Here is a 122156-nt window from a genome sequence, read left to right on the forward strand (position 1 = left end):
TGTAGTCCATCTTTGTGTGGAATATTGGTGTAGAGGGCTTCTGTGTCCATAGTGGCCAGGATGGTGTTTTCTGGAAGATCACCGATGGACTGTAGTTTCCTCAGGAAGTCAGTGGTGTCTCGAAGATAGCTGGGAGTGCTGGTAGTGTAGGGTCTGAGGAGAGAGTCCACATAACCAGACAAGCCTGATGTTAGGGTGCCAATGCCTGAGATGATGGGGCATCCAGGATTTCCAGGTTTATGGATCTTGGGTAGCAAATAGAATACCCCTGGTCGGGGTTCTAGGCATGTGTCTGTACAGATTTGTTCCTGTGCTTTGTCAGGGAGTTTTTTTAGCAGATGGTGTAGTTTCTTTAGGTAATCCTCAGTGGGATCAGAAGATAATGGCCTGTAGAATGTGGTGTTAGAGAGCTGTCTAGCAGCCTCTTGGTCATATTCCAATTTATTCATGATGACGACAGCACCTCCTTTGTCAGCCTTTTTGATTATGATGTCAGGATTGTTTCTGAGGCTGTAGATGGAATTGTGTTCAGCATGGCTGAGGTTATGGGGCAAGTGATGTTGCTTTTCCACAATTTCAGCCTTTGCACATTGATGGAAGCAATCTATGTAGAAATCCAGTCTGTTGTTTCGACCGTCCGGAGGAGTCCACGCAGAATCCTTTTTTTTGGAGTGCTGGTAGGGCTCTCTGTATGTGTGTATATATATCTTCTCAATATATGTTCCACTCTATATGCATCCGAAGAAGTGGGCAGTAGCCCACGAAAGCTTATGCTCTAATAAATTTGTTAATCTCTAAGGTGCCACAAGTACTCCTGTTCTTTGTACCTTTTGTGTTGCCTGAGTTTCATCTAGCTAGTTAAAAAATCCCCCAAAGGAGATGAAATTCACAAGTGGGGTAAAACTAGCACAGCCAGTTCCTAGCCTAACCTTCCCCCTCCTCCTGCCATAGTAGATGTGATGGGGTCAGCTGTGATCTGCTCCCCCACGACAATTCTCAGCTGATCTATGGTTCCTTAAGTTAGGACCATAGCCAGCTGTCACACGTAGATAGCATCCAAGGCTGGGGCAGCTTAAGAATCAAGGAGCTGTAACCAGCTCCTTGGCAGCTGCCCTCTTTGTCCTGCACTGAGTGGGTCTTGGCACAGGAGAGACTCTGGCCCTCGGTTTCAGTCACTGCTCTCCTTGAAAGGAAGTAAGCTGGGTACTTTGTGATGCCAGGGTTTACCTCAGACTTTGTTGTGGCCAAAGATAATGTGGTCCTAGATAGGATATAGACAGAGACCAGCTCTAGTGATTATGCCTCACTACTGTACTCTTAAATGGACGTTGCTACATAGCAGAACTTTTTCTAGAGAATAATCATGTACTGTGGTGTAGCTATATGATGCATGTAATCCACACACCTTGGGAACACTTAAGGCATTTTATCCGTGTCCTTCCAAAATGAAGCTTTAATTAGGAGTTGTTTCTTAAAGGCCATCAGTAGTAGTATTTCATATTTGTATAGCAGGTTTCATGTCCAAAGCCTTTTCAAGCACTTTGCCAAAACCATTTGTGTGTGACTTCAATGGAGTTTGCAACAGCCTAGGTAAATAAGTATCACTACCTATATTTTACATTGCGAGATGCTAAGGACGACAGATGTAGTTACAGAAGGTAAATCACTTTCAGAGCTGGAATTAGAATTCCATATTTCCCTCTTCCCAATCGTGTGCTTAAACCTCTGGACACACAGTTCTGCTTTTAACATTACACCATAGAGTTGGAAAATTTCCCCCGAAAGGTTCTGTGCAAGATAACGTGTAGCAAAAACCTAGGATAATCCTTTATAAATCTTTTAGTGATACTGAATAAGTGACTTGTGTATTAGATTGGGGATACTTCAGGTATAGCATGCACATTTGCATGATAAATAAATGTTGGCAGATGTGGGCTAGTCACCCCTTTTCAGAAAAGGATTTTGCTCCTGTTAAAAAGCTGATTCCTCTCGTTATTACTGTTCCTAACATGGGAATCATACAAGATGTGCAGCTGTGGTATCCAGCTGCAGCATACTGTACTGTACACGCTGTCTGTTCAGAATGCTGTTCCATTCTTTCATCTGATTGCAAGAACTATGCTCGTCTTAAAAATCTTCCTTCTTGTTCCTAAGAGACAGTTTTCCTGTAAGGAGGACATACTGCTGAGTATTAAAAATGTAATAGCATGAAAACTTGCCTGGCTTAGTACAAAAATATAACAGAAAGAACTAAGCCACTGAATGTAATAATGTAATAAAAATCACTTTGTAAATAATGAGATATTGTGTCACATCTTCATCTGGTGTAAAAATATCATAACTCCATTGCCCATAATGCATTTTTAACGATGGCATGTTAGATCTGAGAGAGCCCTACCATTGTAAGACCACCATTAATGCAATACATTTATCATTTTCTTTTTTCTTTTTGGGCTGAATTTCTTATGGTTGGTATATGCCCAAATGTGGTTATTTTTTTTTAAAGCTGTTCAGATTGTTTCAGTTATCTGAGCATCAGAAGATGCCTATTCTGCTTTTAAAAATAGCTGTCTGGACTTTTTTTGTGTGCATGATTTCAAAATTTCACATGGTACATGTACTTAGTTTGCAGAGGCTAATGCTTGCTATTTTTAGTAAAAACTTCATTAAGGAATAAAAATTCACTTAGAGGCAATTTGAAGTTACACACTTTGTGAGTCTGTCATTTTCCTTAATAATATAGGAGCCTGATCCTGCAGCTTTTCAGTCACTTGAGTAGCTCAACCAAAGAAGCAGAAGCCCGTGTATACTTTCAGAAGTAGTTTAAAAATAGGTCAAGACTAACCATTTGGGCTTTGCTGGAGTTGTTTTGCTTGATCTGGATCTTGCACTGGACTGTCTTCTGCTCAGTCTACTCTGTCCCTTCTCACAATAATGTCTGAATGACCGATCATTAAGTTCCACAGTAGTTTCTATTTTTTTCCGGTATGTAACAGCATAAACAATAATCCAAAATACTCTAAAACTTTTGTTTAATGTAGCTGATTGAATATTGCTGTGGGGCATTAGCCTTTTCATTTCCTGATCTTTTGCATGTTTGCATTGCCAAACATAGCAGTCCTTCAAAGCATACATTTTGTTATGGTGAGGCTGCTTTCCACAGTGCTCCTACTTGTGGTTAAACCAGCCCCACTATGACAAATCTACTGCTACACCATGAAAACAATAGCCCTCAACAAAAGCCATTATTCCCTCAGCCCCAGACTTGCTTCTCCCACTTCAGCTACCCATCATTCTGGTTTAAAGTCATATGCACCCTTGATTGGCTTCCCTCTTGGGAATCTGTGGTATCCACTGGGGCCTTGTCTACATGAAAACTTGCACCAGCCTAACTAAATGTGTGTTTTTCAAACCAATTGAGTCAAAGTGGTCCAAATGCAGGTGTAGATATTTTTATTTTGGATCAGGTTGTTACTATTAATCATTGGTATTACTGTAGCTCATAGAAGCCATAGTCTAATGTGACATATTTTGATTTAGATGTACCTTTTTTAAGGATTAAGCTAAATTGAAATAAGCCGCTCTTCAAATAGATTCCAAGGCCAGAAGGGAACGTTACGATCATGTAGTCTGACTGCCTGTATAATGCAGGCCAGAGAACTTTTCTTAAATAATTCCTAGAGCAGATTGTTTAGAAAAACATCCCTTCTCGATCTAAAACTTGTCAGTGATAGAGAATCCATCATGAACCTTGGGAAATTGTTCCAATGGTTAATTGCACTCATTGTTAAAAATGTACGTGTTATTTCCAGTGTGAATTTGTCTAACTTCAACTAAAAAATGGGTTTGTTTAGTCTGGAGAAGAGACTACTGAGGGTGGACATAACAGTCTTCTAGTATGTAAAAGTTTGTTATAAAGAGGAGTGTGCTAAATCGTTCTCCTTATCCACTGAGGACAGGACAAGAAATAATGGGCTTAAATTGCAGTAAGGGAAAATTAGGTTTGACATTAGGAAAAACTTCTTGCATCTGAAGAAGTGAGGTTCTTACCCACGAAAGCTTATGCTCCCAGTATTTCTGTTAGTCTCAAAGGTGCCACAGGACCCTCTGTTGCTTTTTCCTAACTGTAATGGTACTTAAGCACTGAAACAAACTGGGGAGTTTCTGGCATCTGTGTCATTGGAGGATTTTAAGAACAGGGTAGACAAACACCTGCCAGGGATGGTTAGATAATACTTAGTCCCGTCTCAGTGCAGGGGATTAGATGCGATAACCTATTGAGGTCCCTTCCAGTCCTACACTTCTATGATGCTATAAGAGAGAATGTCAAATGAGGAAAAATGTCATAATAGTGAGCGTAAATGATATTTTATTTCTTGCCAGCTGTTTTCCTGGAATGCAATTGGAAAAAATATTAACACTTATTTTTTAGAAGGTCATAATTCAGGAACTTCTTTTCCAATTCACTTTTAACTCTTCATAATAATTTTACGTTGATCCCAGACCTATCCTACCAATTTTGTATTTAAAATCAATTTTTTGGTGAAATTGAAGATGAAGGGGTAAAATTGTGATTATGTCATTTCATAGTATATTTTATAGTATATTACTTTTCTGTTTTCTCTTCAAAAGTCCGTATTGATGGATATGGCTGCCATGGCATTATAGTACCAAATTTTGGATGTGCAAAATATCGAGCTAAAAATAGACTTCACATACCACTTTGCAAAAACTGTGCCTCCACATTTTGGCTCCCAAACTTTGTGAAAAGTGAAATTTTGAGGATTCAAACTGCATAGAGGAAAATGACATGAAAATGTTTTCACCTAGTTGGAAGTGTTTTTGCTCTGTTGAATTTTTACTTACATGCTATTTTCACTGTACTTATCAAGTAAGAAAACTGTTCATCATGTTATATTTTTATTTTGTATCTGAGTCATTTTGATTTTTAGAGTAGACATGTGGGTCAAAGTGGCTGTGTTAATTGTTGCAACCTCAGGAGGAGAAAGTGAGAAAAAGAATCTAAAGTTTACCAATGTCCATTGTTCTTCCAACTAAATGCCTTGTGTGTACATTTCAGTGTGTAATGAATACACACAGAGTCAGATTCTCCAGTCTAGTAAGACCATTTTATGCCATTTGTAAGCTGTGTAAATAGCAAAATGGCCTTAAACCCACCAAATATTTCCAGTAGAGACACCCCCCACATGTAAAAGGAACAATATTGTCACCCCCATCTTTCAACAATCATGAGTCAGGCCTCCTAAAATTGTGATAGGTTCAACAATTATTAGGTTTAAAAAATAATAAATTCGAGGTCTTTTTGTCATGTTTTTTACCCTTTTAGTGTTCATGTTTTCAAACTTTTCTGCACAATGACAAGGGCAAGAAACTTTCTTTTTAAATGAAAGCTGAGACACTCCCACAATCACCTGACTCCAGGAGTTGGGACTTTATGAAAAACAACAAATATAATGAAACCCATGATAAAATCATGAGAGTTGACAACACTGTGAGAATCTCTGCTGGCATAGTTGTTTCCTATGCCATCTGCTCTTACCCTACCCCGTTGAAAGGGCAGGGTGGGGAGTTGACTTAGGTAGGAATGATCCTTCGCCAGAGCTAACAGCATTAAACCAGGCTCCTCCTGCCTTAACTTACTCCAGATCCAGGCATCCCTGAACCAGGCCACAACTGGCTCCCTTCAGTTACCTCTCTCCACTGCATCTGAACCAATGTGTAAGGGTGGAGTAAGTGATCATATTACCCTTTGCAAATAAATATTTGGTCTTCCTTGTTCTTGAAGGAAATCAGCTAAAAAGAGAAATCCCATTGCTTACTTTAGGGCCTGATTCTGAGAGGTGCTGTTGTGCTGAGTGTTTACAACTCCCATTGAAAGCATAAGAATGGGTTCAATGCCTATATTAATTGGATGGGGTTTAGTGGCTTGTGATGTGCAGGAGTTGACACTAGACAATCTGGTGGTCCCTTTTTGTCCTTAAACTTGATGGCTGTATGACAATGCAGGAACTGTAAAGAGAGTAGGAACAGAGGAAAGAGGGAGAGTCCAAAACCAGGTAATTGGGATCCAAGCTGAGAGAAACTGGGAGGTTTACAGAGCCCTCAGTTTCTGAGGATGAATCAACATGGGTCTAAGGCAGGGGTAGGCAACCTATGGCATGTGTGCCGAAGGTGGCACATAAGCTGATTTTCAGTGGCACCCACACTGCCCGGGTCCTGGCCACCGGTCCAGGGGACTCTGCATTTTAATTTAATTTTAAATGAAGCTTCTTAAACATTGAAAAAACCTTATTTATTTTACATACAACAATAGTTTAGTTATATATTATAGACTTAGAGAAAGAGACCTTCTAAAAATGTTAAAATGTATTACTGGCACGCGAAATTGATCTAGACTGTATTTGGTCCTGCCATGCGGGCAGGGGACTGGACTCGATGACCTCTCAAGGTCCCTTCCAGTCCTAGAATCTATGAATCTATGAATCTATGAAACCTTAAATTAGAGTGAATAAATGAAGACTCGGCACATCACTTCTTGAAAGGTTGCCAACCCCTGGTCTAAGGTAATGTCTACCCTACAAGCACTACAGTGGCACAGCTGCAGCGCTACAGCTGCACCAGTGTAGTGTAGATGCTTCTTATATCGATGAATGGAAAATCCCTTCCATCGATTTCAGAAGCATCTACACTACACTGATGCAGCTGTAGCTGCAGTTGTGCCACTGTAGTGCTTGTAGAGTAGACATAACCGTAGTAAATCAAGCCTTAAGTGGCTTCTCAGTGCTCTTGCATTAGACCCCTGACCAGCTGATCAGACAGAACCATTTTAATTGTACACAAATGTCAGAACAAAACATTGAATCAAAATTTAGTAACATGGCACCCAATGAGTTAAAAAAGCATATTTTAAGGGGATGAAAAGTCAACAATAAAACAGTAGGAAAAAATGGGAAACTAAAATATATTTAGATCCTAATCACACAATGAATTCTCTGAGCAGAGGATCCCTGTGAGAGAGACCCCATGTGGCAGCTTGGACCTACCCGTGTGGATCCAGTTGCAGGATCGGGGTCTGCGAGAAAATATTCCCCTAAAACACTGTAAAGGACATCTGAGTTCACATAATACACTGGTGTGTGTAATGGCCATAGATAGTGCATTGATGGTTAAACACATTCTAGAATGCTTTGGCCATTTGTAATGCAGTTGTAAAAAGTAGACAAAAACAACATTTAAAGGAGCAGGCACTTTTGCTTTTAATTTTCTAAAGGACAAAATAATGTCAAGCTACCAGTTATTTCTTTCTTTGTCAAACAGCAGGAGCACGTTTTTTTCTGGAGATTTTTGATGGAAGAGAGTTGGCATTTCATTCCCTTAAACTTTTTCCCCACCCCCCGCCCTTTGGCTTCTTTCTGTAGCTTTTCTCATACAATGGAGCTCTTTAATGAATGATGATTCAGAACCGAGGCAGCTGGGATTTGAAACTTTGACCTGGCAGTTTCCTGACGCACCACATATTCTGCTTTGAAAACCCTCACCCTACCTCTTGAGAACCCCTGTCTTACAGGACGCAGCACAGGCCCTTCAAAAGAAGTATTCACATTCTTTTTCCTATAGGGGAATTTGTGGAGACAGCATAACCCAGGGGCAGACCGGAAGTGTAACAATTCAGAGTAAGGCTTCCTCCCCAAACCCAGTCATTGCACAAAGACTCCTTCCCTACAGGAGTTTTGAGCATCCTTTCTAATCTGCCTCCTGCTGGTTTAGAGCCTGATCCAACCCCTGTTGAAGTCAACGGAAGTTAGATTGGGTTTGTATGAGTGAAAGATCATTAATGGAATTCAGACTTGGATACCTGCATGATAGAGCTTTGACTGCAGGTAGATTCTTTGAAAGGGTGATACAAGAAATTCTCTTGAGCATGGTGAATTTCAGCCCCAAGGAAGTTTATTTTTTCCTTCTTCTTTTTATTTTAGGCAAGGTGTAGATTTATAAATAACCCCCTGAACAAATTGTTTTAACTGTGAAAACAGAGACTCAGTAGAGCTACAGTGCAATAAAATAGGCATTACCCTAGCTAATTTTATTATCATGTACTTTAAGATGTACTAATTCTCTTAGGGAAATAGCTTCCCGATAGCATCATAAATCAGTATTTAGTGGGCTCCAGTGCCAGCTTCTAGAGTTAAAGTTGAGCTAAAATAAAATACAGACATCAGAAGGCTGGAGGCAGTAGAGACGAGAGTTCTTCTCAAGTTGGTAGATAAAAAGTGGTATGATTTTAAGACAAATGAAGTTAGAAAGAGAGAAGGATGTGAAATCAGCATACAGGATTGACTGTGATAGAAAAGATTATGATGATGGGAACACTGCAGAAGACAAACAGATGATAGGATGAAAAAGAAAAAATAATCCATGCACAACCAAGGTCAGTCAGACCTAGAGGCCAATCACCGACTAAATGGTGGCGCATTGTATATGGGGACTTGATCAGGCTGGTTTTAATGGAGAAACAAGCCACGGCCGAGAATGAATGGTGACGCTGTACTGCTCCCTGTGTTCACAAAAATGCTTTGAGATCAGAAGAAGAAAATAAAAAGCAAACAAATTGGATTTGTGCATCGTTGATTTCTTTGCTATACAAAGAGGGCATAACTTTTAAAGTTTGTTTTTTCCTGTTTCCTGATAGTTCTAAAATAAGAACAATGTTAGGTCTGATGTTCCTTGTTTTTTTCTGGAAGACTGGTTGGAAGTCTCAGATGTGGATTCTGAGCTTTTTCAGCCCATACGTGAAAGGGAGTAGGCGGGGGAATCGTTCAAAAAAATTGAGCATTTTGAGTGAAATGGAAGTGAACAAAAGCAAACTGTTTAAAACAATATGAATAAAAAACCGACTCCCTCTTTCACTTAATCAACTTCCATTGCATGAGATCTCTGATGTCATAATCCCATTAGTGCTGCAGTCGTCCATAGTCTTCCAGGAAAAACAGGCTGGATGAGACCTACATTTCTATTGAAGACAGCAAGGAGGAACCTTCCTCCCCCACATACCTTGTAGGACTTTACATATCAAAGAGAAGAAAGAAAGGACATATCTCCCTTCGTCCTTTTTCCCCTTAATAATTAAAAAAAATAAAAGAGAGACTTTAAAAGTCTCTCCATTAAGGATCACCAGGCTGTGAGCCCTTTACTCTCACTGAATAGTCCTTACTTCAGGAATGGCCTTGTTGATTTCAATGTGGTTATTTAAGGAGTAAGATACTATTCTGTGTGTGTATGTGCACGCGTGCGCAAAATCTGGCCCTAAATCTGGTTGCAATTCAGTTTCCGTTTTACTCCTTTGTGTTCATGCCCTTCCAGCTTTCCAAAGCATTCACCTGGAGCACTGAAATCTGCCATGTTTGGTTTGAATTTACAAATTGTACAGTTTTTAAAATGGGCTAACTTTTAAAAACAAAATTATTCTTGTGTGGGCTTCCTGAATCCTGTGTCCCTCCCCTCCCCCTTAGCCCTCCACATGCCAGTGAAGCAGTGTCAGTTCTGCTGCTTTCAGGGCCTTCCTTGCACTTACAGGAGGATTTGTCATTTAATCCTTTGAGTGATGCACAATGGCACTGATATTTTCAAGGGTCCACTGTTGTTCTATCTACCTGCTTCACTTGTTTATCTAGAACCCTGCCCTGTGCTCATAACTGTAAACCATGACTTCCTTCATATTGGTCTGTTCATTTTTATTCTGACAAATCTTTTGGGTTTTTTTTTTTTTGATTATATGGTCCCAGTACTGTAAACACTTACACATGGGATTACTCACATATCTAAGCATTTGCAAGATCAAGGCCTATACTTGCATCAGCATGGGGAACTCCAACTGATAACTAAGAGTTTGGCAGACTAAAAGAATGAGTGCCCATTATGTAGCAACTATGAAAAGGATTGTAGAGGAGATTTTCGTCTTAAAATTTTATTATGCATGTATTATACTTTAACTGAAAAGTATTATGTAAATGTTATTTTAATTAATGAAAATAGGTATGAATGCCAGCCAAAAAATGAAGTAAATCATAAAAAGGTTGGCATCATCAAGCGGTTTGACCCAAAGCCCATTGAGATCAAGGGGAAGGCTCCCACTGACTTCAGTAGGTTTTGGATCTGACCATTAGTAACTATGCGTATTGCAAATTAATTAGGAAATGATAAATGGCAGGAGAACAGGAAGCTGATTTCAATCAACTTTGTTGCTTGTGGAATATATCTTGTGAAAGCCTTTTGGCTGAAACATTGTTATTTTGTGAACACAGCCTCATTTAATAAATATACGTTTAATTCTCCTTAATGGATTCATCGGTATTTGGAGCTCACTGTAATTTAGAACTGTGGGTGAAATCCATTGGGCATGTTGGCAATATATTTAAATGGGGCCAAGATTTCACCCTGTGTCTACTGGAAGTGTAATGGTGTTGCCCAGCTACTGCAGTTTGTGGATAGAGCTGGATAAAGATTTTCTGTCAGATTTTTTTTTATTTGTTGTTTTCAAATAGATCATGGGAAAGTTAGTATTTTTTCAACAAAACTACAGTCATTTCAATTAAATAGGCATTTAAAATAAATATTTAACATAAAATTTTCACAGAGGAAGGATGGTCCAATGGTTAGTGTGTTAGCCTGGGAGTTGGAAGATCTGTGTTTCATTCTCTACTTTGCCACAGACTTCCTGTGTGACACTGGGCAAATCACTTAGCCTCTTTGTGCCAACATTCCCCATCTGTAAAATGGGAGTAACAGCTCTTCCCTACCTCACAAAGGTGTTGTGAGGATAAACACATTAAAGACTGTGAGATGCTCAGATATTGTGGTAAGTGGGCAACGTAAGTACCTCAGATTAGGATGGAAGGTGTTTAAATTTTTGGCACCCAACTTGAGACACATTAAAGAGGTCTGATGGGGTGTCTCAGTTTCAGTACCCAAAAACACTAGTCACTTTTAAAAAGTTAAGCACTGAAAATTTTGAATATAATGGACCAAATATCAGAAAATGAATTGGAAAAAAATGTGATTTAAACAAGATAAAAGAAAGAGATAAAAACTATGTTCAGGTGTGAAAGAAACTCCTATCTGTTAAAAAGAGGAAAGTTGGTTTAATACCCTAAATCAATTTGGATTAGACTCTGTGACACTTATGCCTCCACTCATTAGTTGAGCTTCTTAGTGCATGAAAAAGAAGCCTCAGTTTCCCATCAGTAGGACTGGAGAGATATTTCCTCACTTATAGGGGTGTTGTGAGGATAAATACATTAAAGATTGTGAAGTGCTCAGTTATTACAGTAACAGGGACCTTGAAAGTACTTCTAATAGATAATAGTGGGATGTTAGCAACACTATAGTTAGTAAGAACATAAGAATGGCCATACTGTGTCAGACCAATGCTCTATCTAGCCCAGTATCTTGTCGTCTGACAATGGCTGATGCCAAATGCTTCAGAGGGAATGAACAGAACAGGGCAATTTATCAAGTGATCCGTCCGCTGTCATCCAGTCCCAGTTTCTGGCAGTCAGAGGCTTAGGGACACCCAGAGCATGGGTTGCATCTCTGATCATTGCAGCTAATAGCCATTGATGGAGCTATCCTCCACAAACTTATCTAATTCTTTTTTGAACCAGTTATACTTTTGGCCTTCATAATATCTCCTGGCAATGAGTTCCACAGGCTGGCCGGATGATATGTGAAGAAGTACTTCCTTTTGTTTGTTCTAAACTTGCTGCCTATTAATTTCATTGGATGAGCCCTGGTTTGTGTGTTATGTGAAGGGGTAAAAAACATTTCCATTATTTGTTTTTTCCATACCATTCATGATTTTATAGACCTCTATCATAGCCTTAGTCGTGTCTTCTCTAAACTGAAAAGTCCCAGTCTTTTTAATCTCTCTTCATATGGAAGCTGTTCCATACTCTTAATCATTTCTGTTGCCCTTCTCTGTTCTTTTTTCCCAATTCTAATATATATATATTTTGAGATAGGGCAAGCAGTATTCCAGGTGTGGGCATACACTGGATTTATATAGTGGCATTATATTTATTGTCTTATTATCTCTCCCTTTCCTAATGGTTCCTAACATTCATAGTTAAAGTTGAGTCTAGCTGACTGCCTAACAGTTGGTTTTTGCTTAAATAGATATTACTTAAATAAACTGGAGGTTCCCATTTTTGCAGGGAATAACACAGAAGAGAGACAAAGGAAATTAACTTTCCAGAAAACTTGGTGGGACAAAGTCAGAACCATTAACTTCTATAAGAATATTGATAATTCTGCAGGCCTTTTTTTTAATGTGCTATTTGGGTATTTACATTACATTTGATTTCTGTATTTATTTGCCTGTGCATAGTATGCCTGAAAAAACTTTGATTTTGTTTTTGTTTAATTATTTAGAGCAGGGATTCTCAAACTTCATTGCGCCATGACCACCTTCTGAGAAAAATTGCCACATGACCCCAGGAGTGGGGATCGAAGCCTGAGCCTGCCCAGGCTCCGGGCCGGGGGCCCAAAGCTGAAGCCCCAAGGGCTACAGCTTCAGCCCCAGGCCCCAGCAAGTCAAACACCAGCCCTGGCGACCCCATTAAAACAGTGTCGCGACCCACTTTAGGGGCCCGGCCCACAGTTTGAGAACTGCTAATTTAGAGTATTAACAAAAGTCGCTACACACATGTAATATAGGTAGTGAAAAAATGATTGTTACTATCTCAAGTGTCCCAATACTGAACTGAGAAAAGTGAGCTTATTTTTCCCCTTGGCATAGTTGAACCAGTTATAAAACAATGTGTCTGATTAATAATGCATTCTATTGAAAAGGAATGGGCGGTTTGCTTAAGTATGATTCATCATAGTCTGGTACAATAATTATAAGTCTTTTGGTTGCTTTTAGGTCAGAATGACCCTGTTTATTATAATTTTTTCAATGTTGGAGTCCTATGCAGTGGGTGTTTAAAGAGTTTTGCAACAGATACCAGTTTATTGGCTTCACTGGTTTTTAGTAAGTATGCAGGGCCGGCTCCAGGCACCAGCCGACCTAGCACGTGCTTGGGGAGGCGCCTGGTAAGGGGCGGTCAATCTTGGGGTGGCGGGGGGCGCAGGATTTTTTGTTTTTTTGGGGGGGTTCAGTCGGGCGGCACTGGGGGTGGGGTGGGTTGTTTTTGTTTTGGCGGCTGGAGGGGGATTCGGCAGCGGTGCTCTAGGGGGGTGTTTAGCGGCGCTTGGCAGGAGGTGTGTGTGGCAGTGGGAGGGTTCAGCGGCGCGATGCTCTGCGGTGGGGGGGGGTGTTCAGTGGCGCTCCGCGGGGCGCTGGGGGGTTCGGCGGGGGGGCGGCGGTGCTCGGCGGGAGGTATGTGTGGTGGCAGGAGGGTTTGGCGGCACGGCGCTCCATGGGGGGGTGGGGGTGTTCAGCGGCGTTCCGCGAGGGGGTGGAGGGCTTGGCGGGGGGTTCAGCAGCGCTCCGCGGGGGGGCTAGCGTGTTTGGCAGAGCGGCGCTCCGCTGGGGGCTGGAGGGGTTTGGTGGTGCAGCGCTCCGCAGGGGGTTGTGGGGGGGTTCGGAGATGCTCTGCGGGAGCCTGGGGGGGGTTGGCGGCGCTCCGCAGGGGGCTGGCATGTGCAGTGGCGCGGCGCTCCGCGGGGGGCTGGGGGAGTTCGGCAGGGGGGGGGTTCGACGGCGCTCCGTGGGGGGCTGGAATGTTCGGTAGCACGGTGCTTCACGGGGGACTGGGGGGGTTGGCGGCGCGGCGCTGGGGGGGTTCGGCGGTGCAGCGCTCCGCGTGGGGGGTGGTGGTGGCGCGGTGCTGAGGGGGTGTGTTATGGCGGTGCTATGGAGGGTGGCACTCTTTTTTTTTTTGCTTGGGGTGGCAAAAAAGTTAGAGCCGGCCCTGTAAGTATGTAACAGCCCATATTTTCTTTCTGGTATCCTTTTTCATGTGGCACTGGAGTGCCAAATTGCTTTATAAAACGTTATATTTTTGTTTTTTGTTACAAATATCTATGGCAAGAGATTTCACAATATTTTAATAAAGTTCTTCTTACTTTTCATTAGTCTGGAGAAACAGAGTACTTGCATCATGCATCTGTCCTGACCCACAAAGATTGTAGTGCAACTAACACTGCCAGGTGGCTTAAATACAGAAACGTAATATACTATTACTGTGAGAATGTACTATGTGGTTTTATAATATACTTGCATAGGATGGGTCTCCAATCGCTTTACAAATAGTGATTCACAACATTCCTATGAGGTCACTAAGTGTTTTTATTCCCATTTTGCAGAAACTACTGATCAAAGAAGTTGAATAACTATCCCAAGGTCACGCAGCAATTCAGTGGCCCAGCTGGGACTAGAACTCCAGACTCCTGGTCCTGTACTCTGTTAGGCAACCCTCCTCCCACACAAAATTAGTGTTCATCCATAACCTAATTAGAGATTTAGATTTGATAGATTCAGTCCCTTATTTTCTATGCCCTCCATTATCATAGTGTCTGAAGCATGACATGATCTTTAACATAGTTATTTTCACAGCACCCCTGTATAATAAATTATCTTGGCAATAAGTACCAATAATTATAAGTAGCTGGAAGGTAATAGCTATATTATAACAGGAGAGTATTATCTCTTACTTGGATGGTATCTTTGGTTGTGTTGTTGAATTATAGGAGTAATGTTACAAATAGGAGAGCCGTGTTATAAAGCTTAAATGGAGAATCTCGCTGGACATTATGGGGTGGTTTTGAAAGTTCAAAAAATAAAGGTGGGGCTTTTGATTAGAACTTGGCTTCTAAGGGACAGAAAACACATCAGATATTATTAACTTGCAAAAAGCTCTTCTGAAGGTGTAAATGGAGTCCATTATCAAGTACCATTTTTTTTTGCGTAACACATAAATGGTAAAAATGCAGCATAAAGTCTTTATGGTACTGTTTGCATTAAGGCCCTGATACAATAAAACACTTGAGCACATGCTTTACTTTAAATGTGTGCTTAAGTCCATCTCTATTCAGCAAAGCACTTAAGCATGTGCTTAAATGAATCTGGCTCTGATGTTCAGCACTTCAGAGGAAGGAGCCCCAGGTCAGGACATACAGATAACAAACAATGGGTTGATCTGATTGTACTTCTACTGGTATCAGGAAGTTTTCACGTCAGAAATGGCTAGTAAAATCACTATATATTTGTCTTCATGAATATGATGTTCATATCCAAGGACTTGCTGGTGCAGGGACTTGCCTTGTGCATAGTCAAAATGTGATTGAAACACAGTAAACATTAAAGAGAAAAACAGTGCTGAGGTGCTTAAGAAACTTCAACTGTTAAAAAGAGGCAGTTCCAATAGCAAGCTGTGTTATGATAACCTAAACCTGTTTGGACTAGAAGCTATGGCATTTATCCCTCCTCTTGCTACTTGAGGTTCTGGCTGTATGAAAGAGAAGAATCCCAGAAGAGGTGACATAACTAAAACAGAGGAAACTTAGGAACAAGCTGAACTTCTGCAGGCATAGTAGAGAGGTCATATTCTGTCCTTGATTATATCCATTTAACCTATTGACTTAACTGAGGTTTCATGGCCATAAACATAGCCAGAATTTGGCCTTAAGATCTTGATTTTTTGCTTAACTTTAACAAAGCCTTCAGTTTTATGCCCCAAAACAATTTCAAGCACATTTTATATATGGTAGAACCTCTATTTTATGAACTAATTGAGGATTGAGGAGTCCATAAAATCAAAAGGTTCATAAAAATGAACGTCTCAAAATTAGAGTAGGTTCAAAGCATAAATGAGTCTGGTGCACTGCATCACTTTCTTTTTGTCCTTCAAACCACTGCAGAGCAACTTCTAATGCATTGAAGGCACTGGATTGTGAGGGAATACTGACATCATCTCATTATGTGATTTTTTTTTTTTGCTCCTCCCTTTCTCCCTAATCATCCTGTTGGGGAAAAATGGTTTGCATAATTGGTCACTCATAAGGTTGGTGTTCATAAAAATTGAGGTTCTACTGTAAGTTAGATATCTAAATATCTGATTTGTAGGTGAAATAGTTACTTAGATGTCCAAATATTCAGTGTATAACAACTTAGTAACTTTGTATAACAATAACTGTGTGTAACAGTAATTTAATCTACCTAAATACCTGATTTGTAGGTGAAATTGAATACACCTCTACCCCGATATAACGTGACCCAATATAACATGAATTTGGATATAACGCGGTAAAGCAACGCTCCAGCGGGGGGTGGGGGAGAAAGCTGCGCGCTCTGGTGGATCAAAGCAAGTTCGATATAACGTGGTTTCACCTATAACGCAGTAAGATTTTTTGGCTCCCGAGGATAGCGTTATATTGGGGTAGAGGTGTACTTGGACATCTAAGTACCTGTGTGTAACAATTTCAAGAGACGTTATCAGCGTAAAAGTTAAGGGCGTTATTGTGCCTTTTAGGCACTGATCTGCATCAGAGTAGTATGGGGTTGCACTGCCCCAGCAGAAACTCTGGGGCAAGGCACTATGCCTTCTGGAGATGCCCAGTGTAGAAAGGACAAGTACCCTCTGCTACACCTCTTTTGGAAGAAGTCTGATGGGGGTCAGTGCAAGGAGGGCAATTATCTCATGGATTGTGCCCCATGCAACAACACCAATCTGGCCCCACCATTTTAAAGTACAGAATTCCTCACTTGTGTTACTGTTAGCAGTTTAGATTATTAGAAGTGAATATTTCAAACTGCATTTTCTTTTTGGTACTTATGCTGTTTGTTTACTTTTTTGGATTTCTGTCAACTTGGACAACCAAGATAGGCTGTGCAGTATCATCAGCTTACCTTTATCTTTTCAGTTTCACTTTTATATTCTTACACTTTAGCACAGTGCAGGTGATTGGGCCTAAAATGTAGGTTTTGCATGTATATTGTAATCCCTTTTGGACCTAAGCAGCTAGTCAAAGCTTGGGGCCCTGGGGATGTTTCTGGTGGGAATAGAAATTGATGATGGAGTTTACAAGGAATGTACCAAATCCTGCTTCTCTGAATACAGGGGGAACCAATGGCAAAAGGAGTAGTCTCTTAGCTTACAGGCCCAAGCTCCTTTTCACCTAGCACCTCCAACCCAGAACCTCTCTAGGTTTCTCTCAGGGTATGTCTACACTACGGGATTAATCCGAATTTACAGAATTCGAATTTTGGAAACATTGTATAAAGTCGAATGTATGCGGCTACACTAAGCACATTAATTCGGCGGTGTGCGTCCATGTACCAGGGCTAGCATCGATTTCCGGAGCGTTGCACTGTGGGTAGTTATCCCATAGCTATCACATAGTTCCCGCAGTCTGCCCCGCCCATTGGAATTCCGGGTTGAGATCCCAGTGCCTGATGGGGCAAAAAACATTGTTGCAGATGGTTCTGGGTACAGCCTCACCCCTCCCTCCATGAAAGGAACGGCAGACAACACGTTTCGCACCTTTTTTCCTGGGTGAACACAGCAGACGCCATACCATGGCAAGCATGGAGCCCACTCAGCTCAAGACAGCAGTCATGAACATTGTAAACACCTCGCGCATTATCGTGAAGTTTATGCTGAACCAGGACCAGAAAAATGAGGCAAGGAGGAGGCGGTGATGGCAGCGCGGTGACGAGAGTGATGAGGACATGGACATGGACACAGAATTTTCTCAAACCGCGGGACCCGGTGCTTTGGAGATGATGTTGTTGATGGGGCAGGTTCTATTCATGGAACGCCGATTCTGGGCCCGGGAAACAAGCACAGACTGGTGGGACCGCATAGTGTTGCAGGTGTGGGACGATTCCAGTGGCTGCAAAACCTTCGCATGCGTAAGGGCACTTTCATGGAACTTTGTGACTTGCTTTCCCCTGCCCTGAAGCGCCAGAATACCAGGATGAGAGCAGCCCTCACAGTTGAGAAGCGAGTGGCAATAGCCCTGTAGAAGCTTGCAATGCCAGACAGCTACCGATCAGTCGGGAATGAATTTGGAGTGGGCAAATCTACTATGGGGGCTGCTGTCATGCAAGTAGCCAAAGCAATCATTGAGCTGCTGCTACGAAAGGTAGTGACTCTGGGAAATGTGCAGGTCATAGTGGATGGCTTTGCTGCAATGGGATTCCCTAACTGTGGTGGGGCGATAGATAGAACCCATATCCCTATCTTGGCACCGGAGCACCAAGGTACCCAGTACATAAACCGCAAGGGTTACTTTTCAATGGTGCTGCAAGCACTGGTGGATCACAGGGGACGTTTCACCAACATCAACGTGGGCTGGCCGGGAAGGGTTCATGACACTCGCGTCTTCAGGAACACTACTCTGTTTAAACAGCTGCAGCAAGAGACTTACTTCCCGGACCAGAAAATAACCGTTGGGGATGTTGAAATGCCTATAGTTATCCTTAGGGACCCAGCCTACCCCTTAACGCCATGGCTCATGAAGCCATACACAGGCAGCCTGGACAGGAGTCAGGAGCTGTTCAACTACAGGCTGAGCAAGTGCAGAATAGTGGTGGAATGTGTATTTGGCCATTTAAAAGGTCGCTGGCGCACTTTACTGACTCGCTCAGACCTCAGTCAAACCAATATCCCCATTCTAATTGCTGCTTGCTGTGTGCTCCACAATCTCTGTGAGAGTAAGGGGGAGACATTTATGGTGGGGTGGGAGGCTGAGGCAAATCGTCTGGCTGCTGATTACGTGCAGCCAGACACCAGGGCGATTAGAAGAGCACACCAGGAAGCGCGGCACATCAGAGAAGCTTTGAAAACCAGTTTCATGACTGGCCAGGCTACCGTGTGAAAGTTCTGTTTGTTTCTTGATGAAAATCTGCCCCCTTTATTGACTCATTCTCTGTAGGCAACCCACCCTCCCCCTTCGATCACAGCTTGCTTTCAAAGGAAATAAAGTCACTATTGTTTAAAAATCATGTATTCTTTATTAATTGATTATAAAAAGAGGGAGAGAACTGAGAAGGTAGCCTGGGTGGGGTTTGGGAGGAGGATCAGAGGGAAGGAAAAGGCCACTAAAAAAAGGTTAAAATAATGACAGCCTTTTGCTTGGGATGTCCACTGGGGTGAAGTGGGAGGGTGCACGGAGCCTCCCCACCCGCGTTCTTACACATCTGGGTGAGGAGGCTATGGAACATGGTGAGGGGGAAGGGGGGTTATACAGGGGCTGTAGCACCAGTCTGTGATCCTGCTGCTGTTCCTGAAGCTCCACCAGACGCCGGATCATGTCTGTTTGCTCACGCAGCACCCCAGTGTTGCATCCTGCCTCCTCTGATCTGCCTGCCGCCACCTCTCATCTCGAGCGTCTCTCCGCTCCTCACGTTGGTCCCTTCTGTACTCACGTTGGTCCCTCATGTCCTCATGTTGGTCCCTCCTGTCCTTATGTTCACTGGCATCTTTCCTACATTTTGAAACCGTGTCCTTCCACTCATTCAGATGAGCTCTTTCATTGCAGGTGGATTCCATGATTTCCACAAACATCTCGTCTCGCGTCCTCTTTTTCCGACGCCTTATCTGAGATAGCCTTTGGGACGGAGGAGGGAGGCTTGAAAAATTTGCAGCTGCTGGAGGGAGGGGAAAAAAGGAGAGAATTTTTTAAAAAGATACATTTTACAGAACAATGCTTATACTCTTTCACGGTGAACAACACTATTCACATTACATAGCACATGTGATTTCTGTGCAAGGTCGCATTTTGCCTCTTAATATTGAGTGCCTGTGGCTTTGCTGCTAGAGATCACAGACACAGGTCCGGGCAACAGAATTCGGCTTGCATGCAGCCATGGTAAGTCATTGTCTTTCGGCTTCTGTGTCCTACTTTCCCACATACCAAGCAAAGCCCGTTGAGTGCTGCAGTTTTCCTGTTAACCTTCAGCAGCAGAAAACAAACTAACCCCCCCGCATCCAATTCTCTGGGATGATCGCTTTATCCCTCCCCCCACCGCGTGGCTGGTATCAGGGAAGATCCCTGCTAGCCACACGTGAAAAGCTTAGTGCCAAACTCCTCCCCTCCCCCCGTGCTTGGCTTACTACAGGGAAGGATTTCTTTTCAGCCACAAGCAAACAGCCCAGTAGGAAGGGCCACCTCTGTCACCTTAATTAAATTCCCGTATTTCAACCAGGTTACCATGAGCGATATCACTCTCCTGAGGATTACACAGCGAGATAAAGAACGGATGTTGCTTGAATGCCAGCAAACACCAGGACCATACGCTGCCAGACTTTGTCATGCAATGATACCAGATTACTTGCTACTAGCATGGCGTGGTCAAGTGTCCTACCATGGAGGACAGAATAAGGCTGCACTGCCCAGAAACCTTCTGCAAAGGCTTTTGGAGTACCTCCAGAAGAGCTTCATGGAGATGTCCCTGGAGGATTTCCGCTCCATCCCCAGACACGTTAACAGACTTTTCCAGTAGCTGTACTGGCCGCGAATGCATCCCAAGTCCTCAGGGCAAATTAATCATTAAAAAATGCTTGCTTTTAAACTATGTTTTATATTTTAAAAGGTAAACTCACCTGAGGTCCCTTCCATGGGGTCATGGTCTTGGGTACTGGCTTGGGAGGCTTGGGAGGGTACTTCAGTCAGGCTGAGAAAAAGATCCTGGCTGTTGGGGAGAATGGAGTGCTGTGTGCTCTCCGCAAGCTCGTCCTCCTCCTCCTCTTCCCTGTCTGCAGAATCCTCAGGTGTGGCTGATGAGATTACCGCTGCCTCGGAATCCACGGTCAGAGGTGTGGTAGTGGTGCATGCAGCTAGAATTGCATGCAGCTCAGCGTAGAAGCGGCATGTCTGCGGCTCTGACCCGGAGCGACTGTTTGCCTCCTTTGTTTTCGGATAGGCTTGTCTGAGCTCCTTGACTTTCACACGGCACTGCTCTGAGTCCCTATTGTGGCCTCTCTCCATCATGCCCTTGGAGATTTTTTCAAAAGTTTTGGCATTTCGTCTTTTCGAACGAAGTTCTGCTAGCACTGAATCCTCTCCCCATATAGCGATCAGATCCAGTATCTCCCGTACGGTCCATGCTGGTGCTCTTTTTCGATTATCGGCCTGCATGGTTACCTGTGCTGATGAGCTCTCTGTGGTCACCTGTGCTCTCCTGTGCTGGGCAAACAGGAAATGAAATTCAAATGTTCGCGGGGCTTTTCCTGTCTACCTGGCCAGTGCATCAGAGTTCAGATTGCTGTCCAGAGCGGTCACAGTGGTGCACTGTGGGATAGCTCCCGGAGGCCAATACCATCAAATTGCAGCCACACTAGCCCTAATTCAAAATGACAATATCTATTTTGGCGCTACTCCGCTCATCAGGGAGGAGTACAGAAATCGATTTTAAGAGCCCTTTATATAAATGGCTTCGTTGTGTGGATGAGTGCAGGGTTAATTCGATTTAACACTGCTAAATTAGAATTAAACTCATAGTGTAGACCAGGCCTCAGGCTCACACCATGCTTACAAGCTTCTGCTTTGCTTTTTCAAGCAGTTTGTCTGTGGTTTTGTCTTCTGCCTTCACCCACTCCCACATCCCCCTACCCAAAACAATACCCATACAGTCCAAAGCTCCTGGGGAGGTGCACATAATCCTTTTGTTTTAGGTGAGAGCTTGTGATTAACTTATTCTTACAGTTAATCTCCATCAATATCAAGGTTTTGACTCAACTCTTAACAAGGTTTCCACTAGCTCATAACAGTATTTTACAAATATTAAGTACAACAGAAAAGATGTTCCATTTTTTAAAAACTCCAGTGGAAATCTCTTTATTTTTTCCACACAAACATATGTATGTACCTCCTAAAGATTCACTTGTGGTCTTTACATTCCAAATATTGCAGTAGTGTGTTTGTGTCTGAGAACTTGAATGTGAAGCTGAATAGAAAAGGACTATAAAGAAAAAGGACATCTAATCTGTTGTCATTGTTCAGTGTAGCAGAAATGCAAAAACTAAAGTTTGCAGAGTCATAATTCATGTAAGCATGTCCTAAGTCCTATTGACTTCAGTTAGGGTCACTGTTTTTAATGGGACTTAAACATGAATAAAATTAAACATATGCTTAAGTACTTCATTAAACTGGAGCCATTGGGGAAATAAAATTAGATTTTTTTTAAAAACAGTTTCAGTTTTGGTAATCTCAGGTGATATATTACAAATAATGTAAGTCAATATTTTAGAAATATGATTAGCACCCTGACAAGTGATCCCTTTACATGTAATACAGTGGTCCCTTTAAATGTAATACTGTAGTTGCTGCTTTGTGCATCCAGCAATATGCTGAACATAAAAGGTTTTCCATATACCTATGAAATGTTTAATTTCCTACCCATTTTATTTAGAAGACACACAGACAATGTAGCAACATATTTAACTTTCATTCTCCTGTTAATCTTTCCTTCTGTTAATATAATAGAGTCTTGTACAAACAGAAGTCTTTTGTTCTCTTCAAGTGTTTTTCTATCTGCATAATGCAAAAGGGCGTTCCTGTTTCTTTAAAAAAAAATCTGTTGATGTTAATATTGCTTTAGGCCGACAGATTGATATGTACCTGGCTGGGAGCAACATGACCTAGCAAAACACTTCAGTGTTAATAAGACATAAAGTCATACCATTTGTCATCTAGCACAGAGGGCACACAAATTATAGAACAGCTTGATAGGTTGTATGAGAGTCTGATTATTTTGTTTTTGTCGTAGCTACAGAGCAGATAGCTTTGAAACCTTCCTGTGTTCTACTGGGACAGAAGAATGTTCATGTCATGACGACCTGACTGAATGTTTAGTTGCGCACTGCACTGACTCAGAAGCCTTAAGTGCTCCTAACCTATACTCCAAAGCAGCAGATTCTCCTAAATCAAAGGAAAGAAAACTCCATGAAGAAAGTTACTAGCCGTTATCACAGGGTGTAAATCCTCTGGGATTGCAATCAAAATGTGAAATTTTGGGATTAACTCACTGGGTGTAATCAGGAAGCATAACTTTCTTTAAGGTACAGTGCATTTTGCTTTGTGCAAACTTATTTATTTTTATCTGTATCAGTAATATTTTCAAAATGAGAATTTTGTGATGCTAAAGGGATTCCATCAAAATATAAATTTTACCGCTATTAATATTATTATTCACACTTCTGCCTCATTTTATGTTACAAATAGCATTTTAAACTGTTGTAATGAAAGAGTTTAAAAATTGCCAGTGTCTCAGGTTTTTTTTTATACTTTATGCATTTGTCTGCACTATGTGTATCCTTTGTGTTGTCGGTCAGTTCTCCTGTTGGGTGAGTGGCTCTTTCCCAGAAACAAGGGAGACATTTAAATAAAGTAGAAAATGATTATTTTAAATCTATAAAAGCTGGGTTTAAAACAGGGAACTTGGGCAAATGACTAAAACTACTTTCAATTTATTTGTGAAAAGGCTGAGATTTTATCTTAGTGGTGTCCCTTTAACCAAAGATGCATTGTTCTAAACACTGTGATTACATGGTTTTTTTCTGATGCAGTATAGTTTTAAAGTAAATTATAAATAGAAATTATTTCATAAATGAATCGGTGACTGGATGGTGGTGGATTTTATCTCACAATGAAATAGTATCTAGAGAGATTACTATTTGTTATAACTCTTCAGCAGCTTCATCACAAACAGGATCTAAGATATTTTAGACTCCCTTCTGCTCGAACTTTTAACATGTATTTAGTCTTTTCCATGTAGGACTGTATAAAAGTGTGGGTCAGATAGAGGAAATCTCTGAGTCTGTCCACATGGAGTTTTCTAGTATTCTACTGGGGGAACAGAATTTGACCTCCTCTCTGGAATGAACTACTGCCCCCAAATCTGGTGGATCCTGTAGGACCCGTGGAAGCTGAGGGACAACCACACAGAGATCCTCTGCCTGCACACTGGTTTTGGACCTTGGAAGGACTCTCACAATCCAGTCCCTATCAGAATGGTTCTGTGGAACGTGGTACTGGGGTGTGTAGGCAGCACTCTGCAGGAAAGATAATATATCCCAGGCTGTGTTACATTTTCCTAAGAATCTCCATGGGGTTGGATGGGGGAGAAGTTTGCCCACTTCTCTGTGGCCTGCCCGGTCACCAGTGCCTCCTCACACCTTTGAAATATCTCTGTGAAGCCCAGAATAGGTGTGTTTGGGGTAGAACCTAGAGGCAGCTGAGCCCCTCTGTTAACCAGGAGCAAGACGATCTATGCACATAGGGTCCACTATGTGCATGGAGCTGGGAGAGGGTATGATCTGGGCCAGTATTATCATGGGAACATTTTCCACTCAGCTCCTACCTGCTACTTCAGCCATCCGCTCCTAGCCCTGGTTTGCTCCTTCCTGCTGCTCAACAAACTCAATGTGTTTTATACATGTAATTCTTTTTAAGGGAGTTTGAAAGTGGTGTCTGAAAGAGCTGCTTTAATCAAAAGCCAGAAGCTGATCAAAGCAACACTTAAAAGTCGAACTAGGGTCAGAGCAGAGCTGCTTGACTGGCAATAGGGTTGGGGATCTAGGCTGGGAGAGGAGTAAAGCATGTCAATTGAACTACAGTCGAAACTGCTGATTAGTGATTTTTTTTCTCTCCAGAGTAACACCTGCAAAGTTTATGAGATCCCGCAGGAAAATCAAATCTGCATTAGAATACTTTGTTTCCTGCAGGGAGGAATGTCAAAGCATCTACAGGATGCAATCCTATTGCCTAAATGTATTTATTGCCACATCATATATTAGGCTTAGTCTGCAGTATTATCGTAATGCTGGACTGTCACCCAGCTCTACATATGCTTTTCAAGAAGTGGGTCCTAGACCTGCTGCTGGGCTAGCAAGGGATTAAAGAATGAAATGTATGGTTGGCTATACATTCCTAGACGAAAAACAAACAAAAACCCCCTTAAACCAGAGTTAAGGCTGAGAATAGGTTTCCAATGAAAACTAACAATGTTGTCAGAAGGTTATAGTTAAGAAACAAACAGAAACTAAATACCCAAACATCAATAAATGTTCAGTTAAGGATCCCCTAAAATCTTTTTACTGTCCTAGATCTTCTTCCTCCATTCTATACCTCCCCTAAAATTATGCAACACCTTAATTAAAGAGTCTTGTAACTGCTGTGAGACCCACTGTCAAGACTCACATAATTCAGACTTAGTTTATGAGCTTCCCCCCTTCTGTGATATGTAAAATGTGGGATTTAGAGAGGTTATGAGCATGGTCCTTCTGGAGATTAGGAATTCCACAAATTCAACAGAATTTACAACTTTTCCCAGACATCTAAAATTAATTATAACCCCCCCACACCCCGACAGAGTTCCCAGTGTGCATTTTTGAATAACTCTTATATTTGGAAAGTAAACTTTGGGAAAGTAGTTTAATATATGAGATCTCAATAAAGATGTGTAATTAAGACCCATTTGAACTTTATATGGCAAGATTTATTACAAACTAGAAGAGGTAAAAAACCGACCCTTTTTTTCCAAAACTGAATAAATATCAAAATTTCAGAACATCATAACTCAAAATGATTTGTATTTCTGGCTTCAAATTTTTCAAATAAATTCAGCTCTGGCTTGGGTCTAGCATGAGAAACTTCAGGCTCAAAGCAGTTTGTTTTTTACTTTATAAAGTAAGCTTTAAAAAGGGCCAAAACTAAGTCTTAAAGGGGGAACTGTTATTCATGCTTAATTAATGAAAGGAAATTTGTAAATTGTAAATTGTAAATTGGAATTCTCTGTTTCTCCATAGAAGTAGAACACCACAAGTTGTAGCATTGCAAATTTCTCTGCACTGAACTGACAATAATGCCTCAGGCCGGACCACCAAAACTAATAAATGATCATATCCTTTAATTGATTTATTGCTTGGTGGATTTATGCAATATCTAGTTGAGCTTTTTGTATTGGCAGCAGAGTCCTGTGGCACCTCATAGACTAACAGATGTATTGGAGCATGAGCTTTCGTGGGTGAATACTCTGGACCAAGTGGGTATTCACCCACGAAAGCTCATGGTCCAATATGTCTGTTAGTCTATAAGGTGCCACAGGACTCTGCTGCTTTTACAGATCCAGACTAACATGGCTACCCCTCTGATACTTTTTGTATTGGTTATCTGTAGATCTGGTCAGGAAATGGTGGTTCATTCCTGTAGAAAATTTAGATGATACATTTTTCATTTTTGTCAAAACTTCCTGCAGGAATTTTGGGGGTTACAGTGAAAAATTAGCCCCTTCAAAGAAACTGATTTTTTTTTTCTGGCTGAAAATTTTCAGCCAAAGCCCAAAGGCTTTTGATTTTGGGGCTGAAATGTTTCCTATTTCAGTGGCCAAAAATGAAAAAGAAAATTGGTTGTATGGCAAAAAATGAGCCCTTGGTCTCTTGTGAATTGTTTGATACCTTGTCTGTTTGAGAGTGGCAGCATTGCTTTCCTAGCAGGTTTTCCACTTTGGTATGGATGTTTTGGGGTGATTTTCAAAGCCACAGAGGGAAATTAGGCAACAATGAGCAGATACATTTTTCATTAGCAAAACCCTAGCAGGGACAGTTATATATTTATTGCAACAGTATGTATATTAATCTTTGTGAAGGGTGCCAATGTTAAAGAAAAAAAAACCTCCTTGTTTTTCTCACTCTGGGCAAGGACACTAATTTCAAAGACTGGATTTGAAATAGTTTTATTTTTAATCCAAAATTGCTAGAAAGCCGGGTGGTCCCCTTCCCCTTTTTGAGCTCTTCTGCATGGTATACTTGAAAGTTTGGCAACTTGCATTCTGAATTCTTACTCCGAGATTCTGTTGCCTGGAAACATGAGTCAGCAGAGGAAATCATTATTGGATCACTTTCAGTGCAGAAGAAATCCAGTCTTCATGTTGAACTAGTTTTCAGGACCAAAATAACAAATGAGATAAAAATAAAAAGTACAGCAAAGAAAGTGGCAGCTCAGAGATCAGACCAGTACTCTTACAGCATATATCTTTTTATGGAAACAGAAGCAAAACTGTTTTTGGCTGGACAAAGGGGTAGGATTATTTTCTGTGTCCTGTCATCAGCCTTAATCCTCAACCTCTATGTTCAGTGATGAGATACTTTCCAAATTGGTACCATTAGGAAGCAATTTCTGATCTAATTCCATTGAAGAGGTACGAATTCTAAGATATGATTACAGAAAAGGGTGCTGTCGGAGTTCTAGCTAGGATAACTGTGTTTGATGTTAAAGCTTTAATGTTGCTTTTAAAATTGTAATGCTGAGGTGGGGCCTAGCGAATTGCCATAACCTGACTCCTAAGTGAAAAAGGAGATCTTTTCATGGTGAGATTCCATTAGCCTTTTGGAGCCTAATAGGTAAGTGACTACAATTAACACTTTGTATAGATTAGAGCTGACCAGGGTATGACAACTCCGTCTGGTGACAACCTTCACAGTTTTAAAATTTGTTTTCATTATGCAATGGAATGAAAAGAAAACATTTTGAATGGTTTTGTGAAAAGGATGAGGCTGGGTTGCGCATTGGCCTAGGTTGTGGGAGAGTCAGGTTCAAGTCCCTGCTCTGTCTGATTCAGAGTAGAGGTTTTTGTCCCAAATAATTGCAAATCATGCTGAGTCTCCCACATCCTAGGCCAGTACCCTGACCACCTGGCTTCTCTCTCTGTAAAAACATTCCTGACAAAAGTTTCACAGAAATTGATACAACTTCAAAGAATCAGCATATTTTGCCAAAATTTCACTTTGGCGGAAATGTTCTAGCCAGTTCTATTGTAGATGTGCATAGCCCTATACAAAAACCACACCATAGAGCACTACAGTGAATGACAATTCTGTGGTACGCCAGTGACAGTTTCCTTTTCTCTGAAGAGAACTGATGTGGTTTTGTACATGGCTGTAGTATTTATAGTCATTTGAATATAATTTTATTAGCACACAATCTTTAATGTGAGGTTTGTTAAATCAACATGCCTATGCCGCTCCCACCAGAATTTTGCTTAACAACCAAAGCCTAGTTCTGTTCTTTTCAACTCCTTTTTCTTCACTTATGTGTAACTCTGCTCATGAAAGGTGCTCATGGGCATGCCCAGAGAACAGCTCCTATCATTTATCGATGGGACAGGTACAGCAAAGGAAGTGGACATACAGCTTCCTCACACTGGCCTGACATTGTGTTTCAGTCCTGATTTAAAGGACGGCCTCTGGGAGTGAAAGTGCCCACTTTGGTGTTATTGAGAGTCAAATGGGAACCAATTAGTGCCATTTGTAGTATTTTTTTTAGTGATGTGGATGGCTAGCCACAGTTGAGCTAACTCAGTTATTTTGCATAAGCAAACCAATCCCTATCAGATGTAGTGTCGTAACTAATGGGTCCTGTAGATGTTCATATTTGATTTCCAGAATAGAAAGGGTGTGAAATTAAAAAACATTTCTAGACACTGTCCCTCTCTCTAATTTAATAAACTTATTGGGATTAACTTCTTGAGTGCATAAGTATGTTTTAAAAGGACAGTGTCAATTACTCTTGGCAGATTTTAATTTTTTTCTCTCATTTGTATTATTCTTAAATACCAAAATACCATTTCTCTCCTGACTGTTTCTTTTATTTTCCATTTAGTAGCCATATATTTTCCCCTTTTCCTCACATATTTCTTGGGGAACACTTAATAGACATCTACTTAAATAGATACAGACTCCACTGGCCTTTTTTCCATAACCCCACTTTCTGCAGTCAGTAGACCCCTTATTCATCAAAGGACTTAGGCACCTAACTCCCACTTTAGGCTACGAAATCCCAAATCCTCAAAACCCCTGCTGAGGTGACACCTAAAGTTCTTCAGCCCCTAAATTTACAACATTTGGTACCTAGGCAACTTGAAGTTTCTGCCTCTGGGCATGAGTTCAGCTACCTATGTCTGACAGCTGGCACCTCTTTCATGGAAAAGCCTCAATGGGGATTATCGTACCAGGTGAAACTAAGCATTCCCCACACATGTGGGACCCTATCCTATAGGCTTGCTCAGACACACACACACAGGGAGGGGGAGATGATAACAGCCTCCTTATAACCTTTAGCCCAGTAGTAGGGAACTCATCTGGGATGTGTGAGGCCCTGGTATAATTCCCCTCTCTGCCTGATGAGGAGAAGGGATTTGAACATGGGTTTCCCATTTTTAGGTGAGTGCCCTGACCACTGGACTACAGAGTCATTCTCTCTCTTTTCAAATGCATATTTAATTATTTACACACAGTGGAGCAGCTTCAGCAGGAGAGATTTCCACATCAGACTATCTCAGGCACTCACCTGAGAGATCATAGAATATCAGAGTTGGAAGGGACCTCAAGAGGTCATCTAGTCCAACCCCCTGCTCAAAGCAGGACCAATTCCCAGCTAAATCATCCCAGCCAGGGCTTTGTCAAGCCGGGCCTTAAAAACCTCCAAGGAAGGAGACTCCACCACCTCCCTAGGTAACGCATTCCAGTGTTTCACCACCCTCCTAGTGAAATAGTTTTTCCTGATATCCAACCTGGACCTCCCCCACTGCAACTTGAGACCATTGCTCCTTGTTCTGTCGTCTGCCACCACTGAGAACAGCCGAGCTCCATCCTCTTTGGAACCCCCCTTCAGGTAGTTGAAGGCTGCTATCAAATCCCCCCTCATTCTTCTCTTCTGGAGACTAAACAATCCCAGTTCCCTCAGCCTCTCCTCATAAGTCATGTGCTCCAGACCCCTAATCATTTTTGTTGCCCTCCGCTGGACTCTTTCCAATTTTTCCACATCCTTCTTGTAGTGTGGGGCCCAAAACTGGACACAGTATTCCAGATGAGGCCTCACCAATGTCGAATAAAGGGGAACGATCACGTCCCTCGATCTGCTGGCAATGCCCCTACTTATACAGCCCAAAATGCCGTTAGCCTTCTTGGCAACAAGAGCACACTGTTGACTCATATCCAGCTTCTCGTCCACTGTGACCCCTAGGTCCTTTTCTGCAGAACTGCTACCTAGCCATTCGGTCCCTAGTCTGTAGCAGTGCATGGGATTCTTCCGTCCTAAGTGCAGGACTCTGCACTTGTCCTTGTTGAACCTCATCAGGTTTTTTTCGGCCCAATCTTCTAATTTGTCTAGGTCCCTCTGTATCCAATCCCTACCCTCTAGTGTATCTACCACGCCTCCTAGTTTAGTGTCATCTGCAAACTTGCTGAGAGTGCAGTCCACACCATCCTCCAGATCATTAATAAAGATATTAAACAAAACCGGCCCCAGGACCGACCCTTGGGGCACTCCGCTTGAAACCGGCTGCCAACTAGACATGGAGCCATTGATCACTACCCGTTGAGCCCGATGATCTAGCCAGCTTTCTATCCACCTTACAGTCCATTCATCCAGCCCATACTTCTTTAACTTGGCGGCAAGAATACTGTGGGAGACCGTATCAAAAGCTTTGCTAAAGTCAAGGAATAACACATCCACTGCTTTCCCCTCATCCACAGAGCCAGTTATCTCATCATAGAAGGCAATTAGGTTAGTCAGGCACGACTTCCCCTTCGTGAATCCATGCTGACTGTTCCTGATCACTTTCCTCTCCTCTAAATGTTTCATAATTGATTCCTTGAGGACCTGCTCCATGATTTTTCCAGGGACTGAGGTGAGGCTGACTGGCCTGTAGTTCCCCGGATCCTCCTTCTTCCCTTTTTTAAAGATGGGCACTACATTAGCCTTTTTCCAGTCATCTGGGACCTCCCCCGATCGCCATGAGTTTTCAAAAATAATGGCTAATGGCTCTGCAATCTCACCCGCCAACTCCTTTAGCACCCTCGGATGCAGCGCATCCGGCCCCATGGACTTGTGCACGTCCAGTTTTTCTAAATAGAAACCCAAGTTCAAATCCCTTCTCATCAGACAGAGGGGGGAATTGAACTTCAGTCTCCCACTTCCTCAGGGAGTGCCATAACCATTGGGCTAATGGTTCTGGGGGCTCGCCTTCCTCTCCCCTTTTCCAGTGAGAATAAGACTGCACACTGCCCACAGATGCAATCACCTTTCTGCGGATTCCCTGTTGGTGAGTTGCCAGGAGAGACAATGCGCAGAGAGCATTAGTCTCAACTGTCCTGGTTACCTTCTCTGCCCAATAATCCTCCTCCTACAAAGCCTTCTCTTCAGGCTCCAAGAAAAGGGGGATGGTACCATGGGAGCCGCACATCTCCCTTTCCACACAAGCCAAGCTATGTCTGTCCGTGTCTTAGCATTTCCAACTCTCACAAGCTTAGGTGTCTTTTAAAAACTCCAGCTCCTCAATTTATATGAATACCTGAAACTCTCATCTTATTAAATAAAAAAAAAGTAAGCTAGACATTGGCGTTTCAGAGGGGAGGGATATAGCTCAGTGGTTCGAGTATTGACCTGCTAAACCCAGGGTTGTGAATTCAATCCTTGAGGGGGCCATTTAGGGATCTGGGGCAAAAAATCTGTCTGGGGATTGGTCCTGCTTTGAGCAGGGGGTTGGACTAGATGACCTCCTGAGGTCCCTTCTAACTCTGATATTCTATGATTCTATTCTATATTCTAAAATGCACACCCTAAAGGTGCCAAGACCAGAAGAAATCCTCCTCCTTATTATCCTTAGCCCTGCTACCCATAATTTTTCCCAGATGTCTTTAGTTTTCCTTATCAGTTTTGTGTAGTTCATAATTTCTAATTTATATTGACTGTTGTCTCCTTCTCAATAATAGCTACATTTACTGTACTATATCAATTCTACTAAATATACATTCCTTGGCCCAGGCCTGGCACTGCACCCTCTTTTCTAAAGTCCCTATTCCAAGATCTCCAAATAGAAGTACTAGAAATAATGTAAATATTTACATTGTGGTAGTATAATATGGTTGAATTGGAGCCCCATAATACTGGATGCTATACAAACTTGCAGCCAATTTTCTGTATGAGGTTTGCACTTTGGTTGATCTTATTAAACGTGGGAGTTCTAGCTGAATCCTCTTTCTTTGACTGGATCTCCTTTTGCTATAGTCTTTCCCCTATTCTACCATGACTGATGCCCGAGATGGCTTCCTGGCTGAGAAGTAACTGACTTTGTAACCCTGGGGAAAGGACCACTGCAGAGTAATGCAAGTGGCTTTCTTTGTCAAGGTCTGGGTAGGGAAAAATTGAACTTGACCTTGAGTCTCTTCCCTGATACACTAGAATAGTAATCCTTAGTCAAAGTGGCCATCCTTCTCCTTCTATATTGCACAAACACCCCTTGCTGTAGGAATTTTGATTATTCCGTGGTTGGAGGTTGAATGCTGATCTCTCTGGATTCACATAGACTTCTTGCTACCACTTTCCATTTTTAGGATGGCTCTTTTCTTGTTTACAGTGCCAGTTATCTTTTCATGTGCAAGGCAGCATTGTCTGAAAGATCCCATTATATTGCCCTAAATTGCTTTGTTGGAGGCAACATCTATTGCTTTGATGCTGATGTGTCTCAGTGTGATCTTAGTCTCCTGTTTATCATGGATTTAAGCAGCAGTGGAAGGTATTTTTCCTCTGTAGCCTCTCCAGGGTGAGTGACAATGTGATAAATCAAAGAGAAACTCTCTATCAGTAGCCAGGATATTGGGCTATTCTGCTGCTGCACTAGCCTTCTCAATTGATCTGGTCACTGTCTCCGATTGTTGCTTGGAATTTCACAGGCATTTAAAACTTCTGCCTGTGACACCCACTTGTAGCTGAGAGAGAGAGAGAGAGAGAGACATAAATCTGGGCTGTACATGCCAAGTCCAGTGGACCAGGAAAACGGGGCTCACTGTGATCACTGCCTGGAGCCAGGGGTCAGCATTTGACAACTCAGGTACCACATTCTGGGTGGGTGGGGCTCAGCCTCCCAAGTTTAAAAGAAATGGCTGGTCTTGTTGGTTGGAAGGGATGTCAGTCATCTTACAGCTAGTAAGAAACAACCCTTCCATAGCTTGGTTATACTGGCATTAAAAGCCCTCTCTCAAGCAGCTGGGAGAATCAATGAAGGGCTCATTCTGCCTACGCGGAGATGCGGCCAGGAGGCTCCACCTACCGCCCTGTCCACAGGCGCAGCCTCTGCAGTTCCCATTGGCTGTAATTCCTGGCCAATGGGAGCTGCAGAGCCAGCGCTTGGGGCGGGGGCAGCGTGTGGCGCCCCCTGGCTGCCCCTATGCATAGGAGCGGAGTGGGGACATGCCGCGTTTCTGGGAACCGCACGGAGTCACGGCAGGCAGGGAGCCTGCCTTAGCTCTGCTGTGCCGCCGACCGGACTTTTAACGGCTTGGTCAGTGGTGCCGACCGGGAGCTGCCAGGGTCCCTTTTCTACTGGGCATTCCGGTCGAAAATCGGACACCTGGCACCCCTAGATCAAGGCTCTGATTTTAAACTGCATTTGAGTAGGCAGATATTCAGAGACTTAGTAGTAGTGTTGCCGGCACAGAGGGCCCGAGGGGGGTAACAGCGGGGTTTGTTGCCCGGTGTGCTTCGCGCCAATGAACACACCAGGGTGGAGAAGCAGACAAAGTTTATTCAAGAGTTCTGAATAGGCACTAGGAGACCAGCATGTCTCAAATCAAGCGCACTGATACAAGCAGTTTTTTCCTTTTTATTCTTTTTTTTTCCTTCCCTACCTCCGCCCCTTCCTCCCCCTTCCTCCCTCTGCAGCAGTTACATTAAACAACCTTGGCTGTGCAGCTTGTTCGCACTGTTCCTTTCTGCAAGTAATCTTGTCCTTCAGCTAGTAGCATGTAGGTTCCCCTTATCACTACCGCTTGCCAGCTGCTGGCCTGTGAGGTTAGTAAAGTTTAACATGGAGGGGCTTTGGTTCACTTTGGCCTAGTGCGGGGTGGCTTCATTGACTCTCGTGGTCTTACAACCCCCTCCGAGTTACCTAGGGTGATGCCTAGTTCTAATCCTGTCACTGTCCTGCTGTGTCCTGCTGTGTCACGTTGAGCATGTCACTTCACCTCTCTGAGTTCTCACTTTCACCATCTGTAAAATGGAGTTAGATTTACAAAGGAGAATAAGGATCACTATCTAATGGGTTCATATGGCCCCCATCACCAGAACATCTTATCACTTAGATTACGAATGTGAAGTATTATTATTTCTTATATACATTTGAAAATCCCCTCATTCTGGCCATAACCAATAGAATATTTTTACAACTAATTATTAACCAATGCAATGTTAGAAAGAGCTTACTTTTTTAAATGGCCCTTTCCTAGGGGCTTTCCATTTTTTGCATTTGAAACTTGTTGACTGTTATAAAATTTCAGACTAGCCAGTTAAGACCACATGTGTCCTAATTTTCATATTTAGAATCAGGGGCAGCTCTATGTATTTTGCCGCCCCAAGCACGGCAGTCAGGTGGCTTTCGGCGGCGTGCCTGTGGGAGGTCCGGCTGGTAACGCGGATTCAGCGGCATGCCTGCGGGAGGTCCGCTGGTCCTGCGGTTTCGGCATACCCGCCGCCGAATTGCTGCCAAAGTCGCAGGACTGGTGGACCTCCTGCAGGCGCGCCACCGAAAGCTCCCTGCCGCCCCCACAGCGACCGGCAGGCCGCCCCCGCGGCTTGCCGCCCCAGGCACACGCTTGGTGTGCTGGTGCCTGGAGCCGCCCCTGTTTGGAATGTGAGATATTAACAAAGGACAAGGTCCTTCCTTAGGAATGAAATGGTCACTGACTGGTATATAGAAGTGTTTTGGGCTTAGGTGGAATGTGAGTGGCTGAAGATTCTTTCAGAAATACTCAAGCTAAAAATCACTGTTAATGGAGAAAAGTAATGCTTGATGGTTTTCTCACTTATATCAGTTTTATTTTGATGTAACTCATTGACTTTTTTGGAGTTAGAGCTGATTTACACAAGTATAAATGAGAGGAGAATTAGACCCATTAACCCAACAGTTTAAAATGGCTTCATTTTCCCTGATCATTTAATTTACTTGTGTCTGTGATGGTGGTTTCTGAAGTATTCACAGATCTGGAGATGGAATTTCTGCTCTTTCCATTGGCTGACTTGCTATGAAAGTGCTGAAGACATATTTTTACATTCCACTTAACAATACACATATTTCTATTCTAAAGAAAGAAAAGATAATAGAGTAACATGTGTTTTTTTGAGTGGGGCAGAGTTTATAAACTGGAAGAACCTTGCAAATTTCCTATAGAATGTGTTCCCACCTATAAGAATTAGATGCAAATACCATTGAAGCATATGATGCTGTAAAAACATAAAATTTAGGTGACAGTGTGTCCTTAAAAACAAACAAAACATGGGTATAGAGTCACCAATAACATTTTCCTAAGTGGACATGATCAGGTCTGACGGATCTTGCAAGTTAAGGCTAATGGTCTCGTTTATTAACTAACAACCTCTATAGAAAAAATGTTTATAAAATGGATGATTGCTGAATGGCATTTAACTTCCTGATGGTGGCTAAATGTTGGGAGCAAGTAGGCTGACCACATCTTTTTCCAGAAGAAAGCATTTGTTATGCAGGCTTGAGAGTTTGCTACAACCAGTCATATAGAACTCAAATGGTGCCTGCCCTTTCACCGTGAAAAGAGGCCTTACCCAGAAATGTTTATAATTTAGTCAGAGAATATCTTGGTTCTGGATGTGGGAGGGGGGTTCAGCATGTGAACAAAGTGATAACATTGTTGTTAGCAGGTGTTTCATTATTTCCATGTTATTTTTTTAAAATGTGTTATGTAGATGTATGTAACTATCAGGGCCGGCTCTGGCTTTTTTGCCACCCCAGGCAAAAAAGCCGCCGGCCGCCCTCCCCCCTCCCCCGCGGGAGGGGGGGGGAGGGCAGCGAGTCCCGGCGGGGGCTCCGCTCTCCCCCTGGCGGCCGGGGGGAGAGCGCCGGGGGGGGAGGGCGGCCGGAGCCCTGGGAGGAGGGCGGCGAGCCCCGGCCTGGGCTCCGCTCTCCCCCCGGCGGCCAGAGCGCAGGTGGCAGGGTGGCGAGAGGGCGGTGAGCCCCAGCCGGGGGGAGAGCCCCAGCCAGGGCTCGCCGCTCTCCCCCCGACGGCCGGGGGGAGGGTGGCCAGAGCGCCGGGGGAAGGGCAGTGAGCCCGGCCGTGGCCCCGCTCTCCCGGGGGGCCGGAGCACTGCGCCGCCCCCCTCCAGGTGCCGCCCCAAGCACAAGCTTGGTGGGCTGGTGCCTGGAGCCGGCCCTGGTAACTATACCTACAACTATGAGGCTTGGGGGATGGACTGGAATTAGCATTAATCTTTTGGTAGCTTCATTAATGGCAGCTGTCTTATACCTTTAAGTAGAAAATGTTTAATGTAATTCATTTTATGAATCCACCTTGGTTTCCTTTTGTATCCCTGTGGTTTGAGATAACATCAGGACAACATTGGCAATGGCAGTGTTTCCTCATTGTCTGCAGTTGTGTTTGGTGTAGCCCGAGGTTAAAGTAGCCTGCAACAGGCGAGAGTACTCTCATTGCACCAGTCCAGAAGGAAAGGGAGGTCTGGGGATGTGGGGGAGGGGGGTTGGCCTGGGGAGAGCACTGCTTACTCAAGCTGGGAGTTGGCCTTCTGCTTTTAGCAGAGGAAGGGGGATGTGCCCGACCCTTATTTAAGTCCTGAACATAGTCAGGAAGCTCTGCAGCTTACTTGATACCGTTGTGTCTTTGTGAAGCCTCACAACAAATTGCAGTCTCCTCTCTTTAGTTCTGTTTTCATCTGATAATGTCAGTGAGTGTACTTAAGGGATGTGTGTGTGAGAGAGATGTCGGCACTGTTTGTTTTTTGTGTACCACATGCTTATGTTACGTGTTGCACACTTTCCTTATTGGTTCTTTGTGCTTGCCTAATTGTTGTATATAGTTTTACTGGGGTGGGCAATATAAATATGCAATAAAGTATATAATATCAGACTGTGCCGTGTACTGTCACACACAGACAGCAGCTCACTAAAGACACATTTTTGTGTAGAGCGTGGTAGGTGGCTTAGCTTGTTCAAAGTAATTTTTCTCTTGATTGAGTGATTCCTTGAGGCTACTTCCCCACAGGCTTATTTCCCAAGCAGTATCCAGTGTGGGGACAGGGCTGTTCAGTGGTTAGGAATTACTGTCACAAACAGGAAGCATTTCATGCTTTCAGTTCACAGTTACTTGAGGAGGGAAAGTTCGTGGGGCCCAGGGCAAGAGCTACTTTGTAGTAGAAAAAAACAAAAAGCTGACATGGCTTTGCGTTAGACCAATTCATTGTGTTCACAGTGGAAAGCAGGCAGTAAGTGAGTATGTGGAAAGTAAACTACTAGAATATTCTACTGGATTAGACTATTATGGTTCAGTAAACTCCAAAATGAACAAATCATGTGGTTTTACTAATAATAAATGCAATGAAATACTGAATCAAATTGATAATTTATCTGACTCTTGTTCTAAAAACACTTGTGCTTATTTAGAAGGAAATATATTGTCTCAATGTATTCATAAATCTCCAATTAGTGGGGGAAAGATGCCAGCGATACTTTCAGCCATCCGTTTAAAATGGATTTTAGTTATAGGCAACACTATTTTGCTTGGAGAGAACACTTCTAAAAGAATAGTTAAACTGCTCTAACCATGAATTTTAGGCATGTGTTATGATGGGCCATTGATTTGTCAATACACATATACATAACTGTTATCCACAAGACCCTTTAAAGTATATTCTGTTTAAGATATGGAAAACACAAAGATTGTTTGACAGATAAGATTACTGACTATTGCAAATGCATCTCCTGAATTGCCGTAGTTTGTTAAATTAGGGAATTACTAGAATCAGATTTCTAGCAACATCTTCAAAAAGGTGTCAGACCTTGCTGCCTTTCTGTTGAATTACAGAATGCTGTTACTTAGATAACTTCCTGTAATTTACCAGCAGGGTCTGTTTAGTGGCTGCTGCTGTCAGTTTTCTTTTTTTTCCGCCTTTCAGTGTAGACAATGCAGTGCTCCTCTTTCATTAGAAATGTTGTGGTTTGGCTTCCACACAATGTGATCTCCTAGCTCTGTGAACTAAAATTGAAACGTGGTTTATTTCTTCTTTTTTTGAATAAGAAGATGGGAAATTCTTACGCCGGGCAGCTCAAGACAACCAGATTCGAAGAAGTATTGCATAATTCTATTGAGGCCTCTCTCCGCTCAAACAACTTAGTCCCCAGACCAATCTTTTCTCAGTTATATTTGGAAGCCGAGCAGCAACTTTCATCACTAGAAGGTAGGAAATCTTGGCATTTATATTTCTGTTCAAATAGAACTATGAATCCATTCCTTGTTCATCCTGTGATCAGCATGAAAGTTTCAAATTAAATATAGAGAGATGCAGAAGTATTTGAAGTTGTTTGGGTGCTTTATGTTCTGTGCAACCTCCTCCTCCCCCCAAATCTAATGCAAATTTGAAAAAAAAACTATTTGAAGAGAATAATTATGGAATGCTCTTTGTTTTTACAAAGTATGGCTCTAATTTGCAAACACTTATGGATATACATAACTGGAAGCACTGTGAGTTCACCCACTAAACACAGCAGAAATCTTTGGAGGAGCAGAGCTTTATCTGGTAGTTTGCTTTATAGAATAGAAAATTCAACCGTTAGACAGTTGCAAAAATACAACAGATTTACAAATGAGAGATGCTAAAAATAATTTTGATTATGAATGAAAGAAGCAAAAATATTTGCAGCCTTCCTATTAAGTACGCTAGGAAGATTTTATGATTAATTTTGGCGTGACAGTGTTTTTAACTTGATCTCCATTTTTCAAGGTATTGGCTTAAGCTGTTATCTAGTGTTCTCTGGTAAATCCTGCTCATGGCCTCTGGACTGATGTTTAGTGTCTTGGATTTCTCTGATTTATTTATATATTTGCTGAGCTGTTTTGTTGGTGTCTCTTCTACTTCTGTTTGCAATGTTGTTGTCCCTGTGATGGTCCCAGGATATTAGAGAAACAAAGGGGGTAAGTTAATATCCTTTATTGGATCTAGTTCTCATGGGGAAAGAGAGAAGCTTTCAAGCTACACAGAGGTCTGTGGTCCAATAAAAAATATTACTTCACCTACCTTGTCTGTTTCTTTTACTCATTCATTTTTCTGTCTGGAGGTGGAATAGTTTAGATGAAATGTGTAGATCTGACAACCAAATTAATTAGAAAAACCAGTGCTAATACATAACATCAAGTCTACTTAGGTGCTAAATTGTGTTGTTCTCAGTGGGTCTGACAATGTGCCGGCAACATTATCCTGCTGGTGCACATATTTCCTCTCTCTTTCAACTAACTACTGGAGTAATGTTGCATTTGTTTCCTCTGTGTGTGTGTGTGTGTGTGTTCTTTTGTAGCCTGCAGAAGATGATGTAGGCACATATGGAATGCAAAATGTGTAAGGTATAATATAGTCTGTAATAAAATAAGCATTCTAAACAAAATCAATCCAGCCACTGAAAACAAATGAAATCATTTTGAAAAGATTAAACACTTGCCAATATCTCACTGAAAATATTGAAAAAACATTCTATTTAGAAACAGATCTGCTTATATCTCATACACGTTTAATTTTCTCCCTCCATTCTTTACTGCTAGCTAAGGACATTTGCATGAAAACATAATCTCTGAGTGTCCATCTGCTCCTGCTGCTTATTCCCCACATGAAGTGCTTATCCTCTCTTGGGAATTTCATAAATGTTTCCATGGCAACTAACTCTGATGTCACAAAGTGGATTATGACATCAGCTGGGAAAGATGCTGCAAGAGCAGATGCATAGTTCAGGGACAAAGGTGCAGTTTTCACACTTCTGTAGCTCCTTTCATTTAAGGGTCTCAAAGGGCTTTACAGACCTTCCTAGCCTGATCCGTTTTGGGGTTTTTTTTGCAGTCAATGTGAAGAGAATCAGGCCTCAATTAATTAAACCTCACAAATCTTTGCCTAAAGCATTCCCTTTCATGCAACTATCAGAGGGTGGAAACTCTTTATGGGTTGCCTAATAGAGCTTTTCCTGGGTTGTTGCATAAGATGGTTGAGGTTGCAATCTCACATCTTACATCCAACTCCAGCCCTCCCCCCCCCCGAACAAACAGGAGTTTCCTCCTCTAGGAACCATGAAGCGCTAAGATCTGAGGGGTGGAGGGCAATAACCTTGAAGCTATGGGCCATCCTTGTGGAGGCACTGTGCCACGACACCAGCTCTTGGCCCCCCAACTATCTGTATCCTCCCTATTCCCTGACTCCTTGACACAGTGGGTCTGTTGTAGTGCATTTTATTTGTGGTCCTAGCATTTCCCGCCTCAAGCCAGTGTTTTCAAAGTGTAACCCATGCCTACTTGGTGTGGGGCTCTGTCCCCCTCTTGTGGCACCTAGACCATCTAGAGATTGATGAGTCACTTGGTTAAGTGCCATGTGACTTTTAGCTCATGCAGTAGAGCAGTGGCTCCCAAACTATGGGGCACACCCCCGCAGGGGGGCATGGAGGAATGTCCGGGGGGGACATGGCGGGGTCTGGGCCAGTCCCCACTCAGGGGTGGGGAGGGAGCACCACCCAGCCTCACTCTGCCCCCAGCTCCGTTCCAGCCTGGCCCCAGCCCCTGGCTGCAGCTGTGGCCCCAGCTCGGCCCCCTGGCCCAGCCGTGTCCCTGCTTCCAGCCATCGGCCCCCGGTCTTGGTCCCCGGGACCCACTCCCAGCCACGGCTCGACTCCTGGCCCCAGCTGTGGCTCTGCTCCCGGCCTGTGGAGGGGAGCACAGACACATTCTATTCATGGTAATGGGGGGGGGGCGTGAAAGAAAAGTTTGGGGACCACTGCAATAGAGGCTCATACACTAAGCTTCAGAGGTCCGAGGTTCGATCCTGCCTGCTGACGACCGGGATCTGTCGGCATTATACAAGCATGGAGGGAACCATGGATTAAGTGATTCACCCAAGGTAATACAGTGAGTGGCAGAGCAAGGAATAGAGCCCAGGAGTTCTGATTTAACATTCTCTGCACTACCAGCTAAGTCGTATAGGCACAAAATGACAAAAATACAGATGCAGAATTGTCTCTAAGCAGAATGACTCTGGTATCCTGTGAGGCACTAATGGCATCACAAGTTGCGATAGCTTCTTGCCATATTTGAAGAGAGTGCTTTTCTGAAGTGATCTTGCAGCTCACACTGCATTTTTTTGGTGTTAGTTTGCCCTGTTCACCATACCACTTGGCAGCAAAACCAACCACTATGACATCAGTCAGGTTTTTTGTTCCTGCTGTTGTTGTTCTAATTTTAAAATTGTTAATTTGAAAGGGACACTGTGAACTTGAAATATTGTTAATTTAAAAATAAATGAGTTGAAAGTAGTTTCAGGTTCTACCCCTACCCCTAATTCCCACCTACCGATTTTTGTGGTTCATATAATCATTTTCCTATTTAAAATAAATGTTTTTCTCTCCCCTGTTGCTGTGCGAAAGACCTTCACAAATAATAGAGCAAAATGTCTACACAGTAAAACTAAACTAGTGTTATTACAATTTATGATTATATATTACAATTTAAATCCTATAAATGTGAAACAGATGATAGCCTGTGTTATGTGGGAAATCAAACTGAATGATCATAATGGTCCCTTCTGAACTTAAAAGTCTATGCCAAATATGCACAAAGTAAACCAGCTGAAATTAAGGTCTCTTTTCAGCCTGTAGATTTTTAAGCTATTTTTTCAAATGTCACTATGTCTAAATTACAACATTTTTAACTCCAGTTTTTGCATATTATTTTGATAACACAAGATAGAGCAAGGGATAACCCCTTGTTACTATTATAATACTATACTATTCAGCAAAACAATTGCTTTTAAAACATTTTTTTCTGTATCCTAAAACTTTGTTTAGACATCTCTAGACAACTATTGTCTTGTTTGCTGCGGTTACTGTTTTATATAGATCTGTTTGCGTCCATTAATCATCATATCCATAATCATTTTGAGGACTACATATTAAATAAACTAAAAGCTCCATGCGACCATCAACGCTGTTTGTTACTCTTTTTTATCTTTGCCCATGTAGTGATGCATTCTCTCTCTTCTCCTGTATTGGCTCATTCAGCTTTTGAAACTGCCTGAAAATATTCTTTAAATACTGATTCTCTTTAAATGATCCTGCTTCCAGCTTGCTGGATTAACTAAAAGCCTAGAGAGTCTGATGTGACCTCTCACCTTTAATCTTGCCTTTCTAATGACTAGCTTTTAAAGTCTTCTTCTTTTCATGGGTTTTGGAGTTTGGAGCACCCTCCTCCAGATGTTTAGTAGAGTGGCATATAGGCACTTCCTAGGATGGTTTGATGGCTGTAGTAGATGTGGAGGGTGTTTGGCTGGTGCTAGTTTAGATTTCTTGTAGTCTCTGCCCTGACTATTGGGGGCATTTTTGAGCTGTAGCTAGTCTGTGTCTGTTACAGTATGGACATGCTTCTCTGTTGCATCTTAAAAGATTGGGGGCCAGATTCTCTGCAGGTGTAAATCTGTGTGGGCCCTGAAGGCAGTGGAGTTGTACCATTTTCCACCAGCAGATGATCTAGCCCTGTATTTTTTTTTCCATTTTGAGATTGATGGGGACGATCTTATAATGTGAACTCTTCCTTTCTCATTAATGCCTTCTGTCTATGGACGTGGGGACATGTGGCCTCACCTTGAGGTGGCTCAACTGGCATGAGAGCTTTTGCTGCCTCTTATTGGAGATGTCTAGGGCACTGTGTGTCTCATAAGGCAAAATCCACATAGTTCCTAAGGTGCACAGGAGAAGGTCTTGTGCCTGCAGCTTACTTAAGGTGTGCAGGAGAAGGGCCCCAGCAGACAACCCCTGTAAGGTGGGTGGGTTAAGGCTTTTCAGCAGTGTCTAGTCAAGTGGTCCCACATTACAAAATGTATTTTTAATAATTTCTTCTTTAAAAACAACTAAAACTCCATAAAGAACTATGGGCTGTCTCCTCAGGTAAGGAGGGTGGATCATGGGGAGGAGATAGGGAGAGTGTGGGAGCCCTGGGCTGGGAGGAGTCATGTGAGGAGGTCATGTGCCCCTCCCCGTGGGGGGGGGAGGGTTGCGAACCAGTAAAAAATTGATTCCACTTGCACCACTGATCATATGACAGGTTAGCTTCTGAATCCTGCACATCGACATCAGTGGCAGTTGATTTCAATGGGAGTAGGACTGGGACTTAAGTGCAGTAACATAGTAATAATAAAATTAATTGGCATATACAGACCATCCAAGAGGGGTCAGGAGTATGATGCCCTTGCTCACATTGACTAGTACCCCACTCAACTTCAGTGGGACTGTTTGTGGAGTAAGGTGCTATTCAACATTAATAAGGGTATCACAGTCTAGATCTAGGTTTGCTGCTAAATTATCTTTGCAGTTAACTGTCTCATCCCCTGATTTGCACTTAAGGAAGTCTTTGTTGCTGGCTGAAAATAAGTGTTATGGCTATTGATTTAGGCCTTGATCCCAATGACTTGCACACATACATTACATTACTCATGTGAGTATAGTCCCATTGAGTAAAATTACACACATGTTTAAGTGTTTGCAGGATTGGGGCTTAAATTAGTGTTTAAAAGAATACTTAGCAAGAGGAGAACCTATCATGTAAAATTTCAATCAATAAAGATGCACTGGATCACGACTGAAAATAATGTAAGCAGAAAAGACTGAAAAATGCAATGACGCTGTAGAAATAATTCTATAAAGGTGGTAGCAATAACGGCCTGATACATTGCACTAGCTGTGAAATATTATCTGATCATGTAATTCAGCTGGTGTCAATCAGTATAGCTCTGTTGACTTAATGGAGCTATGCTAATTTATATCAGCCAAAGATCTGGCCCAGTAACACACAAGGGGTAGAGCTAACATTGAGTCCATTTGTAACATTGTTGTTTCCTAACTTACAAGTGCTTCATTGTGCAACTTTCACCTTCTGTAGACTATTTTTTTTTAAAAATGGAATTATATTGTATAGACTGCAGATACTCAAAATGTACAGTTTTTTATAATTCTGACAGCTGTGTGTGAGGGTAGACCGTTAAAGTCTCCTGTGCTCTGTGCGGGGGATGTCTACACTGCAACAAAAGATCCACGGCTCCTAGTCTCAGATGAACTGACTCTGGCTTCTGGGGTTTGGGCTGCGGGGCTAAACATAGCAGTGTAGACATTTGGGCTCAGGTTGGAGTCCTGGCTCTGAGACCTGGCACATGGGACGGGTCTCAGAGCCAGGGCTTCAGCCTGAGCCCAAATGCTTACACTGCTCTTTTTGGCCCTGCAGCCCAAGCCCCAGAAGCCCAAGTCAATTGAGCTGGGCTCTGAGATACATTGCTGTGGGTTTTTCTTTGTAGTGTAGACATACCCTAAGAGCTCATCCACATAAACATGGGGCTTAACGTGGGAAGCAGTTTTTTTACACTCAGATTTAAAATCCGATTTTGACTCATAACAATGATTTGCAATATGCTTGAAAATAAAGACCAAACCCCTGAACTAAGCCTGTTAGTGCAAAATGGAGCTGTCACTCATGTCGTATAGCTGCACGTTTGCTTTTAGATTCCTTTCATTCTTAATCTGAAAGCCTGCACAGCTCTCCCCTGCCTAAATCTCTGCTCCCGCGTTTTGTTACTCCCGTCTCTGCATTCCAGTGACAAAGGCTGCTTCACTTCTCCCTTTGTCCCCTCTTTACCTCTTGTCTTTGTGCCTTCTCCCATGTTATTCCCTGTGCGTACCACTCTGCCTTTATCCCTGTTCACCAGGGGCTCAATCTTGCTACTCATGTGAGTAAAGGTAAGCATATACTTAAATACTTTGCTGTCTTGAGGCCAGAGTGCTTGGCACCTTTCAGGGTCAAGCTTCCAACACCCAACCTCTCTTCTTTCAGATCCCTCATTAAAACTCACTTATTCTGCAAAACTCACAAATGCTAACCCTGGAACCCTCAATTAAGGAGGGGACAAAGTGGGGGAGGAGGGTCACAGAGAAAACCCCTCTGTGGCTGACCCCGCCCATGGGATTTCCAGGGCCTCATCCAAAAGTCCACTGAAACCAGTGGAATGACTCCCATTGACTTTGAGCTTTGGAACAGACACACCTTCCCCATCCCAGTGGGTTTTGTATTGTCCATCAATTTAAGATATTTGGGGCAGGGGACTAGTTTTTGTTCTGTTTCGGGTACAGCATCAAGTATATAGTCAGCACTTAATTATTGATAATCTGCATTTGATCTTTTGCTTTGTGAGAGCATCTCAAAGTGATTAGACATAGTAAATATTGAAAACAAAGGTCAAGGGGGCTTTTATGAGGACAGAGTTCTATTATTGGCAACTCCCTGGGTTCAAATGTCATGAGTCAGCCCCCCCAAAATCATGAGTCTGACTTCAAAATCATAAGATTTTAAAAATAAAAATTTGGGGGTTTGTTTTTATTTGCCTTCCGTTTTCTGAGATTTAAGTGCACTCAGGTCACATTTCAAAGCTTTTCTCCACAATCACAATCGCCGAACCTTTTTTTCCTTTTAAATGAAAGTTGAAATTCTCACATAATCACAGGGTTCCAGGACCTGGAGCTTTAAGAAAAACACCAAACATTGTGAGACTTGGCAACACCGCAGTTGCAAAGACAAGGGAATCTTACTTTTCTATAGCGCTTGCTGTAACTGGGACACTGCTCATTCCCAGGATCAGCTATCGCCACAGCTATCTATTGTCTAACTGTAATTTTTTCCTGTGGTACTTTTGTAGCAGGCAGCAGAGTGGATAATGAGGAAGAAGAGGAGGAGGAGGAAGAAGAAAGTTCAGAATCAAGTAGCCCTCCTCTCTCTTATCAGATGAAGCCTCCTCCTGAAGGCTGCTGCACTACTGATGGTAAGAAATTCACAAGACTCAAAGTTTGGCAACTGATCCAACGGTCTATTCAGGCAAAGCTCCCATTGTTATCAGTGGGAACTGGGGTCCCAGTAAAGAGTGCAGGATTGAGTCCAAACATCATAACAAGCACCTTCCAAGTGGCTCATCAAAATTAGGTATATAGAAATTGTGGGGCTATCACAATTTGTTACCTCTTAGACAAAACTAGGAACTTGGTTGATCATACGTGTGTCTTTGTTGAATCGTTCAAAGGAGCACTTCTATGTCAGGATGAAGGAGGGGACTAGCCAGCAACTTGAAATCTATCCAGTTTAAAGTAGTTTCAGATATTACACCTGCTGCTGAGTGCTCTGCCAACTTTTGTGGTTTTATCACCATATTTTCCTATTTAAAACAAAAATTTTCTGCCCTCTCCTGTGTCTGGGAGAAAGACCCACACAAAGAAGAGGGAAAAGACTGTATCAAAACTGTAAAACTGCCCAAACACCAAGTGCTATTGTCTCTTGTTAAACATACAGCTTAATATAATCTTGTTTATATTGTTAAATATATACAGTTCCATAAAATGTATATGTTGTGCAACATAGATGTGTTTCTGTTGCTGCAGAAAACTTTATTTTTACATTTCCAAATTTTTATTTATTAATTGTATTTCTAGCCTTCGTTTACAGCTCGCCAAGTAGCCGGAAAAATATTGACACTGAAGTTAAACTTGACATTAGGTTAACACTTTTTTTAAATAAAAAGAAAAGTTGGAGTTTGTTCAATAAGGAAATTGTGAAGAATTAAGCAAAATGACCTTTGACTCAGAAACGTGTTGCATTTGTTTTTTCTAGGTTTCTGCCAGGCTGGTAAAGACTTGAGGCTGGTATCCATTTCCAATGATCAAATTGAGGTGCCTTCGGGTTTTTTACTTGTTGGTGCTAAATCGCCAAATCTGCCTGATCATCTTTTAGTTTGTGCCGTAGATAAAAGATTCTTGCCAGATGACAATGGGCGTAATGCCCTGTTAGGTAAGTGCCCTTGCTCACACTAAGTGGATGCTGTTTTGGACTACAGTCATATCTACTCTTGTTGCAAAGTGAATACGGTAGATCTTATTTCCATCACTTGTAGACAATAGTCCTCCCTGATTGCTCACAGCAAGATAACCTTTTAGGGCTGGCTGTGTTTGCACTGGAAAGAGTACAGTGTGAGCCACTCCAATACAAATGCTGCATCTCCTTTTATCCTGAGAGAATGCTATGCCTCCAGCTGAAGGTTAAAGTCATTGTCAGGTCAGTTTGAATTACGGTTGCCTGAACTACACCTTCAGTAACTGAGCTATTTCTGCACTGCTGTCTGTCTGTTACCTTTCTAAACACCGATATGTACCACTCCCCTTCTCCGATGCAGTTACTCTTAGTGAACCATTGTGGCAGATACCTGGAATGAATCGTAAGATTCTGCAGTGCAGTTGCTGTTGGTCGTTTGGGCCACAGAAATTCATAACCCTTTTTAGATTGTGATCCCTTTTGGGCAGGAATCAAGTCTTCCAATGTATTTGGACGGTCCCTAGCACAACAGGGCTCTGCTGCTCCCAGCTGGGGACTTTGGATGCTACTGAAGTATGTATGTATACATAAAAATAAGAGTTACCAGTCAAAGTTTTGATTCGACACATATGTAGACAATATTGTGTGTCTGTCTTTGGTCTTAAAATAGAAAATATTTAATGACAAGGATAGTGGGGAAAACACAGGAATTTTGATATTAATCAATTTAGGTGTTTGGCCCCTGAACTGTAATTAGGTTCTGGTATCTGGTTGGTAGTGGTCACAGCCCTTCTGATAAGTTATGGGCCTGATTCAAAGCCATTTAAGTCAATGAGAGTCTTTCTTTTGGCTCAGGCCCAGTATTACTGTTGAGAGTAGTATTGAAAAGCCTCTAACATCTGAAATCATATGGATGAATGAGCTAATTATGAACACGATAAAAACTGAAGTAGTTTGTGCAATTAGGTGCAGTGATATTTAAATCTACAAGAAAATTATGGGTTTTTTTGGTCACGCTTTTCAAGTTTGACATGTAGCATTTTATCAAAAATTGTTGTGCCTCTTCTGTCCAACACTGAGCTTTAATTATTAAAAGAACAAAAGAAAGAAAGTTATCACTGGGTTTGTTAACCTTTTTGTTGATCAAGAATTGATCCTCGCAATTTCACTTTTACCGACGCCAAAGGTTCTGATGTGAACACAGTTGCTATCTCAATTTGAATAAGATTGAAAGGCATTTGGGATAACAGCATAGTGTGAAGGTGCATAATGTAACTCCATGTACAGTAATGTCTTTCGGCATGGGATCTTCCTGACTTGGATTGGCCACAATAAAATTGACCAGTGATTGTAAAGGAATTAAGGGGGTTGTAAATCAGCCAAGTGTTGTCATTTTAAAGATACAGACAGGAATGTTGTACCACTTAATTCATTCACTGCTAGCACTATTAACAACTTAAATTCCCTAGGCTGTAAGCACAGAGGAAGTAGTATATTTGTTAATTGCATGCTAAACAAGAACAGAAAAGGACAATAAGGAGCATTTGATAATAACTCACTATTTTTTGTGCTACTTGTGTCCTCAGTTTGCTCATTCGATGCTATATTAGTTGCCTGTAAGCTATTTATATGCTTAAAATTTTTGATAATTTTATCACACATGAAAACCAATGAAGCAAACACTTTGCTTTTGTGAAACATTTTAGCAAAGCTGTAGAATTACCCCGGAAAGTCTGGAATAAACTTCTACCAAAAAAAAGCTACATATTTAACATCCTGATTCAGGCCACAGAAATTGCAAACAAAGGAACACTCCTGAGTCCTATAATCTGATAAAGAATAGGGTGCAGTTTATTGTCATCAAGGTAGCATGGTGGTGGTACAACAGTACACTAACCATGTTTAGGTAAATAAAGATTGATTGGTTCTGTTCTCACTAGCTATGTCTTCATTGCAGCTGGGAGCAAGCCTCCCAGTCTGGGTAGACAGCCTGTCTATCAGGACTCGAGCTTGTCTTGGGCTGCAGTTTGGGCTCTCAAGAGTAGGGGATCAGGTGGACTTGAGAGCCCACGCTCCAGCCCAAACTGCAATGTCCACACTGCTATTTTTAGCATGCTAGCTCGGGTTCTGCTAGCAAGAGTATATCTAGGCTTGCTTGCAGCTGCTGTGTAAACATACCCATGTATGTTGGTGTAAACCAGGATTAACTCTGTTGCAGTCAATGGAATTATACCAGGGTAAGTGAAATTAGAATCAGGCACACAGTCTTACAAGCCAAACAGTTTTATTTACAAATAAAAGGTATTGTTTGTGACAACTGAGTTTGTCTTCAATTTATTGTTTGCTGGACTAACATGGTAACCACTTTGTCTTGCACTAAATTCAAGCTGATAACTGCAAAGGACTTTATAGAAAGGAACATAAGAACATAGGAACATAAGAACAGCCATACTGGGTCAGACCAATGGTCCGTCTAGTCCAGTATCCTGTCTTCTGACAGTGGGCAAAGCCAGGTGCTTCAGAGGGAATGAACAGAACAGGTAATCATCACGTGATCAACCCCCTCTTTTTATTTGATGGCTCTGAAAGAAGGGAACAGATTAATTATTCCTGAAAGTCTGGGTTTGAGACCATTTTCCTTTGCAAAGCTGTGGGTATGTGTATTTGTAAACAAAAATGAAAATGGTGCCCCAAAATATTTAGTGACTGTAGAGGTAACAGGCTCCATTTTCCAAAATGCTGAGTACTTACTGAGAGTCTATTGGAGCTGAAGGCATCTGGCGCTTTCCAGGAGGTGCTGAGCACCTTACAGGATGAAGTGCAATGTTTGTAACCCATGAGACACCTCATTTTCTTTCCTGGGTCAGTGGTGTTTATGTAAAGGGGGAGGGTATTGTTCACCTTTGTAGGTTATCCAAAAGTAATTTATTCAGAAGGAAAACACACCCAAGAAATGTCTTCGTGGTTTCCAGGCTATTCTTGAGCAGGCTCCATATCAGTTTGTGGATATGCCTGTGGGGCATTTGTAGGCTCAGAAGGAAAATACACCTGAGGAGCGTCTCATAGTTTCCTGACGTTATCTTTTGACTCCTAGTCTTGTCTCCATGACAGGCTGTTGACATGCCTCTGGGGCATGTATAGGGTTGGTTTATTGATTATGGTAAAAGGTTGTATTACTCTCCTAGATAGCTGTTCCTGTGATTCATGTGCCATTCATATTACACATAATATTCCACTGGAAAGGCCCCCTTCTTGGAAACGTGTGGGTGTCTGCTTCAAGCACAACCATTTGTGTGTAATAACACAGGAGCCTTAATTCGTACCCTGAGAAGCTCCATTGCAACAGCTTATCTTTATTAATCAGAATTAGATTTCTTGCCTCACAACCCTGCAAGGAACTCAGTATTTTGCCATTAAGAAGCCTTTTCCTCGTGCCTGGAGATCTGCTAGAAACAGATGGAAAAGGCAGTATTGTGACTGGGGTCATTGTTTCCCCAACAGATGCAGCTAATACATCCCCCCCCCCAAAGGTTTATCTGTTTATTTCCCCCACTTTTCGTGCTTTGAAGTGGGACTGTGAGGACAAACAATGCCGCTAGTGTCTCCTACCATCTTCCTCCCAGAGACAGAAAACAGCTGCACAGATCATCCCCACTTCCATTGCTAGGAGTAAGAAGTGCATTTATTTTAGTCACTGGCTGGGGACAGAATAATATAGCAAAAAAGATTAATTTGCATATTGTTTGTAAACCTGGTTGTAGATGAAGGGTTCCATTGTGAAGTACTGTATTGTTACTACTATTGTTGGATGAAATGCACAGGGTGTATCCCAAGCTCATTATAATAACAAGCAGGACTGAGCACTCTTGCCTGGTCTTATAAAAACAGACATGGCTTCAGACTTCAGATGAAATTGAACTGAAAGCCCCTCCACACTGGGCCGGGATTAGGTTCACAGTGCTGGGGTAGAGTGTGCATACATGTAATGGTGGGTTGTAGAAAAAAAGACAAAATGCAGTTGGTGGGTCACCTTATTAAAAGGTTTGGGAACCACTGCTCTATTTAACCAGGGGCAGCATATCCAGGGTCAGTGCAAACAAACTTTTCCAAACTGTCCTACTAATGAGCCTCAATCCTGACCCAGAGAGTCAGTAATTGTACAGTAAGATGACAGGTCAGTCTTCATGCTATGTCAGTCCTCTGCCTCTCTACTTTAACTAACTGACAACTGGGTATACTTGTCTGCTAGGTTGTGGACAGATTCATCCAAACCCATTTCATATAGATGCTGAAGACTTTTCAGATGGTAACAACCTTCAGTACTATTGATGTAGGTGGATTTGAACTGGTGACCTGGAGGTGAAAGGCTTTTATCCCCTATATTCTATGAATTGATCTCTTGTTCTCTTGTGAAATCAGCCTTATGACATAGATAAATTAGGACAGCTGCCCTGAATCCCCTGACCTTTGCCCTTTCTATAATGTATGGAAGCCTATTTGATTTAGTTTATTTATGAAACTACCTGTCTTTCCTATCAATTGCTGCTTCCAGACATTGGCATGTAAATGAGGCATGTGAAGAGGAAGGGAGTAGTGAAATTTTGAGTTCTCATCCTGCCATATATTGGGTTATGAATAAGGTCAGAATGATGCTTTTTAAACCCTTGAGTTAGCCAAATGCTGATAATATAAGTGCTGTGTGGCATCTTTATTTCACCATGATCTGAGCACAATATCAACACTTGAAAACAAAATGAGATCCTCTTAGGATCTCTTCTCAGTCAGATAAGGGCTCCCAGTTAGTCGAATGTTCTCATCTCCACTAGGACCCTCTTCTAATCCATATTTGACTGATAAAGGATTTCTTAGGTGCTCTTAATAGTTGACATAAAGTCCATGCTGTGTTGTAGTTCTCAAGATATAGTAGTTGAAATATGCTAAGAAAAAATAAGTGGACAAAGCTGACTGTCAATGAAAGTAGAGTAACAATAGGGGGACATGATATGGATAGCTGTGTTGGAGAGAACTTGCAGCAGGGGGATCTCAGGAGAGTGCTGAGAAGCTGGTGGGTGGTAGAGAAAGGAGACCGTTTTGATTTTTAGAAGGCTTTTCAAATAAAAGAAGTTGTAAAATGTGCAGTCTCTGAGTCCTTTTCAAAGCGAGTGGTCAATATTAGATGCATCTGAGACACTTATCAGCTCTCTCACGCATACTGAAATGATTAGTGTCAACAACATTAGGTGGTGTTATAGCCTTACCTTAGCTTTAAGTTGTTGTCTTGTATGTTACTATCTGGTGGTTTGTGATCTGAGGGGTTTAGAAGGAAGCCTTGCCCTGCCTGTGTGCAGGAGTTGTTACTTGTAACATTCCAATAAATTCCTGTGATTCTATAAGTGAGTATCACAACTAATAGCAGCAGCTGGAAAACCACAATGCTGTGGCTATGGACTAGGAGCTGAAATAAGTCTGATCTGTGGTGAACACCCAGCCCTGAAAGGGAAAAAGATTTTGTACTGCAGGAGTTAAACTGATGACCATTAATCATCAGCCACTGCAGACAACAGGATATTGGTATACTGCCCCCGATTTGTAGGACGGATACTTCCACATGGCAATATATCCTAGCTGCAGAAAGTACCTTTGCTTTATAGCAAGAGACATCCACTACCAGTACATGGTGCACCCCTTTTGGTCTGTCATTGGCCTCAAAGATATTCACAAAATGCAGGCTGGTAGTAGTGGCCCACCTGTGCCACGTAGGTGTCCAAATTTTCCCTTACCTACACATTTGGCTATTAGGTGGAGCTCAAGCATCCAAGTCAACAGCAGCATTCTCATTATCAGACAGCTGTTCTCTCATCTGAGCCTGAAGCTGAATTTAGACAAATCAAAGTTGCAGTTGATAGAGTGTATAACATTCATAGGAGCAGACCTCAGTGCCATAACTGTGATGGCCTGTCTTCTGGTGGTCAGGTTTCAGTCCACTTTCTCTGAAGGCCTAAAATCCAATACCATTACAGCAGTGCATTCCTGTCTACAACCACTGGGCCACATGGCCTTGTACGCATATTTTAACTCTGCATGCCAGACTTGACCTTCATTGTCTATGGGCCTTGCTTCATTTGGTTGATCTTCTGAGTAAGCATCCTCTGGACATGCTTGTTTATGTAGCTGCATGAGTGCTTGAAACCCTGGACTGGTGGCTGGACCCTCACAATGTGTGGAAAGAGCTGCCTTTTCTATCTCCTGAGCCAGCTTTGACTCTGGTTACAGATGTGTCTACCAAAGACTGGGGGGTCCACCTTGGTTGACGTTGTGTGCAAGATCTGTAGTCACCCTAGGAGGTGTCTCTGCACATAAATGTGCTGGAGCCCTGTGTGAGTCATTGGGCCTAAGAGACATTTATGTCTGTACATATCTTTTGCAGACATTTATGCCATCACTCAGAACTCTTGGGACAATGGCAGATTGGGCAAGTAGGAATTGCAGTCTCTATTCAGATAATCCAAAGTCCCTCCATCGGTAAGTGAGCAGCTACGGAGTCACCTGCAATGGAATATATATGTTCACAATCACTTCAAGAAGAAAAATGGTCTACTTACCTAGAGTAACTTTTGTTTTTTGAGATCTGTTGTGCACATATATATTCAATGACTGCTCCATCTTCTCTGCTACTCCGGACGATAATTTCACAAGTAGCATGAAGGAATGGAGAGGGAGGTGGCAGACACGCCCTTTTATGGTCCTGGCTCAGCACACCAGGAGAGCTGGGGCGCATGTGCTGCCTATGGTACCACTAGCAAAAGTCTCTGACTCAAGTGTATTGGGCGCACGTTACGCCTGCAGTGGAATGTATATGCAGTTGAATGTATATGTGCACAATGCATCTCAAAGAATAAAAGTTACTGTAAGTAAGTAACCATTTTATCTACTGAAGGAGACTGGGGAAATCTACACAGTTCAGGAATCCGGGGATCCAGCTACCAACTTGTTAATGTTTCATGGTAACAGGATTGTTTTGCTAGCAAGCTTACAGAGAACGATACTAGATCATCTGGGGTATGAAAAGACACAGCTGTTTATCTGACAGATATTTTGGCTGGGCATGGCTGCAGATGTTAAGGACTGGGTACTTTCCCGTCTTACCTGTCAGGAAAGGAAAGCGCTGGCAAGAAGAGACAGAATTAGGAGCACGCCAACCCAGCAAGTTCTAGGTGTTCATACAGACTGATTTGGAAAGGCTCTCTGTCAGAAACACCAGCTGGAAATCTATATTTGCTGATAGTGTCTGACACCTTCTCAAAGTATGCTGTAGCATGACCACTGAAGGATAAAAGGACTGAGACAGTTACAGATGAATTGATGAAACATGTAGTGTTGCAGTTTGGCCCACCAAACTGCAGCTGCAGTGATCAGGAGAAGGAATTTGAATCATGGTTGTTACAGGAGGTTTTCTGACAACTCCAGATGACCAAGGTGAGGACTGGAGTTGCCTACCCTGCAAGTAATGGGAGTGTGAAGAGAGTGCACCACTGGCAGTTTGTCAGCGAAGACCAACGAGACTGGGATACTAAGTCACCTTTTGTCATCTTTGCATAGAACACAAGCGTGCACTTGCCTATCCATTACTCTCCTACGAGGTTATTTTTGGACTCTGCACACTCATGCTTCTCTGTGACTTGATGTTCAGGCTTCAGGAACTGGCAAGACCCCCTGCTCTTACTCAGGTGGGTGATGTGGCGGAGCTGTATATCAGTGACCTGAGGACAGCATTCCAGAAGATGGAGGAACAGATAAGTTGGAAGCGAGCATGTCAGATACAAGATGCCAGAAAAAAAGAAAATTGTGCCCATCCAGGAAGGAGAAAAGATGTAGCTATGCAGCTGGAAAAAACAGTCTGGAAAAAATCCCCAAAGTACTCCTTTTTGGAGGGGATGTTACACAGTGATTAAGAAACTAAACAGCTTATCCTTACTAATACAGAAAGTAAGACCTTGCCATTCTGTAGTACATCAAAAACTGGTGCACACATTCATTGAAAGAAAGGGGAAGGCAAATACTGAGGATACCCAACAATTATCCCAGAAGGATGCAGAACAGGATTTGGAGGTACCCCTAGCAGGTTCCTGTGGCTCATAATGGGAGGCCAATTGTGAGGAGGAATTGCTGTGATGTTCTTGGGACCTCAGCACATGCTGTCTTCAGCAGACAGTCTGTGTACAACAGATAGAGGACATGAACCCTGCAGTTACTGGTAATCTACATCCAACTATGAATGAGATGTCTGTGACTGAATATAGGCCTCTAGTGGGCAGACCAACACAGAAACCTGCATGGATGGCAGACTACCTGGGTTCCTAGGAGTTACTGTTTTTAAACTCTTATTTAACTAGGGGGGGGGGAAGTTGTAATGGTTATTGTAGACAGCAACTCATCCAGTATATGGGGCTATATCTTTATTATAGTGTTAAGGTGTTGTGTTGTACATTGTTATGTTGTTGATCTGACCTATGGGTTAGCAGGAAGTTCAGTCCTGCCTGCTTGTGGCTGGAGTTGGTACTTGCAGTGTTCCAATAAATCCCTGTGAGAAATCCACACTCCTGAGAGACCTAGTTATACCAACCTAGTTATACCAACCTAGCCTGTGGTGTAGACAGCGCTAGGCTGACAAAGGAATTCTTCCATTGACCTAGCTACTGCCTCTTGAGAAGGTGAGTTACTTATGCTGATGGGAGAATCGCTCCTGCAGGCATAGGTAGTCTCTACACTGAAGCACTACAGCAGTGCTGCTGTAGCATTTTATGTGTAGACGAGCCCTAAGTGAAGATTAGGTTTCCTAATTGATCTCACATGGCTAAATGAGATTGCTCAGGGGGCCCGTAAGGGGCTATGGAACCTTTCAGTGCAGTCTCTGCTAGTTTGGGTCTGTGATCAGGTTGTGATCACTGATCTAAGTGAGTGATTTAGGAAGCTTAATAGGAAGTTGGTCATGGAGCATGAACTCTTTTCAAGTTTACCACAGAGCAGGCACTGTATCATGGTAACTGATCCAAGTGACTGCTCTGTGGTGCACATGAAAAGATTTTGTGCTCCATGACCTGCTTCTTACTGGACAGCTGTTTCTGTCACCAGTTTTGGCAGCCTGGCAGTCGGTCTCAGCAAATAGATAAAGGCTAGAACAGGCACAGACAACACTGTCTTGCAATAGGAAATGGTCCCTTCTATGGTCAGGCTTAAAAAAAATCTGGGTAGGTATCAGTGTAGGGAAAAGTTCATTGCTGCTGGCCACGGGTTCTGTGGATGAACAGGGGATTTCATTCTCCAGTTTTTGTGAACTCTGAATCTGGTTAGAACACACATAACACTGTACAGCTGTAATCAGGCTGGTTTTATTTTTGGTTCCTTTTACTGTTGCCTTTAATTACTGAAGTAACTGAAGGTTTTCTCCTGTTACTGTTGATGTTTGTGTGATGTTAGACAGATGGTTTTGTGATACCTGGTTTAATGTGGAGGCTTATGCAGAGTGCTAGTTTGTCCTAGTGTTATAAGTCATAGTGACCTTTACTAACCTATATACCAGAACCTGAGATGTAACAGTCATATTTCAATACACTTTAGCTCCAACATATACCCAGCAAAAAGATCTAGTACTCTTAGATACCAGACCAGCAGAGGATGAATTTTGGCCTTTAATACATTCTGCTGAGCTGTTACGAGGCTAATGAGAGTAATCAGATTTGTAAGCAGAGCGAACAATACTTCTCCTGGTATTCTCCTGAACAAGTGTTTATAGAGCATTATATTTCAGTGGCTGTGCTTTTAGTTTACCTTATCTCAATAAAACAAAAATATTGTCAGTTAATTTGAAAACTTAATTTGTGTGAAAGATGTGACTTAAAATATTAACATAAGCTTCCCTATTATCACCTATTGAATAGGAAGCCTCGTCTTGCATCCACTGAAGCCAAGGAGAGTTTTGCTATTGACTCCAGTGGGTTCAGGATCAGGCAAAATTGTAGCCTTGTTAAGTAGAGTTGGTGCAGTGCCGTGCCACTCCACAGGGGGCTGGGGGAGGGATTGTGTCTTAAACTCCTCCCTGAACCTCTTAACAGACAGGATGGGTGAATAAGAAAGATATGGGCTGACTTGTGGATAGCTCTGAAGGCCCCTGCTCAGTGGGCAGCAGTGGCCAAAAAGCAAAAATAAAATAAAATAAAATAAAAAATGTGGAGATGTATAAAGACTGGGATAGAAAATAATACTGAAAATATTATAATGCTGCTATATAAATTGATGGTACATCCTCATCTGGAATAATGGGTTCAGATATGGGCACCTACCTCAACATAAATAAATCAGAAACCGAAGGAGTTCAGAAGTGGGCTAAGAAAATGATTATAGGCATCAAAAAACTTTAGTATAGAGAGAATTTAGCAAGATTGTGACTCTTCTATTTAGAGGAGTGGTGAATAAGATGGAAATGATAGAAGGATTCAAAATAATAAATGGTGGAAAGAAAAACCATTCTTATTTACTCTCTTATAACCCAGAAAACAAGGACATTCAGTGAAATTGAAGAGTAACTAATTTAAAACTGATAAAAGAAAATAGTTTTAACATATGCGTAATTAATCTGTGGAACTCATTGCAGCAATATACTGGACCATGAAAATTTCAATATTGAATCAGACCTGGGCTCCATGTAGTTCAATATCCTGTCTCCAACAGTGGCCAGTACCAGATGTTTGAGAGGAAGATGCACTCAACCTCATATTAGAAAGATGTGGCATAAGCTGCTCCCTACATTTGGTGTCTTCCTAACCCTGATAGTTAGGTTTGGGCTTAAGCCTTGAAGTATGAGGTTTAATATCCTTTCCAAAATGTGTTAGCATTAACTATGACCATTCTGAATATTCTTATCATCTATATAAATGTCCAGTCACTTTTTTGAATCTTGCTAAATTCTTAGCCTCAGTGGCAACCTGTATTAATGAGGTCCACAGTTTAATCACCCATTTAATGAAAAAAAATTTCCTTGTACTTTTTTTAATTTGCCATCTTTCAATTTCACTGAATGTCCCCTTTTCCTTGTAATATTAGACAGGAAACAGAAGCTCATGATCTACCTTCTCTAGACCATTCCTTATTCTTTGTTTACTTTAGAAAGGAGACCAACAGGAAAGGATGTGATAAATGGCCAATCTCAATCTTTTCAGTCTTCATATGAGAGTTTCTTCTCAATCTTCATATGAGAGTTTTCCCATGATTTTCCTGGCAAAGGTCCTAGGATTCAAAAATGGATTAGATCTTTATGCGGATGATGACACATCCACATGTGCATTAGACAGGATTAAAGGAGAGGAAAGGAAAACTTTGATTCTTCAGGGCTTAAGCCATATATTAACTGATGAGGGAGTAGAAAGAAATGGCCATAGGAACCGGTTATTCCATAACCGCCCATTTCTTGCACAGGGTACTAGCCTATGTGGAGTGCTGGTCTGATCCATTATGACAATTCCTATGTAAATACATTACAAAATAGCAAGAAAAAGAAGGCTATCCCAGACCACAGTACAAATTAACCTATCAGTGTCAATCTGCCCCCACAGGAGTGCTGTTATATATTTAAATAACAAATAGAGCACAACACCTGCTCCTTGGGGCTCAATCCTACAGTCTCTCAGTGTGAGGAATTCCCATTTAAGTGAATGGCACAAAGTCCCTGGGAGTTCCATGTGTGGAGCAGCTATCCCAGCAGGCCGTGAACTCTTTGGCGCAAGCAGGGAGCATGTCTCCTTCATGCTCCATTTAGCCCTTGGTATCATACAGATAAATAATAGTTTTTAAAACAAATCCTGTGATATTGCAGATTGCTCATGCAGACTAGCCCCTGAATTTGGGAAGGCTGTCTTAAGTCAGCAACCCACGAGGGATTTGCTATACTTCTTTCTGAAGGCCCCAACTCAGGAGAGCAACCCTAATAAGGAAAGCACTTTAAAAACGTGCTTAAGTACACGCTTAAAGTTAAGCACTTGCTTAGTGCTGTCTTGCATATGGATAGATTTAAACACATGCTTAAGTATTTTCTAGTCAGGGCCTTAATAGTCTAAGGCTTTGTCTACACTGTCAATTGAATGACAAAACTTTTGTCATCACAGGTGCTTAAAAAAGCCCCTGTGAAAGACAAAAGTTTTGCCATGGGAAGTGGCAGTGTAAAGGCTCGTTGTCGGTGGGAGTGCTCTCCTGTTGACAACACAAACCCCGCTCTTAGGGGGATGGAAGTATTTTGTCCGCAAAAGTGGTGACAAACAGCATTTCACACTGCCTGACTTTTAGTGACACAGCCGTGTCGCTAAAAGCTGTGTAGTGTAGACCAAGCCTAAAAAGCCTGTTTCCATTTCTATGACCTGGGTATGAAGGTATCTGGAATTTTTTGAAAGTGGTCTGAAATGAAAAATATAACCATAGACAATGAAAACAAGGTATGTATTTACTAACTGTGAAGCTTAATTTAGGAAACCTGATGGCCAAGTGCAATTTGGTGGGTTTGACATAATTTTTTTAGTAAGAAAATGTTTGTATCAGATGAATTATTTACAACAAATGCTCACCATCCCAAGGGAAGTGATGTGTCTACATATTACTGTCACCTGTCTTACCAGATCTTTTGTATTGTTTATTTTATCAGGTTTCTCTGGCAATTGTGTTGGCTGTGGCAAGAAGGGCTTCTGCTACTTTACTGAATTTTCAAATCACATCAATCTTAAACTGACCACTCAGCCCAAGAAACAGAAACACTTAAAGTATTATCTGGTCAGGAATGCACAAGGAGCTCTTACCAAAGGATCTGTAATCTGCTGGAAAGGGGCAGGTGAGATAATGAAGCTGTCTTGTTGGAGCTCTGGTTCTCGTCTGCAGAGCTTAGATAGCACAGAGATTGGCCTCTGAGAAAAGCCTGAGATAGACAGATAAAAGAAGGAGTCTTTAAAGCTTTACTAAAGAGCAGCTGTAGAAAGCAATTGTCTAATAAAAAGATGGCATGTTTGACAATCCGTTAGTGCCCACTTTCCAAATATCATAGCAACTGAATCAAATTAGTTCATGTTCTAAATTCACAATTTAAATTTGCAAAGATAAAGCTTTTGTATTGCTTCTCAGTGGAAGGGTCTTGTTTTCTTAGAGTTCAGAGGCCGACAGGCTTCATCTGGTCCTTGTTCAAGCACTTTGTTCCAACCTCCAGAGAGTTCTGGTCCCCCGCTAACCACCGCAAGTGAGCTTGTTCCAGCACCAAACCCAAATGCTCCGGCTGGGACTCAACAAACAGGTAACTTGGAGAAGAGAAACCCTTTGGGTTACTAAATATTATTTTGTGTGTGTGTGTGTGTGTGTGTGTGTATATAAATGGAAACACATAGCACAAAATGTGAATGTCTGGGTTAACTAAATCAAGTAACTGGTAAAATAATGTCATAGCTCTGAAAAAAGAAAGTTAATGGTTCTTTGACAGCTTTTTCATTACAAGTGGTTTTTCAAAGTTATTGATGAAGAGTTGACAAATAGCTTAATGGTCAGAAAATGTTTCTCTTCTGGAGTCAGTGAGCTTCTTCATAGCTAAGACAAGCCAAATCTTTGAGATCCATCTGTTGTAAGGTGGTGAAAGTGGACTTTACCATTTTGCAGCTGTTGCTTATCTAGCCACAAATGCTTTGGAAATCAGTTTGTTTATTTCAGTTTGTTCCTCTGATCTATTTTATGATATGAGTGGGAATCCTCTTTATTTCAGAGGTTACATGGAAGTTCGGTTAAAAGCTTCTGTTTTTTTCTTTTGCTAGCAAAGGCATTGGTTTATTTTTTATATTTCAGACATATTAAGGTCAAGTTTTTCATATTTAAAAAAAAATAACTATATCTTCTATGGTTAAAAATATTTACTTTCTGAAGGTTTGCTTTTCCATGTCCTGGGGTGAATTGGTAGGTGTTTACTGATGAAAGGTGAAATGATCTCTCTGGATTTCCTCCTAATGAAATCAGCTGTCCAGTGTCTTGTGAGTGTGATGGGCATTTGTATTTTAAGAACTGCAGTAACTCCATTGACGTTTTTATTCTCTCTATCAGAGAGGAGCCTGAACTCCAAATATATTAAACAGTTAAGATTTGGAAACCTGGTGTCTATTGAGAACAAAGCATTAATCCCCCTAGGACATCACTGATGTGTGTATATTTTCAAAAGATGAATGTAGAAAAAGTAAAAGTAATTATAAACAGAGTTAGGGTTAGTCAAATCTACCTATTTATTAATATGACACTGTCAACTCCTGATAAATAAAAAGATGTTTGGAAAAAATGTAAACTCAAAATTTTGCTTGAGTTTATTTGTATTGATACAATGCGTGATTCTTTTAAGGCCCATTCCTGCAGTGAGCTTCCCATGCAAGCAGGTGTCTTCATGCTGATGGGCTGAATGTGTGGATCTGATTGCAGGATTGGGGCCTTATCCACCTATAAACCCCAAGTAACTCCAGTGAAGTCAGTGGAGTTACACTATTGTAAAACTGATATGAGATCCAAACTGGGCCCACTGTGTTCAGTGCTGTAAACACTATGAGGGGATCCTCAGCTGATGTAAATTGTCATAGCGCCATTGAAATCAGCGACCAATTGATCAGTTCATTACACCATCTGAGGAACTGCCTCTCTAATCATTTATTTAAAATAACTTCTTTTTTTGTGGCAGGCACAATATCTGATCATCTCCCATCGACAGCAGCGTTAGGTTCAACTGTTTACAATGGCAAAGATTCTCCCAAACAACAGCTGGTGAAAAATAACCTGCCAGCTCTGACAAGACCATCAGTCTTAGGTACCTTTGAACTTTGTGTTTAAACGATCTAAATAGTATATTCTGATTTGGTTACCTGAGGGGAAATTGAAGTATCCTATTTGGCATAAATTCCTCTGTTTCTGGATCAGAATATTCCCCTAAGAGTCATTGTGTTAATAAAATCTCTTGTTCTTTATTAACTCTCAAGGTGTGTTCTATGTATTTTCTGATATGGCTTCTGTAGAAGTCAGAACAGTAATTATTATCAGGGCCGGCTCCAGCATTTCTGCCGCCCCAAGCGCGCAAAAAAAAAAAAAAAAAAAGCCACGCTCACGATCGGCGGTGGCAATTGGAAAAAAAAAAGAAAAGAAAAGCCGCGATCGGCAGCGGCAGTTCGGCGGCAGGTCCTTTGCTCCTAGAGGGAGTGAGGGACCTGCCGCCCCTGAATTGCCGCAGGTGCCGCCTCTCTCTCTTGGCCGCCCCAAGCACCTGTTTGTTAAGCTGGTGCCTGGAGCCGGCCCTGTTTATTATTTTTACTTCATTTTACTCTTATTTTAGTTTGAAAAGAAAGCAGGCTTTACTCAGCGTCCAGACTCTTGGAAGGATTTATCTGTGTCAGTTTCTTATAGTCACTCCAGAACAGGTTTTATACATCAATTCAATGATCCAGAAAAGCTTTATTCTGACCAGTCCGAAGCTACTTATCAAAGGATGCAGTCCACATTGGGAAAGATCATTCCACTTAGACATCTAGCTCCAGATTTTAAGACACCGTTCACATTATTCTTTGGACTGCACCAGGAACAATATTGTTTTTAAATGGTTGTCCAGCATAGTTCTGTCTGATCTGTGATTGCCAAACTTTTCTGCGCAAACACCATGGAGCTGCTGTTTGGGCAGGAAAACTCTTAATAGCTGTATCATAGCCAAAATCAGATTTGAGGTTAATTTTAGGTTATCTTCACTGAATTGCACTGCCAGCGTGCCTCATCCCAGTTCAGTTTCTATGCCCACTCAGTCCTTCACCACTTTGCCTCTCTAAGTGGATGGGCACTTGCTTATTAGAAAATGGACTGATCTCACTGTCTCATTTCACAAACTTCAGAGTAGCAGCCGTGTTAGTCTGTATCTGCAAAAAGAACAGGAGTACTTGTTAGTCTCTAAGGTGCCACAAGTACTCCTGTTCATTTCACAAAGAAAACCATCAGATGTCAGTTAATTACATAACCCATGTGAGACCTGGCAGGATTTGGGGATTTGCAAAAAATAAGCACATTATATTAATTTGCTCTTCTTGAAATTGTGCCTTCTGCTGTGTATTATGCTGGAAAGATAAGCAATTGAAAGTAGAACAAATGGCCATATATTGCCCTCACGTGGGGAAAATATAAAGGACAAAAGGCATCTTTTTAGTAGATACTAGCTCTATGATGAATCTTCAAGTGAATAACTTTATTCCAGATCTGAAGGCATGCTAGTTCCGCATATACATTGTAGTTTATTTTTGTATGGTATCTTTTACAAAGAAAATGTCATAACCTTTTTTTTTAATCTATAAAACTCAAACTCAGGTTTTGAAGTATACATGGGAATAACCATTCTGTTGTCAAGATAGCCTTGACAGTGCGAATAGATGTGCTGGTACCTTTGTATATTAAGGTAGGGCGAGACTAAGAGCTGAGTCTTGCAAGATTCTGAGCAAAACCTAGAAAACCCTTAACATCCACTGGTCAGCAATGCCCATTGGTAACAGTGCAAGTTCACCATCCTGGAAATTTGCAGAAGTCCACAGGAAAACACAAGAAATCAAAGACCAGTAACTTCAGCAGAAATGTGGCTCAGCCTGGTGTTTGGTAGTACAAACGAAGGTGCCCCCGGAGCCAGCTGCTGAGTCTCTCCAGCTGCCAGCCTTGAATATCAGAGGAATAGAACTGATAACCAGTATGGGGTGGCAAAAATAATGATGGTGGGTAATGTTTTCAAAAGCTCCTTAGTCCCTGAACGCACTTTGGCAAATTTTATCCAATGTCTCCTAATGGCTAAATCTGCTCATTTTGAGTCTCGTATCTGGACATACAAGGAATAAAACATTTACGTTCTTGGCTTTCAGGGTAAGAACATATTAATCTTGCATCTGAAGAAGTGAGGTTCTTACCCATGAAAGCTTATGCTCCCAATACTTCTGTTAGTCTTAAAGGTGCCACAGGACCCTCTGTTGCTTTTTACAGATTCAGACTAACACGGCTACCCCTCTGATATTAATCAATGCTATACTAGTATCGTTTTCCCAAAACTCACAGTGCTGTAAAATAGATGAACTGTGCGACCATGAATCACACGTCCCTGCCCTGGAGAGTTGAAATTATTAAGGTGTAACGTAGTACAGTAAAAAATGGTCATATACAGACTAGTGAGTCTGTGTGCATGTTTGATGCAAACTAGTATAATAATTAATGTGTATACAGGGCTGGTCTATCAAAAATCATGTCGGACTGTCATGCATGTGATTTAACAAATTAAAAATATTCCTCCATTTTGCATATTAATAATTTTCTGATGTATTAATATTACCCAGGCACTTTAACAAATTCAGGGCCTCCTAAAAAGCGCCACAAAGGATGGTCTCCAGAGTCGCCGTCATCGACTGAAACTTGGAACTTGCAGCCCAACCTGCAGACTCCAAATAGAAATAAAAATGGTAAGTTAGTTGAATTGTTTTGTCTAAAAGATAATGAGTGAAGGGTGAGATTTCACAAGGTATTTAGGAGCCTAAAGATCCATCTAGGTGCCTCAGATGATTTTGAAAAGTGCCTCAGCATCTAACTGCTTTGAAATCAGTCTTGTATTCTACTAGCTTTCCTTAAAATAGTCTTTTTATCTTCTGTTGTTTGGAGTATGACTGCTGTCAAAAATGGGATATTGAAAAAAACGATACATTTTGGTGATTTTTAATTTCCCTCTCTAGGTATTTATAGCAAGAACATTCCCTTGGAATCAGAACACCTGAATATGTTACTATAGTGGAAAAATGCAGATCATACATGTTTGCTGTTGATAAAGCCATACCTGTCCATATTATTGAACTCATGCCAGCATGTTGTTTTTTATGCTCATTTTGCAATGTTTAGACATGTGTGATACTCAAGGGCTTGGAAATGTAATTATTACTCGAAGGAAGCCAACATCATAAATACAGGCTTTATTAGCATTTCATGAGTCATTTGTTTTGTAATTGTAAAAAGAATGGAAGATTGATCTTGAATGCACATGCTGGTTGGTGTTTTAATACTCTTCATCAAGAAAAACAACATTCTGAATTTATTTGCATCAATATGATTATTATTTGATCGTATTAACATTATGAATTAATTCTTAGATGTGGGAGGACTATCATGTTTGACACATTCTACTCTGGTGGGACCAGTCTCTTCTCCAATGGTGGCCTCTGGAGAACCAGTTTCTGTTCCTGATAACTTGCTGAAAATATGTAAAGCAAAACCAGTTATATTTAAAGGTAAAAAAAACTATCCGTGTGTGTAAGAAACATGCAAAGTTATTGGCCTGCTTTTATAATTTAGGGAAGAAACTTTAAACACACTGGACGCAGGCTTAAAGGCAATTTAATGTGTTCTGAGAGCAAACTTATATGGCATTTTACATGTGCAAACAATAGCTAATTAACTTGATAATTATAAGAAATAACCCCAAAACCCAACGAATCAACCCACCCCCGCAAAAACCTAAAACAAAAAGCAAAGCTCCAAAGAGCTTAAGGTTGTAATTCTGCTCCCATGCAAATCAAATGCTTAATTCCCATGTAATGCAATAGGAACAAGATTGGTCAACAATTCAGGAGTGTAAGGCCATAAATTAGTGAATTGGCCTTTGTAGATTTAAATTTGTGATGGGTACTCCGTGATTACATCTCAGTCTAGACTAAAGTAGACATTATCTACATCACAGTTTATCAGGTACTTTAGGAACACCTGTAGTCTTTGTTTGGGTTGGGATGGGGGAGTATTAGAAAGCATTACAGCTTTGTTGCATTGTGAGGGACAGATGTAAAGCTCGCACAGTCTATTCATGTAAAATGCTGGCTAAGTAGTAAGGTATTATCTTCTTTAGGGTATTATCTTCTTTGGGGAGCAGCCATGATACACCTAGGGTACATCTACACTGGAATAAAAGCAACAGAGGGTCCAGTGGCACCTTTAAGACTAACAGAAGTATTGGAGCATAAGCTTTTGTGGGTGAATGCCCACTTCATCAGACGTAAGTAATGGAAATTTCCAGAGGCAGGTATAAATCAGTATGGAGATAACGAGGTTATTTCAATCAGGGAGGGTGAGGTGCTCTGCTAGCAGTTGAGGTGTGAACACCAAGGGAGGAGAAACTGCTTCTGTAGTTGGATCGCCATTCACAGTCTTTGTTTAATCCTGATCTGATGGTGTCAAATTTGCAAATGAACTGGAGCTCAGCAGTTTCTCTTTGGAATCTGGTCCTGAAGTTTTTTTGCTGTAAGATGGCTACCTTTACGTCTGCTATTGTGTGGCCAGGGAGGTTGAAGTGTTCTCCTACAGGTTTTTGTATATTGCCATTCCTGATATCTGACTTGTGTCCATTTATCCTCTTGCATAGTGACTGTCCAGTTTGGCCAATGTACATAGCAAAAGGGCATTGCTGGCACATGATGGCATATATAACATTGGTGGACGTGCAGGTGAATGAGCCGGTGATGTTGTAGCTGATCTGGTTAGGTCCTGTGATGGTGTTGCTGGTGTAGATATGTGGGCAGAGTTGGCATCGACGTTTGTTGCATGGGTTGGTTCCTGAGTTAGAGTTGTTATGGTGCGGTGCGTGGTTGCTGATGCATGGTTGCATTCACCCACGAAAGCTTATGCTCCAATACTTCTGTTAGTCTTAAAGGTGCCACAGGACCCTCTGTTGCTTTCTACAGATTCAGACTAACACGGCTACCCCTCTGATACTGGAATAAAAGACTCATGGCATGGTCATGGCTGGCCCAGGTCAGCTGACTTGGGCTCTGGGACTAAAAATTGCTGTGTAGATGTTCAGGCTTGGGCTGGAACCTGGGCTCTTACCCCCTCGTGGGGTCCCAGAGTTTGGGCTCCAGCAGGAGCTTGAATGTTTACATTGCAGTTAAACAGTCCTGTAGCTAGAGCCAACTGACATGGGCCAGCTGCAGATGTTTAATTGCTGTGTAGACACAGCTTTAGAGTTAGTACACACCAGTTGGGATGTAAAATCTAGTGCACACCAGTGTGTCACACACTAACTCCATGTGGACCCTGCTGGCACACACTGAAAGTTCCCTAGTGTGCATTGATGCAGTACTGTTTGAAATGGGACTATGTCAGCACACACTAAGGAACACTGAGTGTGCGCAAGGGTCCACACAGTAAGTGCACACTAGTGTGTTGCACACCAATGCACTTTGTAGACAAGCCCTAAGTCAATGTGCAATACTCTTCTTCTCTCAGGGGAAGCTCCTTCTGAGCATCTGAAATCAACAGTTCTGTTCTATATATGGGACTTCACTTTGTAACAACTTTGCTCCTCTGAGTAGGGATTGAACCTAGGACTTTCAGCCTCTAAAATACAGGCTTCTACCACTTGAGCTACCTCCATTAGCTGGTAATACCCTTAATTTCTTATTCTCTATGTGGAATGTTTCAGTCCTTATATTTAAGGTACTCAGTGGCTTGTGCCCAGCATATCTAGAAGATCACCTAAAGTTCTGGGATGAAGACCATGGTCAACTTCTCTGCTCATCTGGTATAGGGGAGCTAGGGTAAAGTTCATCTGTGCAGGTGATAGAGCTTTGTTGGAGGCTGGTCTGAGACTGTGGAATGAACTCCCACAGGAACTAAGGACCTTCACAAACCTCACCACTGTCCACTCCAAGTGCAAGGTGCACTTTGACTGGCCTTCTCTAACTAAACACAAAACAGCATGTACAAAAAACCCCAACAACCCCTCCCCCAGCAAAATCCAACCAAACAGAAAACCTGACCAAAACAAACCACTCCACACACAGTTGTTCCCCTTGGAAGAGGATGAGAGAATGAACCACGGCACACGTGGCCGATGTTATTTACATTGCTTAATGTGCTCCTGCAAGGCACTTGGCTTCTGTGGTGCGGATCACAGTATAGCAGCTATCTAGAATAGAACTAGTCATTATGGGGACACAACACATGAAGCCAGGGTGTTACACATGGCTTCACCTACTACTTTTAATCTCTCTCGCTGACTCCCCTGAGCGCTGAAATATTATTCGAGCTGTTACCATTTAAAGTGTTAGTGACCTGTTTGATGGCGGCATAGTGAATTATTAAATTAAGTTTATCTGACAAGTGCAAATATTGTTTATATTACAGGTCATGGGAACTTCCCTTATCTTTGTGGGAATCTTAATGACATTATAGTCAGCCCTCTTTTGTACACCTGTTACAGAAATTCACAGTCCATATCTAGGGCTTATGAACAGTACGGTGCCTCTACAATACAGCCTATTTCAGAGGAAATGCAGCTTTTGCTAACCGTCTATTACCTTGTTCAACTAGGTGAGTTTTTTGCACCTCTGTAGAATCTTGGACTAGAATTATTACATTTTGCCATTGGTGAGTAAAGACTAAGATTTCTTAGACTAGGTGCTTTGTAGATTAACTAAAGGAGCTCCTGCTGTAGTGAAAGAGCTGATTGCTGGGTCTTAAAAAAATATAGGGCCAAATACTGAGACATGCTGAGCATCTGCGGTTCCCCCGGGGTTAAGTCCTTAATAAGTTCTATCTCCCGTTGAAATCAGGACTGCCAAAAATGTTTATGGACTCTTAAATCAGGATTGGATATCTTTGGGAAAGAGGTACTCTAGTTCAATGACAATCTGTTGGGCTGGATGGAATCACTGTGTGGAATTCTGTCACCTGTGTTATCACAGAATCATAGAATATCAGGGTTGGAAGGGATCTCAGAAGGTCATCTAGTGAAACCCTCTGCTCAAAGCAGGACTAATCCCCAACTAAATCATCCCAGCCAGGGCTTTGTCAAGCCTGACCTTAAAAACCTCTCAGGAAGGAGATTTCACCACCTCCCTAGGGAACCCATTCCAGTGCTTCACCACCCTCCTAGTGAAAAAGTTTTTCTTAATATCCAACCTAAACCACCCCCACTGCAACTTGAGACCATTACTCCGTGTTCCGTCATCTGGTACCACTGAGAACAGTCTAGATCCATCCTCTTTGGAACCCCCTTTCAGGTAGTTGAAAGCAGCTATCAAATCTCCCCTCATTCTTCTCTTCCGCAGACTAAATAATCCCAGTTCCCTCAGCCTCTCCTCATAAGTCATGTGCTCCAGACCCCTAATCATTTTTGTTGCCCTCCGTTGGACTCTTTCCAATTTTTCCACATCCTTCTTGTAGTGCGGGCCCAAAACTGGACACACTACTCCAGATGAGGCCTCACCAATGCCGAATAGAGGGGAATGATCATGTCCCTTGATCTGCTGGCAATGCTCTTACTTATACAGCCCAAAATGCCGTTAGACTTCTTGGCAACAAGGACACACTGTTGACTCATATCCAGCTTCTCGTCCACTGTAACTCCCAGGTCCCTTTCTGCAGAGCTGCTGCCTAGCCACTTGGTCCCTAGTCTGTAGCAGTGTATGGGATTCTTCCGTCCTAAGTGCAGGACTCTGCATTTGTCATTGTTGAACCTCATCAGGTTTCTTTTGGCCCAATCCTCCAATTTGTCTGGGTCCCTTTGTATCTTATCCCTACCCTCCAGCATATCTACCACTCCTCCCAGTTTAGTGTCATCTGCAAACTTGCTGAGGGTGCAATCCACGCCATCCTCCAGATCATTAATAAAGATATTAAACAAACCCGGCCCCAGGACCGACCCTTGGGGCACTCCGCTTGATACCGGCTGCCAACTAGACATGGAGCCATTGATCACTACCTGTTGAGCCCGATGATCTAGCCAGCTTTCTATCCACCTTATAGTCCATATATAGAATGGCAGACTAGTTGCTCATAATTATCCTTTCTGGCTTTAAAATCAATGAATATCCATTTTGCATTCCAGCAGTGGTCCAAAAAGTCATTGTTGAAATGATAAAGGACCCTGACATTTGGGTCCAGCAGACCTCTGCTCTGTGTAGGAACCAAGGATGGAACAAAAGTGGTTATATGGCAGATTTGCTCCCGTTGACTGCTAGGCCTGCTGAGGCCTGGCTTTAAACTATGCTGAGGGTTGCTTTAACTTACACTGAGCGTAACATCTCTCAGACACTAGCCATGCCCTCCCTTCCCCGCCAAGCCAGGCCCTGACACACCCCGTTCACCAGTGGGATGTTGGAAGAGTGTGGTGTAGAGTCTTAGCCAATTAGGGATTCCCCAGTGCTGAGGGAATGTTCTGCTCCCAGTTAGGGAAGCTTTACATGGTGACACAAAGGGGCTGCAATGTGGACTGGAATCTGGCCCTAAATCTTTTATATGGGCAAAGGGCCTGATTGTGCTGTAAACCAACTGTAACACCAGTGAAGACAATGTAGTTGTGTGTGTAAAACCAGAGCAAAATCAGTCCTCAAAGGATTTTAATTTGCTGTATTTTTCAGAGGGGAGGGGCTTGATTTTAAGTTCGACATCATTTGCCAGTGATTTATAATGGGCCTCTAATGCTGATGTTTCTTTAGCTCCAGACCAGGTCCCTTTGATTGAGGATTTGGAACAAATATTCATGCGCTCGTGGCGGGAGTCGCACCTCTCTGAAATACGTCAGTATCAGCAGGCCATTCCACAGGCTTTCCCTCCAATTCCCAGCCAGATTGCACCAATGACATCGGCCCAGCTTCCCTGGCTAGCAGGGCTGGCAGCCAGCTCTTGCAATGACAGCGTCCATATCATCGAGTGCAGTTACTCTCTGGCAGAGGGACTTTCAGAAATGTTTAAACTGCTCATTGAAGGAAAGCTAGTGAAGACGAACTATGTGGTGATCATATGTGCTTGCAGAAACAGAGCATTAGATTCCTGCATTGCGGTAACAGGTGAGATCCCTAGGGAAAAATCTTGGGACAAACCTGGAAAACTCCATCATTTTCTGTTCTGAAAAGTTAGTTGGGTTAACTTGCTTGTATGCCCTTGCACACCCTTGCTTGTGTATGGGTGCCCTTAGCCATGCTACTTGCTAACTTTTCCTTTGTGTTCTCCCGAAGACAGCTGAAGTCCTATATAGGCTATGCTGATAATATTGTGAAGAATTATTGGAACTAAGATCTAAGGGTTCATTTTGAAAGCAGTATGGCTCGGATGAATGACAAATCCAAGACTGTTTTTGTACAGTCATTTCCATATATTGCTTTGCAAACATACTTTCTGAGACAAAAGACAAATAGAGGGGGAGCATAAGACTGTTTGTTTGGGGAGGTGGGAGAGAAAGATGCTGATTTCTGTTACTTTTGTTTTGGGGGACTATGCCTTTCGATAGGTATTGTTCTAGTTATTTTATCAATTAAGTAGAGAATTTTTATTTTAATTTGAACTGAATTCAAAATTGAAATTCAAATTAAAAAGAGCTTATTTTTTGTCTTTTAGGGAAGTACCAGGCACGAGTACTGTCTGAGAGCATGCTTACCCCAGCAGAGTATCAGAAAGAAGTTAACTATCAACTAGTTACTGGGAAAGTGGAAACATTGGGCTCTTTTTTTAGCACCCTTTGTCCAGGTACGTAACATGCCATAAATAGACACAGTTTTAAGAGCCTGATCCTTGTAAGTCAGTGGCAATTGCAGGAGCTCATCACTTTTCAGGAGCAGGGTATATAATCAGAATACGTACAAACGAGACAAGGAAGATCTGGGAAAGTACATTTGGTCTCTCCTTAAGAAATTCTCCTGGAGTGTGTCAATTTATAAATACCTATATTTTAATAAAAATGCATGAATGTATAGTTGTGTTCTATTTCTGACTGCGCAGGACAGGCACATTGAAGGGTGAATGCGTTTGATGCATGCACATAATTTCCATTGATACTAATGAACATGTTCAGATTAAGAGGAGAATTTGAATACTCCCCTTCCACATCTCAGCATGCACTCAATCCTGAGCCCTCTAAATGAGAGAGAATAGTATCGAGTCACCAGTAGGGATGCTGATCATGGCTCCTTTCCACTTGCAATCCAATAAGGTGAAATAAATGGAGGGGAGCTGGTGCTGCAGGCAGGGGAGCCAGCAAGAACAGTGTGCACAAAGTACGTCATGAGCAGAGCTGAGTGAATGAGGGATTTTTTGGTTTGGGTGCCTAACCAAAAAAAAATGGTTTGAAATTAATTATTTTGGGTTTTCTCACTGAAACAAAAACCAAAAACTAGACAAACGAGTAAAATATAATTTTGGATTGAAAAACACTCGAAATGAAATGAAAAAAAGAAAAAATAAATGGAATGGTTTGGGTTTTTCCTTTTGTTTCATTTTTGGTGGTTTTTCTCCTTTTTCTTTTTAAAAAATAAATATAGCTAAATTTCAAAATGTTTTTAAATGGTCAGAATGAACTGTTTTGATTTTTTCAAAAAAAAGTTTGTGGGTTTTTTTGGCCAAAACTATTTGCCAAATTTGACCTGAATTTGTGAATAGTTTAAGTGCCCCAATAAATGCTTTTTTTTTTTTTTTTTAGCAAATTTACCATTTGCCAAAAAATTTTCATCTAGCTCTAGTCTACAAGCCACCAACTAGCCATTTGAGAGTGATTCTGTTTTCTTAGAACTGTTAGACACATGTCTATGTCGCTGGCTACCTCTGCCCCCATTTTCTGTTAACGATGACTCTCACAAGCACTCAGGTGCTTCTTTTCCTTGGGCAGTAAGAGTAACTGAAAATCCTCAGAATAGCTTCCAGGCACATCATGTTCACTCACTAGACTGCAGTTAAGAATCTAGAGCCTGACCATGCTCAGCTCACTCCGGGTGTACTAAAGTGTCTCTGCACAAGTGCTGAGCAAACTGAGTACTCAGTGCTAACGCTGTGTCCTGTATATCTTTCAACAGGTTGTAAGGAGGTTGTAACAGGTTGTAAGGAGGATCCTTATGTGGATGCATATTCCATGATATACAGTGGCAGAATTCAGTAAAATATGTCTGTTTTCTGCCATATGAATAGCTAGAGAAGCCCATATTGCAGGCTTACATGGGCTGCAGAACTTGTTTTGTAAACATCGCTCACTGGGATTTAGAAATCAAACTAAGTCTGTAGTGACGGAACTAAAAGTAAGGTTTTATAAGCAATTCAGGTTTGCTTTATATTTTATTTAACAAATAAATTACAATGATATAAAAAGAGAGCATATTTTAAGACATAAGGTGGCAGAGTTAAGATTAAGTGTACAACTTTACTTCTGTTGTGCTCCTTTGATTCTGAGTATTCCATTTTTTGTCTACTATGGCTCTCTATCCATTTGGCCACACTACCTAAATGGGGAGGAAGGGTGAGCTATGGCTATGGCTAAAGCGCTGGACTGGGACTTTTAAGACCTGGGTTCTATTCCCCTCTTTACTGCTGGATAACCTTGGGCAAGTCACTTCACCACTCCCTGCCTCAGTTTCCCCATCTGTAAAGTGGGTTTAAAGATACTGACATCCTTTATTAAGCACATTCATATCTTCAGATGAAAAACACTGTATAAAAGAGCTAGGGATTGTCTGTTGATTTTTTAATTTAACATTGTATTAAGTCTTGTGCTTTGCAGGGAATCTTATCTAATGACATTCTTTTATTTTTAAATGTATCCCTTACACTATGGCTGGGACCTGCCTATCCCCTTCCTGTGGGATGACACAGGAATATAATTGACCTAGGTTCCGTTAACATAGGGCCTGGTTCTCCTGTCTCTTACATCCATTTTCTATTGGTGTAATTCCATTGACTTCAATGAGGTTAGTCCTGATTTACACTGGTAGAAGTGAGAGGAAAAACTGGCCCGTAGTTTCTTTGCCCTGGGTGTTGATTTGGTTTTGTTATGACTATGGGAGCCATTCACAGAAGAGTTTAATTGTGTACCATGGATACTAATATCCACTGTCCTTTCAATGTGGTAGATGGTGACATTGAGGTTCTGCTGGACAAGTTTTATCAAGAAAATCAAGGCCAGAGGTCTTCATCTCTTTCTACTTCAGTGAATAAGCCAACAGCATTGGATATAACTGGAGCAGCTGTGTGCACAAGTAAGTAATGAAGGTGTCTGAAGATGTAGCAGAGCAGGGTGTCTCTCCTTCAAGACAAACTAAGGCCCTGATCCTGCAGTTGGATCCATGTGGGCAGAGCTTTTATCCCTTTGCAGAGTCCCAAACTCAGGTTAATAGAAACTCCTCTTGTTTCGGTCCTCCAGGTTTGCATGGATGGAAGTTCCACTTCCTTCCTGTGGATCTCCTAGTCTCTGAACCTTAAGGTTGGACCTTAACTGTGCAGCAGCTGAGCTTCAGCCCTGAGGAGTTTGAGAGTCATAGGATTAAAAGATGGTGGTCCACAATTATGCAAATATCCAATTTCACAAAGGTTTTTTGGATGCCCCTTTAGCTTTCATGAAAGCAGAGTCCGAACTCAATAAGCAAGCTACTTTAAAGATTTCCAGACTTTAGGGAGAGTTTGTATAAGACTAGGCTTCAGTCATTCAGCTGAACAGATTTTTGCCTCTTTCCAGGTTATAATGTTGAACGGCATCAGATTCGTCCATTCCAGCTAGCAGTGGCTCAGAAATTGCTGTCTCATGTTTGCTCAATTGCTGACTCCAGCACTCAAAATCTTGATTTGGGTTCCTTTGAGAAAGTTGATTTTCTGATTTGTGTTCCTCCCTCCGAAGTGACATATCAGCAGACACTGTTTCACCTCTGGCATTCAGGTGCTCATTATTAGCTAGATTTATTTTATATATGTACAGGAAATTGTTAGCTGCATCTGACCCCTGCCCCATTTCTTTAGGTGTTTTATTAGAACTTGGCTTAGAAAAGGAGCAGCTTACAAAGCAGAGGATGGAACAATATGTTGTGAAGCTGGATGCAGAGGCCCAGACTAAATTTAAAGTCTTTTTGCAAAACTCTATGCAGAATCCACATACACTGTTTGTACTTATCCATGATCATGCACACTGGGATCTGGTGAGGTAAGAACAGCTTCATTCTTAGGCCATTTTTAGAGATATTATTATTAATTATTGTTGTTATTGTTCGTATTCTTGGATCATTGCTTCATCTATGACACCCCCTTGTATGCATCCCTCCACTGGCTTCCCCTTTCTATGCATCAAACATTAAATGCTTCCTTTTAAGGCCCTTGGTGATCTATCTGCACCCTGCCTATGATCTCTTATGCTTTATCGAGCCATCAATGCCAGCCTTCATTGTCCATCAGTTACATTTTCCCACAAGTACCTTCATGCATTCTTTCAGGCTGTCTCTCATGTATTGGAGGAGCTCTGTGTAAATATGTGCAAAGTCACCACAATATCCACCTTCACATCTCTCTTTCAAATGCCCTTCTGCTGCAGTGCCTGCAGAAACTCCACAGTGGCTGGGCAGTTGGTATGATGTGCTAGCTGCTTATTATGGAGCAAGTTGGAAACTTTTTTTGATGGTATGTTTTTTTCAGTTGAAAAATGCCAATTTTGTCAAAATCAGACTGTCCTGTGGTTTCTGCCAGGTCACCCATCCACATCCCCAGCTCCTTGGGGAACCCGGGCTCCAGCTCTTCAGCAACATGCCGGGCGGGGGACTTCAGAATCAGAGGACATATTGCATTTCAGAAACACCAAAACGCTCTCACTGCAGGAATGTGTCAGTGTTTCTAAAATAAAAAAGATGGCATTTCACTTCTGTAAGGAATGCCAAGGTTTTGAGAGTTTGTCCTGATTCAGGATGAACATTTTTCCAAAACATTGACATTTTTCACAAAAGTGAAATTCAGTTTCTCTACCAGCTTAATTTACCAATTATAATTTATTGGAGAATGGGTGAGATCCCAGAGGACTAGAGGAAGGAAGACATAGCACTTACCTTTAAAAGGGAGAACAAAGATGGCCCTGGGAATTATAGACCAGTCAGCCTAACTTTGACACCTGGAAAGATATTGGAGCAAATTATTAAACCATCAATTTGTATACACCTAGAGGATAATAGGGTCATAAGTAAAAGCCAATATGGATTTGTCAAGAACAAATGTATCACTAAAGGGTCTTGCTGGTGGTATTATATGGTTGTCACATTTGTTCTGCTTTATCGACACCTTCCATGTATTTGTTGACAGGTTTACTGGCTTAGTGGATGTGGGGAAGCTGTAGACTTGATATATCTTGATTTTAGTAAGGCTTTTGACACAATCCCACATGACATTCTTTTAGTAAACTAGGGAAATGGGTCTAGATGAAATTACTGTAAGGTTGATGTGCAACTAGTTGAAAAACTATACTCAAAAAATAGTTATCAATGGTTTGCTGTCAAATTGGGAGGACATATATAGTGGGGTTCCCCAGAGGTCTGTCCTGAGTCCAGTACTAGTCAATATTTTGATGAATGACGTGGATAATGGAGTGGACAGTATGCTTACAAAATTTTCAGATGACACCAAGCTGGGAGGGGTTGCAAGCACTTTTCAGGACAGGTTTAGAATTCAAAATTATCTTGACAAATTGGAAAATTGGTCTGAAATCAACAGAATGAAATTTAATAAAAGCAAGTACAAAGTACTTCACTTAAGAAGGAAAAATCAAATTGGGAATAACTGGGTAGGCAGTAGTACTGCTGAAAAGGAACTGAGGTGATAGTGCAGGGGTCGGCAACCTTTCTGAAGTGGTGTGCTGAGTCTTCATTTATTCACTCTAATTTAAGGTTTCGCGTGCCAATAATACATTTTAACATTTTTAGAAGGTCTCTTTCTATAAGCCTATAATATATAACTAAACTATTGTTGTATGTAAAGTAAATAAGGTTTTAAAAATGTTTAAGAAGCTTCATTTAAAATTAAATTAAAATGCAGAGCCCCCTGGATCAGTTTCCAGGACCTGGGCTGTGTGAGTGCCACTGAAAATCAGCTCGCGTGCCGCCTTCGGCACGAATGCCATAAATTGCCTACCCCTGTTATAGTGGATCACAAATTGAATATGAGTCAACAGTGTGACACAGTTGCAAAAAAGGCTAATACCACTCTTGGGCATATAACAGGAGTGTCGTATGTAAGACGTAAGAGGTAACTATTCTACTGGTGAGGCCTCAGATGGGGCATCGTGTCCAGTTTTGGGTGCCACACTTGAGAAAGATGTGGACAAACTGGTGAGAGGAGAGCAACAAAAATAATTAAAAGTTTAGAAAACCTGGCTTCTGAAGAAAGGTTAAAAAAACTGGACATGTTTAGTCTTGAGAAAAGGAGACTAGGTGGGACCTGATAGGTCTTCAAGGTCTTTAAACACATTAAGGGCTGTTATAAAGAGGACGGCACCTGACTACAGTCCCCAGAGAACCACATGGCTGTTGGCAATTGCTGTGGTGCCAGCCCCTCCTCAATCTCCTTGTGCAGTACGCTGGGGGCTGAGGGAAGTCTGCTATCACAGCCCCTAGCCTGCGGTGTAATCCACCGTGCCAGGGAGTTCCCAGTTGAGGAGATATGCGGCTTGCTTTCCCCTTCCTTTGTGCCACTGGAGTGCTGCAACGAGAGCAGAGTAAGGCCAAAGAATCCAGTCCCAAATTCCTTGTGGGTGGTTCATTGTGCTTTCGTGTCCAGGTTTGAGATGTTGACACGCATGAATTTGTCACAAGTGTACATTTATACAAATCACTTAGCAGAGTTTGGGGTTTCTTTTTGCAGCGCTGTTCACAGCCTTTATCCTCAAGCGGAACCATCTGTGGGACTCGTTGATAGATTGTTGAACTGCAGAGAGGTGAAAGAGGCTCCAAACATTTTGACACTCCATGTGACTTCCTTCCCCTATGCTCTGCAGACACAGCATACTCACATCAGCCCATACAATGAAATCCACTGGCCTTCATCGTACAGCAATGTAAGATGGATGTTTTCAGGATTTTAGGTTCATTCAATAACTATTTTACATTTACATGTTCTGAAAAACACTGGAGACCACATGTTCTTGTAAGCGAAATGATAAATAATGATGTCTGTGTCACTCCTATCTCTCCTCTTCCTCATTCAGTCTATAGATGCGTCTCTCTTATTCTTCCATCTCCTCCCCTTTTTTGTTTGTTCCCCTTCTGCCACTCACCTTTCTTCCATTTCTCCCCTCCCTTTCCACAGTATCTATCAGTCCCTTTTCAGTCTATCCCCCATGCCTTTTATCTTTCAGACTGTTTGTCCCCTTCCAGTCCTCACCTCACTGTTTCTCACCCTCCCAGTCTCCTTACCCTCCACTACAGTTTTTGATGGCTCGTGGAAGGAGCAGCCTGAAGAGAAGCACTGGTTCAGGAGCTGCTTAAAGAAGAGCCCTTGATATCCTTCCCCTACTGTCTGCCCCTTTTTCTTTCCTCCTCTCAGGGGAAACATATTTCTATCTGCTCCCAATGAGAGGTGGCTGGCAGGAGGGAACAGGGTTAGCCACCTGAACTGGCATGTGTGGCATTGCTATGCTGCATTGCAACATGGCACAGCTATGATAGACAGATGACCCTGAGGCGACCAGATGTCCTAGGAATCCACTGAAATTTGTGGAAGCCTCCAGTTTCAATAAAACCATTCAGGACATCTGGTATCTGTAAATGTATGTGATGTTGGATCATTAGCTACTGAGAATGGGGGGGCCTGTGCTTTTTGTAGTGATCCAAATTTTCTCCCCCCCTTTTTTTTGGTGAGCTACTCACACTACTAAGGTATGTCACATTTTCATACCTCACTTGCCCATGCCTAAAAGAAATGAAGGTGTTTATTTCTAGACCAGATCCTGAGGAGCATTTTGTTCCCTCTCCATGAGCACTAATGTCATAATCCAGGTCTCTGGGCCATGCCTTTTTCTCTGGAGAGCTTCAACACCTTATTGGGTGGAAAGAAGTCCTACAATGTCACTCTGATCCCCAGTCTATTAAGGACAGAGCTGATGTAACTGCCAGCTGTATTAAGCATCCATAAACTTTATGCAAATATTTGTTAACAATAATAAGTGAATTATAATATTGGGAGTGTGTGATCCTGACTGCTCGGAGGAAGCTGCAAAGACCATGACTGATCCCTCCACTGAAGGCATCTGCCTGCTTCTTACAAAATGGTTTGCAATCATAGGTTTTAATCTTCATTGCTTTTGAATTCTGAGAAAGAAGGAGGCTCTGAAAAGTTTTTATTAAATCTTCACCTTACCAAGAGATCATTGCATTTCCTCTCACACATCTCACCATGGTTATCCATGCTTTTGATACCTCTATCTTAGGCTTAATTCATATGCTCTACATGGAAATAACCAGAATGTGGTTCATGTGTGCAAGGTGGACCAGTGAGAGCGCATTATACTTACTATCAGAAAAGTTCCCTAGCTGTTTTTCCGACATTTTTTCAATATTTTTCTCCAGACTTTTATTTTTTTGGCACATACATTTTCTGATGTGTGGAAAGATGATGTGTCAAGTAGTTCAAAACTGTGTAGTCTTTCTACTGTGCACAAGATAAAAATATATATAAATCTACCCAGATCCTCAGCTAGTGTTAATTGTAAGTAAGCTTCATTGAAGTAATTGGAATGACACCAATTTAAACCTTCTGAGAATGACCTATTGTGAGTATGAATGTGTGTGTATATGTATGTGGATTATTTTATATATACGTGTGTGTGTGTGTACGAGATATAAAGAATGTCTATATATGGGTGATGGTATTTATAATTCATCAATAAGTTTTATCCTTAAATTGCTGTTGTCTTATTTACTTTAGGGAATAGATCTATACCATGAAAACAAGAAATATTTTGGGTTGTCAGAATTCATTGAATCCACCCTTTCTGGACACAGCCTTCCGTTACTTCGATATGACAGCTCTTTTGAAGCTATGGTCATGGCTTTAGGAAGAAGGTACAGTACATTCTTTGGTTTAAAGCATTATGAAATTTGAGAGGTAGCGTGGTCTAGTGGGTGGGATACTGGGCTGCAAGTCAGGAGACCTGGGTTCTTTCTATTCCTGGTTTTGCCACCAACCTAGGGCAAATCATGTTATCTCTCTTTGTCTCCTTTTCTGCTCCAACCCTTTCTCAGTTATCTTTATTTGGACTGGAAGCTATTCAGGGCAGGAGCATTCTCTTGCTACGTGCACGCCTTCTAGCACAGTGAGCCCCTGGTCTTGGTTGGTGCCTATAGGCACTACAGAAATAATATTACAAACCAATCTTGTGTTCAAAGTGAAATGTTAGAAATGAACTAACCCCCAGCCAATACTTTTTGACTGTTTTAGTGGGACCACAAAGAGCAGGTGAGATTTCACTTTGGCTCATGGAGTTAAATCCATGAAAGACTCAGTTAGGGAGAATCCTGTAGAACATCATCAGAGTTGAAAAAATGATGTCAGTGAGCTGATTTGCACCATGTGGAGAGATTCAGATTAAAAACGTAGTTACTCCAAATGCATAGTAATTGTAATGTAGGTATATTTTTTGCATGCACAAAACTCCAGTAGGACTCCTTGGAGGTGTTAAGGTGTGGACGTAATAAAAGATCGAGCAAGCAGAACTTTGCAAAATTGTACTAATGACTGGGGGAATCTGTTTGTATTAGGGATAAATCCAGCTCTTTCTATTGATTTTAGTAGTAGTTGAATCAGATCTTTCATGAGTAAAAAGCAAGGATAATGCACTCTGAGGAGTACTTTGTTCATTTATATGACAAGTGCATTTTAGTTTTGATTAATATTACTGCATAGTACTCTAGCAAATATCCAGTAGTATGTTTTGCAAATGTGATGAAGTCTTAATAATAACAGGAGATAATATAACTTCACTACCCCACTTAGCTATTGCATCTATACTGAGAAGTGGAGAGATTGCACCATTGGTCTTGGAATTACAGGATTTGCAAATTACCTGTGGGTCAATGAGGTTCTACAGTGTATTGGGCATGATTTTTCATCTGGATTAAATTTTGAGTTTAAATAATTTTTACAAGGGCAGCATACTCACTTTAATTCTAGGATTTTAATGCTTCACAATTTATTTCAGATTTCCCAGATTACACAGTGCAGTGATAAGGACATTTGTCCTTGTACAGCATTACTCTGCAGCTATGATGGCAGTAAGTGGCCTGTCACAGATGAAGAATTACACCTCAGTTGAAACTCTGGAAATCACCCAAAATCTTATAAACTCTTCAAGGCAATGCCCTAGTGGTCATGGCTTCATGGTGGTGTTAAGAATTCCTTGCATTCCATTGGCTGCTGTGGCGTATGAACGACTTTATCACGTAAGGGAAAGACTATCCCTTGCAGATAATTTTGAAATCATCTTGGGAAATCCTAACTCTGGAATCACCATAGGGAAGCACTTTGTGGAGCAACTAAAGGTAACTTGCAGAATGACATTGCCTGAAAAGAATCTCTGAGGAGCAGTGCTTTCAGTGGGTGGGTGGTGATATAAAGGTTTTATTGGCATGAGATTTGGATGTTAGTGATGGAGATGGCTATTTCCCAGCAAAATTAAAATTCCCTGAGGAGCCTGACTCCTCTCTATCAGACACATCCATCTGTCATTCCTATAGGCAGCTTCTGATGGCTGCTCAGGAGGGCCTTTACAAACGTGATTAGAATTCCCAACCACCAACAGCTTTAGCCCCAATCACCTTCATTGCACTAGACTGTGGCATCAATGAATCAACATGGTGGTAAAAGACCAGGTGAAAATGAAAGCTACTTTTGGTTTGGAAAAAACCTTTACCAGAGCAGAGAGGTGGTTTCCCCTTGTGAGCAAACCTCAGTGACCAGTTTGGAATTGTATTGCACAGTCTACCAGGCGTAAAGGCTTTGAATCAGTACAGTTACCCACAGGTCTCTGAATGGCCCAGGTTTTCCAAGCATGGTGCCTAATGTTTTCTGGACCTTATGTGATTTTAATATGAAAATGCTGGAAATAATAGATTCATAGATTTCGAGGCTAGAAAGGACCACTATGATCACATAGTCTGACCTCAAGCATCACACATGTTGAAGTCCACAGACACTACCCCACTTAGTACAAATGCTGTCACCACATATTAAAACAAAAATATTTGTATTCTCTAAGCTAGGACTGTTCTTACATTCTGAGTCTGATTCATGTTGTTTATCTACTTAGCTCAACAGAGCTGAAGACAAGGGCTTGATTTTGAACTCATTCTGATATAAATCAGGAATAACTCTATGCTTTAAAGCTGATATAAGTGAATTCAGAATCACATGCCATGTTGTCTTAAGTGTCTTGTGCAACACTGCATATACTGTTGGTGCTTAATGAATAAATAAGGACCAGATAGTGATACCCTTGGTCCCACGGAGTAGTACCTTACTCATCAAGAAATCTCATTGACTAGGTACTACTCAGTGTGAATAAAGGTATCATCCAATGGGCCTGATTATCAAAGGGTAAGTGACAGCTGTGGTTAGAAGACTGGACCAACAAAGAAAAACCTTTATAGTGAGTAACTCTGCTTTCTGTCTTTGAAGATCAAGCTATACATCTTCACAATGGTTTCTCATGTTTCCTGGAGGAGCATTTGGATCTATATTTAGCCACTTATGGTAACAATTCATTAGAGTTCTGATATATAGTCATATTATGGGGCAGTTTATTATTGATATAAAACTTCTGAAAGAAGATAAGACCATTTTGCAACTGAGGACCTTTCAGTTTAGGGCCTGATCCTGCAATGATTTCTCTTGTGGAACTTCTGCAGAATTAGGTCCATACAATAGACAATAAATCATTTGTTTCTTCATTCTTAATTATGCCATATAAATATACCCACCAATGTTTTTATATTCTGTGACAGATATGGCAGAAAATTGAAGATGCGGAGTGGAGGCCACAGACCTATTTGGAATTAGAAGGTCTGCCTTGCATATTAATATTTAGTGGAATGGACCCCCAAGGGGAAGCCTTGCCAAGGTAGGAAGAAAATACTGACAAATATTTCCATGACATTTGTTCATTCCCAGTGGCTCACAACTTCCTTTTTCTCTGCACCCTTCAAATGGCTGAAAAATCATTCTGCAACCTGCTGTGTCCCATAATCCTTTGTGGGTGCAAAGGCTGGTGAAATTTGAATGACAGGATGATTTTTGGTAGTTTCTATTTCAAAAAAGTGGAACATTTGTGGTGTAGTAGGTTGGTGGTAATGGTTGTGAGGCTGAGCTGTGGGGTGCAGTCTTTCATTTTCATAACATTCCCAATTATTCCTGTTTTATAGATGAGGAAACCAAGACACAAAAAGATTCCACTAACCGTTGGTGTAGGCAGGTGCAGTTCCCATCAACATCAGTGTTGTGCCTGCTAATGAATTAGTCCAAAGAGGTTAAGTGACATCCCTAGAGTAGAGAGAAAGTAAGTGTCAGAGCCAGGATTAGAACTCTGAAGAATCTGTCTCCAAAATTTATGCCTAATGCTTTAGATTATACTGCTTAAAGTAATAACAATGACACAATATAGTGGTGAATTTACTGAAAGACAGAACAAAGTGATATGAATGGGTCACTATCTCACACATCAGTTAAGTAGGCAATGACAAAATTCCTCATTATTTCTTTTGCAAACACAATCAAAGGTGTGGAATACCGTGAGTTTTCATAGTATCTTTTGATTTCTTTCCAGATCATTGAGATATTGTGACCTACGTTTAATAAATTCCTCTTGCTTAGTAAGGACAGCCTTGGAGCAAGAGCTTGGCTTGGCAGCATACTTTGTTAGCTCAGAAATCCACATGGAGAAGGTGGTCGTGAATGATGTGTTGGAGAGTGACCCAGAGAAACTGAGCAGTACTGATAATGAAGATGAAGAAATAGTGACAGAAGGTAAATGAACCTGTGTAGTGCCAGTTCTCTTAAAAGGTATTCAAACAGCAATTGTGTATTAAATACTAATACCATAAATTTCAGCTAAGTGAGATGGACATTAGCCTTTAAGAGTGCAAAGCAAACTGTCAAAAGGAAGGGAACAGTAAATACATAAGTATACAGCAATCAGTAACATGGGGAGCTGCAAAAGATTGGGAGACATTATTTGAATTTACAGTGATGGTTTATGCACTTTTGGAATTAAACTTATCAAATAATGTTATTTGTACTTCCTATATATTGTGTCTTACAACTGAGGAATGCAAAGAATTTTATTAACATTAATTAGTTGAACCTTAGAACCCTTGAAAAGTCATTTTTTTTACCCATTTTACAGATGGGGGAACTGAAGCACAGAGAGGATAAGTGATTGCTCAAGGTCACATTCAAGGGACTGCTCAACTGAATACGGTGTTATTCAACACAAATAAGGGAGGCAGAATAGGGGCGAAAATTAACAGAAAGATGTATTTTGAGAGGGGGATGAAATGATATTGTTATCAAAGAGAAAGGTACAGTCTGGTTGTGAAGTTGGTTTAAAATCCCATTTTAAGGGTGGTCACCTGGTAGTACCAACATAGGGGCTACTGTGTCACTCATCCTCCATGCTGCTGGGATAGCAAAGAAGAGGAGGCATGACTAGCAACGAGGGAATGCGGCCGAGATACCTCTGCACTATGCCAGCTCTTCATTGCATTTTTGGCTCTCAGAGGCTGTTGTAGCTCAGCCAAAGTTAGAACAGCCCTTAGGCTGCTCCACCATAGCCTAGGAAGAATGGCCACACTCAGAACAGGACGTGAATCAGGGCACCTAGATGAGCTTTAAGCCACTTTTGCCCAGCATCCCTTCACTTTATGCACTTTGGCCATAGCAGAGAATGGGTCTTTAGAATTGTAATTCTCCTCCGTCCTCCCTCTTCTCATGAAACAGGCTCCACTTCAGAAAAGAGAAGTCCTGTCAAAAGAGAGAGATCACGCTCCCATGACTCTGCATCTTCATCTCTCTCTTCAAAAACTTCAAGTAAGACGTTACGATAATCTTTCTCAAGTGGTATTTAGGATGTAAAAGCAGCAATTCATTTAGCTTGGCAAATGAAGAATAAAAGACACAAATCATTAGTTTTTTTGGCAAAACCTGTTTGAATGACCTTGCTAACAATTACATTTTTAAAAAATCGGAGCTTTCAAGCGTCTTACTTCTGAGATTAAAAAATAACGAGATTGCCTCATGCTTGGTCCATGAATGCATAGACCGTTGTACAGATCTGCGAGTGGGGTCATAGTATTATACACCAGTATTGTATCTACAGAAATGTTCTTTAATATTTTTATGACAGGTACCAAGATGCAGATCCTCAGCTGGTGAAAATTGTCAGAGCTCCATTTGAAATCAGTGGACTCATAACAACTCACACTAGCTAAGGACCTGCCTCTGTGTGTTCAAAGGACCTTCCTAAATTTTGCCTGAAAAAATGTTCATGAACTTTTTTTGGGCACTAGAATGTGTGCTCACAAATTTTTCAGTGTAGAGTGTTCCTTTTAGAAATGAGTGTATTTTGTCAATACTTTGCCCTATACATTGAATATATAGTCTTTCTTCTCGATCTGAAAATTGGTTTAAGAACAGACCATTAAAGTTTTACTTCTGGGGAATTCTGCACCAAAAAAATAAAATAAAAAATTTGCGCCAAAAATATTTAAAATTCTGCACACAATACTTTAAAATTCTGCAAAATTCTGCATATTTTATTTGTCAAAATAATCATGCCAATTTCAATTATTTTGGTAATTTATTTCAAAATACCTGTCAGCAAGTGTGTCTGTAACAATACAGACGACAAAAAAGATTCAGCAAATGTTTTTTTTGACAAACAGATTCCTTAGTAGGCATATTAATACAGAACTTTGAGTAATAATTAATTTAAACTACTGTACAGAAATGTATTTCCTACACCCCTTAGAAGCAGTGCAAAGGCTTGGGGGAGTCAGGGGTAATGGAGGAGCTGAGGGAGGGGGAATTAATTTCTGGCAGTCTGGGAGTGAACCTGGAGTGTTGTTAGGTGTGGGTGGGAGAAGTATGGAACAGGGTTTTTTGCGGGCGGGGGGGGGAGGAGGAAGAAAGGGGGGACAAGGGGTTGTTGGGGAGCTCTTCCATGCAGACCCTGGCTGACCCCTAGCCGTTCCTGTTCATTCGGGCACATCTGCCCTGTCCCTGCCTTTCCCTGCACCCTTCTTCCCCCAGTCCCCATGTGTCCCTACAGCGGCAGCCCACTCCCATTCAGTCTCGGGCTCAATGCTGTCATCCCACTAGCTCCTGTGCCTCTACCCTAATCTGTCCCTCCCAATAGCTCTTCTGAACCCCAGGTATATCGCGTGAGAAAAGCAGCCTCTGTTCGCAAGGGCTCTGTGGCTGGCTGCTCTGGCCATGAGCTGTCTGCCCTCTGTTTTGATGCCACAACAGCCCCTGGTGGGCAAAAGGGGTAATTGCAGTGGCTCGCTGGCAGAATGTTTTACAGCATTCTGTGGAGAGAGAAAAAGCTGTGGGGGGATGTGAATTTGGCAGGTGTGCAGTGGTGCAGAATTCCCCCAGGAGTAAAAGTTTGAAGCAATGTCAGGAGGTACTAAAACATTTTAATTTGTATGTTTTTTTTGATGGGTGGAGACTAATGGATCAGAACAAAAATGTGCCATATGCATTGGATCATACTTCAGTAAAAATACATAAATAGTTATGTGGAAGATTACAATTTCTTGTAATGTCACAAAACATGTTATGTTGCATTAGCTGTAAAATTAAATGTTTCAAGTTATTTCCAAATAATTATTGTTCTCACCACAGCTATATGAGTATTCTGACTGTGAATTATTTTGCCATAAGGCACAGTTGCCATTACAAGCGGAAAAGCACCACATTTTTAAATTTTTGAAATGTATACTGTGCTTCAAAGTCAGGCTGCTGATCCCTTCTCCACTGCCCTAAGATGCCACTTTTGGCTTTGTTGGCCTGAATCTGTTTGTTAAAGAAAATCTCTTTGGACAGTTCTTGCACATGGATACAGGTCTTTGGCATGTTGTCACAGTAGTACTAAGTCCAAAATGTATTCACATTGTTGGTGACATTTTTACCATTGTTTTTATTCTGCTATTGACTGCTTTGGAGTACCCAATTGGGATGTCTCTTCCTGTTTCATGGGGACAAAGCAGGTGGGCATCCCTCATATATGTTTGTGGAAAAATTGAAAGTCAAGAAAGGAACCACAGCACGTAACTATTGTACATCACTTTTGGATCTCCCAGAAACTATGGAGTTCACACTTAGAAGGTCCCCCATAGCTAGTCGTGACAGAGAGTGTTGTGGAGTAGGGTCTGGTGTAAGGGAGCATGATCTGTGAATTTTAGTGTGAACACTCCCCAACTTCGTTGATCCATGTCTCATGGAGATTGTGTCTATCTTTGGTAGGCATAATCTGTGGAGTTCCTGCATGAGGTCATGGGCATCTAGGCAATGGGTTTATGGGAACTCTGGTTTTGGAGTGTGAATTGTATAGCTGTTTTCTTGGAAATTGGTGCATGCCCTGATTAGATGGTTGAAATCTACTTGACTTTATGAGATTGTGTTTGTTTATATCAGTGCTGACAATCACTTTTTTCTTTTATTTTTTATTGCTTGCGGGGAGACTCCAATAAGTGCTATGGAGATCAGTGCCTCGGCAAATGGACTATTTTGAAAAGCTAATCTGAGAACTGCTGATCATTTGCATCTCGTTTTTGAAATCTTTGAGAGTTGGGGATGCTCAGCAACTCTCAGGATCAGGCCCTCACCTTCCAGGAGGCTGATAAGTGTAATGTTAATGGGATTCCGGTAGAACATTTAGGATCAAAATCATGCCTATGTTAAAAACTGTTATAGTTGGAGGGAAAATAACCTGTGACTATTACATTTTTTAAAGTTATATTTTTTTACATTTCTCGAAGAAATGGAAAATTTATCAAACATAAGGCTCAGTGCTGAAATCAATGGGAGCTTTGCCATGGATTTTAGTATTCCAAATTTGCATGGGCTTATACTCCCAAATACTTCCGTTAGTTTCAATAAGACTACCTGTGTGAGTTAGGTGAACACAATTTGGCCCAACAGGAGCAGGTCTGGACTCACAGCTTTTGGTGTCTGCATTATATATTGTTTACTGTGGTTTGACAATGAAAAGTGTAATAGAAATGTTGTGGTTCAACGTAGTTGCTGAAGAATCACATTACCCCACGTTGAAATACAGATTTTGCTTTTAGGTGCAGCATTCTGCATTGAATCATCTCCTCCTTTAGCAGCACCGGGGGACATAGCAAAATCACCCCACCAAGTCCTAAGCAGCACTACTGAAGAGAACGCAAACAACTGCGAAAGGCAAAGGCAGAAAGTAGAAAAGGGGGCGCAAACGGTGATCAGCAAGCACTTGCCTTCTGCAGCTGAACAGCTGGATTCAAAACAGAACATAAAAAGTGCCCAAATTTCCATCAACTCATCGTCATCACCTTTCTCCTCTTCTTCCTCTTCTTCTGTTCCTACTCACAACTCCTTCATCCTGCAGACGTCTCAGTGCTCCATGACTAAAGCATCAAAACAGCCCCCCATTGTTTTCCTGCCTAAGCTGGTATATGACATTATTACTTCTACTGACAGCAGCGGACTTCCCAAGTCATCTTCCCTCTTGCCTTATCATTCTGTGATGTGGGCAAGTTCTTTCCGCCCTGTCATGAGTAAAATGATGACCTGCACGGAGCAGTCTCTATACTATCGCCAGTGGACAGTTCCCAAACCAATCCATATGGACTACAATAATAGAAATGAGGGCAGAATGGACACCTTTCACCCAAGGAGGCTGCTGCTGAGTGGGCCACCTCAGGTGTGTAATAAGAAGAGGGTATTATTATCATTGTTTTATTTTGATTAATTTTGTCTTCATCTTATTAAGTGCTAGGTTAATGAGATTATTATTCATAGCTAACTGATTTTTTTCACTGGTGAAAAATAACCTTGCTTATATGTTTTTATTACTGTATCCACCTTAGTTAAATAATCTTCCTCGCTTCACTGTTAACTTGAGGCAAGGACAATTAAGTTGTAGTGATATCTTTTTTTTGTTGTCAATCTTTATACAATTAGTGTTGTGTTTTAAGGAAATGATGCTCTTTTTTTTCTTTGAAAATATATTTTACACACCGTGCTGTCCCTTGCAGCTTGTTACAGACTAATAGGAGTTAAATTTTAAATAAAGTTTGAATAGCCACCCAGGGTCAGTTTCTTATGGTCAAGCTGATTAGGGTGTGAAATTGGCAGTCAGCCATTTTCTTCATGGTTTGGAGAGAAATAGAAGTTGTTGCAAATACAAGAGGGACTGATCCACTTCAACAAAAACAGCAGAACTTCTGGCCCAAGAGTTTTCAAATGACTTTGTAAGGACACTTGGATGTAGGTAAAGACTTCAGGGAGCCTTTTCCCTCTTAAGTGCCCTAAGAATATTTAGAATGCAGCTATGAGCATAGTGTCTCTACAATTCAATGCATATACTATATACTAAAAGTTCTAATGTTCCACTGAAGTTTTATGCAACATGCCAGGCATGGGGGAAACACCATAGCCACAGAGAGAATATTGCATAGAGCCCTCAGAAATTAGAAATAAATCCAAACTAAGGCAAAGACTTAGATGTCCAGTTTTTGTAACATTCACCCACTGACTAAAACCACAGAAAGCCAAAGTTCAATCTGCCACTCACTCTTCTGTACCTGTGTATTGCAGAGGTCTCAGTACAGAAAAGACCACATTCTGCTCCCAGTTTAATAGGTGCAATACATTGAAATAGATGGTGTCATGCTGGGGTAAGTAAGAGTATGAATTGGCTCTATGTATTTGAAGTATGTAGGCACTTGCAAGTGCTGCTATAAATGTATAGAGGGTACCAGATGGATCACTGAAGAACATCTCTTCACTGCTCTCCATCTCCATGATCAAAACTCTCAATGTTTGCTGTGAATTAAGATAATAAGTGTTCAAAAGAGATGAATATGTGGTAAACACAGACAAGGTAAAAACTGCTATACTGTGCAACAGATAGCTAGTATGTTCCCACATCCAAGAAAAACATACATTGATGTCATTTTGGTTGGAATTTTGCATGCCTAAAAATCAAGAAGTTCAAAGTTATGGTTCCCAACGCTACAATAAGGGTACAAAATAAACCATATGTAGTAGTTTGTATTACTATGCCATTAATTTGGCCATAAGATAACTGATTTCTGCCCACAGATGTATGCTTGTGGCTCCCAACAAAGTCAGTGGGAGTCCTGTGTTCATCTGAGGACAGAACTTGGCCCTTAACACATATATGATATGTGTCATTGGCCAAATATATGCAGAAAATATAGTCTGCTTATTTATTCGTCTGCTTCTTGGGGCATGAGTGCAAGCCTGATTTTGAGGGATTAAGTGGTACATAGGACTAAGGTTGGCCCTCTGCACAGAGGTGAATTTCACCTCAGAAGAACATTGTCTGTTCTACAACTCCATCTCTTCTCTGTCTCCAGAACAATGGTTCTGACGTACAATTTCCCATTGACTTTAATGAGAGTTGGATCAGGTCCTAAAAATATTCTCCATGCATTTATTTATTGCATACTCACCAGTTCTTCCTGATTACACACCTGTTTCATACTGAATGTTTTATGGAGGAAATCAGGAATTAAATGTTTCATTTTATTAAATGTTTCATTTTTAGGGGTATATTGGGGAACATGGCTGCTTAGCTCCATTTAATGTCTAAACCCCAAACATACTAAAGAGAATATATTCTAAAAACCTCCAAAACAGTTAAGAAAGTATGTTGGTTGCTTTTGGCTTAATGTATGGTAGTATCGCGTCTATTCTAATGGAAAGGTGAAAGAAAACATATAGCAAATGTGAGCTCCTGTCTCACTTTGGAAATAAACAGTTTTCTTTCCAGAAGTGTGTTCTGCTCATGGGCTTGTTTCATAACCATTGCACTATATGTGGAGTTATGCTACCTACTGCATTAAGAGGAATCAGCAGAAGATTTTGACACCATAATATCTTGTCTGAGCTTTTTAAAGACAAATCCAAACTAAGGCAAAGATTTAGATTTCCAGTTTTGGTAACATTAACCCACTGACTAAAACCACAGAAAGCCAGAGTTCATAATAGCTGATAGAGATCAGCTATTAGAAATGCCATTCTAAGCGTATAAATAACAATTCAGCCAGAATATTAAGCTGGAGAAAGATCTCTGAATTGGTGGACACAATCCTTTCAGGCACTAGAAAGTTGTTGTTGTTATCGTACCGTGCAACATAAGAAGTCAATTTAAGAAAAATCAAGCACTCTAGTGAACCAAAACTATAAGTATCACTGCTGAAATGTTTAGCATTCAGGAATTCTCCTCCTTCCCCTCATATACATAACACCTCCAAGGCTGGCTAACATGTTTTCTATATGGCTACCTTCCAGTCAAGATATGTATAGCCCCTAGCACCATGGGGCTTTGATCTCCACTGAGGCCTTCGGGTAATACCACAATACCAATAATAAACTAATGATAAAAACTGCATGTAAAGACATCAACCAGTGGTCTGAATACATACACAGGAATAAAAGGGGCAAAACAGACTTGCCATTAGCTAACCCCAATACTTATTTTTCTCAGCAGCCTTTTATTTTGCTTCCTTTGAATGAAATATGGGGAGAAATTCTCTCACCCTATCTGGTGAGCCCAAATCCTTAGTGAATGCAGGGTGCCTCTGCATTTCTTACAGTTTCTGCCTTATATCCAGAAAGACAAATCTAAGGATAAAAGGAAGAAGAGAAGATGCTTCAAGTTCCAAACCTACTAAATCTGGAACACTCCCCCCATTCTATGGAGCCACTGGACCATTACTTTAACTTGTCTCCAGAGTACTATTCCTGGTACTTCCTTCTGGTTTCTAAGAAGTCTTGTTTCCCACCCAACGCCCACCTTAGATTCTCAGCCTATGGCACTCAAAGAAATACACTCAAGTTTTGTTTCATTAATACATCCTTTTGCACCATTGTTTTTAGCTCTGAGGTAAGAAGACCCTCTGGCATGTGGTCCTGAAGGCTGCATGCTTCTATGGCATCCCACAGTCATACCTTAGTATGGATTCTTCCCAAGGTCTATGGTTGGTGACCTGCACATCTAGATTGTCTTTATTCAATTTTATCTTTGCCCCAAAGCGTTTTCAACAAGCTATTTATAGTCTTTTGATTACACTTGAATGCATTCTTGGATAACAATCTGGGTTGGATTGTCTCAAGATTTATTTGTAGGTTCATAGCATAAAGGCTTTGTGTAAATTGGAAATGATCTACTCTGACTGCCTTTCAGATCCCCTGGGAATGGTTTTGGAAATTAATGAGGGAAAGAAGTCAACTTGCCCTAGAATTTTTTTTATCTTCATGTCCATTGTCAAGAGTTCCTTTCACATGAAAGGAGTTGGTAGACTCAGTCCATTTTTCAGTAGACAGGTGTCCACATTAAGAAACCCACTGAAACAATTATCTTTCTTGTTGGGAGTCTTAGCAGAGGGCAAAGAGTGAAAAGGCATGGAGATAGTATTGCTGCTTCATCCCTGGGGTGATCTCTCTAGAAAAATATTAAGACACTGGTTGGGCAGTATGGATAAATATGCACTACTGTGAAAAAGTTTACCAGGTCTGTGGATATAAATTCATCATCCAGGGTGCTCAAATATAGTACCATCCATGACCACCAAATTCACTGAAATTTGGAGTGTTGTTTTTTTTTTTTTTTGAAGAAATAAAAGTTTCTTTTATGTTCCCAAATTACATGCAAGAGGTTTGGTGCTATTGCTGGGTTTCTTTGTTGTGTTTTTGTACCCTGAAAACAGAACTTTCTATAAGTGTGGAAGCAGTCTAAGTCCTGTGAACGACTCTGTGATACAGGGTTCTCAAACGCGTTTGTTGTGTGAACCACAGCCTAAAAGAAAGATTGTCTTCAGGGCAACCTTCCATCCATGACTGCTTACACCACCTACCCTACCACTCACAGATAACATCTCAGATTTCTAGAGCTAGTTGCTTATGTGAAAAAATAATATTAGGTAAGTATTTAATGTATCTATTGTTAGCTGTCTTTTAGTGCAATGTAGCAGGTGGAAAAAAGAAGAGCCGGCACCATCTGTGGACCATCAGCATGTTTTCTGTGAACCACAAGTGTTTCACAGACCACAATTTGAGAACCACTGCTGTGGTCTGTTCAGAACTCTCTCACCTGGAAACTGGATTAGAAAAAATTATAGCAGTGTTTTTCCATTTGCCATATTTTTTTAAATTTTGAAGATTTGGAAGCACATTCTTAGTAGTAGAGATGATAAGAAAGTGGTCAATCAGATGGCTTGTACCACAGGAGTTGGTATCTGAGAGCCATTCCTGTCAATCATCCTGCTGTGCAGTGTCTGAAACCAGTGGAAAAAGGGGAACCCATTATGGTACATGTTATAATAGCACTTTGAATGTCTCTTCTACAAATCAAAATGGTAGCACTTAAACCATTTTGCTGACTGGAATCTCACCCTCTGATTGCTGGACAGAAGGACCACCTGCTTTCAGTTTACCATAGATATCCATGGAAAGAATCAGAGGGGTAGCCGTGTTAGTCTGAATCTGTAAAAAAGCAACAGAGGGTCCTGTGGCACCTTTAAGTCTAACAGAAGTATTGCGAGCATAAGCTTTCGTGGGTAAGAACCTCACTTCTTCAGATGCAAGTAATGGAAATTTCCAGAGGCAGGTATAAATTAGTATGGAGATAACGAGGTTAGTTCAATCAGGGAGGGTGAGGTGCTCTGCTAGCAGTTGAGGTGTGAACACCAAGGGAGGAGAAACTGCTTCTGTAGTTGGCTAGCCATTCACAGTCTTTGTTTAATCCTGATCTGATGGTGTCAAATTTGCAAATGAACTGGAGCTCAGCAGTTTCTCTTTGGAGTCTGGTCCTGAAGTTTTTTTGCTGTAAGATGGCTACCTTTACGTCTGCTATTGTGTGGCCAGGGAGGTTGAAGTGTTCTCCTACAGGTTTTTGTATATTGCCATTCCTGATATCTGACTTGTGTCCATTTATCCTCTTGCGTAGTGACTGTCCAGTTTGGCCAATGTACATAGCAGGGGGGCATTGCTGGCACATGATGGCATATATAACATTGGTGGACATGCAGGTGAATGAGCCGGTGATGTTGCAGCTGATCTGGTTAGGTCCTGTGATGGTGTTGCTGGTGTAGATATGTGGGCAGAGTTGGCATCGAGGTTTGTTGCATGGGTTGGTTCCTGAGTTAGAGTTGTTATAGTGCGGTGTGTGGTTGCTGGTGAGAATATGCTTAAGGTTGGCGGGTTGTCTGTGGGCGAGGACTGGCCTGCCTCCCAAGGTCTGTGAAAGTGAGAGATCATTGTCCAGGATGGGTTGTAGATCACTGATGATGCGTTGGAGAGGTTTAAGCTGAGGACTGTAGGTGATGGCCAGTGGAGTTCTGTTGGTTTCTTTTTTGGGCCTGTCTTGTAGCAGGAGGTTTCTGGGTACACGTCTGGCTCTGTTGATTTGTTTCTTTATTTCCTTGTGTGGGTATTGTAGTTTTGAGAATGCTTGGTGAAGATCTTGTAGGTGTTGGTCTGTGTCTGAGGGGTTGGAGCAGATGCGGTTGTACCTCAGCGCTTGGCTGTAGACGATGGATTGTGTGGTGTGTCCGGGGTGGAAGCTGGAGGCATGAAGGTAGGCGTACCGGTCGGTGGGTTTTCGGTATAGGGTGGTGTTAACGTGGCCATCGCTTCTTTGTACTGTGGTGTCTAGGAAGTGGACCTCCCGTGTAGATTGGTCCAGGCTGAGGTTGATGGTGGGGTGGAAGCTGTTGAAATCATGGTGGAATTCTTCCAGGGTCTCCTTCCCATGGGTCCAGATGATGAAGATGTCATCAATGTAGCGTAGGTAGAGAAGGGGTGTGAGTGGACGAGAGCTGAGGAAGCGTTGTTCCAGGTCAGCCATAAAAATGTTGGCATATTGTGGGGCCATGCGGGTGCCCATAGCGGTGCCACTGGTCTGGAGGTATATATTGTCACCAAATTTGAAATAATTGTGCGTGAGGATAAAGACAGAGCTCAGCAACAAGTTGTGCTGTGTCATCATCAGGGATACTGTTCCTGACAGCTTGTATTCCATCTGTGTGTGGGATGTTTGTGTAGAGAGCCTCTACATCCATGGTGGCTAGGATGGTGTTTTCTGGGAGGTCACCAATGCATTGTAGTTTTCTCAGGAAATCAGTGGTGTCACGGAGATAGCTGGGAGTGCTGGTGGCGTAGGGTCTGAGTAGGAAGTTCACATATCCAGACAGTCCTGGCTAAGATCTCAGGACTGCCTCTCCCCTTAAGCAGGTATTGTACTTTATACATGTGTCTCTTTAGTACACAAAAATTGGGCCTTCCCACCATTGACCATCTTGCAAGGAAAACCTCAACTCAGATTCATTCCTAAATGTTGTCATCATAAGTAGTAAATACTGTCACATGGCATTCTGATTAAAAGGTTGGAATGTAAATGTATCCCCAGTTTTTCATGTCCCAAATCATGGCAAATGTCAAGCAGAAATCAGACTAGTGAATGGTTGCTGGTGCCACACATCTCAGTTTTTATAAATGATCTAAAAGCTTGAGAGTTTTGCTCCTTCCCTTCTTGAGCCTTTTTCTTCCAAGGCCTTGTCTGTTCTGTCTGCATCAGACTGCACTCTTTCTACTTTGTGTAGACAGAAAAAGAAACAGAGTAAGTGTTCTACATCAAGGTGGATAAAAGATTGTATGGAACTCAAAACATCTCATCTAAGAAGGCACTGGGCACTGCCACATTTTGGAGGTTATTGATAGTCATAAAATACCTCTGCTTTCTTTTAGGCAAAGTTACCCTATTTGGTATCTTATTTACTTAGATTGATAGGGAGGCTAGATGTAAAAACTAACGTTATCAGTAACAAGTGTTGCGGGCAGCTCCATTTACTGAGAAGGTCATGTTGCAAATCCATTAGCTCTAAAATTTTGCTTTCTGGAGCTGACAGTTGACTGAAGAATGGAAAGCTGTTGTCCTATTAAGGGAGTTGTGTTCAATCAAAATGAACTTGGTAATGATATCCTGCCTATTTCAGCTATGAGGGGCATATGTCTGAGCTACAGAGTCACCTTATTACTGTCAAACTGTCTATAAAATTATTCTCAAACTGAGAATCTGTCAAATTCACCCAATTTTGACAGAATACTGATGATCTCAATGGAAATCCAAGTGTCACTTCAGATGAAATGAAAGCTCTGATAAAGATACATAGAAGTAATCCCAAATCTGAGAGACGATGTAGGTACTATACTCTCCTGGAACTAAACACAATCAATTACACATTTGCATGAAATATTAGATGAGGGATCATTTCCAAGATATGAAATTTTTGTTTAGTTGATTCACAAATAAATGGACCCAGGGAGTCACTATAATATAGCTATTATTTTCAGCTCTAGGGTCCTAATCTAAAACCCACTGAAGTCAATAAAAAAATTCCCATTGAAATCAATGGGCTTTGGATCAGTTCCAAGGTTAACAACTGTTCTGAGAGAAATCTGATTTAGTAGGAAGTGCAGGTTCCAGTTTGCTGTTTGTCATTTTTAAAGAGAACAAATGTTATTTTTGTCTTGTTTTAGCTTCAAAGCCTCCTTCTTTCAAATGTAAAGTGAAATGAACATTTATTCCATAACTGTTTAAAATAATACAACTCTCATTAGACTCAACCCTATATTTCTTACGTTCCTCAAATCTCCAGTATAGTTATTTCATGGCAACTGGATTCTTGGATACATCAGGAAATCAGGATCCGCACTGCTGTCAGTTTATTATCAGGCCTCATGCTCTCCTATTGAAATAAACTGTACAGTTTCAATAGAAGCAAGATCAGGATTATAATTAATTTGTAAGCCCGAGCACTGAAGAGGCAACTGTTGTTTATGATTATCAAGTTGTCTTCAGTGTAATTTTTAATGTTGAATTACACAGAAAGAAGGCAAAGTGCAAATAGGATTTATGAAAGCTGCTCTTATCCCTGCAAGATGGACATTTCTTCCTAAGCCACATTAACGTTAAGGGCCCAGTGTTTGTCAAGTGCTGTGTTTAGGTGCTTGCTCATTTATTTATTTATCTATCTATCTATTTATTTAACATTGTGTCCAGTAAACTTCACACGCAAGATGATAGGACAATTCATTGGTTAAACCAGGGGTCGGCAACCTTCATTTATTCACTCTAATTTAAGGTTTCGCGTGCCAGTAATACATTTTAACATTTTTAGGTCTCTTTCTATAAGTCTATAATATGTAACTAAACTATTGTTGTATGTAAAGTAAATAAGGTTTTTAAAATGTTTAAGAAGTTTCATTTAAAATTAAATTAAAATTCAGAGCCCCCCGGACCGGTGGCCAGGACCCCGGCAGCTTGAGTGCCACTGAAAATCAGCTCGTGTGCCGCCTTTGGCACACGTGCCATAGGTTGCCTACCCCTGGGTTAAACTATCTGCTGCCTGAGAGTAATTGGCCCATCCCTTTGTAAAATCAGATGCAAAAGTAAATTGTACAAAACCACAGCAATGCATGTCTGCATAGTGGAGAGAAGGACTGTATCTTCTCTGGTTTGGGTTAAAAAAAGAAAAGCATTAGATGTTTGATGTAATTTAAAAAACGGATCACATAAGCTTTGTGGGGAAATAAAATTTTTGCATATCATATCTGACTGAAAAGAGAAACTATTTGGGTATGATGCATTCCGTCCTATGGACCTGTTTCAACACATTCTTCAGTATAGACAATTGCCTCAATATGTCAATCAATGAATGCACAGGCTTGGAAGGGTTGAGGTAAAGCTTTAGTTATATTGTGCTTTTCCCTGGCAGATTTTCATGTAATGTACTTGTCTGGATTATTAAAAATGTGTTTTCCTGCCCATTGTAGGGAGTATAGTTCAGGGGAGAGAAGTTGCTTGTGGTGAGTTTTTTTTATTTGTATGCCTATATCCCAAGGGTATCATATAAGGTATATTTTGAATGTTAATTTCCTGCATAACAGTCTCATTACTGTGCAAGATGAGTCATTAATCATCCCATATAAACTTGTGAATATACAGGAATAGGAATGTATATGCAACAGAATTTAAGAGTTGGACTTTGACCTACTTTTAAATTAGATTACAATAATCATTACAATTCCAAGTTTCCAAATAATGACAGAATGGCATTCATGATAAACAACTGTTTAGTTTCTGATTTATATATTTGTTACAGATAGGAAAAACGGGAGCCTATCTTCAGTTCCTCAGTATCTTGTCCAGAATGCTCATTAGACTGACGGAAGTGGATGTTTATGATGAGGAAGAAATCAATATTAGTAAGTTGTTGATGAAGAGACATTCGCTTCTGGGGATTTTTTGTCACATTGTTAATTGGACCAGTTGTTGACTACTTTATCATGTGCTTTTCACCTTTACACTGTAGTTCATTTACATTACTGCAATCCATTTAGAGTTCTTAAATTAAGGAGTTAAGGATTTTAATTTCTAATTTGGAATCCTGTGATTAGCTAATTTCTCTCCATTTAGAGCTCACTCCTCCTCTCAGCACATCTCTGTTTTTCTTAGAAAGTTGGCAGCAGCATTTTGTATGTTAAAAATAGTTCATCTCATGCTGAGAAACAATATACTGACTTTAAGCCTGGAATGATTATTTTTTGGTCAAATGCAAAAAAGGGGGTTACTTGGAAACATTGACAGATTTATAACCATTAGCAATACTGTCACTGTATTATACATTTTAGGTAAACAAGAGATCGTATGAATGAGAAAAGACCATACACACATTCCTGCTTTCCAGTAGTTGATTCTATTCTCAGTTTTTTCAGCATATCCCTCATTCCGCTCTTTCTCCAGATGTAATTCTAGACATCTCCGAGGCTCTGCTATTTACTTTGATCAATCACTACAGTGATTTATTTGATATTTTTTTTACTATTGGGGGTAAAATTCTCCCCTGTGCAGAGAAGCAGTACAAAGCTTTTGCCTCATGTAAGTCTCATTTAAATTCTTGTATCGGAGGGGTAGCTGTGTTAGTCTGAATCTGTAAAAAGCAACAGAGGGTCCTGTGGCACCTGTTAGTCTGAAAGGTGCCACAGGACCCTCTGTTGCTATTTAAATTCTTGTTTTGAGTGCTTACGGAGAATCTAAGAGGATCATACATTGTATGCTGGCTGGCCCTCTGCATGGGGAGGAATTTCATCCTGTGTGAATAGCTCTGCTTGAGTTTCCTATTTACTTCTAGTTTCCAAGCAGCAGTTCCTCAGCTGGTGTAAATGATTATAGCTCCAGTCACTTCTGTGGAACTATGACACTGCAACAGCTTAGGGTCTGCCCCCAAACATCTTGGACTCCTTACTAGTGGGGGAGAGAACAAACCAAATTCCCTTAACTGAAAACTCTATCTCCAAAGTGTATCCAAGTCAGTGGAGAGACTCCTGCTGGCTGGTCCATTTTACCAGCAAAATCCTTGCTGTGGTGCTTTTATTATCAGTGCATATGTGATTCCAGATGGCTTCTGACTGGTGCTTTTACTCTGTTATGGCAGAATTGCATTGAGGGGTGAGGAATGTTGAGTAATTGATCAGATGATCACTAGTTTTTCTGCAGAAAACAGCTTCACAGATGTTGTTGCCTTAAAATAGTAAAAGAAATAATAGTACAATCATAATAATTAATAACCTCCTAAACTATATGCATAGCATAGACTTGCTTTAGGTTGGGGTATCTTTCTATGCAATCATTTGAACCTTTCAATTGATTTCACACATCTCTTTAAAAAAGCATTCTGTAAAACTGTAGACATCATTCCATTTATTGTAAACTGCATGTTTGGGTTTGTTTTTTTTTACTATTATTATAGAACTCCAAGAAGAATCAGATCAATGTTATCACCAGCCAGGAGACATGTGGCCTGATTTGGAGACATTTAAGAAGATACCTTTTGACTACACTATTCATGATCCGAAATATGAAGATGCAAGTCTGATTTGTACAAGGCTTCAAAATATGAACAGTGACGGTCAGAATTTAAAATATAACAGAGAGAGATGCATGTATTTATTTATTTACTTGCACTATAGACAGCATGGATGGAATCCTGGCCCTATTGAAGCAAATGGCAATGTGGCCAGGATTCCAATGGGGCCAGGATTTCGTCGATATGTAATTACAATGTACAGAGGTATATTGTTTATAGTTTTAACATGAGGGTTAAATTGAAAAAGGATTAAAAGTTTGTCAGATAAGGAACAACACATAAGGATCAGCAATGTGAGTATTTTGTGGCATGGAAGCTATGTAGCCTTTCACTAGTAAGGCCCTGATCTTACAAACAATTATGTATCTGAGTAAATTTACTTGCTTGAGTTGTCCCATTATGTTTCAATAAGACTCCGCATGTGTGCAGGGCTGGTTCTAGGAGTGGGGAAGCCGGGCGGCCGCCCAGGCACCAACTTCTGGGGTTCCAAACTGCTGTGGCACTCAGCTGGTTTTTCCCTCCACTCCTGATTGGCTGGCTTTTTTTTTTTTCCGGTTGTTTAGCTGCTAGGAGAGTGGGCCCAAAACCATGTTCTACCTTGGCTAAAGTTAGGATTGAACTGTAGGTCACCAGTTTGAATGTGGTCCACTGAAGTAGTGATCCATTTGATGGCTATTTGGTGGGCTGTGTGAAACGAGTTGGTGTCTCAGTTCAGGACCAACTAGATGAAAGTCCACATCACAATGTCACTAGACACTCTCCTCATTTGGCTCTGACATCAATTACATGATAGCAACTCCCTCCCTGGGCCAGATTTTCAAAGATAATTTTATTTCTGAAGATGCAGATAGGCACCAAGTTCGATTTACAAAAGTGCCTAAGTGGGCTAGGCACTGGACTCCGATTTACTTTTGTACATCTCACAAGGTACCTATATGCATCTGTACATGTCTAAATACCTGTGTAAATTTGGCCCAGAGAGATCAGCACCAACATTTGCAAAAATAGCCTTTGATTTTAGTTGCCTCTATTTTGAGGCACATGGGGCCTGATTTTCAGCTGGAGCTGCGGGTGCCCAGCACAGTTTGGGCATCTAAAAACTAGAGCATTTGAAGGTGACTTGCCCAGTGTCTCACAATAAGTGTGTGACATTCCCAGAAACAGAACCCAAGTTACCAGTCCATTGCATTAACCACGATACTGTCCTTCCACCTGATATACCATTACTAACCCTCCCCCTCCCCCCAGTGTATCGAAGGGGAGAGAAAATAACTGTAGATTTAAGTGCTTTATCATGATGGTTCAGTGCTCATTTATAATAACGCAGAGAGCATTTTAAACTGCACTCTGTGAAAGCAGAGACGGTGTCTTCCTCTCTGTTTGTTCTGTGCCCAGCACAAGTCAGCACTCAATGAATAGTAATCATCATAATAATAATTTTGCTTTACCTGCACCTCTGCGTTATTATAAATGAGCACCGAACCCATCATGACAAAGCACTTAAATCTACAGTTATTTTCTTTCCCCTTCGATACACACATAATAAAACCAAAGCTCAGGCTGAATATCTATTTTGTTTGGTGTTCCCACTATCGATGCAGGCTTGTGATGATTACATAAACAGTTTATTCATCACAGGTGGGATATAATGGGCCCTAGAATATACTTAAAATGAATACAGTCCAATATTTTTTATTTACAGACAGATCAATGGGCAGAAAACAGGAGGACATGTATATGCGCCGTCAGACAACTCGAATGAGATTATCTAAGTATGCAGCATACAATACATACCACCACTGTGAACAGTGCCATCAATATATGGGCTTCAATCCCAGGTATCAGGTAAGTCATGCCTAATTTTTATTTAGAATAGTAAATCTGTAGCAGATCTGTAAATTACTTTGTGCATACTTTATAGTATCAGTACTGGTACCCAAGCTGCATATTTGATCTATAAGCATTTCCATAGAGAACTGATGTATACATTTTGGCCCTGATACTGCAGTTGGATCTTTGCACTTGCACTGAGCCCCAGTGAAGTCACTGGAGTCCTGCCCAGGCACAAGGGTCTGTGTGAGTGGATTGGATTGCAGTTTTGGGATCTTTGTTTAGACAAAATGTTTTATCTTAGTGATGATTAATTTTTGATAGTGGCAGCAGTGCATGACAAAGCACATTGTGAATATCTTCTGGTATTCTTTGAGTACCCAGATTCATGGCTGGTAGGGTCAGTAAAGGTCATGGAGGTCAACAGTTTCACTCTGTGGACTTTGCACGACTGTTCCTTGGATCATTCCCACTGACCTATGAAGTGCTATAGTCAACATTCTACACTAACCGCTATAAATGATCATTGATTTCCCAGTAAACCTTCCCCTAGGGTTTATTAACATTTGCTCTGGGGCAGAGCAGTTGCTGAAGATAGTAAGTTGATTGCTGCAGAGAGCATTTTATACACATCATGTGGACTCTGATTATTCAAACAAACCCTCCAGTTCGCTGCTCATTAGAATGTGAAGAAAAAGGCATCAGCAATGCAAGTACTGCAGCTATTGTATAGCACATGGCGTTACTGAGAAATGAGGTTGGCCCACAAGCCTTGCTACCATCGATGAAACAAAGAGCAAATTGATGGCTTCTGGCCAGGAAGCTGGGTAAATTGTTTAGTGAATATGTTGTGCTTGAGCCAAATGTCACTGATTAGTATTAATATGAGTTCTGAGGTAAAAAGTATTCCTGTGCCATGTGTGGTTTCCTTCTGGTTTGGCGCTGACTTAGTGATGTCCATGGACTGTTCTGTGCTCTCTTGAGAAGAAAAGTTAGAATCTAATAATTAAATTTGTCCTTTTCTCCCCCCCTCAGCTTTATGAGTCCACCCTGCATGCTTTTGCCTTTTCCTATTCTATGCTCGGAGAGGAGATCCAGCTGCATTTTATCATCCCCAAGTCAAAGGAGCACCATTTTGTCTTTAGTCAACCAGGAAGACAGCTGGAAAGTATGAGGTTACCGCTTGTCACAGATAAGGTAGATGGATAACTATATTTATACTCACATATGGGGCATAGACAGGGCTGATCTAAAGATTTGTAGGGTCCGATCATACTTTAGCGTCACTACTGGTTCTGCTGCCGGGAGATGGTGAGAATGGTCTGGCAGTGAGTTGTTTCCTTCTCCTTGGGTGCCCTTGATGGAGAGGAAGACAAGCTGCAGAAATTGCTTGGAATGCAAGGTCCCAATCAAATACTTGCTTTGCTCATAATTAAGGCTACAATTTTGTCATGGATATTTTTTAGAAAAAAAATCATGGACTGGTCACGAGCAATAAACAAAAAATCATGGAAGCTGTGACCTGTCCCTGACTTTTACTAAAAACAGCTCTGACTAAATAGGGAGGGAGGAGGATCCAGCACCCTGTCCCCCCTGCAGCGGATGGGAGCTGCAGGGACCCCATTTCCCAGTGGCTGCCACTGTGTGGGGCTAGAGCTGGACAGGTCCCCCCACTGCCCTGCAGGGCTGGGAGCTGCGGGTGGCCCCTCTGCCCCTGGCCACTGAACAGCTTCGGGGTACCTCTGCCACCGCTGCCCATGCCTGGGAACTGCAGGAGGCCCCCCCCTGCCCGCAGCCACTGAGCAGCTCTGGGGTCCCTCTGCTGCCATCCCCGGTGGCTGGGAGCTGCGGGGAGCGGCCTGGCTGCTCACAGCAGCTGAGCCACTACAGGAGGGACCCCTGTGGTAGCCGCTGGGCAGCTCAGGGGTTGCTGCCACCGGCGGCGAACAGTCAGTTGCGGGGGTTCCCGCTGGGCAGCTGTGGGAGGGTTCCCCGCCCTCCATGGAGGCTGGGTTGCTGCAGGGTCCCCCGCTGCTGGCAGTGGCTGGTCAGCTGCGGGGGTCCCCAGTGTCACAGAGGTCGCTGGAAGTCACTGTTTCAGTGACTTCTGCAACCTCTGTGACATAATCATAGCCTTACTCATAATCAAGGCTGGTCCTGGGCACACACTGTTTGTGAGTCGGGACTATGACAATTGGAGATTGTTGTGCAGTGACTCAGGAGTTCTCAGGGTTCTGGATAAACACACTGAAGAGAGGAATGGTCTCAGCTTTGAGAATCAAATGTACATGTTTTTGTTTAGCCTGTGACTAAATAAGAGGAAGCAATTTATCACTGGCTTGCCTGTCCTGGCCTGCGTAAGTGGTTCCACCAGATACCATAAAGGAGAGTTTTGAAAGAATCTCTGTGGTGACCGTGCAGAACCTCATGGTAGCTTCAGGGAAGACAGCTGCAGAGGTTATCAATCTGAGCAGTCTGTCTTGTCTCTGATATGAGCCTGTACAATGACCCATGCAAGCCCGGAACAATCTCTGCCTGATTCAATGAAGTATACTCTCTTTAGACTACTGGAGCAATTTGTGGAATAGTAGTAGCAGCCGAGATTTCATGGTGCAGAAGGTAAGCTGTCCACAAAAAAGTTATTGATCCATACTCCATCCTTCACTTTTGGCAGCTTATGCCTAGATAGGTAGGAGCATATTTTTTAATATACATCTGCCAGACTGCAATCAAACTTGAAGTTACGCAACACCTTTTATCTGAGAGAGAGTTGTGTTTTTCAGCTGATGAGAATACAAAATTATCCCAATTTACTGTGTGCCACCGGAAGCACCCTCAATTTACTTTGGTTACTTCATTGGAACTAGGTGTCAAGTCTCCACAGATTCTATTCCCATCCCTGCCTCTGATCTGCCGTGAGACCTTCGGCAAATCAATTAATTTCTCTGTGTTTTTTTCATCTGTAAAAATTGTATAATACTTACCTTCTTCATAGGGTGTGCTGCTGTAAGACTTAATGCATGTTTGCAAAGTGCTACCGAGATCATTGGATGTGGGTCACTATAGCTGTGTAAAGTTTTATCATCTTAGTCTTTTTCTCGTTGTTCTTTCACTTCTCTTAATGTCTGGTTGCTTTCTATTCTTCTATTCTTTACTTTCTTTTTCCTTCCTCAGGGCCTGTCAAGCCACTGAGGATCCTATATCCCTGGTAGATCAAGAATTAGCAATCCCATCTGGGGCTATATGTATCTATCCCTCTCTTACCAGCTAATCAGGCGATCAAGACCCTTTTCTTTGTCACTTGATAGAAGTTGTTCTCTTCCAACTCTTATAAAAATTCCTAATTTCTCTTTTATTTAGATATTAGGCCAGTTTCTCATCTGGTGTAAATCAGCATAGCTCCATTGTACACTGACTTTCACCACCTGAGGATCTGGCCTTTTTTGTTTAAATAATATTCAGCATAATACAGAGACTCATCCTTCATTTTTGTATTTACTTTACAGAGTCAGGATTACATAAAAAGCCCCACTTTTACTCCCACAACTGGGCGTCATGAACATGGACTTTTCAACCTGTATCATGCAATGGATGGTGCCAGCCATTTGCATGTTCTAGTTGTCAAGGAGTATGAAATGGCCATATATAAAAAATACTGGCCGAACCACATCATGCTAGTGCTGCCAAGTATTTTCAACAGTGCTGGAGTAGGTAGGTATTAGGAGGAGAAAAAAAAGGTAAAACACATGTGTGTTATTGTACAGACGCCCTCACCGAGAGGTTTGTAATAAGTGATCTCTTGCAACACAGTATATCTCACCATATATACTGTGCTTCAGAAATCACACCCTCCTTCTTTACTGTGATAGGTGGTTAACTGTATTGTACCCCAAGTAAATGCAAAATCAATTAACACCTGATAAGTCATTCCTACTTAACCTTATAATGCTAACATTAGTGAAGAAGGCATGTGACTCTGGGGCATTTTCTCCCAGGTGCAACATGCAGCAGAGGATTCTTGGCCACAGGACATTTGTCAGTGGGAGGGACTGCAGCATCTCAAGGCAGTGGAACTTGAGCAGGGCTCATAGCTGACTAGCATAGCCCTAAATGAGTTTGGTGCTGGCCAGGGATGGGGAGTGGCTATGGTGCCTAATAATGCACTGATCTGGTGCATTTCTTAGGTAGCGTCTGCCAGAAGGGTTTCTATAGAGCACCCAGAGTCTGCTCTGGTGGGACCCCCAAGGTGGACAGACAGAGGGAATTATGGTTTTCATCACTTAGGTGGGTCCATCCCCATGTGCAGTGGCTGGTGCCAGGAGGTATCAGTGGAGGTAAATCTGTCCCTCACAGTTTAAAGGCATCACATAAATTCCCACCACAAAAATCAAACTCATCTTATTAGTTTCCTCAGTGGTGTCTCATGTGGCCTTAGCAGCCTGACACAACACCCACACCTGTCAACTCAGTTGCATTTGGTAGGGGATGGCGACAGATTGGCTCTGGAGTCCTTTAATCACCATCCTTGTACTGTGAGGAGGGATAGCTCAGTGGTTTGAGCGTTGGCCTGCTAAGCCCAGGGTTGTGCATTCAATTCTTGCAGGGGCCACTTAGGGATCTGGAGCAAAAAATCAGTACTTGGTCCTGTTAGTGAAGGCAGGGGGCTGGACTCCATGACCTTTTGGGGTCCCTTCCAGTTCTATGAGATAGGTGTATCTCCTTATATTATATTATTATTAACCTTCAGAGTGAGCAAGCCACACTGTGCTCCATGAACATTTGAAAGGTTGGCACTTATCAACAAACAACTCCTGCCCCTGCCACCGCCACCTCCCATCTCAGAATTTTCCTCTTGTTTATGCTGTTTTGGGTTTCAGGTGCTGCACACTTTCTAATAAAAGAGCTGTCTTATCACAATCTGGAACTAGAACGAAATCGGCAAGAAGAACTGGGGATTAAACCCCAGGATATCTGGCCTTTCATTGTCATTTCGGATGATTCCTGTGTTATGTGGAATGCGGTAGAAATCGATTGTTCAGGAGACAGAAAAAGGTAAAACACCATAATGAAGGAACATGATTTTTTTCAGCTGATCGCTTTAAACTCTAAGCACAACTTGTTGAAATGACATCATGGAAACAGCAAGGCTTTTACTCTGTGTAACAAGTAGGGTATAATATTTGCCTGGTGACAGAGAAATATTTCTTGATATATTTGTCTGCATGTAGGTTAGTTCCCATCTGTGCCCAGTCTACAGCTTCAGCCATACCGCTTGGCACTTCAGTTCAGGCTGGAGTGACTCATGGTTTTGGTTCTGGAGTTGTGTGGTTCAGTCCCAGCTGTGTTGGCCAAGAGGGGTGGCCGTCACATGTACAGTTAATCCGGATACAGCGGTGCAATGAGTACAGACACACATGGATGGATTTTAAGCGGCAGGCCAGAACTTTTATTTAGCTTTACCACAGGGGAGGGGCACTACCTGCCCATCAGCCACGCTCACCTATACCAGGCATTAAGTGGTTCCAGTGCAGGGGTTACAGGGCTCCTACCATAAAACCCATCACTGAGGCTAGGCTCTCCTCAACTACCCCCTCCCAGGACTCAGCTCTCTCTGAGTCCTACCCCCTCCCCCACCCATGAGGGAGACAGAGTATGCAGAAGGGTGGGGATGTCAGGCCTTAGCCCACAAGGGTTACAAGATCTCCCTCTACCCCATGAGCCCACGGCCCATCAGGAAAATCCAAGGTCTTTTACCTCTGGGAACCGTGCACTGTATCTTTTTAATCACACTGGAAACTGGCCACAAGTTGAGACAAATTAACAGTGCAACCAATTACCTCAGTTAGGGACTAAGCACATTCCTACTTAATAGGGCTGTTGATTAATCGCAGTTAACTCACGTGATTAACTCAAAAAAATAATCACAATTAATTGCAGTTTTAATCACATTGTTAAACAATAGAATACCAATTGAAATGTATTAAATATTTTGGATATTTTCTACATGTTTGTATATATTGTATTCTGTGTTGTAATTGAAATCAAAGTGTATATATTTTATTATAAATATTTGCACTGTAAAAATGAAATAGTATTTTTCAATTCACCTCATACAAGTACGGTAGTGCAATCTCTTTGTTGTGAAAGTGCAGCTTACAAATGTAGATTTTTTTTTGTTACATAACTGCACTCAAAAACAAAACAATGTAAAACTTCAGCGCCTATAAGTCCACTCAGTCCTACGTCTTGTTCAGCCAATCGCTCAGACAAACAAGTTTGTTTACAGGAGATAATGCTGCCCTCTTCTTATTTACAATGTCACCAGAAAGTGAGAACAGGCATTTGCATGGCACTTTTGTAGCCAGAATTGCAAGATATTTAGGTGCCAGATATGCTAAACATTTGTATGCCCCTTCATGCTTTGGCCACAATTCCAGAGGACATGCTTCCATGCTGATGATACTTGTTAAAAAAATAATGCGTTAATTAAATTTATGACTGAACTCATTGGGGGAGAATTGTATGTCCTCTGCTCTGTTTTACCTGCATTCTGCCATATATTTCATGTTATAGCAGTCTTGGATGATGACTCAGCACATGCTCATTTTAAGAACACTTTCACTGCAGATTTGACAAAAGGCAAAGAAGGTTCCAATGTGAGATTTCTAAAGATAGCTACAGCACTCGACCCAAGGTTTAAGAATCTGAAGTGCCTTCCAAAATCTAAGAGGGACGAGGTGAGGAGCATGCTTTCAGAAGTCTTAAAAGAGCAACACTCCATTATGGAAACTACAGAACCTGAACCACCAAAAAAAAAAAATCAACCTTCTGCTGGTGGCATCTGACTCAGATGATGAAAATGAAATGCATCGGTCCACACTACTTTGGATTGTTATAGAGCCAAACTCATCATCAGCATGGACGCATGTCCCCTGGAATGGTGGTTGAAGCATGAAGGGACATATGAATTTTTAGCGCATCTGGCATATAAATATCTTGCAACACCAGCTAGAACAGTGCCATGAGAACGCCTGCTCTCACTTTTAGGTGACATTGTAAACAAGAAGTGGAAGCATTATCTCCTGCAAATGTAAACAAACTTGTTTGCCTGAGCGATTGATTGAACAAGAAGTACAACTGAGTGGACTGCAGCATCTAAAATTTTACATTGTTTTATTTCTGAATACAGTTTTTTTGTACATAATTCTACATTTGTAAGTTCAACTTTCATGATAAAGAGATTGCAATACAGTACTTGCATTAGGTGAATTGAAAAATACTATTTCTTTTAGTTTTTTACACTGCAAATATTTGTAATCAAAAATAAATATAAAGTGAGCACTTACACTTTGTATTCTATGTTGTAATTGAAATCAATATATTTTAAAATGTAGAAAACATCCAAAAATATTTAAATAAATTGTATTCTATTTTTGTTTAATAGTGCGATTAATCATGCTATTAATTTTTTTAATAGCTTGACAGCCCTACTACTTAACCTACTGTGTCTCAAAGATGCTGAGAAGGTGAAAAACTCCCTTGTCCTCTGCCAATTGGCCCTATGGGAGAGAAAATCCTCTCTGACCCCCAATGGCTGAACAGCTAGATCAGGGGCGGGCAAACGTTTTGGCCTGAGGGCCGCATCCAGTTTCCAAAATTGTATGGCGGGCCGATTAGGGGAGGCTGTGCCTCTCCAAACAGCCAGGTGTGGCCCGGCCCCACCCCCTATCCGACCCCCCCTGCTTCTTGCCCCATCCACCCTCCCCCGCTCCCTGTTCCATGATGGCCCCGGCCCGGGACTTGCCCCATTCAACCCCCCCTGTTCCCCGCCCTCTGACCGCCCTGACCCCTATCCACACCCCCGCCTCCTGACCACTACCCCGAACTCCCCTGCCCTCTATCCAACCCTCCCTGCCCCCTTACCGCGTTGCCTGGAGCACCAGTGACTGGCAGCGCTACAGCCGCACCACCCAGAGCACCAGGACAGGCAGCTGCGCCGCCTGGCTGGAGCCAGCCATGCCACAGCGCAGCACAGAGCACTGGGTCAGACCCCGGCTCTGCAACTGTGCTGCCCCAGGAGCACGCAGCCCTGCCACCCAGAGTATTGTGCCAGCGATGGAGCGAGCTTAGGCTGCAGGGGAGAGGGAACAGCAGGGGAGGGGCCTCCCAGGCCAGGAGCTCAGGGGCCGGGCAGGAGGGTCCTGTGGGCCAGATGTGGCCCGTGGGCTGTAGTTTGCCCACCTCTGGGCTAGATCCACAGCATCTGCTGGCTGGATTCCCGTTCGTGGGTAGGGTGGAACAGAGCCAAAAGAGACTCCACATGGTGCTGGAGCTGGGGGATGTAGACCACACAGCATCCTTCACCCAACTACCACGGGGGAAGATGTACCTAGTGTGTCTTGCTGCCAGGTCTGTCCCATTTGCTGCTACCCCCATCAAGTTCACTCAGCAGTTGAGGCACATAGGTGGCATTCTGGGTAAGATTTTTGAAGGAACTAAGGGAGTTAATGGAAATTCAGGGTGAGTTGGCCACCTACAGTACCTCTCTTTGGCTCCTTTGATAGTCCCAGCCTATGTGACTTCTACTTTATTTCAGTTTGCAAATGATAAAACAAGTCTCTTAGCTTTTTAAAACAGTACTTGATTGGGCCAGTTTTACTTATTACCAGAGCTGTGCTAAATTCAGGGATTTGGAGAAATCTTTTTTTCTGTTTCAATTTGTATGTTTGATTTTATGTCAAATCCCAAAACAAAAGCAAAGTTCAGTCAAAGCTGAAAAGTTCCATGTGGTTTTGTAATGGGCTGATGGTAAACATATCTTCCCAGGATCACTTGGAGCAAGAGTTAGGTTAACTTAAAACATTTACAAACCTTAATGAACATATTGAGAAATCCAGGCTGAGTTTCAAACCTATAGCCCAAGCTAAATGAGCTTTAGGTAGATGAGGCAGTAGGTCTAGCATCACTGCTGCCTGTTTACTATGCTCAGATTTATAACTATTGTAAGATACTGCTCAGATGAACTGGATTATTTTTTGTACACTTTGAATTTGAAACATTTTTTTCCAACCTATTGTAGTGAATATACATGGACTGAAAGGAACGTTTCCTTGAAGCAAATTCTGCAACACGTTGAAGCAACCCCTAATGTCACTCACTACGCCTTGATTGGGATGAGGAAATGGTCTAGTAAAACAAATAGTGGTGAGATCAGGGAACCATTCTCCTGTTGCCATGTACATGACTTCATCCTGCTGAATGTGGATCTGACTCAGAATGTCCAATATAACCAGAACAGGTGAGTGAATCCATAGGCGCCTCCAATGTAGAGCAAGGACCAAATCATGCAGCCTTCACTCTGGCTAAGCTCTCACTCGCTCGAGTTGGATTTCTCAGGAGACTGCTAATAGAATAGAGATAATTTTACATCTAAGTTGCTGGTTCCAATCCAGCCCAGGTAAGAAGTGGCTAAAAAGACTGTTATCTCTCTCCACCTAAGCTAGGCATACTCTTTAACTAAATACAATAACTTTAATTGGTTGAGAACAATAATAAGAAAGAAAACAACAAAAACAAATCCCTCTAACATTGATGGGGGGCCTTTAGGGAGAAGCTGCATCCAGCCCACTCCATTCTTGGGATCAATCTCCAACCCACCTTCTGCTACCCATTTTTTTAACTGGGCCACACATAAGGTTCCAGACCTTAAAGGTGCCAAGCATAGTCACTGTGGTTCTTAAAGCTTCATTTACTACAGATACCACTTGGCAGCTGTTCATTAACCCATGTGAAATAGTGAACTCAGTTCCTGGGGGACAAGTGTTCACATCACAAAACCACCACCACATTTGCCAGTAATTGTCAGAGGGGCACAGGGCTGAATAGGATAAGAGACTGTCACCTCTAGAAGTGATCTTTCCAAATCTAGATTGAGGCATATTTGTGGGGAAGCATCTCTGCTTTAACTATTCTATGGATAAACAGGTGACTTAAATCTTCAAGTCTGTCACTGGCACTTTTCAAGAGCACTAGAACCATAGCCACATGTATCTCCTGTATACAGCGGTGTTCTCAGGCTGTTTAGCCTGTGGGGGCATAGTCATTTTCACACAGAGTATTACCATTTGAGGCCGTTTTTGAATGGAAAGCTGAGTGCTAATCTAAGAAAACAATAATCATAGAATTGAATAAATGTAGAGCTGGAAGGGACCTCAAAAAGTCATCTGGCCCAGCCCCACCCCCACCCCCCAGTGAGACAGGACCAAGTAAACCTAGACCATCCCTGATAGGGGTTCTTAAAAACCTCCAGTGATGGGAATTCCACAACTGCCCTTGGAAGCCTATTTCAGAGCTTAACTACTCTTATAGTTAGAACATTTTTCCTAATATCTAACCTAAATCTCCCTTGCTGCTGATTAAGCCCATTACTTCTTGTCCTACCTTCAGTGGACATGGAGAATAATTGATCACCGTCCTCTTTATAACAGCCCTTAAGATATTTGAAGACTGTTATCAGGTTTCCCCTCAGTCTTTGTTTCTCAAGACTAAACATGCCTAGTTTTTTTTAACCTTTCCACACAGGTCAGCTTCTCTAAACCTTTTATCATTTGTTGCTTTCCTCTGGACTTTCTCCAGTTTATCCACATCTTTCTTTAAGTGTAGGGCCCAGAACTGGACAGTACTCCAACTGAGGCCTTACCAGTGCTGAGTAGAGTGGGATAATTACCTCCATTGTCTTCCATAAGACACTCCTGTTAATACACCCCAGAATGATATTAGCAACTGCATCACATTGTTGGTTCATATTCAATTTATGATCCTTCAGATCCTTTTCAGCAGTATTACTGCCTAGCCAGTTTTTCCCCATTTTGTAGTTATGCATTTGATTTTTCCTTCCTAAGTGTTAGTACTTTCATGTTTGTCTTTATTGAAATTTACCTTGTTGATTTCAGACCAATCTAATTTGTCAGGGTTGTTCTGAATTCTAATCATGTCTTTCAAAGTGCTTTCAACCTCCCTCAGCTTGGTGTCATCTGCTCTCCATTATCTAAGTCGCTAATTAAAATGTTGAATAGTACCGGACCCAACAATGCAATAAAGCAAAGTAATATTAATGCATGGAGTGATGCAAAAATGTCAAGAATAAGGTTTTATGCGAGTTTACACTAGCAATACTTAACCTGTGGGTGTTTAATCACTGGTGACTCACCATAGTTCTGCATGCAGCTCTCTGTTAAGGCTTGGGCAATATTGTGTGACATTCCAAGGATGAATTGGTGGTCAGAAAACATGGCATTTTGAATCAAAAAGAGACACAGTCAGCCAGAGATAGCAAAGACACATGTGAGTATCACTCAATAGAGTATCTATCAACAGAGCCATAATTTAAAAAACTGATAGCTTTAAATGGCAGATTACTCACTGAGCCCTAAATAGAACCAGTCCTCCTGTAATCTTTATTTTGCTGTTTTGGTGAATGTAGTAACTCTATTTTACAAAATGCTTGTTACATAGGGATTTTCTGACTTCTGAGAAGAGATGTGTGAAACCAAAAGCGCAGATCCAAATCCTGGATCAGATCCTCATACTTCTAAAAGTCATTCCAGTTCTCTTGTAGAACATGTATATTTATAATCGGGAATAGAATCAATATTACCCAAAGATGAGGGTACATGGGTGTGGCCCATTTTAGAAGCTTGACCTGCTAAATCTGCTCTGAATTCAGATCAGGATTGATAGTTTCCATTTGGTTCCATCTCTAATTTGAAATGGGCCAAATCCAACCCAATGAAATCTTAAGAAATGGATGAATTTGGCCCATAGTGCTTAATTGTGGCTCTTTGCAACGCTGTTGGATGAAGAAGTGATTCTGTGGCTTTTAAATGCTTGATCTCACTGATGTAGACTGATAGCATTTCTACAGAGGAATGTTGAAAATTTCAACAGTTACATGCTCCTTGTTACAGAGGAGAAATATATGGTCAGAGACCTGTACTTCCAGGTGTCTCATCTAGGGCCTAATCCATGTCCTTTGAAGTCAGTGGAAACCTTTATATTGACCTTATTTATGGTGGGATCATACTCCTTTCTATTTGTACAATCTGCCTCACTGTAGTATCTGAGAGCCTATATGTCTGCTAATGTTCAATAACAAGCAGCGTTTATTAATAGCTGTGGTTTCCGCTCCTGCTAGATTTATGTGCGATGATGTTGATTTCAACCTGCGTGCCCACAGTGCCGGTCTTCTGATCTGTCGGTTCAATCGCTTCAGTGTCATGAAGAAGCAAATTGCAGTAGGAGGACACAGGTCCTTTCATATTAAGTCTAAGGTAAAAGTTGATAATTATCTTTCATTGTTAGTTATTTGTTTGTGCAGTCATTAACCTTTAATGTAGAGAGTGAGGTTTGTTGGTGTACATTCTATTGCCAGAGATGGGACACGTGTGCCATTAGATTTTTTTTTTTTAACCTGAAACTCTTGGAACCCATAATTCCCACAGCATAAATGCACCCTGACCGCTTCCTGTGTCATCTTCCTGTGTAATGTCTTAAACCACATAATTTTTTTTTCAAACAAGAAAGACTTTCACTGTGAATTTGATGTAGAACTGTTGTAAAGTATTACTTAATAACTCCTCCTTACACCATTTCATGTTCAGGAAGAACTTTTTGAGTCAAAGCAGAATCCAAAATGCTATTTAACTATAATTAAACTCCAGTTTTCCATGGATAACTGAAACCTTTGGGTAATAGGAGTTTTGGATAACCTATTTTTGGTGGCTATATGCATTTTGGATTTTTGGGACAGAGATGCATTTTGTACAACCCCAAATTCAGATGATTGGGGTTTGGCTGATCAGGATTGATCAATATCACAATGTTTTTCCACGTAGGTTTCTGAAACTCCAGTCTCAACCGCACCTGCTCAGTATATCTGTGCTCCTGACAGCAAGCACACCTTCTTAGCAGCACCTGCTCAGCTGCTGCTTGAAAAATATCTCCAGTACCACAGCCATCGCTTCTTTCCTCTTTCACTGAAGAATTATAGCCATCCAGTGCTATCTGTGGACTGTTACCTTAACTTAGGACCACAGGTACTGAACAAAATGATCTTCAAGTACTCTGCAGTTTAGGCCAACCCATATTTAATCCAAGTGTTGTACTCGTTCTGTGATCTATTCCTTTGGGATTTTTACATGGCTTCTGAACTGTATAATATAGATTGTTGTGATATTTAAAAAATCAATTTGTAAGTTACAAAAAAGAAAATGAATGGTTAGAAGCTATGAATGACTATGCACACTAAAAATAAAGTACACAGAGCACAATCCTACAGTTGTAGTAAGGAATAGTTATAGTAATTTAGCCTGTGCTTTCTATTCAGGTCTCAATTACCAGTGCCTCCGAATTTTTTTTTCCGTGAGTGTTTCCTCACCTTCATATAATAACTTGGCTATTTATATTTATAACTTTCCTCCTACAAAGCATTTTACAAACATTGACCAGTCGAAGCCAAGACGTGAATGCTCCACACAAGAGCTCAGATTAGAACTGAGGAGTTCCTGGCTCCCAGTCCTGTGCTCGAACCATGCCCCTCTCTAAAACCAAAATACGTATTTGGACTCAAATGCAAATCAAGTATGAATGATGCTAGCAAGTTTTTTTGGTAGTGTTTTGATTTGTTTGTTTTTGCCTTCCCATCCAACTGGAAAACGACATGAAGTTCAAACTTGGTAGACCTGCCAATTTGTCTTCCTCCCCGAGTCAGCTGTGTAACAGACTTCACAACTTGCTCTACCCCCAAATGCTCTAAGTCCTTAAAGTTCCTTTCTGGCTGACTTCTGATAAGCTGAAGTACTCTGGACACAAAGTCCTATATGGAAAATTTCTTTATTGGGGGAGAGCGACAAATCTTTAAACATCTCAGTGAATCTCCAAGGTTCTTAAAAAGCAACAGAGGGTCCTGTGGCACCTTTGAGACTAACAGAAGTACTGGGAGCATAAGCTTTCGTGGGTAAGAACCTCACTTCTTCAGATGCAAGAAGTGACTTGCATCTGAAGAAGTGAGGTTCTTACCCACGAAAGCTTATGCTCCCAGTACTTCTGTTAGTCTCAAAGGTGCCACAGGACCCTCTGTTGCTTTTTACAGATTCAGACTAACACAGCTACCCCTCTGATACAAGGTTCTTAACCGGCCTGAGAAGTCTGAGTGAGCAGAGAGTTTTGGAAAGCGAAAGGCTTCCAGTCTCTAGAGAAAACCGTGGGACCCAATCCCGAATACACTTATGGACATTCATAACTTTACTCACATAAGTGGTTCCATTGACACTTGAGTAAAATTATGAACTTCAATAAGTGTTTGCTGTATTGGACCATACAGCTCTGTGTGTGTGTGTGTGTGTGTGTGTAAAACATGCAAGGCATGTCTCAGATTTATTTTTAAGGGGAGAGACAGTTGTTGAGGCATGTAAATCCTGCCATGTCTATCTAGCTGTTTATACAACACTTTTTTTTCAGAGGAGGGATTTTTATTTGGGAGCAGTAGGGATGCTCACAAATGGTTGATCACAAAGACCATTCCTATAATTAGGAAGGATTGCTAAACTTTAAACTGGTGCAGACATTCACACCTCTGTGCAAAGCCCTAAGAAGCAACACTACTTTGAAGTCTGAGGAAAATTAATTTCTGATCCCTCTTTCCTCCAATCAGATTGCAGTTTGCTACATGAGTTCCCGACCTCACTCTTTGAACATCAGTTGCTCTGGTTTGATGTTTAGTGGACTCCTGCTTTACCTCTGTGACTCCTTCGTTGTAGCTAGCTTTTTGAAAAAGTTTCACTTCCTGAAAGGTGAGCTGCAGAATGATTGTTACAAATTGCAGTGTCTGTCTGGTTTGGGGTTGCCAAATCCAACGTTGGGCAGAAACTAAATAATGTTTTGCCTTTGTACGTCAACCAGGTCCATCTCTCCCCATTTGGGATCACACCAATCCAGCACTACAGCAGATTAATACCTACATCCTCATACAAGTATTATCAGTTCTATAGATTTTTGAAATTAGGCAGGCACTGGTGCGTACATACCATTGAGTTGCCTAATGTATATTCATAAATACTCAGTGCATGTTTGCAGATTGGGTATTTGTGTGTATGCAATAGGCTTGCATCACTGTATGCTTGCAGTTGTGCCCCTCTAATTTTCAAAATCTTACCCATAAGATTCTACTCAGTAGATCTTGGGGAAAAAGGATGGGTTGTTTAATATTAATAACAAATAATAAGCAAATGAATCAAATTAGTCTTCAAGGTTCCAGACTGACGGCACTGGAGACTGATGTCCTCTATCTACAAACAAGCAGTTGTATTGCCAGCGTCTCCCATGCTACGCTGCCACTGTGTTGTAGGCCTTATCTACTCTGGGGATTTGTCCCAGTTGCAGCCATCAGTGGCCAGCCACTGGCACGGCTGCATTGTTGCAGATCTGTAGACAGGCAAAGCTGTTATAAACTACCATTTGGATCAGTACAGTACAACTTAACCCAGTTTCAAGCAGGGGTATGCTAGACTGATACAAGTGACGGAGTATAGTGGTTTCGCCACTGCAATGGTGGTTGGCTATTGAAGACTGAATTCTGCAGCGTGGACAAGGCCTTAATCTTGACCTGGAGGAACAGGTCTGGAGATGGACCCTTTAGGAGTGAAGGTTAGTTAAGTTTCCATCTCCAGCCCTTCTGTCAGGAAGATCCAATGTTCACAGAGGGTTCTGTCCCCCTTTTCCCTTAAGTGATAGATAACTAAGGGGTTCACTCTCCTTCATTTTATAGTCCAGTAAACTTTTGAAATGTATCATTCTGAAGAGTATCCCCATAAAGTTCTTCTCCCCTGCTGTTTGTCCTTTCCTGCTGACATCCCTTCCCTCTGTTGGCTTGTGTGTAAATGTAACTTTCATTGTCTCTGGCCTCACCTTGCTCAATTGACACTGGAGACACACACAAAACAATGTTCCTTTGTCTAGGACGTTCCTTTTATTATGTCTGCCCCAAAATATATTCTAGAATGTATTTCCAGCATACATACATAACTGTTTACACACCATCCGCACATAGATCACGACCGGCGTTTCACTAGCTTTCGTTTGAGATTTTACTCAATATACTGCTATAGTACAATAATATTGTATAGAATCCGTTGATTCAGTTTCTTATTCTTTGGGGTTTAGACCTTTTCCCCCTAGGGTGTCTGGACCCTGATTGTCCATGATTGCTTATTTAGGATATTGGCCTCAAATGGCACAATTGATATAGGTCTAGTTCAGCAAAGAACTTAAGCTTGTGCTTAGTTTTAACTTTAAGTACATTCTTAAGTCCATTCCTACTCAACATAACATTTAAGCACATGCTTAAGTATCCAGAACTACTCAATCTCTTTTAAATTTGAGGTGCTTTGCTAAATTAGGACCCTGTAGTCCCAGTGCAATCAGTAAGGTACTTCTTAGTGTGAATAAGGGTATCAAAATATGGCCCATAGAACTGTCACAAATGTAAAGGCTTGTCTTCACTATGGGGGGGGTGCAGTGAAGACCAGCCCTAAGGCTTGATCGTGATCTATCTGAAGTACTAGATGGATCTCATTATCATAACGTCTAAGCACTTTACAATCTTTAATGTATTTATCCTCACAACATTCCTGTGAGGTACAGAAGTATTGTTATCACCATTTTAAAGATGGGGAACTGAAAGGCCAAGTAAGTTGCCTGAGGTCACACAGGAAGTCTCTGACAGATCAAGGAATTGACCCTGGGTTTCCCAAGTCCTAGACTAGCACCCTGAGCACTGAACCATCCTTCCTCTCTCTTCCAGGCATAGAACTCCCACTGAAGACAATTGAGAGCTTGCAGGACCAGGTTGATGATTTAGAGAATAAAACAAAACACTCATACTTGTTTGTTTTAACCATTCATGTAGGTGCTACCTTGTGTGTTATTTGCCAAGACCGCAATTCTCTTCGCCAGACTGTTGTCCGGCTAGAACTAGAAGATGAATGGCAGTTCCGACTGAGGGATGAATTCCAAACTGCCAACGCCAAAGAGGACAGACCACTTTTCTTTCTGACTGGACGACATATTTGATAGAAAATGAGCAGGCTTCCTGAACTGGCTAATGAGAAGGGGTAGTACAAGAGGCTGAGTTCTCACTGGTCAAAAAAAAAAAAGGCATTTAGCATTTGAGGCTCTGTGCTCTGGAATATTCCAGCACATGTTCCCTGAATAGCCATCAGCTGAGCAGTTTTGAAATATTTTTATTAAAATTATATTTAATCAACTAATGTATGTTTATATTGCCAAGCATTGGAAGTGACTCTTCTAATTTAATTACCCAGTAGAAGTAATTCCTGATACCTGGGAAAGAGGTACCGACTTATTACTTCCCAGGGTGGAAACATTTCTGGATAAGAAGAGAAATCACATTTCTTCTGTCAAAACAGAGAGCACACAAAATGTTTCAAAATTAAGCTGTTTAGAAACAGTTTTGTACAATTAGGGAATTTAAATTTAGAGAACTAGGGAATGTACATTTAGAAGTAGACTTTGTTCTTTTAAGTCTTATTTATCTAGAAGTCAGCACAAGACATCAGACCAAATTTCAGATTTTACAGGAAATTTTACGTTTTGGTAAGCCATTGCTACTGATTGATACAGAGAGGCTTTTATACCTAGAGGTGTAAAATATATTTTTTATGTAATGGGAACTGGTTGCAACCATAACTATGGTGTGAGTGTCACACTGAATAATTTTATTATACAGGATTTTGGAAGGGGATGTGTAATTAAGGTGCCTGTGTTTGGTTAGTCAGGAAAGAGCACTTTGAAAGTAGAGAGATGTGAACAAGAGATGCGAAAGAAGGAGATGTGAACATTTATTCCAGAACACGTCAGTATCTGGGACAAAGTCCCAAAGAGATTAAGGGGAAGATTAACAGCAACCAAACTTTGAGATAAATAATTTTAGGCTAAATGAACTGGTGCTTCCAGTTACAGATGAATTTGTTGCACTGGCTTAAGACTTCAAACCTGGCCACCAGGCAATTCAGACAGGAGATGCATATAGCACTGAAGTCCAATTTCAGAATACCCTTCCAGAATGCTTTTTTGCTAAGGCACTTCAAAAGAGCTGGACAGTCAGGTGGCATCTTTGCTGAGTATATGTAGAAATCTAGGAGGATGTTTAGAAAATGCATTATGCAGTATAGTATTTTGCACCCTGGACTGTTAAAATGTAGAGTGCATGCTGAAAACACCTGGTTATATTTATCCCAGAACTTCATGTTTATCCTTATGGAGACAGTGGCTCTGATACTTGGCTTGGCCTAGACACTCTGTACCAGGTGTAGGCATGAAAGGTGGCAGAAAAGTCACCAGAAAACCCCTTATAATATGTTAATCCTCTCTTGACTGGCTATGCCAACTATAGGACCATTTTGTGCTGGTGGAGCAGCATTAAGTGGCTATAACACATTTGAGGTATTGTAACTAAGACACTAATAATCTGTGCCAAAGAGCTGACTTAGATTTATTTTCAGGGAATAAAAATAAATTAAGTGATTGGGAGAGATTTAGGTTAATGTTTACACAACTGTTTTGGTAGAAAGTGATATGCTTGTATATTTCATTGTGCTTCTTTTGGAGTAAGAACTTTCTTTTTAGTTTTGTTTTATTCTGTGTAAATAGTATCTCCTGTGCAGGTCCCTCCATTTGATTAGTTAATTTAAACTTTTTAAAGGGTTGTAATATTCAAGTCTTACTCATCCTTTATAAATAAAATATGTAATGCATGGATAGGTGTCTGGGTGATGTATGACCACTGTCAAATGCTCAAACTCACAGGGGAAAATTGCATTGGCAAAAGGAAGCTAATACAATTTAGGATTACCCTGCATGCATCAAGAGGAAATGTTGTGCTGTTTAGCACCTACTACAAGCTTTCAACAGTTCAGGACTTTTGGGATAGATCCAGGACTATGGATGCAGGGAACTCATGACATACAAACATAAAACAAGCTTTGAAAACAGTTCAAAAATATGAATCAAAATCAACTTTCTGTAAATGCAGTCTCTGTATCTTGGGTTTTTAGTCATAAAATCTACTTCACAAGTCTTTCAAACCTGCATTTTCTCCAAATGATGATATTAAATATGCAGTGAGACCATGCATAATCTGAAAAGAAGCCATTAAGTACTAGCTACATTGGAATGAAATTTTTTTCAGCTCTGTGTTTTCATAAGGGCTTGCATTATATATTCAGTTTTCCTTGTATAGTCGACCATTTGTTTGGCTTTTCCTGCCATGAATATACTGGGCAGAGTCTTTAAAACAGAGGTGGTAAAGAAATGCAATAGTGTTTGGCAAATCCCGGAATGATTTCTTGGTTATCTGTTCTTTCTTTCTTTCTTTCTTTCTTTCTTTCTTTCTTTCTTTCTTTCTTTCTTTCTTTCTTAACAAACAAGAATTAGTTTAACCTACTGGTGAGTGTTTGTCACAGATCCCCCTCTGTGGGTTACAGTAGCAATAGTCAAACCTTTTGGTATGACCCTGAGTGCAGACATTTCAACAAATATCTGTGAGACAGAAAAGTACAGTACAGCCTCCAAATAAAGCTAACCAATTATATTTATTTCATGAAGATTAGTCTAATGCTTAGACTGGGGCTGGGATTCACAAGATCTGTGTTCTATTCCTGATTTTGAGTAGATCATTTAACCTCCCTGTGCCTCAGTTTCTGCATTCATAAAATAGATGTATTAATACATAACTTATCACAGGGAGGTCTTGAAGCTTAATTTTTTAATGTTTGTAATGTGCTTTGAGATGTGTAGTTAGAAGGCATTAGAGAACTGCAAAATATTTTAATTGATTACTTGGTTTAAAAGTTCTTTGTGTCAAAAGGGATTGGACGGAATCCTTCTGTAATTAAATAATTACAACATTTTAGAATTTCAGCAACAAAAGAAAATCATCTGCATCTTAAAAGCTTTCAGGTTGAGAAGTGTTCCAAGTATAGAACAAGCTAATTGGGAGCAGTTTAAAAAAAGCATTTCCTGAATGGGATGCTTAATTGATTGGTGCCAAGAAGCTATAGTTCAGTGTTACTTGTTTGAACTCTATTTATGTGCCAAAGTAAAACACCTCATTTGACTAGAATTGTGAACCAATCCAACAAAGTGGGTATTCACCCACGAAAGCTTATGCTCCAATACATCTGTTAGTCTTAAAGGTGTGTAGCTCTGGTGAGCTCTTCCCCAGAATGGCCAAGAGGAGGTGCTATAACTGTGGTGAATAGAGCACCCCATCATAGGAGGGAGCTGGTGAGTCCATTCA

The 122156-nt window shown here is 41.5% G+C and overlaps 1 protein-coding gene across 4 annotated transcripts; it reads left to right on the forward strand.

Moving 5' to 3' along the window:
• Positions 1-22673: 22673 nt before the first annotated feature.
• On the forward strand, positions 22674-120614 carry GREB1 (growth regulating estrogen receptor binding 1). Of its 4 annotated transcripts, none has more exons than XM_054021970.1 (33): positions 22674-23024; positions 38079-38238; positions 45760-45882; positions 46722-46898; positions 59608-59790; positions 60100-60243; positions 61654-61779; positions 64316-64438; positions 65117-65254; positions 68142-68327; positions 70457-70807; positions 71355-71483; positions 73850-73975; positions 74452-74649; positions 74730-74910; positions 77604-77796; positions 79665-79801; positions 80938-81277; positions 82739-82854; positions 83557-83756; positions 84729-84818; positions 88085-88698; positions 98189-98291; positions 99836-99994; positions 101655-101797; positions 102818-102979; positions 105289-105493; positions 106660-106834; positions 110862-111080; positions 113976-114111; positions 114676-114876; positions 116493-116631; positions 118746-120614. In XM_054021970.1, exons 2-33 carry the CDS (start codon positions 38082-38084, stop codon positions 118907-118909), a joined length of 5838 nt encoding a protein of 1945 aa, XP_053877945.1. In that variant the 5' UTR covers positions 22674-23024; positions 38079-38081; the 3' UTR covers positions 118910-120614. The 4 variants fall into 4 exon arrangements, with proteins under 4 accessions (XP_053877945.1, XP_053877944.1, XP_053877946.1 ...); XM_054021969.1 differs by having other exon boundaries at positions 38082-38238; XM_054021971.1 differs by lacking the exon at positions 68142-68327 and having other exon boundaries at positions 38082-38238.
• The last annotated feature ends 1542 nt before the right edge of the window (positions 120615-122156 follow it).

The sequence above is a fragment of the Malaclemys terrapin genome, chromosome 3 (assembly GCF_027887155.1).
Source record: "Malaclemys terrapin pileata isolate rMalTer1 chromosome 3, rMalTer1.hap1, whole genome shotgun sequence".
Lineage (NCBI taxonomy): Eukaryota > Metazoa > Chordata > Testudines > Emydidae > Malaclemys > Malaclemys terrapin.

What these genes read in the sequence shown, in the direction of transcription:
- GREB1 (XM_054021970.1), top strand. Translation starts at nt 38,082, where the DNA reads ATGGGAAATTCTTACGCCGGGCAGCTCAAGACAACCAGATTCGAAGAA. An exon ending in TTCCTGCATTGCGGTAACAG is followed by an intron (nt 70,808 to 71,354) that starts GTGAGATCCCTA and finishes TTTGTCTTTTAG; the next exon opens with GGAAGTACCAGGCACGAGTA. An exon ending in GCACACTGGGATCTGGTGAG is followed by an intron (nt 74,911 to 77,603) that starts GTAAGAACAGCT and finishes TTCTTTTTGCAG; the next exon opens with CGCTGTTCACAGCCTTTATC.